The following is a 144,179-nucleotide window of genomic DNA, read 5'->3' as shown; positions in this document are numbered from 1 at the left end:
ACGCTTAAATAAAAATAGTTATAAACGAAAGTTTAGTTCTTGACGCTTTTTCTAATAAATTATGATGGTTAAGTAAAACATGTCATGCAATAGGATCCAGTTATGACGGTTATAAAAGAATTTTTGTCATATTAAATTCGAGCTTTGATGTCAGCTTCTCAAGAACCGTCATCAAATTTATGATGTTTTTGTTAACTTTTTTGACGGGCTTTATAATAACAACGGTTGTTTTTAAAATAAAAAAATGTCATTAAACTTATTTCATGACGGCTAAAAGCCGTCATCACAAGTCGTTTTTTTAGTAGTGGTCTCATATCTGTATACTGCGAGGTTGCGAGCTACGAGCGGCATTTTCATGAGGATTTGGAGGCTCTACTGAAAAGATGGGAGATTATTAATTGTGGCTCCTGTGCCTCCAAAACGAGATGGAATTTGATGTAAATAAACTTTAATTTGGATTGAGCAAAATCTGAGTCTATCAGCTCAAGCCAAGTGGTTGTTAACTGTATTGTACTTGTGGCCTTATCAGGGTTTGTGTTTCACCCTGGGTTGTCTATTCCATATTAGTAAGACACAAAGCAAACAATTTAGATTTTTTGGTATAAAGCTTTGTAGTTACAGACGGTTTATTATTTCCAATTCTTTATTGCCTTTAATTTGTCAAGTTTGTTTTTTCGAATAGGGCTTGGGGGGTATAAAGTAGTTGTAACCTTCAATAGACTCAAGATCGGCTGCTCTATTACATTCTCATTATACATGAATAAATTCTATGGAGAGGAATCTTGATACAACCTCTAGAATTTCTGCTTTGATGTCAAGTTACTTATACACAATTTCATGTTTTTTTAGGTGTAGGGGTGTTGCTCAGTAGAAATTAAAGAGTCCTTGATGTTTCATTATTGCTAACGTTAGCTGCAGTAGCTGTCCATTAAGATGCATTCCCAATAACAATTTTTATTGTTGCTCGTTCTTCATGGTTGTAGACTTGTACAAGGACCATTGGTCTAGTACTTGTAAAAGTGAGCAATCATTTTCCAGGGAGTGACTCTCTAGGACAAAAATGCCGAAAAAGTAACTCTCAAGGACACTTTTTTATTTTTGTAATTCACAAGGACCGGGTAGATGAAAGGTCAAGTATGCCCTTGACGCGAAATAAAAAACGGATCGGATAGATGAAATGTCAAGTATATCCCTGACGCAAAATAATTAACATCCCAGCCCAGACGAAACGACCCGGTGTATTTAGTGTGAACAATGTTCATAGTCCTTGAGTATGAACATTGATTGGGTATGAACATTCAATGTTCATAGTCCTTTGGGTATGAACATTGACATGAACATTCAATGTCCATACATGAACATTCAATGTTTATAGTCCTTGGGTATGAACATTCAATGTTCATAGTCCTTCGATATGAACATTCAATGTTCATAGTCCTTGGGTATGAACATTGATTGGGTATAAACATTCAATGTTCATAGTCCTTTGGGTATGAACATTCGATGTTCATAGTCTTTGGTCATTTGGGTATGAACATTGACTAGCTTTTGAACCCGTCCTACGAACAGGTGCCACTATATTAAATTATTCTTAAATTATTATGAAAAATATTTGTAACTATGCACAGTTATAAGATATATAAATGTTATATTGATCACACATCCAAATTTCTTGTAACGTGAAAACCTCATGCTCTATAAAAAGATAGAGCACAACTTTGATAAAATCTTTCGACTTCTATTTGTTGTTACATAATAGAAGTTTGATTAAATTTTTGTTAGAATGTCCAATAAGGCAAAGATCATACTTAAGCTACTTAAATACCAAGTCATTCCCAATCATACGAAAATAGATATATATGATAAACACTATTTTAAATACAAAATTATATTTGTTGAACATTCCAACTACATATAATACAACTATGTTTTTAGGTTAGTTCAACGCAATTGTATCCAATTTTTTGATTTCCCGTTAATTATTCATTGAGGTTAGTTCAATGCATTTGCATCCATTCTAATTTCCCCTTAATTATACTTTGAGTTAGTTCAATGCAGTTGTATCCAGTTTTCGATTTCTCTTTAATTATTATTTTCAGTTAGTTCAATGCATTTGCCTCGAGTTTCCGATTTCACGTTAATTACTTTTTGAGATTAGTTCGATGCATTTGCATCCAATTTTTGACTTCACATTAACTATTCTTTGAGGTTAGTGTCATGCAAAAAATAATAATAAATAAATAAATAGGGTTAGTTCATTTAATGCATTTGCATCTAATTTCTGAGAATTCCCGGTGATTTTCTTTAGGTTAGTTTAATGCAATTTCTTCCAATTCTTGATTTCTCGTTAGTTATTCTTTGAGAGTTAGGTCAATGCAATTGCATATAGTTTCTGATTTCATGTTGATTATTATTTGAGTTTAGCTAAACGCAATTGCATATAGTTTTAGATTTCCCATTGATTATTTTTTGAGATTAGTTCAATGCAGTTGCATACTTGCATCTGGTTTTCGATTTTCCGTTAATTGTTTTTTATGTTAGTTTAGTGCAGTTGCATCGAGTTTCCGGATTTCCTTTAATTATTCTTTCGGGTTAATTCAAAGAATTTGCACCCAGTTTTTGATTTCCCGTTAACTATTATTTGAGGTTAGTTCAATGTATTTGTATCCAGTTTTCAATTTCTCGTTAATTAATTATTCTTTGTGGTTAGTTTAACGTATTAGTATTCCGTTTCCGATTTCTCATTAATTATTTTTTGAGGTTTGTTCGTTCCATTTATATCAGGTTTCTAATTTCCCGTTAATTATTCTTTTAGGTTAGTTTGTTGTGTTTGCATCCAGTATCCGATTTCTCGTTTTAAGGTTAGTTTAATGCATTTGCATACAATCATGATTTATAGGTTAATTATTATTATCTAAGGTTAGTTCAATACACTTGCATTCAGTTTCTGATGTCCTATTAATTATTATTTGAGATTAGGTCAATGCATTTGCATCCAGTTTTCGATTTTTCGTTAATTGCTATTTGTGGTTAGTTCGATGCATTTGTATCCAGTTTCTGATTTCACGTTAATTATTCTTTAGGGTTAGTTCTATGCAAAGAAAAAAAAAAGGTTAGTTCCATGCAATTTCATCCAATTTTTGATTTCCCGTTAATTATTTTTTGAGGTTAATTCAATGCATTTGCATCCAGTTTTCGTTTTCCTGTAAATTATTATTCGAGTTTAGTTCAATGGATTTGCATCCAATTTTCAACTTTTTTTTAGGTTAGTTTGATGCACTTGCATCCAGTTTTCGATTTTCCATTGATTATTCTTTGAGGTTAGTTCAATGCATTTACATCCAAACCAATTTTTCGTTAATTATTTTTTGAGCTTTGTTCAGTGCAGTTGCGTCTAGTTTTAGATTTTCCGTTATTTATTATTTGAGGTTGGTTCAATGCAGTTACATTCAGTTTTGAATATCCCGTTCTATATTCTTTGTGGTTGGTTCAATGTATTTGCATCTAGTTTTCGATTTCTCGTTAATTATTATTCGAGGTTAGTTCCATACAAAAAAAAAATGTTAGTTTCATCCAATTACTGATTCCCTTTAATTATTCTTTGAGGTTAGTTCAATACATTTGCGACCAGATTGAACCCGATTTCCAATTAATTATTTTTAGATATTAGTTCAATGCATTTGCATCCAGTTTCCGATTTCACGTTAATTATTTTTTTAGGTTAATTAAATGCATTTGCATCAAGTTTTCGATTGCCCGATAAATATTATTTGAAGTTAGTTCAATGCAGTTGCATCCAATTTCTGATTTCCTGTGAGTAATATTTTGAGGTTAGTTTAATACAATGGCATCCAGTTTCCAGTTTCCCTTGCTTATTGATTTCGAATTCCCGTTAATTATTTTTCGAGATTAGTTAAATGTAGTTGCTTCAAGTTTTCGATTTTTTGTTAATTATTCTTTGACGTTAGTTCAATGAGTTTACTTACAATTTTTGATTTCCCGTTAATTGTTCTCTGAGGTTAGTTTGTTGCGTTTGCATCCAATTTCCAATTTTTCATTAATTAGGTTAGTTCAATGCAGTTGCATCCAGTTTCTGATTTCCCGTTAATTATTTTTTGAGGTTAGTTTGTTATATTTGCATTCAGTTTCTGATTTCCCGTTAATTAGGTTAGTTCAATGCATTTGCATCCAGTTTCCGATTTTCCATTAATTATTATTTGAGGTTAGTTTAGGTTAGTTCAATGCATTTACATACAATTTCCAATTTCTCATTAATTATTTTTTGAGGTTCACTGCAATTCCATCCAGTTTACGATTTTATGTTAATTATTCTTTGAGGTTACATAGTTCAATGCATTTGTATCCAGTTTCCAATTTTCCATTATTTTTTTTTTAGGTTATTTCAGTGTAGTTGCATCCAGTTTCCGATTTTCAGTTAATTATTCTTTGATATTAGTTACCCATTTTCTAATTTTAACTTAATTATTTTTTTTAGGTTAGTTCAATGTCTCGTGGTACAAATCTTAGTATGATTAAAACCTTATAAGTAAACACTCAAAATAAATCAAACCCCTTTGTAAGACACTTCTTAGAAGCTCGAAACTTTTTGTGGTTATAGAGGGACTCTAAAATAGCAATAAGTGCCATAGCTCTAAACTCTAGCCATACTCTTCTCATGTGTTTTGCTAATAAGAATTATACAAATTGCGTCATAAAACCTCCCCAAATTAACAACGTCAACTTCTGCACATTAGCATTCAGTCCCCAATTCTTAAATACCTTCTGAGACAGTTGATTCTGCTCCAAAGCTTTCTCGTTTCTTCAATTCTTATATACAACTTTAAAAAGACGCCTAAATGGACAACCTCAACTGAATCATCATCTCTTTATTGAGCTTTATATATTTCCAATGCCTACAAACAATGTGGCAAAACCTCTTTATTAATCAACAATGCAACATAAACGTGTGTTTTTATTATTCAATAGCGTCGGCTAATTTCCTATCATGCACACTAAGCTCGCTACTTGCAATAATTGAAGTTGTGGTATTCGTTTAAGCTACTAGCTCATGCTGAAGCAAGTCAAGGGTGGGTTCTGATTCTAACTTTGACAATATACTGTTAGCCCTATTTAGATATCCAAAACTATCATTAAATCTATTTAAACCATAGCAAGCAAATCCCATCAAATATAAAGTCATGCATGGCCAGCGGTAAAGACGACAAACATGAATCATTTTCACAATTAACTGAAGTTTATAACCAAATTATGTGTACTTGTGATGCCTTCAATTCTATAAGAGGAGAATACCAACATCTAGTGCTAAAAATCTCAAGCCCGAAGAGAAAATAAGGCGTGGAATGCTCTAATTTATAGCTATGCTCAAAACGGGTTTTTTTAGGATAACATACAATATACGCAGATGTAGTTACATATAGTGGGGTTGTTTCTTCTCTTGCTCAATATACTATGTCTAGTGATGTCGTGAGCATTTTCATTGACATGTTGGATCTGGGCTTGAAGTCGAATGTCATAACCTTAGTAAGTGTCCTCCCTGCCATCAATATCTTTAGTGTAGCTTGATAATTGTAAAGAAATGATACAAAAATCCATGGCTACTCCTATAGGAACAGATTGGATCCTAAAAGAAGGATTAGAAATGCTCTTCTATCTGTTTACACAAAATGTTATTCAATTCAATATGTTGCTTCTGTCTTCGAAGATACTACGTACCGAGATGTGATTTCTTGGAGCTCAATGGTTGTAGGATACGTTCAGAATGGCTATTTTTAATAAGCACATGGAACATTTAGGGAGGTGATTACTCATGAAATTCAACCAAATCCTATCTCTGTGATAAACATTATTTCATAAAAGCAATCAGCCAATGCGAAATCCGGAAAAGTCAATGGTCGTGTAGAAGTAATCAGCCAAATCAACCATCTCATTTTAAAGAAAACTAAAGAGGATTGAAAACTTCATAAGAGTTCTTCGGTGAAATTTTCTGTTTCAGTGGTTTCTTATTGATGTAGACTAATAAATGAGTGAGCATGAAAAGCATATGGTTCAGATTGCTGAGCTGTTGTTGGAGAAAGAGGTTTTACATCAAGAGGACATGATTAGAGTACTGGGGAACGTCCTTGGAAGTCAGATGAGCAAACAAACTACGATAGGTTCAGGGATGAATTTATTGTGAAAGAGAAGAGTGTAGAAACCACAGAGATTGAAAATGCAGACGATGAATTGTCACCGGCCTTTTGAACCACAGTTTGTATTTTGTATATCAAATAGGGCTTTTCATCATCCCATGTAGGCATATGTACAGTTCAACATGTTTTCCATAAGAGCACTACTGCAGAATGTTTATTGTTGTCGTGATTTAATATCTCGGTAATCAAACTGTCAGTAGAAGATTTTTTTTTTCTCCTCCAGTATTATTATTATTATTATTATTATTATTTTGCTAAATCTCCAATATTAATTCATGTACATGTATAGTCTATTTCACGGGACTAAGGGTATTTTTAGCAGAAGGGCATGCATAAAAATTCTTACTTACTACTTTTGTTGTGGGACATGCCTTCTCTTAAATCTATTGATGAAGATTATATAGTTATATGAGTTCATTCAAATCATATTCTCTAGCGTAGAAGGGCTTAAACGTAGGATGCCCTAGCTTAGAACATATCTCTTTTGGTCTTGAAAAGTATTTTGCTGCTTGCCTTGGTAAAAAAAAAAAAAAGGAGATACACTCTTAATTTTGACAACTTAACCATCTTGAAAATCAAAGAAATAAAAAGAGTATAAACGTCCAGCCCAAAGTTGGAAATTTCTTATTTGTCTGATTTTATCTTATTTGTCTCCAACTTTTTCGTAATTAGCCAAAGAGTTTTACAAATATTGGAGACTCTGTGAACGCTCAAAAAATAGAGCCAAGAGGGTACACCTATAATATATATCTAAGGATTGGGTATGAACATTGAATGTTCATAGTCCTTTTGGCAAAGTTCATACATCAATATATTGTATATAACCTATTTTGATATGAATAATCATTGTTCATACACTAGCAGAAGGTATGAACACTCATAGCAAAATGACAGAAAGGGTAAAATCGAAAAATATTTATTTTAAATCCGGGTAATTTGTCCTTGAGAGTTATTTTCACGGAAGGGTATAACTAACATTTTAAAAAATATAAAAAGGCGGGGTCAACTTGAGGGTCAACTTTGAAATAGGGTTACTAATTTTAAAAAATCGAAATAAAATTGGTTGGTTTCTTTGAATTTTTGTTATTTTTTCCGATATTCCATTTGTCCTTGTTATAAGAGTTTGCAATGCAGGTGATAGAGGGGGAAGTGATAACTAAAACCGTTTCCTCTAAAAAGTGCTCTTTGGGTGATAAACTTCGGTGATAGTTTTCATTTTCCAAAATTGGGCCTTTAGGGACCAAAAAAATTTTTTTTTCGACGGGATGTTATTTTGCATGATTTTTCGTTTTTCGATTCAAAAACCGATAGATTTCGCGATATTCCATTTATTCCCTCTTGATAAAACTCTTGTTATAAGGGCGGGAACAAAGCCATACAAAACAAAGCCACCTTGAAAAAAAGATGACTCCGCACTTCCTCTTCGCAAAACAATGATTTCCTCAATAAAATACATCGGGATGCACCCAACAATTACCCTCTTACAAACATGCAAAACACTAAAACAAATAAAACAAATACACAACCAACTAATTATAAACGGTCACTATAACGACCACTGCGCTCATCTTATAAACCAATTTATTTCAACTGTAGCACTTAAACACCCTAACCATCTTGATTATTCCAATAAAGTCCTTTACCATTTTGAGTACCCAACTGTTTTCACTTTAAATTCCATGATAAGAGCTCATTCCAAAAGCACTACTCCTTATCAAAGCTTTTATCATTTTCATCGTATACTCCGAACTGATAACTTGTTTGTTGATAACTACACGTTCACTTTCTTGATACGTACTTGTACACATATTTTGTCGTGTAGCATTGGTTGTGGTGTTCATGGTGCTTGTATTAAGTTTGGTTTTGAGTCTCTTCATTATGTTCAGTGTGCATTGATTCATATGTATGCTGAGTTGGGTTTTTTGGGTTTGGCTAGGAGAGTGTTTTTGGAGGTGAATGGACCGGATTTAGTGGCTCAGAATACAATGCTGAGCGCTTGCGCGAAGTCGGGGGAGGTGGATTTTGCGAGAAGTTTATTTGATAGAATGCCGGAGAGAGATTGCGTTACATGGAGTGCAATGATATCGGGGTATGCGCAATGTGGGGAGTCGAGGGAGGCTTTGAGTTTGTTTCATTGTATGCAAATGGAAGGTGTGAAAGTTAATGAAGCGACTATGGTTTCGGTTTTATCCGCTTGTTCACATTTAGGTGCATTGGATCAAGGGAGATGGACACATGGTTATATTGAGAGGAATAATATTTGTATGAGTGTTACGCTTGGGAGTGCGTTGATTGATATGTATGCCAAATGTGGTGATATGGGGAAGGCTATGGAGGTTTTTTTGGGGATGAGAGAGTGGAATGTGTATACGTGGAGTGCTGTAATGGGTGGACTAGCTATGAATGGAGCTGGTAAGGAGTGCCTTGAGCTGTTTTCCCGTATGAAAGAATATGGTGTCCAGCCCAATGAAGTTACATTTGTATCAGTTCTGCGAGGTTGTAGTGTGGTTGGATTAGTTGAGGAAGGCCGTAAGCATTTTGATTCCATAAAGCAGGTGTATGGACTTGAACCTAAGCTTGAGCATTATGGGTGCATGGTCGACTTATATGGCCGAGCTGGTCGACTAGACGATGCCTTTGAATTTATCAAAAACATGCCTATGAAGCCACACGCGGGTGCTTGGGGGGCTTTGCTTAGTGCTTGTAAAATCTATGGAAATATGAAACTGGGTGAGCTTGCATCACGGAATCTGGTTGAGCTCGAGGCAAAGAATGATGGTGCTTACGTGCTTCTTTCCAACATATATGCGGATTCCAGGGATTGGGACAGGGTGACTAATGTGAGGGAACTAATGAAGAATAAAGGGGTGAAGAAGATACCTGCGTGCAGTGTTATGGAGGTCGGTGGTGAGGTTCATGAGTTCTTTGTGGGGGACAAATCACACCCAAGATATGGTGAAATTGAGGTTATGCTGGATGAGATTGCAAGGAGGTTGAAACTGTCAGGATATGTGGCTAACACTAACCCTGTGTTGTTCGATATAGATGAAGAGGAGAAAGAGGATGCTTTAGTTAGGCATAGTGAGAAGATGGCGATTGCTTTTGGATTGATCAGTTTGGGAGAAGGTGTGCCCATCAGAATCGTGAAGAACCTCAGGGTTTGTGGTGACTGTCACGAAGTTACAAAAATGATATCGAAGGTTTTCAACAGGGAGATTATTGTTAGGGATAGGAACAGATTTCATCATTTTAAAGGTGGAGACTGTTCTTGCAAGGATTACTGGTAATATTCACAATTTGTTCTTATTGTTTCTTTTGTTGCATAGTTAAAATAATTGTTGTCAATCTTCTGTACTGGAATAATCAACTTCTATTTTGTTTTCTGCAATTATGAATCTTCAACACCTCATCACAACTTCACTTCTCAAATAAATTTTGTCACTCACTAGTTACCTTATAAGCCTTGCGTCGTCCTTTAAATCTCAGATTTACTATGCCTCTTAAACTCCAAGCTTGAAGTTGGGTGTCCTGTGACTTTCAAGTTTAAGGAATTAAGGCTACTTAAACAGAGCTCTGGACCATTAACCACGCCAGATCACCTTATAGTTTTGGTTTATTTTGCATTGTCCAGATCCATCTTCATATTCAGTTAACATGTGCATTACCAGGACGTTACAAGTACTTCTCTTACATCCCAACCATTATCATCATTGGTGGAAAGCCTTTCTCCCTCTTTCTTGTGGTGTTTAAATAAATCTAAAATCCCTGTCAAAAGAATCTTGACTAGTTATAGCTCAAGTGTTTCTGATGAAACCTACTCAAGGAAGCGGGATGTCCGTGAGTTACTATAAATAGCAACTGCTATTTACATCAGTTTCTTTAACATTTAAAGGTACAGTAATGACTTCAAGCTTGAAATAGCATGCCTATTTACTTGTGAGAATAAAAAATAGCATATTTAATCCATAAAAATAATTCAAATGTATTGTGAAAACCACTGAACACTGAACACAATTCTTTAGCATGATTAGGATTGTGCTAGCTTGTCAACTGAAATTGCAGGGAGAAATTACTAAAATTATAAATCATAGGTTCCCAATATTCGTAACTCCAAACAATGTACTAAATCTAGTTATCTTTTAGGAATGGGAAGAACAAGAGGAATTACCTCCTATAATATACCCTTCCATTTATATGACATACTGAGGAAATATACTGATGAGAGTCTTCCAGAATTATGCAGGCATCTACTTGACACCCTAACATTTTGCATAATGAAGAGAAAGAAGAAAGTAATAAAAAAATGTCCCCTTCCATTTGATTGGGTGTTGTAAAAAGTAGATTCCAGGTACTAACCGCTAATAGAGAAAACTTATGAAAGTTAGACAAGTTGCCATGATCAATTATGCCTAAATTGGTTGACTCTACTCCATTACAATTAGGGTTAACGAGGAATCCCCACCCCCACCCCCACTAGATGAGCTAATTAGTATCCTTCCCAAACACACAAAAAAAACACGGTCAACCCAATTTGACTTTTTTTTGTGTGTATTTGGGGGGGGGGGGGAAGACCCTAATTCCCCATCTAGGGGGAATACTAGTTAACCCTTACAATTAAAACAATTAGATATCAACTTGCTTACTTGCTGCAAGATCCTCTTGAGATTGTATGTTTAAGTTTTGGTGATTCGGTACTTTGGTAGTATTTGATTTTGGCCCTCACAAGTATTGTTAAAAACAGAATCAGATTCTTTAGTGACATGATCTCAAGAAAGGAGATAATCTTGGTTAACTCAACAGCTAAATTAAGCGTGCTATTGGATATAATTGTGAGGGGTTGATCCCGAGATACCTGCCAATGGAAAGTACCCTGAAGGATGTTTATGCTTAAGCTTATGTACCATAACAAGAGTTGCGCTAGTTCCATTGTCATAGACATGTAGTTATACACTTATACTCGTACAACTATCAGATGTATTTCTGCTTAAGGCTAAGTACAATGGTTTGGTGCGCCATCGCGCCAAACCACAATAGCATAGTGTATACAGTTAGCGGCTTAGCGTTTCCCAACCCAATGGTTATTTTTTTTTTTTTGACTCTTCAACCGCCATTCCACAGTAAAAAAAAAAAAAAAAGTTTTTAGGACTCTCAACCGCCAAATAGGATTTTTTTTTTTTTTTTGGACTTTCCAACCGCCATTCCAACATTACATGTGGAAAAAAAAAAAAAAAATTAGGACTCTCAACCGCCCGTGCCTATGGCGGGTAGGATTTTTTTTTTTTTTTTTGAGACTCTCCAACCGCCATTCCGACATGCGTGTCTTTCTTTCCCAAAGGCGTTGGTTTAGATTTCTTTTACCGCCACTTTGAGTGGCGTTACTTGACGCTATCCCGTTAAAACTGACGCTATATATAAGTAAACTTATACCGATAGCGTTGGCGGGTTAGCGTTTTGACGCACCATTGAATCAAAATGTCCGTAATATTTGGTGTTTTGCCGCACCATTGGACTTAGCCTAATAGCAAGGTTACATATGGTTGCTCCGGCACTTTCTTCTTTTCATTTTTCCGTATAGCTGTTTTTCACTTCGCTGTCAGTAACGGTACTGATTGTAATATTTGTTTCTTTTTTTTCCTTGGTTAATTTTGAAACATTACATTAGGGAAATCATGCGTAATCAGAAAGTAACTTGGCATACTGTAGTAGTTTAGCAAACAAAACCCACTCAAGTAGAGAAGCCTCTGTCAAGTGGTCAAAAAGTGATTCTATTATAACCGGAGTATTCTTCCATCAGCGTAGTTATGCTCCAAAAGTCAAAAGTAGATTCCCTGATATACAAATAACTAACAAAGGACTGTGAATGGAATTATCTTGAATATCGAGTAAGTCCACATATTTGACTTGGATATTAGGAGTCCTTGGGTTAGTTTCTCCTTGCTATGAAATTTGTTGGGAGAATATACTGAGCTATAGCTGATTCGGGATTGTATGATACTGGTCCAGATAGTGATTTTTGGTGAAATACTGAGTGTCATAAGATAGGGGACAAGATGGTTTGACACAGTAGCCAAATGGGAGTGGTACATTGTGTTGTAAGCGGATAAAGAAAACAATAAAGAGACAAGGACAGAATAACAGGTAATAACCAAGGCGCGGATTAGGCTTGTCTTTAAGGAAAGATTTAATTTCTTTCCAATGGTCCAAATGGTGCGAGAAAGGCAACTCCAACTACCCTCTAGAACAAATTATATTTATAGGTATTTATAGGTATAGGTCGGTCACAGCAATCCACAGTCCAACTCGCACAAGGTTTAGGCTTTTGGTAAGCCATTACCACTAGGACAAAGAAGCCCGAAGCGCCGACTCGGCCTTGGTTCGGGTGTGGCGGGCGTGCGTCTGCGATGTGTGGCTTTGGGTGAGTCCTCCCTCCTAACACAAAAGCATTTGTACCCTAAGGGCACGCCCTTATGGTAGAGGAATTCTTCATATACTTCACTTGCTAGTGGTGGTTCACCAATGTGGGACTAAACACAATGCACTAAAGTGGAGAGAACACACATAGTTCATCTCCTCCACTTTGCACACACACACAAGTATTTTGAAATACTCTTGGAGATTCTAACAATCCCCTACTATTTCAAAATACTAATAGTCCCCCACTATTTTGGAATAGGATATTACAAAAGAAATGGGTTAACGAAATTCCAAAGAGAATCGAAAAAACAATGCATAAGATACTGGTGCTTTTCTGGCTTGAACCATGTTTTATAATACGTGAAAGTGGTGGATTAAAAAATCTTTGAACCAACATTCCCTTATAGTTAAATAGAGCACATGCACCCACATTGTTCTTTCATTATATGCCTGTTCTCTGCGGTGTTAGCTTTTTTTGGCCCTTCATACGCCACGTGTTCCATGAATGCTCTAGAGTACTTGCCTGAATACTCATAAGAACCGACCTAGTTCTACATTCACGTAGGTGGATATCCATCAAGTGTACAGAGTAGTTAGAATACACTATCTCATAAAAATAATGGACTATGGATTCCATTAAGAGTAAAATAACTCATCCTTTCTCATTGCAATTCAAATTATACAAAGTATACAAAAATGCTATCTAGTCATAGGGTGGGACGTCTCAAAGAAAGACAATTGCATACCAGAGCGATGAGGTGACTTGTTTTTCTCTTTGAACCTACTTCATGGGATCTCTAATCACATAGGTGGGGTTGCCGTCAGTGTCGCCCTCTATCTAAGGCAAAAGTTCCATCCCCCTCGACGTTTCAACCACTTGTCTCTTGTTAAGCGGTTTTGTCAGAGGATCGGCCAAATTTAACTCTGACCTCACATAATCTAGAGCCACAACTCCAGATTCCAAAGAAATGCTTTTTATAGATCAGTCTCGGACGGATATGCCCGCTTTTCCCATTATACAATTTGCTCTTTGTCTTTGCTATTGCGGCGGCGACAAATACAATGCATAGGTACAAACCGAGGCGGTTTTGTACCAATAGGAAGATCTGCCAAGAGGTTTCTAAGCCACTCAAATTTCTCGGCCTTGCTTTATCTAAAAGCAATAAGCTCGGACTCCATGGTTGAACGAGCTATCAAGGTCTGCTTAGAAGATTTCCAAGCGACTGCACCTCCACCAAGGGTGAAAATATAACCACTAGTGGACTTGATATCATGAGAATCAGATATCCAGTTTGCATCACAATAACCCTCTATCACAGGTGGAGCTTGTCTAAAACGTATGCCATAATTCATTGTTCCTCTCAAGTACTTGGCTAGTCTCTCTAACGCACTCTAATGTTCCTGGCTAGGACAATGAGTGTATCTGCTTAACCTGCTAACTGTAAGCAATGTCAGGTCTAGTGCAATTCATCAAGTACATGAGACTACCAATAATTTGGGCATATCTAAACTAAAGGACACTATATTGATCATTTTTCTGAAGTTCACTAGTTGCCTCATAAAGTGTCGACACAGGCTTACTATCATAAAAGTTAAACTTCTTCAAAAACTTTTCAACATAATGCTCTTGTGAAAGCGTATAGCCATTACTATTTTTGATAATTTTGATTCCAAGAATCACATCAGCTTCGCCCAAATCCTTCATTTCAAATTGGGAGGATAAGAACATCTTGGTGTTTCTCACAACATCAAGGCTGAGACTCATGATTAACATGTCATCCACATATAGACAGATAATCACATATGTATTCACATCAAAAGATTTAAAGTAAATACATTTATCAAAGATCATTTATGTGATATCCATTAGACATCATGACAACATCAAACTTTTCATGCCATTGTTTTGACGCTTGTTTCAACCCATATAAAGACTTAACCAATTTACATACTTTTTGCTCATTCCCTCGTACTATAGTACCCTCAGGTCATCATATATTTTTTCTTCATCAAGATCACCATTCAAAATGCAGTTTTACATCCATTTGATGAATAAAGAAATTATGAATAGCAGCGAGAGCCATTAGAACTCTTATAGAAGAAATCCTAGTTACAGGAGCATAAGTATTAAAATAGTAAATACCTTTTTTATGGGAGAATCCCTTGACTACTAGTCTAACCTTGTATTTCTCAATGGAACCATCTAGCTTTAGTTTCTTTTTGAAGATCCACTTGTAACGTATAGGTTTCGCCCCAGGAGGTAGATCAACTATCTCCCATGTGTGATTAGCTATAATCGAATCTAGTTCTGAGTTTATAGCATCCTTCCAAAAAGGTGCATCTTGAGAACTGATTGCCTCATTATACGTCACAGGATCATTATCAAGAAGAAACGTGTAAAAGTCATCACCAAATTGGTGGATTTTCTGTCTCTTTTACTCTTCCGAATTTCTTGTTCAGAAATTTCAGGATCTGTTAATTGTTGTTCACTAGGAGCAACCAACCTCTCAATACCAATTTTCAAAGGAAACAAATTCTCAAAGAAATCAGCATTTTTACTCTCTATAATTGTGTTAGCATCAACAAGGTTATTATTATATTTTACTACTAAAAATCTATATGCGACACTATTATGAGTATAACCAATGAACATACAATCAACAGTTCTAGGTCCCAATTTTCTCTTTTTAGGTTCGTTCACTAGAACCTTTGCAAGACACCCCCACATTTTGAAGTATTTCAGGTTAGGTACATGACCTTTCCATAATTCATATGGTGTCTTATTCCCTATTTTCTTGTTGGGTATCCTATTCTGTATCTGGCAAGCTGATATGATTGCTTCCCCCCACAAGTTCAGGGAAGCTCCAGAACTTACAAGCATAGCATTCATCATCTCTTTTAGTATTCTGTTTTTCCGTTCGACTACTCCATTTGACTCAGGAGAGTATGGTGGAGTAGTCTCATGAATAATGTCATTCTTGTCACAAAATTCCTGGAAGGGGTTAAACTCATATTCTCCACCCCTATCAGACCGAAGTTTTTTAATCTTACAGTTAAGCTGGTTTTCAACTTCAGCTTTGTACTTGAGAAACATCTCACCTGCCTCATGCTTGTTTCTAAGTAAATATACCATGGTGTATCTAGAGAAGTCATCTATGAATGTAATATAATAAAATTTCCCCCCTCTAGACATGGTACTTCTGAATTCACCCAAATCCATATGAATAAGAGTTAGCAATCCAATTTTATCTCTAGAAACAGTTCTATAAGGTTTCTTTGTGGCTTTAGTCTTAGCACATATCTCACATTTATCATTAGAAAAATCAGAAATATCAGACAATAAACCACATGCTTTCATTCTTTTCATATACTGAACATTCACATGTCCTAGTCTACCATGCTATATATTAAAAGAGTCAAGCAAGTAAGCAGAAGCAAATTCATCCTTATTAATAATAATGTTGTCAAGTACATTCAACATGAAAAGACCACTGTTATTACAATAACCTTTCCAAACAAAACCCTCATTCTTCGTCAGAACGAACTTGTCACTCTCAAAAGTCACCTTGACCCTAGCTTTTCCCAGTAAGGACACAGAAATGAAATTCTGACAAATCTCAGGAATATGCACTACATTACTAAGTGAAAGGGTTTTCCCTGAAGTTAACTTCAAAAGAATCTTGCTTGTTCCCTCAACAGGAACAAACCTTGAGTCACCCGTATAGACCTTTTCATCTTTCACTAGTATGTAGTCTGAGAAGGCTTCAACATCACCACAGACGTGGCAGGTGGCACAGAATCTAGTACCCAGTTCTTCTTCCCAATGGCCATGAACAATTGTGACACCACAAAGAATAATAATATCATCTCCCTCAACCATATTAGCATTGGGAGGATCATCGGTGTCTTTCTTTGTGCCTCGCAAGACCGAAAAGCCCTATGTCGGGTTTACCACAAACATAACAATTTCCATTGCCAAGATATCCTCCTTTTAAAAGAAGTGTCTTTGACCTTGAAATTCTTATTTTTGTTGTATACCGCTTTTTAGAGGTTTTGTTAGATTTCTTTGGGATTACCTTCAATGATATTGGCTTTAGAATGGAATTCCTTAGACAACACCTCATCCCGAAGTCTTGTTCTTTTCCTCTATGTGAATGTGAATGATCACATCCTCAAGAGTCATCTGCTTTAAACTTGCTTCATACTATTTTTATAGTGTTTCCAAGACTCGGGGAGTTTCTCAATCAAACATCCAACAACAAAGGTTTCGGGTAAATTAATACCCTCAGTTTTCAAATCATTATTCAGCACATGAAAATCATGGATTTGAGACGTTACATCTCTATCCTCTCTCATATGGAACTTTAGAAAATTCCCAATAACATATTTAATGAGTACCAGCCTCCTCTATTATGTATTTTTTGTTCAAACTCTCCAATATATCATGTGCATTCTTATTTGAACAATAAATATCAAAAATTTCATTGGACAAGGTACTCAAAATAGCATGACGACATACCTTATTCCCATTGAGCCAAGCAGCTTGATTTCTTTCGAAATCATTAGAACCCTCCATAGGTGTTGTATCAGTGAGATACTTTGCATAGTTGAGTACATCTAGGGCTGTGAACACCCTTTCTCTCCATCACTTGAAGTGTGAACCGTTGAAGGATTCAATCTTTGACACATTGGGTAAGTTGCGAGCATTCAGTAGAGGTGTAGCATCTCGCATAGTCAAAGTAACTTCCATGACTCCAGAATTGGTTTCTTTGATCGGCGTGGTGTCAACAGGTGTAGACATCTTGTTCTTTCCTTAAGATTGTTGTAAGCGGATAAAGAAAACAATAAAGAGACAAGGACATAATAACAGGTAATAATTAACCAAGGCGCGGATTAGGTTGTCCTTAAGGCAACAGTGGCGTCTTCCTCGCAGGTAATGGTTTCTGTTTCTCAGTTTAGGCTTTTGGTAAGCCACTACCCACTAGACAGCAAGCTCGAACGCGACTCGGCTCGGTTCGGGGTGGGAGGGCGCGCGCGCGTGTGTGGCTTTGGGTGAGTCCTCCCTCCTAACACAAAAGCATTTGTACCCTAAGGGCACCATGGTAGAGGAATTCCTCATATACTTCACTTGCTAGTGGTGGTTCACCAATGTGGGACTAAACACAATGCACTAAAGTGGAGAGAACACACATAATTCATCTCCTCCACTTTGCACACACACACAAGTATTTTGAAATACTCTTGGAGATTCCAACACATTGTGGGCATTATAAATTTATAATACAATGGCATGGTGGGACTTTACCTACCATGAAGAGTAAATCCATTACCATAAATGTCTGTTTAGCCAATGATTAATGTTGTGTGGAATAAGTTTTATTACACCCCTCATTGATGATGAAAGAGTTCAACTACAGAAGGTTACAGAACATGCCCCTATATCAGTTTCTAAGGATGCATGCCGAAGCTTACTAGAATTGAAATAATATTTGCAGCTAGTATGTTGCACTACTAACTGGGAAATCTCTTAGGAGTTAGATCATACTGGGTGAAGCATGAATATGTCCTGTTAAACATGTACACTCCTTTTCCCACATTTAGTAGCACAAGAAGCGGACATGTAAACTTGCAAGTTTAAAGAATAGGACAATTTGTCTACACGTACCGTGACGACTCATAAAAGAGATTCACTAAACAAGAAGTATAGGAGCTTGTGCGGTGACGACTCTCATAAGTATAGGAGCTTTGTCGTGCCGTGGTGGCTATTTGGTTGGTACACAAAAATTAAAATTGATGGAACTTAAAATTTGAAGTACAGTTACATGGGTCTCACCCAAAGCACTCTCTACCTCACACCAGAAAAGAAAGCTAAACTATGAACAATCAACTACAGGATATGCAGTCCTTATTCATAGACTTAGTTAGATATGCACGGAGAGTATGTTCTCTTCATTTCCAGTTCCGAAATGTTCAAAAGCACAACTCAAAACGAAAGGTTTTTTTTTGTGAAATATTTAAAGGGTTAAGGTAGACCCACACTAGTTAGATTGAAAGACCCTAGCCCGAAGACTCTCGCCCGATGCGCCATTCTGAGTAGACCCAATCAATGTAGTCAAGGCATTAAGATGCACCTAAGGCGCAACACTCTTTTTGTGTCTTAGGCACAAGGCGCAAAATGTGGCACGCGCAGCAAGAAATGAGGCTCACCTCCCTCATTCAGAACCCGTTACACTAATCCACCCTCAAATCGCTAATACCCACTAAAGCCCCCTATTTTTAAGCCGTTTATATGTAACCTCCCTGTTTTTGTAAAAGTAATTAAATCTCGGTCTAATTTTAATATCCTCACCAAAATTATTTTCTTTTCTACCCTTTCACTGAAATAGAGATTTAAGATTGACGAACCACCGAGGATTACAAAAAAAAAATGAAAAGAAACAATGATGTTCTTGTTTCACCATTGAAGAAATAAGCTTCCACTTTCAAATTTTTATTGTTTGTTTGACTATTGAAGAAACAAGATTTGACATTGAAGATTTATAAAATGGTTATTCTTACATCTGAGAGATTGAAGAAAGTGGTATATATTTTCATCTCAATCGTCTTCAAATTTGTGTTGGATGCTTTCTCAATTTGATTACGAACTCTATTCAATTAATGCTTCTTTCGTATTTTATAGTTTTATGCAATTATACATCTTGATATTATTTTCACTTTGCTTTAATTTTGTTGTATGTGTTTCTATTAAATTTGAATTTGTTATGAAAAGTAAAATTTTCGTAGTGATTCATCAGTTTTGGCATGGTGTTATTACTATCAATTTTGACACTGTTTTTGTAAATGCAATGAAATGGAGGGATTGTGCTTTTCTGTCATTTGTTGCAAAATCCTAACTAGTGTTCGTCTTGGCGCTAATTGTATTATCATGGATTTTAAGGGGGAAAATGGTCGGATTTTATTCCTTTATCCATTGGACATTTCATTTTATTCGTTCTTTGAAGCATAGTGTGATAGAGACAGACTCGGAGCTTCAATCCTTGGCGTGCTTCTGTTGGGTGAAAAGTGAGTACCGTTGCTATGGCCACCGCAAGCTTCAACTCTTGGATTATGCTAGAACGCCACTTGCCTATCACTACAATGGTGGACAAGATCCGTGGAAAAATTATGAAAATGATGTCTAATCGGCAAGAGTTGGAAGACCAAACAAGAAACGGAAGTAGAGCACTGGTGTTGCAAGAGGTAGGAAGAAGAACAAGTGCCCTTGCTATGACCATCGTAACCCAAGAGTGGGCTCCACTCCTACAACATGCTCTGCACCAATTCAATTATTTGCTATTTGATAGTTGCTCTTATATAAGAGCAAGATGTTGATGATTTTGCATTCTGCTTTGATCTATTCTTTGATGTTGCTCGTATATAAAAAACGAGATGTCAATGAACCTGCTTTCTTTTTTCTGATGCTATTGGATTTTATAGTTTGACATTGGATTTTATATGTTATGATTTTTAGTTAGAGATTTTTAAAACAACTAGTTAAAAGCGGTTTTATATTAGTGTGTAAAGATACTTTTACATAGTAACTTTTGGGACGATTGAAATTAGCCTGACACCTAACATAATATATGTAAATATATTTTTACATAGTCATTATATATGTAAATCTATATTTACATAGTAACTTAACCTATGAAAACTTACATTTACATAGTTACTTTTTGGTAATAAAAATTGTTTGACACCTGACAGAATGTAAATGTATTTTTACATAGTCATGTATATGTAAATCAATATTTACATTATAAAACTACTATGAAAATTTAAGATTGCAGAGTAAAACTACTATGCAAATTTAAGATTGTAGAGTAAAATTTAAGAATGTAGAGTAAAAGTACTATAAAAATGTAAGATTGCAGAGTAAAACCACTATGAAAAATGAATATTGCAGAGTGAATTTTAAGATTGCAAGATAAAACTACTATGAAAATTTAAGATTGCAGAGTAAAACTACTATATGGACTTGACAACCTTTAATAATCGAACCCAGGGAAAAATAACATTTCGACTTAAGTCTTACTATGTACCATCACCACATGTTTACATCTCCATACCTGCATATATTTTTTTCTAAATAACTTTATATAATAACAACTTCAAAGACACAAACACTCAAAGACCTACCTATTAAGGCTTATCAAAACTCTAACATCATGAATTTTTGAATTGACTACTTAGAAAATATAAGAATGCATAGTAACAATTATTACCAGGTCTGTGGTTCCCTTTCTAAAACACAATATGTTTTCAATTCTAGGAATGAACTAACCATTGGCACCATACCAACTTTAAAATCCGAACAAGCTCGACTTCTGATTTTCATGTGGAAATTTAAATTTACATTGTAGTTTGACATATGAAAATTTAATTTTACAGAATAATTTGATATATGAAATTTTGAATTTACATAGTAGTTTGATATAAGAAAATTGGAATTTACATATGAAAATTTAAATTTACATAGTAGATTTGTGAAACAAAATATGCCTGATGAAAAAATATTTGTAGTATGCAAGTTTAAAAATGCATAGTAGTAGTATTATGTGAACTTAAAACTACATAGTAATATCACATCACTCTGAAAATTTTAATTTGCATAGTTTAACTCTCTAATCGTTGTGAAAGCTAGAACCAAAAAGAAAAAGATCCCCAACAAACCCAAACGGCCAAACACAAGTTTTGTTGCAAAACTTTTACAACCAATATTAACATTCAATCTTTAGTATTTGGATTTCTCTTTTCGAGTAGGAAATTAACAATGTCGATATTTAATCTAATATATAATGAGAATAGATTTAGAAATTGAATTTTCATTATCTTCACCCTGTTTTCAATCTTCGAAATTGTCGTTCGAATGAATCTATAACCTTCTTTAATTCTTCCACCATAAAATCGATATTAAATTCTTAGAATTTGGGATTGTGGGGAAGACAATACCATTTGAGATGGTTCTGAGTTTTTTGAGAAGTTTTCTCTCTCGTAAGAGAGAAAGCCGGCCCGAGTTGTTTTAATTACGTGGGTATTTTGGTAAGTTCTGGATGCATAAAAAAAATAGGGGGGTTTTATGGTTTAGTCCGTAAGGAGGGGGTTTTTATGTAGCCACTTGAAGGTAGAGGGAGATTAAACGCAAAACCCGCTTATTAAAAGTGAGGTGCATAAATAAATATATATATATATATATATATATATATATATATATATATATATATATATATATATATATATATATATAAATAAAATAAATATTAAATATAATATGAATTTGATTTGCTTAGCCAAACATTAAAATAAATTATATGTGATTATAAATATTAGTAAAATAAAACTTGTTATCTCTCAATACAATCTAGCTCAACTTCAATAAAGTAAATAAAGAGTGAACCAATCGAATTGAGCCAAAGGAATTCTTCATGAAATAGAACACGTACATGATTCGAATTTTGGAATTCTGTAAAACTTCATTTTATCCATCTTTGTGTCTTCTCTCAATCCATACAACTTAACAAAAACTAGTCAAAATTAAAGCTTAGAGTATACTTCAAGATGAAACTTATTAAAATTATATCATTTTTTGTACCATACAACAATTGGATCGAGAGTAAATGTATCACATATAATAAAATTTGTAAAAAAAACAAAAAAACGAAAAAATTATACCTCAACAAAAGGCGCAAAAAAGCACCCACCTTTGTTACGCCACAACTTGGTCAAGGCGAGGCACTAAAGGTGCACTTTGTGCCTTATTAGCCAAGGCCTTTTTGCGCCTTGACTACACTGACCCGACTCCACTTTGTCCATGAAGACTTGCGCCTTGCATGGCCCAAAATATCGCCGAGATATCTCGCCGATATATCTCGGTAAATTGGTACACCGATATCGATATTTCCGACATATATCCACCGAATATTGAACCCCTTTTTTTCCGAGATATATTGGAATTTCCGATATGAAAGTTTATATCGCCCGATATAATCGATATTTCCGAGATAATCGATATATATCGGTTGACTTTTGACCAATTGTTAATAACTTAATTAATGATTGAAATTTCGAAATATCCGAGATATATCGGTGAGATATCCGATATTTTAGAAACTTTGGATATTTTCAACAAAAATTGAGATATCCCGATATATCTCGGTTTTTTAGTACACCGATATATTAACCGATATCGAAATTTTGGGCCTTGGCGCCTTGACTACACTGACCCGACTCCACTTTATCCATGAAGACTTGCCCTGTCTCTATCCCAAAGACTCATTTGACCTCAAGAGAAAGAGAAGCTCTTGTGTAATATTCAACGGCCAGGACAACGATATTCCTATGTCCAAATGCGGCACCAGTTTGAATCTGCAAGAATGGTTTAGGTAAGAATCCAAACATATCTACTTGAAGTTGAACCATTGCCCATTGGCATTGAAATATTGACGCATTGGTTGAATTAGGCCGGCCAAGCTAAGTAAGGTTAACCTCCCAAACGATTTGATGGTTACGCATTACAAGTGGCTCGTGGCGGTCGTGCCCAACCTCCCCCGTGAAGCATCTTCAATTGGATAGGATTCCTCAAATATTCTTTTTGTGTATCCTTTCTTCATTCAATGCTTTTATATTACATAATGGGAATTTATTACCAATGACTAAACGACTTTGTTTTCACTTTTATTAGCAGTCAGAAACGAATATCCATTCTCTAGAATGTTTATCTCTTGTAGATACGATTATGTAGAATGGCAATGCAAGTCATCGAGCGATCTTCATTATATTATTAGTTTTTGTTTTGAACGATCAACATCAGAATAAGATTTAGTCCAGACCTCTTTCTATTACCTTATCGACTTTCGGCATTCTAGTGCATGCGTGTGTGCATCAGTATAAAAGAAAACGTACAATTTCATGAATATATGCATATAGAATCAAGCACCTAAACGTATGCAGATAGAATTGAATATATATGATCCATAATCTACATATCCGATCCTGATATTCATGAGACGTTGATTTGAAGTATATTGTGTGAAATAGGACTATATGAAATTAAAGCATTTCTAGGTGGTAGTATAACATGTATTTTTCTTCATATTTGAAGAAAAAATTCAGAAATTTCTAGAATTCCATTTCTAGGTGGTCTCATTCATGGTCGTATAACCTGTCTGTTCGCATTCTTGTTCGCAAATTTGGAGGTTTGGATGCAGATGCGGAGCGACAATAGTAATGTCGCGCGCCAGTACTAATGTCACCCCACTTTTTTTACTTTGACCACAATTACGGCGCGCCACTACCACTGTCGCGCGACACTACTACTGGCGCGCGCCACTCCTAATGTCGCGTGTTCCAACGGAAAAAAAATAGCCGAATTTCTACATCCATATATCTACACTCATCTCCTTCTTTATTTTCACACACAACACTCTCAATCATTTCACACACAACACTCTCAACCATTTCACACACAACACTCTCAATGTCACAACCAAAACAAGAAAGAGATCCAAGTTGGACAAATAAAAAAAATATTGCTCTTACTAAAACGTGGATTGAGATTGGAGAAGATCCTATAATAGGGAATGATCAATCGGGTCAAGTTTATTGGGAACGAATTATGGCTAGGATGAATGAAATTCAAGATTTTGACCGCAACCGTAAGTGGAAGGGAGTCTCACAACGTTGGTTGATTATTTTACCGTTCTCCAACAAATATCATGCTATACTAAGAAAGCTTGAAGAACAACCTCCAAGCAGGTGGGGACGTGAAGACATTGTAAGATTCGTTTATACTTCGTTTTATAAACTACTTGATATTGATTTTTTTTTTTAAAAACGTAGCTTTGGGCCAGCAAAGAACAACTTATCGCGGCTACTCTTGGAAAAACAATGGATATGGCAAGATTGTTATAATCTAGTAAAAATACGCCAAAGTGGCAAAGAACTTCGATTCTGTAACGAAACGCTTGCTACAAGACCAAAGAAGAAAGCAAGATCCGGAGTTGTTGAAGATTTCGATTCTTCACCCTCAACCCCAACCCCTTCTACGCCTTATTCTACCCCTTCACCTTCAACGTACTTTCGAATACATCCTAGCGATGCACCGAAGGTTTTTTGGAGAGGTCGGTCGGTAGGAAGTAGAGCAAAGAAATTGAGAAGAATAAGAAAGTTGCTTCTACTATCGAGGGTAATGTTGCATCCACTACTAAAAATATGGATGAATTTCTTGAAGCTTTTAAAGAAAGTCGAAGAAATAAAGAAGAGATTCAAAATGAGCAATTTCAAAGTATGATGAAATTGAAGCAAGAGAAGACATAAAAAAAGTTATTTTTGAAGCAAGAAAAACTCCGTGTTAGAGAGGAGGAAAATGAGACTAAGTTATTGGCAAGGTCACTCGACAATGTCAATCCTCGTTTGCGAAGGGTTTTAGAGCTAAAACAAGATGCAATTGTAGCTAAATATGGAAAAAAAAAAAAAAAAAAAAAAAAAAAAAAAAAAGAAAGGGGGCCTTTGCTTGGAAAAGCGTGTTGAAAAGGTTGTGAAAAGGTTGTGACTTTGATGGACCGTTTAGCTACATTAGACAATCCACGGTGTGAGTTAGCTCTTTTACGTGCTTGTCTTTGGGCTCTCTAAGTTGGTATTTGCGATTCGTACTTGTCCACCATCCCTTTTTAGAGAGGCGGCTAAGACGTTTGATCGACATCTCCGCAGTGTTCTCCGTGGTATTATGGTTTCGATGGTCCTAACCCGGTGATTTGCGATGGCGCGTTTATCGACACTCCCATTACGTCCCGGTGGGTTAGGTATTTATTGTGCCACCGATGTCTCTACTTTTGCTTTTGTGGCCTCCCCGTTGTCGGGCGTCCCGAGCTTGAAACCACATTCTTAGGAGTTGTGGGCGGTGCCTTTGGATGAGATTCTTGATGTTGCTAGCGGTCGCGATGAGTCTTTGTCTACCCGATTTTGACCTCGGTTCTATGGTGGGAATGCTACCGTCCCCAAAACCACAAAAAGTTTTGGCGGAGCGTTCTATAGTAAGATTGTTGTTGGTCTTGAGAGGGAGTTTGTGTTATCTGCTCGTCAGAAAGCAGTCATTGGATGCTTGCAGTCAGAACACGCAAATGACTTCCTACTTGCTATTCCGATGGAGGGACTTGGACAGCATATGTCGTCAGTGGAGTATCATTCTATTCTTCGGTACCGTCTCATGATTCCTTTGTACTCTGATGGTGGTCTAAGCCCCGCTTTGCAAAAAAGTAGACTAGATGCCTTTGGAGACCATGCGGCCTGCTTGTAGATATTTTCCAGGTTTCAAATACCGACATGATCATGTCGAGAGATATTTTATGTGATGCATTTTGGAAGGTTTGGGGTACAAGTGAAGAAGGAGGCTCCCCGTGAATTTTCTCACCGATCCGAATGAGGAAGATCCACACCGACTGCGGATATATTGATATCTGATTGGTCCGAGGGGAGACATGCATGTGTTGATGTAATCGAGCCTCTCTCCGTTGGTAGGGCTTGGGAATGGAGTCTTTGAGGTGGGGGAGCAGCTAAGAGAGCAAATGACGGGGGAAGATGGAGAAGCATGAGGAAGCTTGCACGCTAACCAAATTGTTTCATTCCGTTTAGTTTAGACACTTTTGGTTTCTTGGAACAACGATCATTGAGAACTTCTCAAGAGACTTCGAAAAGTTATGGACAAGATAATGTTATGACAATTGGTTCTAACGAGTTTGTTTTTAGAAGAATAGGATTTGCTATTCAGAAAGGACTTGCGGCGCAGCTTGTTGCACGCTTGTCCTAATTATTTGTAAAATTCTTTATCAGTATCAATAAAATTTCCACTTAAATAAATAAATAAATAAATAAATAAATAAATAAATAAATAAATAAATAAAAAAAAAAGCTGGAGTAAGTAGTACAAATAATACTTCCAACGACGAAGAAGCCAATGATGAAGAAAATGATGACTGGCTTGATAACTTGAGTAACTCTAGTAGTATGTAATAAGGGTGATATGTAATAGTTGTCTTTTATTTATTTATTTATTTTTATTTTATGTTTTTGCAATCATGTATTAGTTGTCGTTCTATTAATAAAAATTGTAATTCATTTGCTAAATCAAAGGAAGTAAATTCTAAATCACACAACATAATAACAACCACACAATATAATAATAATCACACAACATATCAAAATGATCAAATGAACAATTCTAAATCATACAACATAATAATAATCGTCATACAACAACCTCCTAGACTGTCATTCATACGCCTCCTCTGCCGTGAACTCCTCCTCGATTGTCCTTGTGCTGAACTCTCCGTTTGGCTATGCTATGATGAACTCACCCTTGTGCGATCAATCTGAGCATGTAACTCATCAATCTGGCGTTGCAAATTGTCATAATCCACATGAGCCTGGGAAAGAAGTCTCTCTCTCTCAACACTGTAGGCGAATACCAAGGAGCGCAAGCCATCATTTACACGAATGCTTGTCTTATATCTCATGCGTAGGGCATCCTGAAATAATTATTCATTAATAATTTATGACATTTTCATAATAAACAAAAATAATAAACCAAAACCAATAAAAATAATTACCAGAGATAGATGCCCATGGTCAGGCTCTAACTGTACGACGCGAGTGTCATCAATAGAAGAAATGGGCTGGTAAATCGTTTGGCCACTCGGATCGCACTGAAAACCCAAGGCCACTCTGACTGAGAGGGATCTGGCGCTGGAACAAATGTGTGTACAGGTCCAGGCTAAAACATCGGCTGTGACGGCTGGCCAATTTGAAATTCACGTCTGACACACAAATTGCTAACCGTATGAATGTTGCTTGTATGACCTACAGCTGGGAGCAAATGACCAATAGACACCCTAAACCAGTAATGGTAGTACTACTCATAAGTCTACAATGTAATTAGGTCAGAAGCCTGTAGCCAAGTCCAATGCACGTTACTCTCGATGACTTGCTATAAAGTCATGTCCTTAGCCTCTGATACATGGGTTGGCGGATCAGGGGGGATACCAAAGTATGGTGTGAGCTGTCTGTAACATCTATCCCCTAAATACCACTCCATATCACTCCCACAAGTGAATACCATCCTTCTATGAGAAATGAACAATGCATATCTACAGTCATTCGCGCCGATGTGCACAAATGTCCTCCAAGGCCTCAAAACAATAGAAGCTTGTGTGCTAAGCTCAATCTGGGTTCGAACAGAAGTTATGTTATGACTGATCTCACTGGTCAGACGAGCTCGATGAGGTCCGTGCCAAGCCCTGAGCCTCAGCCTCTCATCGGTATACTCGTGAGGATAGGATTTGCGACGACGAAATACTCATAAAACCATACCTCTAAGAGAATGACAAACCCTCCCATTTGGGGACTCTGACAACACCCGGTCTGCCGGAAGCCCTATCTAAACAACGCAACAAATGACAGTATATGGCTCAACCAAAATTAATACCGCCCAACTCAGGCAAGTGCTCAAAGTTGGCTAGATATCCCAAGTTAATCGTGGAATGGCCAAAAGGAAAAAGAAGACACCCATCAAATATATCTAAAGCTCTTACATACTCATCAACATGTGCTTGACTATCATCGAATCAAGTGACAAATAATCTATCAAAACTGCAATCCTCGAATCGGTGAGTCAACGGTGTAATGTATCGACCTTGATACCGAAATCCTAATACCAAAGATCGTCATATGATTCCTCGGTCAAACAAGGGAAGAAAGTCATCATTTGGGCACAACTCTGGAATTCAATGCTACATCTCAACGGATTACCTAATCTTATACTCAAACCAGATATCATGCAAAAATCTAATGGAGTGAAGCCCAACTCTCCCTGAGGGAAGTGAAAAGTATGTGTACTATCTCACCATCTCTCGACTAAACCATTAATAACTCCCTGAATGTCAGTCTTATTGTAAGGGATGTCAACTAGATGAGCAAAGGGAGTCGCTAAAATTGCATCTCTAACATGGTCAAGTGCACCGACTTTCTTAATATCATCCCACCACGTCTTAAAGCGCGCGTGGAGTGCAATCAACCCGATACATAACACATCTCGATGTAATGCAAAATGAAACTAAAATTAAAAAATAAAAATAAAATGTGCATTATTGAACTACTAAAATTAACTACTACTACTACTAATTTATGAAATTAAAATACATACTTGTTGTTCAAGAACAACTCTTGAGACATGCCTATCATGAAACCTCTTAGACACCGGCCTAAGATGGCTGAAATCAATAGCCTCCACAGGAAATTCAAAATCGACTTGCTGATATTGAAGCAGCAATGGATCGTCAGCCTCAGCTCCCTGATTTCCAGCTCCAGAAGTGGTTGGTTATTCATCATCTAGATCACCAATGGGATTGTTCCAAACGTATGCACTATTACCACTGTTTTCTTCTTCCTCACCGTCACCACTCCATCGTGTTTGGTTATTATAGACGTATTCGTCGCCGGAACTCATTTTTTTCCTAAAACTAGAGTGACTTAAGTTGAAAAAAAAGTTGTGAAATGACAAAAGTCCGACTATCGCGCGACATTATATTAAACATAGTATGCGACATTAGTATTGCCAAGCGCCGATTACCATCGATAAAATGATGTTGATATGATCTTGCCATTACTAATGTCGGCGGGGATGGGCCCGTCAAGTAAATTTGCTCGCGAAATTTGTGACCAGCTAGAGTTGGTCGAAATTTGCGACCAACTTCTTCAAATATAAAGAGTATGCTACCACCACCTAAAAATACTATTATGAACTCCTATTATTTTTGCAACAAAATTTGCTACATGCTGATAATGCAAATATGATTTAAATCCTCTGAACGGGCATGTACGGTTTCTTACTTTCTTACATTATTATTATTATTATTATTATTATTATTATTATTATTTTTTATTTATTTATTTTTTTATTTATTTATTTATTTTTTTGCTAAAGATAACATTTCTTACTTTCTTACATACTAAATGAATAAAATCATTACAGAACACAAAAATGTGAAGAAACTGCCATAAATGAATTTATGCACAATTTGATCCAAATTTATCACATGGAAATAATTAATCTGCGTAATATATGTCAGTAATAATTAAAGAACAATCCGAGTTGTACACCACGTGGCAGGACATTATTTGGTCGAGCCTCTCATGAAGTGCAACGTGTAAAGTGTACTTATTAAAAGCTTGAATAAGCCTGCTAGCCTGTTTAACCTGCTAGGCTGCTACCATCGTGGCAGCATGCGCAACTGAAGTGCACAAGCGCAAATTAAACGAATTCTTCTTCCTTCTGTTTTATCGTGCAGAAAATTCAATCAAGAGCAGTTTTCACTTTTCAGTTTGTCGCTAGTCGCTACTACAGTGCTACCTAATTAACCTACTACAGTACTACCTAATTAACCTAAGTACCTATGCACTGTACCTCACTAGTCACTACCTCCCTCGACTCCTAATTATCTAGGGCGCGACGTGACAGAAAATATTTACAAAGTCGCACCTGATTGGCTGGAAATGATGATGTGAGAAAATGCAAAACTTAGGATTGAGATGAAAAAGAGAAAAAACTACCTCCCATATTTGTCTTTCTTCCATTATCTATTTTCTTTTTTCTTTTGTTCTCTTCATTTTTTTTCTTCAGCTGAAAACCACTATTGTCATTTACGTGTATTTGGAATGAACTATTATCTATCAAGGAGAAACAAAAGTTTCATTGTCTTTTTCACAATAAATTGGCTCTATTACTTGACCTCTTTATCACCATATTCACCGTCAAAATTTTATATTTTTTTCATCTTCTTATCTAATTAATTTACAAATAACACAATAAATCTTTTCAAGTTAATTTGTATGATTGATATGGAATTATTGAACCAAAACTTGACAAGTTACAGTATAGATGTGGATTGAACAAACCTCATTGCCCAAACCAAATCAATTTAAAGTCCAAACCCAATTCAATTATAACAAATCGAGTTTATTTTTTTATACAAAAAACCAATCTGAAAAAAATAAAAAAAATATAAACTTGAGCCCCAACACCAAATCCCAATCAACGGATCAGAAGTTATTTGAATTTAAAATGGTTTAGTTCTTTGACTTTGAAAATTACTTCAAAATTCCATTACCAATGATATTTATACTCTTGTGATATGATATCAAATTCTGGTTAGTTTCAGTTCTTAACTTGAGAATTTCTACTCTTTATTGCCACTTCATGACACCAAGCCAATCAGGTTCGACTTCCTAAAGAATTTCTGTGTTGGGTCAGGTGTGGTAGTCGCGCACTCGACCCAATTATCTATGTGTTTGTGAAATATAAATTTTTCTACATTCAATATAACATGTGTAACCTATTGGTGCTGCTGTATAAGGTTTTCTCTGTCTGGTAACATTAACTTTGTTTTTTTTTCCTGTTTTCTTCGTGCAATCTGGAGTGATACGTCTCGTCATAGGAATGTGATTGCAACCAAATGTGAGATTTTCTTGTTATAAGACCTGTGTCTTGTTTTTTTGTTGGTGGTGGGCAAACGTAGAAATTTTGAAGTCAAACCAATGAATTTATCCTTTCATATCAGCAATCGGTACGGTTACCTTTGTACTCACGGGTATAATCCAAAGTATCACTTGGGCTACTAGTCTGATGCCACATTGATTACCACGAGAGTCAAACTTTCTTTGCATGAAAAGCATTTGTTCTTACAATACTCTCACATGTAAATTTAATGCATTATTACCTGATAAATTATAATTTTTAAATTCTAAATATAGATTAATTTGCTTTTGAACTAAATCTTCCAGTCTATGATTCATGATTGACTAAATCTTGCACATCGACAAGAAAAGCACAAGACGATGCTTGAGACCGTATGGCCATCGTATATATAAACACTATTAAAACGCCTGTTATTAAATTTTGTTAGAAAAAAAAAAAAAAATGAATTTGCAAAATCCATTAAAATATGAATGAGTAGTTTGTCTCCCAAGTTACTCCTACTTGAGATGAAATGGATTTTTCAAAACAAGCGTAATGTGAGAAAAACATTTTCAAAATGATGCACTTGTTCAAAAACGGTGCATTATGCGAAAAATGTCGCGACATTTTTCGAATGTCTTGACCTTTCAAACAATTGCATCATGCCGAAAAGATGTGACCTTTCGAAATAGGCAATCGGTTCAAAACGATTAACTTTATGCGAAAATGGTGTGTCTTTTTCAAACATGTGACTTTTCAAAGAGTCGCTTACTTTTTCCCAAGAGTCATTTGTGTTGTTTTGAAGAGGCACCACTCACCTATAAATAGTGGATGAATTTGGAGAGAAAAGGACACCAGATCACACAGAGTTATGATATTTTTCTTTTCCCCGCTTCTTAGTCAAATACTATGTTATGTTGTGTTGAGTCTATAGAATTGAAGTCTTAGCTTTCATAGAAGGAAATCCGTTCTATCTTGGGAGATAGTTTCCCATCAACCTTCAAGCACCGTGAGGGGGAAAATCTGTCTTAAGTTTGTACGAAACTCATTCCAAAAATATACTTATTGTTAAGTAAACAAGAAAATCAAATTGATATAACAAATATATCATGAACAAACCTTTAGTTTAACTAATGAACTTAATTTACCAATTATTAAATCCGAGCCTAGTGAACACAACATAGGTGATTTCTATAAAGAGTATCCTGCAATACTCCACTTGGATAACATAACTTTCCAAGATATAGTAAATCATTAAAAACTTGACTTATCCTGGTTCTCACGGCAGATATGCACTGTCTTATATAGGAATAGGTTAGAGTATAATATTACTCTCCAGTGCTAACTGAGTCACAAACATAATTCAGTTGGCCCATTGAACCTAGATCTTGGGATCTCCAGTCAACTAGGTTGATTTTTCCATTATGATGACTCTTGGTTGATTATCTTAAAGGCTTTAAGCCCATTCCCCTTGATAATCTTTCTACTTGCTCTCTTGTTAAACCTTTTGTAAGCGGATCTGCAATGTTATCTTTTGACCTTACATAGTCAATTGAGATAACTCCATTTGAGAGCAATTGTCTAACGGTATTATGTCTACGACGTATGTGTCGAGACTTCCCGTTATACATGCTACTTTGTGCTCTACCAATAGCAGATTAGGTCATCAACAGTACACACCGTCAAGTACGTGTTTAGCCAGTTTAGAATATCCTCCAAGAAATTTCGAAGCCACTCAGCTTCTTCTCCAACCTTGTCCAACGCTATGAATTCTGATTCCATAGTGGACCTTGCTATGCACGTTTGCTTTGAGGATTTCCAAGAAATTTATGCATCTCTCCTAGAGTAAAACACCACATTTGATGTCTTTTGAGTAATGCTTCAACAAATTTCCAATTTTGAATTAATTAATTCAAGGAGATTCATAATTAAGTCAAGAAGTGCTCAAGGCCAAAATGAACACAAACGTGAGAACCAACAGTATTCGAGAAGGTATTGCGTGAAGATGACTGTCTAGATTTATACAAACGACTGACAGTTCAAGGACATTAATTGAAGTCTACTGATCGTCCAATTAAATCCGATCGTCATTCACTAAGGCAAGTTCAAGGCCTCCCATGCTACTTGACCTGATGTGGTATCTTTTCATTTGTAAAAGAACAGAAATCCGATGTTTATGATAGAAGAAGCCAAATTTTCATTCATGTGGGGGATTGTTAGAAAAAAAAAATGAATTTGCAAAAATCCATTAAAATATGAATGAGTAGTTTGTTTTCTTCTATCATAAACATCGGATTTCTGTTCTTTTACAAATGAAAATATACCGCATCAGGTCAAGTAGCATGGGAAGCCTTGAACTTGCCTTAGTGAAAGACGATCGGATTTAATTGGACTATCAGTAGACTTCAATTAATGTCCTTGAACTGTCAGCCGTTTGTATAAACCTAGACAATCATTTTCACGCAATACCTTCTCGAATACTGTTGGTTTTCACGTTTGTGTTCATTTTGGCCTTGAACACTTCTTGGTTTCAAATAGTGCTTTTGAGACATTTGCCTTTAAAATTCTCATAGAAACGGCCTCACTTCACACTAACATAGGTGATTTCTATAAAGAGTATCTTGCAATGCTCTACTTGGATAACATAACTTTCCAAGATATAGTAAATCATTAAAAGCTTGACTTATCCTGGTTCTCACGACAGATATGCACTGTCTTATATAGGAATGGGTTAGAGTATAATATTACCCTCCAGTGCTAACTGAGTCACAAATAAAGGACACATGCCTTTATTGTACACATGTTCTAAAAATTAATTGATATTGATTCGAACGGACATTGTACACAGTAAAGCCAAAATTATCCCATATTGATATGACGAAAGGACACATGTTCGAAAAGTGAATTTGAAAAGGCAAAACACGGTACCACCTGTTGGCAAGAAATGGTTAATGGTTTAAACCGTTTGGTTTAAACACGTACACAAGGCAACTGTTGGTGCTTGGTGTCTTGAAGTTCCAGTTTTTTTTTTAAAACATATAAGTGGCGGCTTTTCATGATTTTGGTTTGCAAAAGGTGCTTAAAATTGACTGTGTTATTTTAATAACTTACGCAAACAATCACTTGGTCTATACAAAGAGGGACGTTCAAGCCTCTTGAGAGCAGCGAGCAGTAAAGCCTCTTGAGAACAGCGAACAACGAAGGTTCGTTGAATTTGTGAGTGTATTATCTTCTTTAGTGAATATAAATTGTTTATGCTTTTTGGTTTTCAGGAATAACAAAGTGGGTTTCTATTTTAGAATAGAAATGACAACACCACTAAGTTCTCCTATTCATGTTGTTCCTATTTCATTTGCTTTACCTACTAGTTCGTTGAATGGTATGAACATTTTGGTCCCCGATGATGACCTTATGTTCGTAGAAGTGGAACTCAACAACTACGGGTGTCTACTAGCAATGATGGATACTGGTTCAACTCATACGTTAATCTCTGAGTATGTATCCGAGGCTATTGGATTGAAACTCGCAGAATGTACAGGCTCTATGAGAGGCTTGAACCAAGAAGCCGAATTGGTGAAATGATTCGCTTTGGAAGTTGACATTAAGATGCACAACTGGCGAGGAAAGGTGGACCTGATGGTAGCTCGCTTAGACCATTTTCAAGTCATTCTTGGAATGGACTTCTTGAAAGCAAACAAGGTGGTGGTAATGCCACACTTGGAGGGAATTATGATCCAATATTCTGAGAATCCTTGCTTCATTCCAGATATTAGGAATGGCTGGTGCTAAAAGGGTTCTAAAAATATTGTATTATTTGTAAGATGTATGCGTTTTACTATTGCGCCAAAGAGTGTCAATAAAGAAGATTGTTTAAGATATTATTCTGTAAGCATACTTATAAGCAAAATTGAGGTCTTAGAAGTGTTTCGACACTATATGAATGATATATGACATTCTTTAACAAGACGCCTCACTTGCTAAACATATATCTACATGGTTTTTCAATTTATTGACTTTGTCATGAGAAATTGGGAAAATGTGGGGGATTATGAATTTCCTTGAATTAATTAATTCAAAATTGGAAATTTGTTGAAGCATTACTTAAAAGACATCAAATGTGGTGTTTTACTCTAGGAGAGATGCATAAATTTCTTGGAAATCCTCAAAGCAAACGTGCATAGCAAGGTCCACTATGGAATCAGAATTCATAGCGTTGGACAAGGTTGGAGAAGAAGTCGAAATGGCTTCAAAATTTCTTGGGGATATTCCAAACCTGGCTAAAAATCTAAAGCGTGCCGGTGTGTATACAATGACAGAATCTGCTATTGGTAGAGCACAAAGTAGCATGTATAACGGGAAGTCTCGACACATACGTCGTAGACATAATACCGTTAGACAATTGCTCTCAAATAGAGTTATCTCAATCGACTATGTAAGGTCAAAAGATAACATTGCGGATCCTCTTACAAAAGGTTTAACAAGAGAGCAAGTAGAAAGATTATTAAGGGGAATGAGCTTAAAGCCTTTGAGATAATCAACCAAGAGTCATCATAATGGAAAAACCAACCTAGTTGACTGGAGATCCCAAGATCTAGGTTCAATGGGCCAACTGAATTATGTTTGTGACTCAGTTAACACTGGAGAGTAATATTATACTCTAACCCATTCCTATATAAGGCATGCATATCATATCTGCCGCGTGAGAACCCGGGATAAGTCAAGCTTTGAATGATTTACTATATCTTGGAAAGTTATGTTATCCAAGTGGAGTATTGCAGGATACTCTTTATAGAAATCACCTATGTTAGTGCAAAGTGGATCGCTTCTATGAGAATTTTAAAGGCAAATGTCTCAAAAGCACTATCTGAAACCAAGAAGTGTTCAAGGCCAAAATGAATACAAACGTGAGAACCAACAGTATTCGAGAAGGTATTGCGTGAAGATGATTGTCTAGGTTTATACAAACGGCTGACAGTTCAAGGATATTAATTGAAGTCTACTGATCGTCCAATTAAATCCGATCGTCTTTCACTAAGGCAAGTTCAAGGCCTCCCATGCTACTTGACCTGATACGGTATCTTTTCATTTGTAAAAGAACGTAAAATCGATGTTTATGATAGAAGAAGCCAAATTTTCATTCATGTGGGGATTGTTAGAAAAAAATGAATTTGCAAAAATCCATTAAAATATGAATGAGTAGTTTGTCTCCCAAGTTACCCCACTTGAGATGAAATGGGTTTTTCTTGAAACAAGACGTAATGTGAGAAAACCTTTTCAAAATGATGCACTTGTTGAAACAACAAGATTATGCGAAAAAGGTCGACCTTTCGAAATATGCCTTTGGTTCGAATAGTGCATCATGCCTAAAAAGATGTGACCTTTCGAAATAGGCACCGGTTCAAAACGATGCTTTATGCGAATAGTGTGTCTTTTCGAAACATGTGACTTTTCAAAGAGTTGCTTACTTTTTCTCAAGAGTCACTGTGTTGTTTCGAAGAGGCACCACTCACCTATAAATAGTGAATGAATTTGGAGAGAAAAGGACACCAGATCACACAGAGTTCTGATCTTTCTCTTCTCCCCCTGTTCTTAGTCAAATATTATGTTGTGTTTCACGAGTCCATAGAATTGAAGTGCTAGCTTTCTATAGAAGGAAATCCGTTCTATCTTGGGAGATAGTTTTCCATCAACCTTCAAACACCGTGAGGGGGAAAATCTGTCTTAAGGACATAGTGAATCTTCACTAAGTTCGAATTTAATAATTGGTAAATTAAGTTCATTAGTTGAACTAAAGGTTTGTTCATGATATATTTGTTATATTAATTTGATTTTCTTATTTACTTAACAATAAGTATATTTTTGGAATAAGTTTCGTACAAATTTTACACCAATTAAAAAAAACACACACACAATTAACAAAAGACTTGAGCTCTAGTTGATATATTCACCTTTCTTAACTTTCCTACTCGGCTAGGAAACCTATTACTTATAACTTTCCTAATAGTGTAGATTAATTTATCTTAATTGTAAATTACAAATATATCATAATTATATCCACCAATCACCATTGATTAGTGATTTTCTATATATCCAAGCAGAAATAAATGAATTGTGTTGATCTTGGTTTTGGCCCTACAACATGTATTGCCCTACAGCTTGTACTGTGAGTGCGTGGGTCGGTGAGCAAGTTTTTGAACCTCCAAATCTAATCAATATCATGACTATAAAATTAAAATATTATTAGATGTCAATTCATTGGCATCCTCATTTGCTTATCCTAAGATCACAATATCTAATGCTGAAAAGAACAAGAACAAAGAGTCATACTTTACTCTTGTATTTTTTTGCCAGGCTAACATTCATAATTTAGTGCTCAATAACACATTAACACCACAATTTTTTTCCCACTAGCTTAGAGAGACAGGGATTGGAGACACGAAGGCTTTGCCCCTCCAAACATTTTGAAAAACCAAAAAATTACACTACAACCAGTACAATAATTTTCCAAAAAAATTATAAAAGGCTTCGCCCTTCCAAAAAAATTCAGGATAGTGAATTACTGCCCCTCATATACACCCACCCAACCCAGATTCCCAACTGCGTCCCTGCACATAGATGATTAAATTACTCGTTCCCTTTTGTAAACATTAGTTGGGCAGAGTGTCTGAAAGTTAAATTAAATCGCTAAAATTTTCACCCAAAATAGTATCAAAACTTAGACATACTAGATTACTAGGATAGTATAAGTGTGAAATATCTAGTGCATGCGTCTCATTTTAAATATTTAAAATACAGACATTTCATGAACATTTCTTCCATGGCTAGAACATAAAAGAATGGATAACAAGCTCCTATTATCATATTTTGGTAATCAGTAACGGTCATTTGACCTCGTACAACTTGAACAATTAAGATAAGTGATAAGTCATGTTTATTCCATATTCACTAAGCCTTATATAGGTGTTTGATTCCAACAGACTCTACCAAGAAAATAGAAAAGAGTTACAAATACTCAACCTAAACTGAGTCCGAATTTGTTCACCAGCAGTTATGCTGGTAGATTCTACCAGCACCGTAATTGGTCCACGTGTTACCACTACATCTGCTTTTTGAAGCAATTTAGCTCCTACTATCCACAGGAGAACTAATTCTTTCCTATTTATTAGCAACTAAACCAAGACTTATTCAAATAGCACGTCCTCCCCTCCCTGGTATTACCAATTGAGTCCAATTTAGTTTTTAAACGCAGCCAAACTTGCTTAAGTAGGATGGTGACCACATTACCCTAAACTTTCAACTTGCTAGTGAGGCTTGATTCCCATTTATTTCACTTTTTCAAAATGGATATCTCTTTATAGCCAAGCAATCTCAGATAAGCAGAACCTTACCCTTACTCCTTTATCATTTACTTTATTGGGTTGAGACTTGAGAGTCTGATATAGTTTCAGTGTTTACACTACTGTAAATTGTAGGAAGAATGCTATAAATATATATCGTAGTAAAGTTTGAAATAACTGTGGCAGATGCTTGTTAGGAAGACTGGAAAAGTAGTAATTTTCTATTGAGTCTAGACCTTTCTTTCCATACTGGACCCTCTCTTCCCACCATTTTTATATAACTAGCAGTACCATCCCGCACTCACTCTTTAATTCATAATTGTTTGATCAAGTTCCTCAAGTGTAGAACAAATAGAGACAAGTTGAAAAAATGGTGGGTACCATTATTTCTTTTTCTTTGGTTTCCTTCTCTTTTCTTGCTTTCTTGTTCTTCTACTTTAACAATTAGTCCTTCATTGTGCAGGAAGAAGGTCACCAATTAGAACGATGGGAAGGTTATGTGAACTGGAGGAACAAACCAGCCTTACGAGGTCACCATGGAGGGATGCTTGCTGCCTCATTTGTCCTGGGTAAGTATTATACATTTTCATCACAAGCTAATCAATCTGGTATTGACTACAATTTTATTATCTAACTTAAGCTCGCTCTTTACTTCAGTTGTGGAGATATTAGAGAATTTGGCATTCCTAGCTAATGCAAGCAATCTTGTACTCTACCTATCAAAGTTTATGCATTTTTCACCGTCGTATTCAGCTAATCATGTCACCAATTTTATGGGAACTGCGTTCCTTCTCGCCCTCCTCGGCGGCTTCTTCTCGGATGCTTTCCTGACTACATATCATATATACTTGATAAGTGCAGTGATTGAGTTCTTGGTAAGCATGCTTGCTAGTCTTTATACTTCTTTTCTTACTATATATAGTTCCTTTTCTTTCTGAATTATTGCTTAAAATGTCCCTATTAAGTATGAGATCTCATTAAGTATTAACCTATCCAAATCAAGTTCAGTTTCCAAGTATGATATGGTTGATACAACAGTTTAAATTAAGAGACTAGATTTCGGATAGTTGAAATGAAATTATAGGGTCATTAAGATCAGCTCTTTGCTATCATATCCTTATTCATATTCCCTCACAAACCCCTTGTAATATGTACATCGTAATGCAAACCAATGGTCTAGATTAGCGCAAGATGATTTTCTGATCATCGACAAGTGTCGTCTCTTAGTTTCATTCTCAGTTGGGTCAGAAGATCTTTAGTTAGTTATTTTGACTTATACCATATCATTTTGAGTGCCACAAGTACAAATTAAACTTGACTGTCAGCATCAAGCAATGAGACCAATAGTTGGAAAACGACTGACACGTGTTTCTGGAGAGTTAAGCCTAGGACAATGATGTATGCTAGGTGAAAAAGTACATATCTCACCCAGTGGATACTCCACTATCCGTGGAAGAAATTTCTTTTCAATAAATTCTTGCTCACAGTGCTCACGGAACTTGGATGCAATGCAAATTTATCATTCTAAAATTGCCAAGTAAAATTCATATGAATCATATTATAGTTACACACAATTGCTTATATATGCTCACAGCGCACTGGGACTCGGAAAAATCTCTCTGAAAGATATTTCTTGAACCATGACATTTAGTCTCATGGAGCGCCAAGTGCGTGTATACTATATACTGATAATCGTGTCCCATATACTGGGAGAAAAAAAAAAAAAAAAAAACCAACAGAGAAAGCTCAAAATGCATCCGATCACACACAATCGTGTATTCGTGTTATAAGCACTGGTGTAAATTGTCGCGGACAAAAAAGAAACAAAACTCAGGTGGATTGGCAAAAATCTAGTGTACAAACCACGCCATGGTACTGTAGGTACAATATATAATAGTGAGACTACCCACTAACTGTGCAAATGTCCATGTCTAGGAGACGTTGTTTCTTAGCGTCTAGAAGAATCGAAACCATATGGGCTTACCTTACCACTATATGGGCTTACCTTACCACTTTACCAGGTACGTATGTGGTTCACTTTACCAGGTATGTATGTGGTTCCTGTGTGGTGACGATTCAAAGGTTGTGTCGTATCGTAAGCCGTCCAAGATGGTATCACGTTGGTTGGTTGTGCAAGGGTAAAAAATATTTGTTTTTCAGAAGTTCAAAAGTACTAGCTGTCTAGCTACTTAGCTAGTGGTTTATCTAAATTTAATCAACACAATTTGGTGGTTGTGCAGGGTCTTGTAATACTCACACTACAAGCTCACTTGCCATCACTCAAACCACCAACCTGTAAACCAGTTACCACTGGCATTTCGTGTCAAGAAGCGACCGGTCCGAAGGCCATGATGTTATTTGGTGGGTTATATCTGATTGCACTGGGTGTAGGAGGAATAAAGGGGTCCTTGGCAACGCATGGGGCCGAGCAACTGGATGAAAGCACCCCACAGGGAAGGAAGCAAAGATCAACATTCTTCAACTATTTTGTGTTCTGCCTTGCCTTTGGAGCGCTTATAGCAGTCACATTGGTAGTGTGGATGGAAGACAATATGGGATGGGAATGGGGCTTTGGGATCTCTACTGCAACCATATTTTTGTCCATTCCCATCTTCCTTCTTGGTTCTGCCACTTACAGGAACAAAGTACCTACTGGAAGTCCTCTGACAACCATAGCTAAGGTAATCCTCTCACATGCTGAAAGACTTCCATCACTGGAGGAATCATTTTCTTTATTTGTAACAGCACAAAATGACTTGTACGATGTCGCGAGATTGTGTGCGCCCCTCTATTTTATTTTATTTTGTCTGTGCCCCTCTATATCATATCCGGTCTACTAGAGGTTCCTCCCTTTTGAGTAAAATCTAATTTCTTGCTTCATCAAACAGGTCCTAGCAGCGGCGATGTTGAACACTTGCATCAGTAGGAGTTCGAGTAATGCAGTTGCAAGTATGGCCACTAGCCCGGCATACCAAATCGAGTGTACTGAAGTAGAAGATAAGGCCAAAGAAGAAATTCCAACTAAAACAAAACGAAGGGCATCAAGTTCCTTGACAAAGCAGTAGAATCCAAGCCGATTCACCAAATGCTATTCTGCACCAAAGAGCAAGTTGAAGAAGTGAAAATCATTGGCAAGATCCTCCCAATCTTTGCTTGCACCATCATGCTCAATTGTTGCCTAGCGCAACTGTCTACCTTCTCTGTCCAGCAAGCAGCCACAATGAACACCAAACTTGGTTCCATGAAGGTCCCACCAGCCTCCCTCCCCGTCTTTCCTGTTGTCTTCATTATGATCCTTGCCCCATTGTATGATCATCTCGTCATCCCATTTGCAAGAAGAGTAACCAAAACGGAAATGGGAATATCCCATCTACAAAGAATAGGTATAGGGCTCATACTATCTATCATCGCAATGGCAGTGGCAGGTATGGTTGAGGTCAAACGGAAGAGGGTAGCTTCGAACTTGGGTCTACTTGAATCTAGTGAACCATTACCTATCACATTCTTTTGGGTGGCATTGCAGTACTTGTTTCTTGGATCAGCAGATCTCTTCACTTTGGCAGGGCTTTTGGAATTCTTTTCACTGAGGCACCTTCAAGTTTGAGATCTTTAGCCACCGCGCTTTCTTGGGCCTCACTGGCAATGGGATATTATCTCAGTTCTCTGCTTGTATCGATGGTTAACAGTGCCACAGGCACCGGAAATCATACTCCTTGGCTCTCTGGAAGAAACCTGAATCAGTACCACCTTGAACGGTTCTACTGGCTTATGTGTGTGCTAAGTGTACTGAATTTCTTGGCCTATCTTTTCTGGGCCAACCGATACACCTATAGATCAACAAGAGCAGTCATCAAGTAAATTTCTAAAGCTAAAGGTAGCTTGAGCAGTGATTACTTTCAATGGCGCCAGTTTTCTCAGTTAATACACCATATCGGCTGTAGATATCCATAGTCATGGGGGCCTTAGGTTCCAACCAAGAGATAAACAACCTACATTGATCATTTAGTTAGTATATTATTTCTAGTTTTGGATTGTTATCCTACTTACATTCAGCCTCTGGTTAAAATTCTTGGTTTGGAAACTTCCTTTTATTTCTATATGTTTTGATCCCCTACAAGTATTTTATCCAGACAGGTACATAAATCCACAAATAACTGTGAAAAATACATCTGCCAATATACCTATAACAAGACAAAAAAATAAAAAATAAAATACGAAAATGTACTCATAAAAACAACTATAATGTTTGAAATACAAAATTGACAGGAACCCACAAAAACATGAGCCTGTTCCCAGTTCCAACTCAGCTCACTCCGAAACTTCTCGGATATTTATTAATAATTAATTAACTGGAAAACAATTGTCTCTTGTATAATGAAAAAGGTCATTGTTTTCCTGCACAATTTTCTATCCAGCAACTAATCAACTGATGTTTACACATGCTGCCCATACTGCAATCTAGAATTTGGAAGTTGACTAATGGGCCCACAAGGTTGTTTCTCAGCATCAGTATTTGATACTGCAATTTTGTCCGAGGCAGTAAGGCATGGTGAAAGTGAACAGGAGTTTAGCCAAACCACCTCCCATTCCACTGTATTTATATCAAATGTGTATACGCGTGCCATCATGGATGATTGCTCCAAATACATTTTAATAAGTAGCGAGTAGCCGAGTACCCATACCTATAGGTGTCTGATCTTATTATCAAATGGAACTGGAACACCTTGCTTCTTGTTCACAATTGCCATTGCTAAGTAGCGAGTACCCATACCTATAGGTGTCTGATCATCAGGACCCTCCCAGAATGGGGCTTCTCCATCTCCCACCAGTCGCCAGTAGCCACTCCTAAGTAAATCAGCCTGTTCATCATTGCAGTTCTGCACTAGCGCTTCAACTCGAAAATTTATACCAAGTGAACCCAAAAACTGAGATTGAATAATTGGACCATGGATGGAAACATTATCTGTAAAAATGATGAACATTTAAAGTGGGGGAAATCTGGAAAGCTTCTGAACAACAAAGTGGATGTATGTAAGATCCAAACCTGAAGCTTCTTCTGCAGAATGCCTGATGGAAGCAAAATCAACATAAGCGCTGAGATCAGCTGACCCAGGATCATCTAGTATGTCCACAAATTTGTGTTTCCTAATAGCCTGTGCACAAGCAAAGTCGGTTGGGAAAATGAAAATAAGTAACTTGCGAGTTCCATTAAGAACACAAGTACACAACAACACTTCAAAACAGAAGTCTCAAAAAATGAAGCACATATACAAGGAAAAGACAAGCAAATCATTGAAGAAAATAAGTTTACATTCCTTTTTCTAATTGGTGAATTTCACTTTCTAAATCTCTATATATTGCTTTGAATTTTTTTTACTAAACATTTCTTCAATAGAGAAATATTGATGAAGGTGACAATCTAACAATTTGAGCTTTGTTTAAATCTCTCTATCTTGACAATTACCAAATATAAATCCAAATTTAACTTTGAAAACAATGTAAATAGTACTATTGACTTATGCACAGACAACCTTCGAAAATAACCTTCTTTTTTATTAAAAAGAAACGCAAGTTTTCAAGACAGTTGTATTCCCTTCATTGATTCAAAAACAGTAAGGACCAGTTTACATACCTGAAGACTATCTGAAACAATTCCATTCAGGCCGTAATCGATTATAAGAGCCCCACCACCATCGGAACCTATCCTTTTGGCAATATTGCTAGTCAACTCCATGCCCTTTGGGCAAACCTCAATCTGCTCAAGCTTGGCTAGTTCTTCTTTAGCCGCCCATTGACACCGTTTAATTAGAGACAGGGTTGCAGGTGTAGGTTGTGGAGATAGAACAAACTGAAACCTAAGGATATTCATGAAACGAGATTCCAGATTAAATTTTGTTCCAGACCAGCAGATATGTGCACAATGCAATAATTGTAGAAAAAAAGATATCTGAACCCTTACGATGAATCCTCTGCCACATCAACCATCTTCTCAGACCAGCCACGAGATGCTTTCTGTAGACAGAGAATGCAGTTACAAAATGGGAAAAGTAAGGGGGGGATGAAAACAAAGATGTTACTGTGAGTTTAATTTATAGAGCAACTAAAACAAAGTAAATACAATGTTTTAGCCAATTACAGTTGCAGGATAACAAAGGTAGAAGGCAGTATCTTGGAACATAATCTCAAATATTGGAACGGGGGAGAAACAATACTATCATAGTAGTCGAGGGTGGAATTGATGCAATATGCATGCTTTAGCAAATTACAGTAACGGGATAACAACGAGAAGTAAGACCGTAAGAGTCAAACAAAAAACAAGAAACAGTCAAACTTGAGTAACCTAATCAAGAAATAAACTCTGAGCTGATAATTATGTCTCCATGATCATCAGAGGAAAGGACCAATCCCATAAATGATAATGCTTCAGCCCATGTGAATATATCATACATATACTATACAAACTATTTTACAAGAATAAATATCTAAATCATTAGGTTTTTATGACAAATGTTAACTTTTTAAGTGTGCCGAGTATCAAAAAAATATACCGATTATTAACAACTAAAGAACTATATTTTAACAATTTTTTTTTTGTTTTTTTGCTCGGTAAAGTTGAAATCTCATTAAAAGTGAAAAGAAAGTAGGCCAAGAAAGCCTACTATTACAAAGAAACAAAATAAAACTAAAAACATAGCCACAGGAGGCTAATCTGAGAACTACAAATTATTCTACTTCTAAATACAAAAACATATCCCATCTCACCACAAAATACTCAAAAGGGATACTCCTAAACTCTTTAAAAATCTTAGACCACTGAAATAATAAAACCTTAATAGATATGATAAGCTCCTTTGCTTAGATGCGGAAACGCCTTCAAAGTGTCGACGATTTTGCTCAATCCAAATACTCCACATAATAACAAATGGTAATAAGCTCCAAAGACCCCAACCCTTCAACAAATCCACCACTGCCAGACTCACCCAATAAAACAAGACTCTAAATGGAAAGAAGACAAAATTTTAACAAAGCACAATACCAACATTATAAGATAGACATGATGAACACTACCTCTACGGTTAATAATCAAAGAAATAATCCTAAAATCATAATATATATTTAGTGTGAAACCTCCTTATGGAAGAAGCAAATAGGTCAACCTGAAATTGATGAATTGGCAATGCATCAAAAAACTCGTGTGCAATAATTATCGTAGGCACTGCAAAGAAGCAAGTTAAGAACTATGTATCAGATGGGGATACAAACCAATTGGCATTCAGTACAATGGGAGTAAAACAGGAACAAGCTAGTTTTCATAAAGAGGAATTACTTCATAAATATAAAAAAAATAAAAAGGAAAAACAGGAAATAAAGTTTTGTCTCGAATATCAAGAACCGGTTGACAATTTTATCTCTTCGTTCAACTTTATTAAGATTGTTCTAACTTTATGATGCAGAACATTAGTTCGTCTGTCAAGTGTTATAGGCGTGCACCTATACTTCCTACACATTTCATAGGTGGGCGTCTATATGTTCAGTGGTCAAGCCCATGGGTCGTGAGCCCACTTTTTGTTGCTGCTTTATTGTTATTAGTATAAATAAGAGGCTTGTAATTAGGATACTTTAAAGTTGATTTTTATGAAATTGTGAGATTCAAGAAAAGAGTTGTCTTTTAGGTTTCTTTCTTTTGTTTAATTGAAGAGAAGATTGTTAAACTGAAGCTTCCGCCAGTTTAATCTACATCACTTTAGCTCTCCTATCCAAACAATGTACATTTTGGTTTAATCATCATTTATAATATTTGATAATCTGAAGTCATACTTTAACAGTTTGAGCTACTACTACATCTTCATGACGAATCCTATAATCAATCTCAAAATCATCATTCTCAGTGTACAAAATTAATAAATTACAGATAAGGTATCTCATAGTTGTGAAAATTTAATTCCACGATTGTCCTATTTTTCCTATTGTAAATACAACTTTCAACCTAGATTTCTTTGGCTCCTAGAGCTATATCAGAAAGCTCCAGTTTTAGGACAAAGTTCAAATACTATTTGCAGGTTGCAGTGTCCTATTTGTTGCAGTACAAATATTCCTACATGGTACTTATGATCAATATCCATAGAAGTTCTCCAAAGCTTGGTTCCGGATTGATCCCTTTTTTATTTTATTAAGTAATACATAATCAATTGCAAATAACATCACCAAGGCACCCCATTTTGTGTGTGTGTGTGTGTGTGTGTGAATATTGAAACTCAAGAAGTCCTTACATCCTGATGGAACCTGCTCCAATGTGGCATGCCATGATACTGGAGCTCCCACAAACATGCTAATAGTCCTTTTATCACCACTACTTTCACCGACATCTTCGCCTGCACACTTTGGCGTTAGATACTGAAGCTTCTGTAAAGTGGGACTACATTCTACCATATGTACATGCAAAGACTTGGTAAACTTGTCAAATTTTGATGCACCCTACAAGAAAGACAAGCTCCAGTTAACTCTATAACTAACAGTTATGTTCATGACATATAATCATCAATTGCATGCTTCTCTTCTTAGAAATAAACTAGATAATCTAGTCAAAGATATGCAATACGTGAAAACATTGGTGCCTTACACGGAGAAGATCAGCCATGAGGGTTCCTCTTCCTGGACCAAGCTCAATTAGGTTCACTTTATCCGGTTGTCCCATCTGCTCCCATAGACACATGGTCCAAACACCTATCAACTAGAGAGCATCATGTCAAATAATACTTTTTCCTGGATAAAACTATTTACCACAGGCGGTAACATGAGAAAAAAGAACAACAGGATAGTTCTCAAAGAGAATAGCAGTAAAAAAAAATCACAAACATATAAAGATATCCGAACTAGCACTCTTTTGGAACATCAACAAACAACCACTTTGGGTTAAATGAGCCTCTAAGTAACAAATTTTCAAACAGCTCCACCTACACATTGATCATAAGATTGTCGTTTTCTACGTTCAAGTCAAGTTAAACATATTGAATAATAAGTTATCCAATCTAAATGAGCTCCAGGGCTAAATACATTTCATTTATCAAAGAAGTGCAAAAGAGTGTACCTCTCCAAACATCTGACTAACTTCAGGAGAAGTAATGAAATCACCCCCAGAACCAAAAACATCTCTATTCATATAAAAACCGGCTTTGGGGTTTGTCAAAACCTCCTCCATATACTCTGCAACCGATATCGGCCCACCTCGAAACTGAAAGAATAGCAAACAAACAAACAAACAAAACTTCAACAAAACAAAACAAAACTACATTACACAAACAGAACAATGTGTCATTACTAACCTTAATAATGCCTTTTAACTGCTTAACCAGCTCAGAATCCGAACAAGGTTCATGAGAATGCTCTGGAAACAAAATTAAGAAACTGGGTCATCTTAAAAAGGTTCATAAATCACAATCAAACATAAAAAGAAGATAACTTTTATTATTAAAGCATGATAAATTGGTCTGCATGAAAATGTCAATATTAAGTAATAAAAATGTAAAAAAAGAATGAAACTTGAGGAGTTACCTGGAGGGTTATATAACCCAGAGCGATCAATGGAGAGAGTAGAAGATGGCTGTTGTTGAGAAGATTCATTACTTGGTTGGTCTTCAAGAGAAGAAGAAGAAGAAGAGAAGTTTTTGAGTGTGTGGTTGTGAAGTGTTGTAGTGAGAAATGAGGATGGGGAAATGTTTTTGGAGGTAAGGAAGATATTTGAAGAGAGTGAAAGTGAGGTGGTAGATTTTAGTATTCTTCTCAGCATTTTCTCTCTTCTTTGCCTCCCCTGTTTCTGTCTTCTCAAAGTTTACAGAACGATCAAGAATTTTACACAAAAAGAACACAACGAGGAAAGTATATCAGCTTGAGTTCACAAATATTAACAAGCTCGGGGATGTAGCTCAGATGGTAGAGCGCTCGCTTAGCATGCGAGAGGTACGGGGATCGATACCCCGCATCTCCATTTTGAGAATCTTTTTTTTATTTTTCAAATAGTTGGTACTTGATTACTAGAAACTTGATCTTAGTTGTACTGTCCTCGTCTCCCTCAGATATTGGCACTTGTGAATTTTTTTTGCTTTCGATTAAGTACATGAAGGCATGAAGCTACATGATAACATGAGTTTTTAAGTACCCTTTTTAAAGAATGGTATTGTGTAGCAAGAACTTTTGGACTTTTACATAACACTTTTGAGGGTTGGGAAAGCTAGGAAAGATTAAGGAATTCGATCCCCCAAAATACTCCACCAGTTTTCTCAGAACAGTATCATATATGTGAATCATAAGGGAAGAAATAGAGGTTGAGCCATTCCAACTGTTGAAATCAAAGAGCAGTTGTTTGCTCAAATAGGACGGCCATGCTATCATTCCTAGGGAGACTTGCATTCATAATGTCAAGACTCTTGGATTGTGGTTGCCGTTAGCGAGATCGGAAAGAAACTTGCTAAAAACCATGTAATGATCTCAGATAACAAAACCACGCATTCAAGACCCATCCAGAATCAAGCACATTTTAAAGGTTTTATCTCATAGAAAAAGGCTAGGGATGATACACATGCCACTACATCGATAAGTTCATTCGAGTTGACACTGCTTCTACAAAATAATTCTGTTATATTATGCACCAGTTAGCAACATTGCCTGATACCGGGCATAAACCTACATACAGTTTCATAACTTTTAAAACTTTTTAACATTGTATACACATGTCATCGTCTCTTCATGACCATCAGAATTTCTGCATGCAAAATTTATGATGCTACATTCTTATATATCTAGCATTTGCAAACCAGGAAGTGCCGGCTCATCCATTGCCTCAAAATTTCATTTTTTCTCCTTGTACATGTTTGATATTACCATTTTTTTAAAAGGCAAACAAAACACAAAAAAGGGCAATGTCGTCTATTTGTTTTCTCCAATTCTCCCCACCGCACTAAATTTCGGGAATTGAATTGGTTTAAAGGAAATAATATCTAGTGGTCCACTACATAATTTGTATCTCAAAACTATATGACAAATCTGATGGCTAGAAACGCGTAGTAGTCTAATTTTTTGTGGGAGTGTCCTCATCTAGTTAGACCTCTTAACTGGAAAGAATAAATGAAAATGGAAAATATCACGGTTAATGCAAAATCTCCACATTCTATGGCGCCTTTCCTACTTCTAAGTTAATTAAAGACAAATTTACCAATTTCTATATCAATTATCTCTTTCTCAACGACTCTCTCTCTCACTACTTCCATATTTCACTCCCAACCATTGATATCTTAAAATCACATTCTCACAATCTCACAAATTGGTATTTAATACTTTTGTATTTGGAAGGTAATCAATTTATACTCTTTAATGTGAAATTGATAATTTCTTTTTTGATATGAATCTATTATTTACATATTATTCTCTGTTGTCAATTTCAGAATTTTTTTGCATTTTGGCGCCTATTGACAGAGTTACAACTAAAAATATTAAAAGGGCGCTAATTTTCTCGTAAAAATCAGGTGATTTTGTTCTTTTCTCTTGTTTATTTTTTTTTTTTGATGTCCTTTTATTGTAAGTATGTCAAGAAAATTTGATTCTGGATATACCAAACTCAAAAGAAAGAGAAAAGAAGAAGAATTGATTCAATCGCAAAAGGGGGCTCTTCTTAAGTATGTCACTAAAACTAAAGAAAATGTGACAACTAGTTCTACTGAAGAGTTAGCAAATGAGCCACCAAGCAATTTAACACAATTAGAAAATAACGAAAGACCGGAACAAATTGATGGAGATGAAAATATTACTGATAATGAAATGCATAGTTCACATATTCCTGAAGAAAATGAAGGTCTTAATGACAATTTAGAATTTGGACCTTCAAATATATATGATCCAAAGCACTGGGAAAATGTTAGTACAAACTTAAGAGATTTTTTGGTTGAAAGAGCTCCAATTAGGGAGGAGTCTGGTTTTAATTATCCTAAAGATGAGAATGGTAGGCATTTTTCCGCAGTACACTACGCTCAAAAACCAAATAGTCGAGGCACGCCTGAGAGGACATGGCTTGTCTACTCAAAAGACTTAGATAAAGTGTTTTGTTTTTGTTGCAAATTGTTTAGTTCTAACAGTAGCATGAGTCAATTAGCTAGTAAAGGAAGTAAAGATTGGAAAAATATTAGTAGTAGTTTCCAAAGACATGAGTTAAATACGGAACACATTAACTGTATGATTGCTTGGGCAGATTTAAAAGAGAGATTGAAAAAAAGTAAAACAATTGATAAAAAGGTACAAGAGCAAATTGAAATAGAGAGGCAACATTGGAGAGGTGTGCTATTGAGAATTATTGCCTTAGTGAAAACTCTTGCAACAAACAACTTGGCTTTCTATGGTACAAACGAGAAGCTTTATGAAAAAAATAATGGAAATTTTTTAGGCATGATTGAAATGATTGCAGAGTTTGATCGTGTAATAAAAGAACATATTCGCTGCTTTTTCAACATGGTGAAATTCATACTCATTATCTTGGTCACAATATACAAAATGAATTGATAAGTCTATTGGCACTTGAGGTTAAAACTATGATAGTTAAAAAAGTTAAGGAAGCAAAGTACTTTTCAGTAATCTTTGATTGTACTCCTCTGATGTAAGCCATCAAGAACAGATGTCTCTTTGTGTGCTACGGTGTGTGGATATTTCATCAATCCCGATAAAAGTTGAAGAACACTTTTAGAATTTTTAGTAGTAGATGATACATCGGGAAAGGACTTTTGATGAACTTACAAATGCAATAAAGAATCTTGAGCTCGATATTAATGATGTAAGAGGGCAAGGCTATGATAATGGAGCTAATATGAAGGGGAAAGAACGAGGAGTACAAAAAAGAATATTAGAAGTAAATCCTAGAGCATTGTATACGCCTTGTGGTTGTCACAGTCTTAATCTAGTGCTTTGTGATATGGGTAACTCTTGTCCAAAAGCAATTTCATTTTTCGGAGTTGTGCAACGTATTTATACAATTTTCTCTTCTTCGACAAAGCGTTGGAAAATCTTAGAAGAAAATTTAGGAAAAGACAATGTACCAGGCTTCACACTTAAGTCATGGTCTCCAACACGATGGGAAAGTCGTGTTAATAGTGTTAAAGCAATAAAATACCAAGCTCCTCAGTTAAGAAATGCTTTATTGCAATTAGCAAAAACTAGTGAAGATCCTAAAACAAAAAGTGAAGCTGAGTGTCTAGCAACTTATGAACTTGAAAACTTTGAGTTTTTATTGGGCATGATCATTTGGTATGATATATTATTTGCTGTTAATTCTGTTTCGAAAAGCTTGCAATCTAAAGACATGCAAATTGATATTGCTATAGCTCAGTTAAAGGGTCTTATTTCATTTTTTGAAAAATATAGGGAAAATGGTTTTACTTCTGCTATGATTTCAGCTAAAGAGATTGCACTTGAAATGGAAGTAGAACCTGTATTTCGTGAAAAACGTAAGATTCGTAGGAAAAAACAATTTGATAAAAATGACAATGATGAGGCAACAAAATCAGCAGAAGAAGCTTTTAGAATTGATTTTTTTCTATATATAATTGATCGAGCTCTTTCTTCCATTAAAACTAGGTTTGAACAATTTCAAATGTATGAAGATGTATTTGGTTTTTTGTATGATTTAAAGAAGTTGAAAGCATTGGATGAGACTAGTTTGAAAAAATATTGTCTAAATCTTGAAAGTTCTTTAAGACATGATATGGTTTCTGATATTAATGGCCTAGATTTGTTTCATGAGTTAAACATTGCGAAAGAGGTTTTACAAACTAAAATTAATTTGCCTATTGAGGCTTTAAGTTTTTTTCAAAGAATTAATTGTTTTCCGAATGCTTGCATAGCATATAGAATATTATTGACGATACCTGTAACTGTTGCTTCTGGTGAAAGGAGCTTTTCAAAACTAAAATTGATAAAATCTTACTTGAGATCCACTATGTCACAAGAAAGACTTAATGGTTTAGCCATGTTATCTATTGAAAAGAATATGTTTGAAAAACTTGACTATGATAATTTAATTGATGTCTTTGCAGCTCAAAAGGTGAGAAAAATAAACTTTAAATGATGCCTTGATTTGCTTGGGTTGGTTCATATTTATTTCCCTCTTCTGTTTTACTACTAGTGCTATGATATGTTTCTTTTTTCCATTTTGTAGTTGTGTTGTTGTATGTTCAGTAGACTTTAAATGATTCGAAAGTCTTTTATCTCAAAATGATGGGTGATTACCATCGTTATCTCGTTGAGTTTAAAATTGGTACTGAACGTAAAGAAGCAATTGTGGAGCTAGATACCCTAGGGAGGAGTCATACAAGGACAACACTTTAATTCTGCAGCTCTTGAGAGATAACCTCACTTTGTGGACCTCTGACATGTGGGATGATGGGCCAGATGAGATCAAGGAGGTAGTTTGTTGTTTTTATGTGCTTTGATTGTTAGAAATATAAAGCATATGTCTAGCTGAGCTTGTTGCTGCTTCATTTTTTCAAGCTATTGCTCATCAATACTTGTCTTTTATTAGAATTATTTGTGAATGTATTGAGATTGTGAAATCAATTGATTTATGGTGTTTGTATGAATTGGATATGAAATGTTGGAATAAAAAAAAAAAACTTGTCAATGAACTTCGAAAAAAAAGGCCTCACTTTGGATCGTCGCCTAAGGCCACATCCACCCTTGAGCCGGCCCTGCCAGGATCCAAGTAACTTTATATGCATTGAGTTTGTGTATGTAGACCATAACGTCCATAAGCCCTTAACTGATGACAGTATCTAACGCAAAAAATCAAATCAAATAGAAAATGTAAATAAGAAACTCGTTTCTCATTCAAAACTAATCACGATCAGGGTAGTTGAGTATTCAAAATGCTGCTTTCAATCAAATAATTCGTTATATTCATCATTTCCACTAGGAGTGTGCATGGGTACCCAATTATCCGAATCGGAACCGGAACCGGAACCATGTCCTAAAATATTATACCCATTTAAAGTGGGTCTTCAAGAACCGACCTGATAAAGAACCGAACCCGTTAGAACCGAATAGTAAAAAACCGATGGGTACCCGAATCGAAACCGGAACCGATTAGTTTGATTTTGATATATAGAATTTAGTATTATATTACACTAAATAAAAACAAATCCAAACATTATTATTATATATAGTATTATATATAGTCTATATTTGTTAGGTGTAAAATTATACTAAATATATATAACATTTAGCATAATAGTGAATGTGTGTTATTAAATGCATCTTTTATAATATTACATTAAATATATGTATTATAAATATTAATAATAATATTTACGTGTCTACATCTATACGTATAGTTGTATATTATGAATTAACTTATGCACTGTCTATATTAACTAATACATGAACGTGTACGTACTTGATATATTACATGTATATATATATATATTAGATAACGAATACGTGCAATGCTAACTAACAATTGTGGTACATGTGGTATTTATTATATATATGACACATTACGTATAGTATAATATACATATGTTCGATTTAAAATATACACATACATATAATGTATGAGAATGTATTTAAAATTTTTAGATAACTTTCAAATATTATTATTGAATTTAGGACCATTACTTTTTATGAGAGGACAAAAATATTGATGACAAATGTTATAGTCCCCGTAAACCAACTTTTATATCGGTTATATAACTAAAAAAAATAATTTTAGCAATAAAAATGTATAATCCGATAAGGAACCAGTATTGGAACTGGAACCGACTTAATTAATGGGTATGGATTCGGGTTTTCAAAATATAAGAAAAAACCCATAAGAACCGAACCTGATAGAAACCACTAAAAATAGACCTAGAACCGAAACCGGTAAAAACCGACCCAGAACCGACCCATGAACACCCCTAATTTCCACCATAAAACTTCATAATACGAAATAGGTCAACACTTGTAATATATACCAATACAATATTAAAAACCAAAGAAATGTGAAATGAAGAAGTACAGAACAACGGAAAAAATATTCTGAGAATCCTTGAATATACATAAGGTGCAGCTTGGAACTTGTCAGTACTTAGACCATTGTTGATGTGGATCATCACTCATCCAAAACCAGCCTCGGGATTGTGATGGGTGTAGAGAAAAAAAACAGCCTCGAGAACATGTCAGTATTTATGTACGATATTTTCCCACTACAGTTATTCACAACAATGGGAATTATTTCTGGTCCTCTATCATATATTAACCTTGGAACGTGGGCGATTTTTGGCCAGTCAGCGCCACTTTCTTTCTTGCATCGTCCATGCAATTCAGGAAGGCATCCTTCAATATCTAGACTTTGAAGACAGGTGAAATGCTGTAACCATGCTGGTAAGAATCTCAAATTCTTGCAGTACTGAATCCTCAACTCTTGAAGCCTATCAAGATGTCTCATACCATCCGGTAAGGCAGTTAATTCCAAGAACCCCCAAAATGTTAGACGCCTTAGGGAAATGAGGCACTGGAATTCCAAAGTTGCAATCTCTAGCCTTGGGCAATTACTAATAAATAATTCTTGGAGGGAGGCTTGATATGTCAGCCTATCTGGCAAAGTCCTCAGACCTCTAACTCCGCTAGTGCAGTGAGGTTTGCCAATACAGGAGGTAGATTTGTAAGCTTCTTGCAGAATTGAATGTGCAAAGCTTGAAGAGCAGTGAGGTTATGCAACATACCTTCTGGGAAAGAAATGTGCTCGTTGAAATCATAAATTCTAAGGGAACAAAGAGAAGGTAAGTCTTTCACTGATCCCAATATTGATTCACCCATGGTTCGTGATTCCGAACGGAATGACGGAATTCCGACGGATATTTCGGTTTTTCAAAAAAACGAAACGGCATCGGCATCGAAATTCACGGTATGTTCCGCCAGGGGTATAATTGTAAATATTTGAAAAATGTCGGAATGTATGGTAAAACCATCCAAACTTAGTCATCTTCTCTACAACTACCTGAAACAGTTGGAATCCTCCACTTTTGATTTCAAGATCTAGCCAACCAATGGTTGAGATCGTCTTCACCATCTATCCCAAATTCACCATCAACCCATTGAAATTAAATCTTGAGGGTGCTGAAATCATCTTCAATGCTCTTTTTTTGTTTTCTTTTAGATCTTTGGAACTTCATTACAGATTTCATAGTGGATTGGTGGTGCTCCATCTACAAGCCACCATTGTTGCCTCCACTTCATTACAGCCAGCTTTTAACTTACATAGAATGATATCATATCTATCAAATCCAATGGCCCAGATTATTCACATAATTTATTAAATAATATTTAAGACCTTGTAAATTTCGATACAGTGGTTGGAATTCCGTTCGGAATTCCGGTTTTTTGAGTTATCGGAATTCCGTTGATTCCGAAATCGTGAACTATGGATTCACCACAACCCCACACGACGAGAGATTCAACAGAAAAGGAAAACGGGAGCTTCATCAGCTTGGGGCAATTATCAATGTTTAACTTCTTAAGACAAGGGAGCATAATCACGTCGCTCTCTTCATTTACCTTCAATAACGACCATCCCTCCAATTTAGGCATGCGATGCAATTCAAGTTCTTCCAACGATGTGAATCCTTCTACCACACCATCGTTGTCGATGAATTTAATGGACTTCATGTTATGCAAATGAAGTTTCTTAAGAAATGGCAATCTACCAAACGAAGGAAGATCTTGGCATTTTCCACAACTCCAGAGAGATACTGCAACCAACTTTGGGAGAGATGAAACCTCTAACCAGCTCGGGAAGGTTAGACCTTGATAACGTCCGGTACTCAACATTCTCATATTTGGTTGAGGTCGGAGGCCTTCTATGACCTCCATGTAAACTTCTTCTTGCAACTGAGAAGTGGACCAAGTCAGATTCAGAGAACCAAGATACTGCTTTCCCACCAAATTAGCTGCTTTAGCATCCACTGAATTCTTCACACACTCTAGCCCTGTTATTGTTAGTTCTCCTCTAATTTGATTCAGCTCCTGCAACTCATTGATATGACATCCACCGTTTGAGCTCACAATGAAGATGTTTAATCTTTGGAGAAGTGTCAATCGCCCAATCCCAGTTGGCAATTGAGTTACGCTATAACATTCCCTGATGTCTAGGTGTCTAAGGCTGCTTAGTTTTCCGAAGTATTTGGGTAAACTTACAAGCTTTCGACACATAGCTAACTTCAATGTTTGCAAGTTTCTCAACCTGCAGATTCAATTTGGCAATGAAGTAATATTAGTACGGGAGAAGTTGAGATACCTCAGATGTTCCAGATCACCTATCGAATCTGGTATTGTTACAAGGCCAAAGACCTCCAAACTCATGGCTCTTAAAGACATAAACCTCAAGCAGAAATCGAACTCCAAACTTCGTCCAATGTCCGTATGATCCAACAAAAGAAGTGTGCGCAAGGAAAGCAAGGATCGACTTATAGACTCAACAGAAGCTGATGATGAAGATTCGTCCATAGTCAAGGACAAATACCTAGTGCATCTAGGAGTACTCTTAAGCTTGCCAAGCTCAATGTTACAACATTCATTTATCATGATAGAACATGCAAGGTCATGCACAAGGTCATGCATCTTACAACAAAGTATGTTTTCGTCTTCATCTTTCTCTACGTCTTGGAAGAAGGACCTCCACAACAATGAATCGAAAATCTCACCTCCAATATCTTCAAGTTGCCTTCCTTCTTTAGATTGAACAAAGCCATTTGCCATCCATAAATGAATTACTTCTTCCTTACTAATTATGTGATCTTTCGGAAATATGGAACAAAAGGCAAAACATTGCCTCAGATTTAAAGGTAAATGACTATAGCTCAACCTCAAAGCTGGCAAGATGTTGTTTTCTTTGTTTTGTGGTAGATCCCAAAGCCCACTGTCTCTCACAGACAACCATTCATTTTCTTCACCTTTGAAACGCATTAAACCTCCTAGAGCTTTTGCAGCCAGTGGTACACCTCTGCACTTTTTCACAATCTCTTTGCCAATCTTCAACAACACCGGGTTCCCTTGATTGCCCATCCCAAATGCACGTTGCTTGAACAAAGACCAGCAATCATCCTCAGAAAGAAATTTCAAGCAATAAGGAGGGGATGTACCTGTAATTGATACTACTGTCTCGAGGCGAGTAGTCACAATTACCGAACTTCCTTTAGCTCCACATTTTAATGAATACATAAATCTGTTCCAGTCTTCTTGATTTTCATTCCACACATCATCTAAAACCAGCCAATATCTCTTCCCTGCAAGTTGTTTTTGCAAGCGGCATTGCAAAGGATCCAATTCTTCAAGATCACATGCATTTCCTGAAATAGACACTATGGCTGCTTTTGTAAGTCTTTTTATATCAAAATCTTCCGATACACACCCAAATTCTGACTTCAAAATGCTTTTTTACCCTGTCTTCATTGTAGACCAGTTGCGCAAGAGTAGTCTTACCAAGGCCACCCATACCAAGTATTGGACAAGTGGAAACATCCTCTTCACTGTTTACATTGTTAAGCAATAGCCGTATAACGCTTTCTTTTTCTTCGTCTCTCCCATAAACTTTTGGCTCAGTTAAAATGGAGCTAATTTCATGGTTTTGATAGAGTTCGACTCTTCGTCCTACAACTCCCTCTCTCAAATGAAACTTGGATCTTTCAGCAGCAATCTCATCAAACCTCTCACTAAGCACATTTATTTTCTTTGCAATCTTCCACTGAAATTTATATTTCTCTATCTTAAAGCAGGATAAGAAAGAATCACAGACCTGCTTCGAATAGCTTTGAGACCTCATGTCTGACTCCAATTCCATTGATTTAGTTGCCCACTCATCCAGAACATCATCGGCATCATAAGCAGCATCCTTAAGTTTCCATAACCAATTGTTGATCGCCTTTTCCGTCAGCTGCTTCTCCTCTGCATCTTCAAGGATATCCTGAATTACTGATAATGTGTTGGAAAGTTTCTTCATGTCTTCATGGAAACCCCAAACCAGACCAACTTCCTTTTGGATCAATGAGCTGAATTTCTCAAACAGTATTCCAAGAAATGCAGAGACTACCAATTCAATCGCCATTGCTTCTTGGTGAAAAAAACCACAGCTCAGAAATTCTCTGTTACTAGGGGAGCAATAGAATAAGTATAACAATAATTTATTTCAATTGGAATTCAGTTTGGATACTGAAATACAGGCGTAGACGACCATAGCACGACTTAGAACGAATAGTCAAGTCTATATTGCATTTTTGTGGTGTGTTCATAAAGGGCTAATTGACTTCTTGATAGCTTGTGGCGAGAAGTTGTTGAGCACTTAAGCTGTTGATCGAGCAATTATTAAAAATCATCTACACTAATATATTTGATAATTAGACTATTCATTGTATTTCAAGCTACAACTTACTCACCCGAATCCCTCTCTTATATGCGTCATGCAAGACTTTTTACTAAGTCCGCCATTTGTAGACTACCACCAAAACCAACAAATAACACAACCGGGCAAACACAGAGTGCTCCCCCAATGGTAGACTACCACCAAAACGCCCTAATTAACGTAATTAATAGCAGCCAAAAATGATGGCAGCATTCTGCCCAATTTATTTACTTGCATTCGGATGGAAATGTTCTGAATTTCTGATATTAACACCACTCTATTAAGCTATTTTGTTTTCCATAACCTGTTAATAGAACTGAACAACTCTTCATATTTCATAAGCTGGACATTTTCTGTCCTTTTGTTATTTTTCAACTAGCACCAGTAACTCATTTCTGGATTGCTCATTCTTGTTGAGTAACAGGCAATGTGAGCTGAGTGGAGTAACCTGTCTAAACGAAACAAGCTTGAACATACTAAAACTCAGAATAGATCGCCCTAAATACAACGGCAACTGAGTACACTAACCGATCTACTCAGACACCAAGGCCTGAGCCCTTTTGGCTTGATCCAGCTAGTCTGTGTTGCAACATGAACAAAGCTTGAACATTATTTCAGTGCTGTAAAAACTAGACTCGCTCACCTCGTATACCAACCCTACATCAACTCCAAATATAACCGTGTCATGATTTTTCCCCTAATCAACTGTAGCACAATAAAGAAGCCACAATTTCAAACAGAATAACAAAAATCCTAAACAATGAGAGTATTGAACAATGTATAGGAAAAATATTATATATCATTACAAAAATTCCTCTACTCTAATATAAACTATGAGTATAGGAAAATTCATTGCAATTCACATCTACACAACCTTAAAAATCCCATTCTAATCAGCTTCTTGCAAACCATCCAACACAATCGACCCAACAAACAAACCAACCGAACCAAGAGCGAGTGCACCCGCAATCACATTCTGAGTCACAATTAAACCAGCGGAGTCATCAGGAACAAACACAATAACACCAATAGCAGCTAAAAACAACGGTAATGAAACCGAAGCCAATGCCGCTGGCGAAAAACTCGCCGCCTTTTCAAGCAAACTCAATAGTCCAAACTTTTCAGCTTTAGAAAATATTCCTAGTTTCTCAATTGACGTTAATGTGAATCCTAACTCTTCAGCTTTTGAAAGTAATCCTGATTTTTCCACATTACTCAACACTTTCTTCTTTTCCATTTTCTTGAACACGTCTACTGAAATATCTTCGCTTCCTTCGACAAATATTCCAGCTCCATACCATTGTTTTGTCCACTTTGGATTATATTTGTTCACCTACAATTGAAATGAATTTAAAATGCTTTTTAGTAATGTATTGCTTGACTGAAAAGTTTAGTTGAAGTTATTTTACTTTACCTTTTTCTTGGGTGCCATGTTGACAATTGTGAGACATCTTTTGGCGGGAATGATGTTGGTGTTGAATGAAGAGATATTTGATGCTGTGACTGCCATTGATGAAAGAATTAGAGGCTTTCTCTGCTCTGTTCTTTTCACTTCTGGTTTCCTTCAAGCAGTGGTGGGCATGTGACACGTGGATTATTGGTAGTGAGGAATTTTTTTGGACCAATCAAATGCTTCAATGGCCTATCCAAAATAATATGCCTCTTGAGACTTGACATTCTAAATGGGCTTAATTATGTTGGCTGGTCAAGCCCAATTTTCACACTTCAAGAGTGGCTGAGGGAATTCCTTGTGTTCAAGTTCATCGACATGGGATCGCACCTAAAACTTTCAGTAAGAACTGGTTGCTTGAAGATGCAACGCTAGGTGGTGCTTGGTTACGTTGTGCCCAAGCAGTAGATCATGTAGAACCAGACATTTGTAAGATGTTATTAATCTCAATATCAGAAAACACATGCACAATGAAGGTCAAGTTAATGCCATTGCTGGCGTCTACAATCATACTGCAGCGCACTAAAGACTCACAGTGATGTTGCTATTGCAATTTGCAAGAGATTCGCACATTCAAACCACATAAACAAGAGCACAATAAAACCTCTACATAAACATTCAACTAAAAATACCAAATGCCAATACAAGACTATCATTTATTACATTGTTGTGTACATGAAATTTGGGCATAATGGCCCCACCTCTTTGAATCCGAGATAAAAAATCAGAAAGAATAGCAATTCAAAGTAGATAACACCACCTCACTCCACCTTCACCCCAATAACACCGCCTCACTCCACCTTCACCCATAAACCTTCACTAGGAATGCCAAGGTGGACAAGAAACAACAAATAATATCCAGGTGGTGCGATATTAGCCGTCAATGGCCCACTTACACTAACCTGATAAGATGAAGTGTCCATTTGCATAAAATTCACAACATTCAACATAACCAATCTCTGATTCATCCCATATGAATGTGTTGTGAAAGAAGGTGCCAAAAGTGTAACCAAAATCCCTTGCTCTGGATTATAAGCTGGTACATAAAATGTCAAAGTTAATCTGTCCCGATACCCGAATCTTGTACTACTCGGCGATATAACAACTGGCCGAAACTGTGTATACTGTGCCGATAAGTAATGTGGCGAAAATGCTTCTAAACTTAAATCCGTAGGGTAAAGCACGTGACTGAAATTATACAACCGATGTGGATTACTACCCCCCACTAAAATGCGGCCATCAGGTAACAACACTGCAGCCGAGTGATACAATCTGGGTATAGGAGACGGGTTAAGAACCGAAAATCTCCTAGTCGGATCGGGTTCAGAAATCGAATAAAGAACCGGGTTTAAAACCGGGTTATCAGCATATTCCCATCCAGCAGTACCATTTCCAGCTCCATTAATAAGAATTACATCACCAGTAGGAAGTAGTAACATATCAGACATAACCCGACCCATTGGCATTTCTTCCATAACCCATAACGGATTTTGATCCATGACCTTAATTCTTCCGCAACTACTTGATGCACCCAAATAAACTTCACGACCCGCATGATAAAATGCACCAGGTGGTGCACCACCGCAAACCATAACTTCAACTTCTGGCATTATCTGACCCGGACCCGGACCTGTTAACCGAATTGGTAAAAGAACTGAAGAACCAGTACTTGGATAATTTCTCTTATCACCACCGGGTAAAACCGGATACTCTTTTAAAACCCGATTACCAATATAATCAAACAAGATAGAACGTGTGTTTGCAAAGATGAAAAGATTTCCATCAGGTAAAAGATGCAAGAAAGGGTAAAGATTATTCTCATCATAAAAATCTCTTGTTTCTTTCAAGAACATGAGATTATAACTTGATAATGAATCAGTTCTTGGATAAAACTCATAGTTAAACACACGTCTTCCACCTACAATTATAATTCTTCCATCAGGTAACACTTGGTTACTTGCATACCATCTTCTAACGTTAAGATAAGAAGGTAACTCAATCCAATCACATGTATCATCATCACAAGGTGATAACATGCGAACGACTCGATCACCATCGTTATAACCACCGGTTTGAATCAATGTACCATTTGGTAAAACAGAACCTGATGAACACCAAGTATCAGTTTGAATAACGAGTGGGCGAATGGTGTTTGTGGGTATATCGTAAAGTAAAGAATGAGCTGTGCAATCGATTTTTAATGCAACGTCATTTGGATCAATGCGACACTGGTTTGAAGGAAGAGAAAGATTTGAAGCACCAAAGTCGGTACGATCGAAGATGATTACTTTGTTGTTCTTTAGAAGTTGCATGTGCATGGCTGAGATACCAATGCTTGATTGAAGAAGATCCCATGTTCCACCTGGGATTGTTGTTGTTAATGGTGGGGCGGGTGCTGGTACTTGAGAAGTTGATGGAGTGAAAAGAAGGTGAAGAGAGTGAAAAGAATGAAGAAGAAGAAGTGAGGTGCTGAGTAGTTCTTGATGAACATTGTGAAAGAAAGAATGGTTTCTTGGGTTTTCTTGAATGTTTGTTTTTGGTTTCTTTATGTTTTGAGGTAAGTGAAAGAGTTGACGAGAGTGAGAGTGTTGTGATAAGAAAGGAAAGGAAAGGAGGGAGAAGTAGTTGGTGGAACTTATGAGAAATGTTTCTTACAGCCCTTTCTGTTTTTCACATTTAAGATTTTGGATCCATCAATTTCCACGGAAGTTAATCAATCTATGATTTTTACAGAGTTTTACATTCTTTGTTTTCACATTTGGGAATGGCCATTGGACTTAACTCAAAAGCAACTCAATTCAAGAGTGGCAAGGGTCCAACGCCCGACCAAATTAGACCGTGGACTCCAAATAAGTTCAATCCACCTCACCAAGACTCACTGCGTCCTAGGATTCCTAGGTTCCTAGTAACTTTTGGGACCCTTTATTCTTTGCTCTTTTGGCAGTTGTCACTCATTTTTACCCATAAAAACGAATTTCAAAATTTACAAAATCCCAACCAGTGAAATTTTCAGTGGAATTGGATGCTTTCGGCGCATTTCGCACTTTTGGTACTTTCCTAGCTATAAGCTTATACTAATAAAATCTCAAACTTGATCAATGAAATGTGGTCGATCACATTGTGCAATCACATCGCATATAACAATAAGGCTGAGATCATTGCTAAAGTGAGGAACAATATAGAGTCTGGACTTTAAACATTTACTGACTTTTAATCCAAAGTTTAACAGCACCAGCTAATAGACTCCAAACCTCATACAATGATACTAAGTATTTTGGTGTCAAGCTAGACTCGAGATTGATCGAAGAATACCGAGTGAATTCGGCAATTATGGCATCAATGTCGTTTGGCATGGTCAACTGTCTCACATAATAGTCATATGGCATTAAGATGATTTCGATCAAAATTTTGTAGCCTGTTAAGTGATATTAGTATCACAGTGAATGTAATGTTGTGCAATCAAATTCTTCGACCCAAAATTGTGAGATGAATTTTAGGTCACAAGCGTTATCCGAGATCCGGACCATGTCATCATTCATCACCTGTGCCTTTAGTGGAGTTAATCGCCCAACCAACCAACCAAAAACTCCCAATTATTTGCATTGTACATTTGTACTCCTAGTCCGTCTACCCCCCCCCCCCCCACCGGGTCAAGTTCTGATGGTCCCAAAATTGTGTGTCCAGCTTTCCATAAACTTTGTAACCGTCACATTTTCTTAGAGCATTTAGAAAGGCAATGCTGGAGATGCCAAGAGTCGAGACCTCAATTGGTTGAATATCAAAATCCAACTTTGTAATTAACGAACTGATATCGGTGCAGTTTGAGTAAAAACTAATAATAAATAATTCAATTCTGTCGTGCCTTTGCGTTTCACCGAACAATGAGGAAAATAAAATGTACAGTAAAAGTACTAACAGAGCAGCTGAATGCAATCCGGCTAACTTGAAGACAAATTACTAGGATTTAAGAAAGAAAATGTAGGACTGGAGCCTACTTGGCGAAGCAGTGAAGTGCTCTATTACTATGGTCACTAACTTCTCATTGTCACGGAAGAAAGCTTCCAGTTTTCCAGTATATATGCGGAAATCATGTCATACAACCAGATTTCTGTTTAACAGAACAACCACAACATACTTGTACTTAAGAAAGCAAATACCTTACAAGCATATACATATGTTACGATCAAGCATTAAACTAAAATAGTCATAGAACCTTAGGTTACAATCTCTAAAATCTTACAATCATTTTCCTGAATTCCATACTTCACTAGATTGGAGATTATTATTAGAATAAGGGGTTCATCACACTGAGAGATTCAGGTAGTGGTCGGATTTGTGGATCACCAGTACCATGGAGAGCCTCAGAGCCCATTGTGCTAACTGGTGAGCCCTACTGTTAGAGGCAATAATAATCAGAAGTCAGAAAACGTATCCAAGAGAGTGTTGATACTTGATACATTACACACGCATCAACTCCTTACGATTGTTACATATACGAACTGTTACCCTAGTAGACTACTTGGTATTTGGATAATGACCAACACTAATATGCATGTACCCACTCAACACCCAATTTCATTGGCGTTCATTGTGATTTTTAAGGCATCCTGTTAAGATCTAGAACAGCCACGTAAAGAAAATAAACCAAAACACACATTATAGTATCCGTGATCATAAGCATCGACAATTAAGAAGAAAATAGCAGCACTGAACAACCAAAAACAAAGAATGCTAAACAAGATTTTGAGTTTCTGAAGGACGGTGTAGCATCCTTGTGAAGAAAATGTTGGTTGTGGTTCTGGGATGGACTGTTCAAGATCCATTTGAGTATCAAGTGAGTAGGGAGTAGAGACAGAATGGGAGCAAAGCAAAGGATGTTGTTGGGAAGGAAGGTCTCAATTGAGTTCTAATGTGATAAAATAATTGAAGAATCAACAAGCAACCAAGAAGTTGCTTCAAGTTAAGAATTTTCTAAATTTGCATGGAATAACTTGTTGGGGATTATACCAATACCAATCGATTCCCCCACTACACAGATAACTTGTATTTGAACACAATTCAACTCCAGACAAATTCTAAATATCAACTACAACCTATACTAATATGCCCAACTCATTAAAAACAACTATTAACAACGATAATAATGTAAAAGCAAGTAAAAAGCAAACCACAAAACAAAGATTTACCGTGGTTCGGCCAATGATGCCTACTTCCACAAGAGCCAGTTCTTTATAAAGTGGGAAAGAATATTACAATCTCTCATTTCAGTCTCTCACCTTACTAGATCACTCTTATCTCTTTACAGGGTTGTATCTCTGTAAATCTCTCAATCTTGATAGCTTTCAAGATTGGGTTTCTCTCTCTTTGTTTTAGTCTGGATTCCAATCCTTCTGACTTGGTTAGGTTAGCTTTTCCAAAACCTTGATTTTGGTTCCCCCTCCCGAACAGTGAGGGGGGATACCTCCATGCAATTACCAAATTAACAGGAGGAGTCTGCTACCATTCTGGCGGTAGCACAGCAAATATCAAACTTACCTTTCGGTAAGACTTTGGTCATCATATCCGACCCGTTCTTGTCAGTATGGATCTTCTCGATACACAAATGCTTGTCTTCGAGTACTTCTCTAATTCAATGATAACGCACGTGTATGTGCTTGGATCTAGAATGAAAACTTGGATTCTTGCTCAAGTGGATGGCGCTCTGACTGTCACATAGAACTACAAATTATTTCTGCTTTAGCCCTAGTTCGTCGAAGAACCTCTTCATCCATAGCATCTCTTTGCAACACTTTCGATTGGTCGCAATATACTTTCTTCAGAAGTGGAGAGCAATACACTTTTGCAACTTAGATTGCTAGGAACCGCTCCCCTACAAAAGTAACCGATAACCGAGGAGTGGACTTCATCGAGTCAACATCACCGCCATGTCCGTGATCGCATAGCCTTCAAGTAAGGGCTTACTTCCACCAAAGCACAAGCATGATTTGGAAGTGCCCTTGAGATATCTCAATATCCACTTAACACCTTCCCAATGTTCTTTATCCGAATTTGACAGAAATTTGCTTACAACACCAACGGCGAAAGCAATATCCGGTCCTAGTACACACCATGACATACATCAAACCGCCCCATCATGGATGCATAAGGAATCTTTTCCATCCGACTCGGGTCATGCTCACCCTTTGGACACATCTCTTTGGTCATGCGGGCCGCCACCAAGCGACAAACCGACCGCTTCGCTTGATCCATGTTGAATCTCTTCAACACCTTCTCAATGTAGCTTTCTTGAAAAAGCCACAACTTCCCTCTTTTCATCACGAGTGATCCGCGATCCCAAGTATCTGCTTTTTGACCCAAATCCTTCATCTCAAAGGACTTGCTCAAGTCTTTCTTCAAATTGATATCTTGTTGATGTTTAGGCCAACTATCAACATATCATCCACATACAGCAATAGCACTATGAAATCCCCATCTGGAAATCTCTGAATAAACGCACAATGATCGGAAGCAGACTTCTTATATCATTGCTTCGCCATAAAGGAGTCAAACTTTATGTACCACTGTCTCGGTGCTTGCTTCAACCCATACAAGCTCTTTATCAGCTTGCATACTAGGTGCTCCTTGCCTTTGACCTCAAACCCCTATGGCTGGTCCATGTAGACATCTTCTTCAATGTCTCCATGAAGAAAAGCTGTCTTAACATCTAGTCGCTTTCAACCTCTAGGTTCATACTTGCGGCCATACCCAATACCACCGGATAGAAGTCATCTTCACTACGAGGAGAGAAAATCTCATCAAAATCAATCCCTTTCCTTTGACCGAATCCCTTCACAACAAGGCGAAGCTTTGTGCCTTGGGTGAGGATTGTTCTCCCTCATGCTTGACTTTGTATATCCACTTATTCTTGAGAACTTTTCTCCCCTGGGGTTTCTCAACTAACTCATAAGTGTGATTCTTATGCAAAGAATTCATCTCGTCATGCATGGCCTTCAACCACTTTTCTTTGTCCGTACCTTCAAGTGCCTCTTGATAGTACATAGGTTCTCCACCATCCGATAGTAGCACATACGCATGTGGTGGATACCGTTGAAGCTAGTCTCCCTCCTCGGACCTCCTTGCCCCATCTGGTGCCTCGGGAGGATGCACTACGCTTGCTCGGTGGTGGTTCATGCATCTCCTCCGCATCTTCTATACCAATAGGTTCTATCCCATCATGAGTAATAGGATTCTCATCATGAGCTTCAAACTCATGGTTCTCAGATTCTCAATGCCTTCGCGACATTCCACAAGTAGGAACTTCGGTTCAATCAACTAGATCATTGGTGAAAGCCTCAGAAGCTTCTCACCCTCCTCAAAAGTCTGCTATGGTTTGGTCTTCTAAGAACACAACATCTCGACTTCGATTACCTTCTTGTTAATCGGATCATAGAGTTTGTAACCAAACTTTTCATCTCCATAACCCAGAAAAATGCATTGCTTGGCTTTGTCATCAAGCTTGAATCTCTCATCCTTCGGAATATGCATAAATGCCCTGCACCCAAATACCCTCAAGTATCCATAATCAACATCTCTGCCTGACCATACTCTATCTGGATAATCACTATTTAGAGGCTTTGCCGGGCGACAGTTGATCACATGCACGGGCCAGACGCGATTGCTTCTACCCAAAGAGCTTCTAGGTAGCTTAGAGTGAGATAGCATGCATCTCATCCTCTCTACAATGGTACGGTTCATTCTCTCTGCTATTTCATTATGTTGTGGTGTCTTGGGAACGGTCTGCTCATGACGAATCCCATGACTCGGCAATTCTCTTCAAATGGCCCAATGTACTCACCCCCATTATCCGGCCCGAATACACTTCAACAACTTCCCAGCTCTCTTTTCCACCATGCTTTGTGGAATTTCTCAAACATGCCAAGTACTTCATCCTTGGTCTTCGGACTATAGGCCCATATCTTTCTTGACACATCATCAATGAATGTCAAGAACTACGGCTCCCCGGTGGGACTTTACTCTCATAGGGCCACATAAGTCCATGCACTAGTTCAAGGACGTTGTCCTTTCGTGAGACGGAATCTTTGGAAAGACACCACGGTTGCTTTCCTACCAAACAAATGAGTACATGTATTTAAATGTGTACCTTTAATGTCCGCCCGCCTTTTGCTTAGCAAGAACTTCCATCCCTTTTATGCCCATGTGACCACGGTCTCTTTGTGCCACGCTCGGATGAAGCTTCTTCTTACGCCTAATTAAACTTCGCTTTACACAAACTAGCCTGTGTTTTATAAAAAGAGTAAGTTTTTCTTTCCTCGGCTGCTACAATGGAACCTATGCTTTCGGTTTCCATACCCCGCTACCAAAACGAGTTTACAAAGCCATCGCCATCTAATTTCCCGGCCCGAAATTAGGCTTAACCGTATGCGGGGACATGTCTTACATCCTTGAGTGTCAAGGTGTAGCCGACATTGGTTTCTACATGAACATCTCCAATGCCTATAATCTTGAGACTCCATCATTACCCATCCTTACTTCACCATATTCACCATAGTTGTAGTAGTGAAGAATCCCCTCGGCGGTGTGACGTGATAGGATGCTCCCCAGATCTATCACCCACTCGTATCCCCGACATGAGTTACTAAGACAAAGACACACCACACCGACATAATTCCCACTAGGTCGTCGACTAGTGCGGTAGTATCTTTGCTGTGTTTCCGCTTCTTCGCGATCATGTCTTCATGTACACGCTTATTCTTCTCATCCCTCTTCGATTGTTCTACACTCATATCCGAAGTGGCCTTTGGTGGCACAATAGTAATATTGCCTCTCCGCCTTAGGAGTTCTAGCTTCACCCCTAGATTTACTTCATCATCACCTCTAGAACGAGATGGTTTTCTCGTTTCGACCTCTCCCCGTTTCTCGTGAAAAGGATCTCTGAGTGAGAGGAGCTGCTTCTTGCACTCCTTCTAGTCTCCTCATTCAACAAAGACGTGGTAGCCATCTCCATGGTAACAATTCCATCCTTGGCTGCTCCATGTAGAGAAACCGCTAATGTCTCCCAACTTTCGGTAGAGCCTAATAGAAACAAAGCCTCAACTTCGCCTCCCAAATTGATCTTCATCAAATGCATCCGATTGATGATATTCTCAGACTTCATTAAGATGCTCGGACATTGAAGAACCTTCTTGGTACTTGGTTCCGCAAACTTCTTAACGACTAGCACTTTGTTTCCACCCGACTTCCTCTCATACAGGTCTTCGAGTTTCTTCCACAGATTGAAGGTTGTAGTCTCTTGGGACACATGGTGAAAGACACCGTCGTCAATCCAACGTGAATGTATCCAATCGCTTTACGTTTCAAGCTTTTTCCACTCGGCCTCATCGATTTTTTTTCTGGTTTTACTCCCTCATTCTCAATGGGAAGTGCCAAGTCCTTGCGGTATAGCAAGTCTTCCATCTTGGCTTTCCAGATGGTGTAGTTCTTCCTATTCAGACTCATCATGCGAGTGTTCACGGAATGGTCCATCTCTACAAGTTATTATTTAACCTCAAATCTTCTCTCAGGAATTTCGTCAAACACCTTCTGATCAAGATTCGGATAACACCCTAGGCTATTCTAACCTGGCTCTGATACCACTTGTTGGGGATTATACAAATATCAATCGATTCCCCAGTTACACAGATAACTTGTATTTGAACACAATTCAACTCCAGACAAATTATAAATATCAACTACAACCTATACTAACATGCCCAACTCGCTAAACAACTATTAACAACAAATAATAATGTAAAGCAGTAAAAGCAAACCACAAAACAAAGATTTACCGTGGTTCGGCCAATGATGCCTACTTCCACAAGAGCCAGTTCTTTATAAAGTGGGAAGGAAGATTACAATCTCTCCTTTCAGGTCCTCTCACCTTACTAGATCACTCTTATCTCTTTTTCGAGGGTTGTATCTCAGAAAGGTTATCTCTAAATCTTGATAGCTTTCAAGATTGGGTTTCTCTCTCTTTGTTTTAGTCTGGATTCCAATCCTTCTGACTTGGTTAGGTTAGCTTTTCCAAAACCTTGATTTTGGTTTTTATATCCAAAAACCAAATTTCGCGGTTACTGTAGCAAGGCCCACGAACATTAGACCTGGGCGCAGTTGCGCCTCATCTGTGCGCGGGTCGCGCCCAAACACTGGACTGATTAAAAGGCACGAACGCAGGTGCGCCTACTCTGAGCGCAGGCGTGCTCTGACATATCCAACGCCGAATCTGCTCCGTTTCTCTCCAGCTCTGTTTCTCTCCTCATGTGAGGGATAACTCCAACATAACTTTGAGCACAAAAATGAAATAGAATGACATCTAGTTTAACTGATATTGCATTAAAGCTGAGAAAGAAGAAAAGGACATGCACAATGTACATATGTGCGAATATAATTTATCTTAATGATTTGTTTACTGCATGCGAACAACTTATTATTGCAATGATCACCTAACCATATTGTTTATGGTATATTATAAAAAAGAAACCTCGACACATATTGTCTTTGTTCGAACCGTCTACGGACTTTCATTTTTCTCAAATTTAGCTGCAATAAAATCAGTTAAAACCAGAAAGCAACAATGATGAGAGCAGAGCTTCAACAACAAAATATTTCAATATAATTGGCAAAACAAACAGACATTATATTGTACCGCCTTGATAATAAACTGCAAGAAGTTACACGCTATACTTCAGCATTTTGACTTCTAAGTAAGACAACATTGAATTAAAATAAAAGCAAAAGCGGGAAAACAGTTTTGGCTCGACCAGCTGATTCTTCGCTTATGCACTGACATCAGGCTTCAAGGATGACGGGATCGGAATCACCGAAGTCCATTTTGAAGTATCCAAAGGAGTCAAGTTTACTGAGAAGGGATAAACAAAAGTCTGATTCCCATATATTTCTTTGTCTTGCGTTAATCTACAAATGCTCTCCAATCTATACCTGCAGGGATCATAACAAAATATTCCACCGGAGTTGCCAACAAAAAGGATATTTGAAATCTGATGAAATGCAAAGACAAAAAAAGATGAAGTACAAGGAAGATTGCTACAGAGTGGATGTTGGTAAAAGTATTGGAGATAGATAGTATGTTTTAAGAGCCATCCATCATCTTTGAGCATCCATACCCACATTTTCTTTGCCACCCACACCTACTACTTATACACAAGCAGTTAAGGATTCTCAGTGGAGGTTAGCTATGGCAGATGAATTTAATGCACTTTTGAAGAATAAAACTTGGATTCTAGTACCTCCATGTGGTGAGTATAATGTGTAGAAAGTTGTATATTGATTTTCATGTATAGAGCGCGACTTGCGCTCAGATAAAGTTTGTATAGAGCGCGACCTGCGCCTCCAGTTCGGGATGTCCGATAGCTAGAGCCGCGACCAGCTCGTCTCAAAGAAAACAGGCCGACCAGCCACCGTGTTTCTCAAGCCACCGATTGTTTTGTTTCTATTTTTTGTAACCTCTATAAAAACAATTGTAATCACTTTAGAATTCAATCAAATAAATAATAAACTGAATTGAATCTCTGAATCTACATGGTATTGAAGCCAAACCATTAAAATCCGCTGCATTGAATCCTTGAATCGCGAACCCATTATTGAATCCTTGAATCTTAAACCCCTCTCAAATCAGTTTTATTTATTTTTTTTTATTTTCTTCAAAAACCTAAATCGTTTTTTCTGCAATGGCTAAATCTGACAACAATTCTTCAAGCATCATTCATCACCACTACACCCCACAAGACAATTCAGCGTTTCCAAAAACTGTTCCATTAGATGAGTCCAACTATACCATCTGGGCTCCTCTCATGTAGATGCTGATTGGAGCAAGGGGAAAGGTTGGTTATTTGACTGGCGCAAAGGTTGATCTGCTTATGAATTCGTCCGAATATGAAGTTTGGGCAACAGATAATGAAAAGGTAAAAAACTGGCTTATTGATTCTATGGAGATTTCTCTTATGAACCGTTTTATTCGTCTTCCTACTGCAAAAGATATTTGGCAGGCTGTGGAGAAGACCTTCTATGATGACTCTGATGAAACTCGAATTTTTTAATTGAATACGAAGTGCTTTGAAGTGAAGCAGAATGGGATACTTATTCCTTCATATTACAACGAATTGGTGGCTATGTTCCAGGAGATTGATCAGAGAGTGACCTCCCAGAATAACAGTGTTGAAGCTGTAATCCATGAAACGTCCACGATGTCCAGAATGTGTGTTCATATGTTTTTACGTGGACTAGATCAGGATTATGATCAGGTGCGTGGAGAGATCCTTCGGAAAGAACCTAAATTTTCCTTGGAACAAAGCTATGCTTACATTCGTAAGGTACAACTCGAGAAACAAAGCTATGGGGCTCAGTATCAACCTAATCCTCTTTCTTGGTTGTTCATAGCAAGACAACTCCTCCAAGTTTTTCTGGTCCTCCACGCCATCCTAAAGGTAAATCAAATCCTTGGGCAGATAAAAAGTGCGGTGTTTGCGGAGATTTGGGTCATAGCAAGAAGAGATGTTATGAAGTGATTGGTTATCCTGATTGGTGAGACTTCTCGAAGAGGCCACGAAAGAATTTAAGTAAGGCCGCCATTGCTAATGTTGTGAATGGAGACAATGCTTCGGCTAGTGTCGCGCAATCAGGTATGAATGGTAAGGTTATTTCGAATAGTACATGGATAATTGGTTCAGGTGCATCTGACCATATGACAAATGACCCTAACCTTGTGAAAAGTCTTAGAACTCCGTGATGCGCGGAATAAGGTGTTGCAAACGCAAACTCCGTGACTTTTTGGTGCATGGAGAGAGGTGTTGAAAATGCAAACTCTATGACTTTTTCGCCTATGCTAAGGTCGATCCTTCCCAATTTTTGCCTAGTTAGTTTCCCTGCATCAATGATCTTGGATTTTCAGCATAAGATCCAGTCGCCCGGATGAAAAGCTTTCAAGCGAAGCTTCTTGTCATATTGCTTCTTCATTGTTGCCTGGTAATGGAGCAGACGAGCAATACTTTCTTCACGTACTTCATCTACATTGGCTTTTGAATGAGCTAGTAATTCGTCATTAAGACTGTCATCTAAGGCAGCAATGCGGGTTGTCCCAGCAAAAACTTCGGTAGGTAATAATCGACTTACGCCCAAAAAGCCGTCAAATTGTGACATGATCTGTTGGAATGCTTTGGAGTGGTTCTATATGCCCATAGAACGGCTGGTAGCTCTCTTGTCCACTTTCCTTTGGCTTGCTCGAGTCGACGTTTGAGGATTGCTAAGATTGACTTGTTTATCGCCTCGGCTTCCCCGTTTGCTTGAGGGTGATAGGGTGTTGAAAAATTGTGTTGAATATGGAGACTAGCACAGAACTTGTGTATGTATTTATTCTGCTTTCCATTGTTTGATATTAACTCGGCAGGGACACCAAAACGTCACATTATATCCTTCCATAGGAACCGCTTCACATCGGAAGCTTGTATGTGCACTGGGGGTTGTACCTCTGCCCACTTGGTAAAGTAATCAGTAGCAACCAGCAAAAAATGGACATTCCCCCGAGCTCTAGGGAAAGGCCCAATGATGTCTAAACCCTATTCATGGTGAGAAAATTTGACGCAGTTCATTTGCTGGAACTCGCCCAAACACAGACGACTTTCTTTACTGAATCCGCTAAGTCCAAAGTTGTGCATGTCATAAAGGACGGCTTCATATTCTGCTACATTGTCGGAGGCCTTGAACCTAGAACGAATTGAGCTCTCAATAGCCGATTTATCTGGCTTGATAAAAAACACATCCTAATCCAGAGCCAGATTTGTTATGTGAGTCATCTGTGTAAACAATCCATGAATCTAATGAAGAGTCAGTATGCTTTGGCGGGGCTTCCTCTCCCCCAACTGTGGCCGATTCACTAGAGATACCTTCGTCTTGGTTGATTTCGGGGACGAAATCGTCAATAGGGAAATCTGTCAATAGGGATGCAAGTGCATGACCCTTTTTGGAAACGTGAGGTTCGAAGGTAATGTTATAAGCACTCAAGTAGATGTCCAATTCCGCAAGTCTACTTGATTCCTGAGCACTTCGGAAAACTTTGCGAAGAGGATACTCCGTATATACTTTTAACTAGTCTTCCTTGGAAGTACGACTTAAGGTGCCTGGCAGCATGAACCAATGCTAGAGTGATTTTTTTTTTCAATTTTCAAATATCTGGTTTTCGCCCCCGTTAGTGTCTTACTAATGAATAAGATCAGACGACCGTCTTCTCCATCGATGAACAGTACTGCACTTACTGCAGTATCTGTAGCGGCGAAATAAGCTCCAACAGGTTGCCCTGTAGCTGGGCTGGCCAAGATTGGTGGTGAGACCAGATATTTCTTGAATATCTGGTTTGAATCCTTCTTGATGTTCTGCATTTTGTATCTTCAGAGAAAATCGCCCAACGACATCTTCTTTTACTGCAAGGTCTTTCCATCGTGTTTCAGCCACATCCGCATTGCTCATTGTTTTCTTGATAATGTCTTTGATTTGCTATTTCATGAATAGTACTCCTGCGATTTCTTGATTTTCGACTTTAGGGGTAACTTCGCTATGCTGCATCTCATGGTGTGGTTGCCCCCAGTTGTTGCTTCCTTCTAGATTTCGCTGATTCCTTGGACTGCGGGACCTGTGCTGATAATATGGGCTATGATGTCGAGCTGGGGAGTAGTTTTTTCGGTGTGGTCGCATTTTGGGTTGTCTTTCTTTAAATCTTCTGTATCGGTTTGCTGCATTCCAACCACGTGTCATCTTCCTCCATTATACGTCGTTATTCCTATGCAATAGGTAGTCTAGACATTATGGTGTGCATACAATCTAAATGCTCTGTGTGTTGTCCATCTTCTTTGTCGTCAGTTTTTACTGTTGCTTATGAAAATCGCTTGTTTGTCGTAGCGCCTCCTTGTTAGGTAGTTAACTTCTTCCTCCACGAGTTGCTTTGAGACTGTAAACTTTTGTATCTGGATTGATGTGGATATATAGTAATTTGCTTGAGTAAGCATTATTCCATCCTTGAAGCCTGGTGATAAAAACCCAAAAAACAAAACAAACAAAAAACAAAAGAAATGGAATTTGAGACTATAAAAGTCTAGATCTGCATTGTTAAGATGCTGGAGGATGTAAAAGTTGTGTCTTTTAACTTATAGTCTCTTGATCCAGCGAGTTGTTGTGTTAGACTTATGAACTCTTGTTTGCCTGTTTGTATGAGATCGAGTAACAACCATTGATTGAACTTGAAAGTTGTAGATCTGTTAGGAGAGAGCACTTTTATAGGAAGTATGGCATATGAAACCACTTATGTTTGTGCGACGGGGTTTCTAGTTGAAACTTGAATATATGCTTGTTGAACTTTTTCATTCAGCTTTTCGCCATGGTTGACTTCCGTGTTATTCTCAATAACGGTGTGAGATTTGATAACGTCTTGGAGCACTTGTGGAAATTCTCTTGTGTTTCCGCCATTGTTGATAGTTGACATTTTCGTCTTACTTTGTTTAATGGATCTCTATATTTTATGGATCTGCCTCGTTTGGATTTGTAACATATAGATCTTGAGGATGAGTTATTGGAGCCTGAAGTCGTGTACGTCTAGATCTGCACTATCATGGCACCTGGAGTTTTGAAGGCTGAGCTTGTAGATCTGGGGCGGCTGGTTGATTCATCAACGCCTGATTAGTTGGAACTTCGAGATTGGGTAAGTTGTTTTCTTCTTCTTCTTGTAATCTTGCATTCTTGCCTACTTGAGATCTTGTAGTTGTCGCCATTGATGGAGCTTAAAGAAAAAACGTGGAAGAGGGCCCGTTGATAAGAACCACAGACGGCGCAAATTATGTTTGGGCAATGATTCACCTAAACACATTAATGAAGTTGTAAGGGGTGTTGATTGTGCTAGAGGAGAGACTGAACCAGGTGGTTGCCTACGTATCTAGAGTGCTTTCCAGATTAAGTCTCCATGTGCGTAGTTCTTTGTTTCAAAAGAAATGGGTATTTATAGGATAATAATGAGAAATATCCTTTCCTTAATTATTAGAAAATCTTTTGTAATTATGTAAAGTCTTAATATGGAAGCATATCTTGACAAATATGTTTTCGAAATCTAAACCTGCTATATCTAGCTTGTGGTGTCATAATTTTGGGTAGCGCCGGCACGCTATAATTTTGGGCAGGACAGGCACGCCATAATTTTGGGCGGCACTGGCATGCCATAATTTTGGGCATCGTGCCTAGTAGTGAGTGGCGCTATAATGGTACCCAACAATGATTGTTTATAGGGGTGCAGATATGGTGGCACATACAGCTCACATTGCAAGAGGAACAAGCTTGAGCGAGCTGAACGAGTCGAACCCCGAGCAAACCTAGCTTTACTTGATGTTCGGTTGATTGGAGCTGCCATACTGTTAATTTGAGTTTAGCTGGTTGTATAATTGAGATCAGAATGAGGACAACGAAAATCCATATAAGTTCTTCGTTAGCTTTACTTTTAAAATTTATCACAGAGACAACTTTAAAAGAACGAAACAACTTGTCAAGGTCGAGTACAAGTACACTGATAAGAAACAATAGTCACTTTTAATTCCTGGTCCCTTGCAGTATTCTATAGTAACTGGAATTTACAGTCGAACTTTGCTCTCCTAATTCGTAAGACTCAAGTGTAATGAATTTGAAACTCAAAAAAGAACCTAACCAGTAGAGGAGTCAGTAGTTCATACAAGAAAGATTGCAGGGTATATGACCTAAACTAATCAGTTTACTGAAGTTATCTCTATTACACCTGGGGGTTCTCGAATTGGTTTGCTGTGATCTGTACTGGGAGTGCTTCCCTCTGTGGAGAAGACAGTATCTTCTTGCACAGATACACTTGTTGCTGGACTTTGAGGTGTACTTACATTGTACTCTGCAACACAACTTTCTCTTCCATCAGTCGTCCTTGCACTTAGAAAATCAATCTTCTTGGATCCTCTAGAAGATATTTCTTTCTCCTTATCAAATTCGACAGCCATGGCAGAAATTTTTTGGGAAACAGAGCATTCAGAAGTAATAATGTTCCTATGCTCATACAGGAAAATTATGAAGAATACGAGAAAAGCAGTGGCAGAAGCAACTCCAGCAATCATAAAGAGACCCTTAAAGCTATCGAGGGTGAGGCTTTCGGAGGTAGTAGTCCCTTGCTCTTGACATGAAACCTGCTGCCCAAACCATTCGCGATCAATTGCCTCCATTTTGTCTCCCTCTGTCACATTTAAGATAGCCCTCGAAATATCAGGTACTAGAGGCGAACCCTTACGAAAAACCTGAGCAAAATGTTTAGGAGCTCAAGTTAGAACAATGGAGTTGTTTTTAACACTTAATAGTGCAAATTGTCAAGATACAACCAACAACCATTACTTCCTAAAGTATAATTGTTGTTGATAAATTATATTTACCATTACATACTGCTACTGTAATGGGACATGCGACTGATAAGTTATATTTCAACCCTTAATGATTGTTGGCATCAATAAGTGGTATGACAGACGGTGTTTGTAAATATGCAGAGTGACGTATCTAGTGATTTTCATGTTGCCTACTAATAGGTGACAGAGTTGCTCTCAGGTGACGACGAGTAATAGGGTTACTTACAAAGCCAAAGCCAGCAGTCCTGTGTGTTGGTCCAACCATCTTGTATTTTGTGCAGTATTTTGCAAGGAGGACCTTAATATAAGGGATCTCATCAATAATGGCGGAGACTCCACCATTTTGACTTCCTTTTGACAAAGCCTCGTGGAACGCTTCTACATTGCCGTAGGGCCTCAACTTGGATGAATGAATGCCCAAGCTTTGAGCTAGTTCGTAAACAAAGGAACCTGAGAGATAACCTACATAATCTCCGGTGTTTTTGAGATCGCTGATGTCTTTGATGGTGGGTTGGAGTTGCTGTACTGTTAACATCGAAGTTAAGCTAGCCGTATAACTTGATGTCAGAATGAGGACTACGAAAACCCATATAATCACCACAAACCTTGCGAAGTTGCTTATTATCCTTTCCTCTGCAAACTAGCAACAAAATTATTCGTTTACTCTCATAAAATAAGCTGGGTTCTCAACCCTTGTAACTCAACACTTGAGATTGCAATACAAGTGGTTCTCAATCTAGTTATCACATTTAATTTTCTACCACTAAATCATTCCAAAAGTGTTAGAGTGTGAGTTGACATATTAGTTTATTTAACGCAGCAAAGTGGTAGATTTTGTGTAAGAAAATGAGGAAGGAAATTACTATGGGCAAACACAAGCGTCGAGAAGGTGAAATAGAAGATCGTGCCCACTTGTTGCGAAGGTTTGCCTCTAAAATCTTTGTTTATACCATGCTCTAGAACCCAGATCACGAAGCCAGTGTAGATGAAAAATGCCCCAGTTGTTAACCAGAGCTCCATGGTTAGAGGCTTCAAGAAAATCCACGCATTCTTCCTATCATCTTCCTTGACTGGCACTACAATTGATACCCCGGATTCCGTAATTGGCACTGTAAAATCCACATAGTTGGATCTTTTGGCAAGAATTGTTACATCTCCCACAACCACGTCATAATTCTGCGAATTTCAGTAAGAATAAAGAAATACTTCCGACTTAATTCAGAGAAGTAAACGATCAAGAACTAAAGGAAAAATGCAAAGTTCAAGGATAAAAAACTAAAGGTCGGCATTGTAATGTAATCGGTCTGAGTGAAAAGGTACTAAAACTTGTATTGTTAGATGGTCACTGACATTTCATGATGTAGGAACTGTTGCGATATTATGGGATGTAACAAAGTTAGAAAGAAAATCTCCTCTAGAATCAGGGAACATATTATTGTTTTCTTGGCTATTTAAGCCTAACGTTTGTAAATGAGAAAGTAATAAAGAATCCCCAAATCTGTATCTTCGAATTTATCATGGTATCGGAGCTAAGTCATTCAAAAAAAAAAAAAAACTTCCAATCCTGAACCCTAAACCCTAAAAAAAAAAAAAAAAAACTTCCAATCCTGAAACCTCTATTCAAACCACTCAAACCCCAGTCATACATATACAATCAGAAAATTTGATTTTCAATGCATGAGTCTGAATGAAACAAATTATGATGTGTGGTCTCAGCTTATGGAGATGCATATCGCTGGACGTGAAAAACTTGATTATATTCTAGGCCAAACACCTCACCCAGTCGAAAGTGAACCCTCTTACACAAAATGGTATGCTGAGAATCAGAAGGTTAAAGGTTGGTTGTTAACTTCAATGTCTCTTGAAATCATGAAACGCTACCTACGGTTGCACACCGCACGTGAAACTTGGAACGCACTTGCCAAAGCATTTTATGATGGGTCTGACGAATCACAGGTATTTGCATTAAACCAACGAGCGTTCTCTACCAAACAGCTCGGTCGTTCACTTTCAATTTATTATGGTGAACTTATCGAAATATTTCAAGAACTGGATCACCGTGACAAAATCACCATGAAGGATCCTGAAGATGTGATCCAGTATCGTAAATCAGTGGAAAGGTTGTGTGTACATATATTTTTACGTGGCCTTGATCCCGAGTTTGAACAGTTGTGTGGAGAAATTCTTCGAAAAGATAATTTGTTAGACTTGGAGGTTGCTTATGCATATGTACGATGTGATGCAAATCGACGCACTACTCAAAATGATGATTCTAATCTTACTGAACCTTCTGCTATGGTTGCTCGACAATTTAAACAACAGAACAGGAAGTTTGTTTCAACCATAGGTCGTGTACCAGAATCATCCAATCCTTCTGCAGAAAAAAAAAATCGGAGCTATGAACTGGGAGGTAATCGATCGAGAGGTCTTGTACTCACCGTGTTGGAACCGGACATACAAAGACGCGATATTACTGGTGATTGGGTACCCAAAGTGGTGGGATCGAACAAAGCACCACGTGTGCGTAAGGGCAAAAGAATCTTGGTTCATTGCCATGGCAAAGTCGAGAAAACGAACCGGTTGATGAAGCTTGTGCCTCTGCCTTAATCGCCAAGTCAGGTAATGAAGGTAAGGCACTAGTTACTTTTTCACCTATTAGTAATGACGCATGGATAATTGATTCAGGATGTACCGATCACATGATTTTTGATAACACCTTGCCTCACTCTATGAAACCATCTAAATGTCCTACTGTGTCTACAGCTACTGGTACTTCCTCTCATGTAGTAGGAGAATGTTCACTAACTCTTTCAAAGACTTTAAACTTGGATTCAGTTCTTGTCGTCCCATCTCTTAACCATAATTTATTATCCGTTTCTCAAATTACTCGTACCTTACAATGTTTTGTGATTTTTTGGCCTAACCATTGTGTTTTTAAGGATATCAAGACTTGGATGACAATTGGTTATGGTACTAGACAAGGGAAGTTGTATCATCTTGAGTTGGCACCGACAAGTTCAACAAAGTTGGCTCAAGTATTTTCAAGTGAAAGCTCTACTAATCACCCGAAATCAGAAATTTGGTTGTGGTACAAACGCTTAAGTCATGCGTCTTTTGGGTACTTGAAGAAATTGTTTCCACACTTGTTTTCTCAGTTATCTGTCTCAGATTTTAAATGTGATATTTGTGAATTGGCTAAGAGCCACCGTATTCCTTTCCCAATAAGTATGAATAAAAGTCAAGTACCTTTTATGGTCATTCACTTCGATGTGTGGGGTCCCGCGAAGCACCCCTCTCTCAGTAATGCTTGATGGTTCGTATCTTTTATTGATGATCATACCTGCATGACTTAATTGGGTGTGTTTAATGACACATAAACATGAAGTAAGTTCTTTATTCAAGCAATTCCACAAGATGGTCATGGCACAATATCATTCTCATATACAAGTTCTTCGGAGTGACAATGGTGGCGAATTTGTGAACAACGATGTGGCTACTTATTGGAGTACCCATGGAATTGTTCATCAGACAACGTGTCGATATTCTCCTCAACAAAATGGGGTCACCGAGCGCAAGAACCGTCATCTCCTTGAGGTGGTTCGTGCATCATTATTTGGTGCAAATATGCCCACCCGGCTTTGGGGTGAGGCACTAACATCAGTAGCCTATCTTATTAATAGGGTTCCCTCAAGCTCACTTAAATTTCAAACACCACTTCAGGTCCTTCAACAAGCCATAAACTCACCTACTTTTTCAAATTTACCTCCTAAAATATTTGGATGCATAGCCTATGTTCATCTACCTACACATTTAAGACATAAATTGGAACCCCGTGCTCTTCGATGTCTATTTGTTGGTTATGCTTTACATCGAAGGGTAATGCTTGTTACCATCCACCATCTCGGAAAAATCTATATTACTCATGATGTTCGATTTCATGAAGAGGAAATGTATTACTCTAGATTTGAGTCTACATTTCAGGAGGAGAAATTAGGTGATACAGGGCCTTATGAGGAGATTATGAAAAATATTCGGCTGTCTCATGAAAATGTTACGGAGCTCAATGATACACGGATTAGTGTGGAATCAAGAGATGATGCAGTGGTTGAGGAAAATCATGGAAATGTGACACTGGAGGGGTCGAACGAAACTCGAGGGGATGAAATCGAAACAAATGCAAGTGGTAGCTCTCCTGAAATGAATGATGAAACTCTTGGAACTCAAGATAATCCAACCACACCTCCCATGGCTGAAGTATCAGATAACCAATTGTCTCAAGAGTCTGCATCCAGCATAGAACCTTAGGTAATATCTGACCACAATAGAAAACTTCTACCCAATCGGGTAACTAGAGGTATACCTAAAAACGCACTTATGAACTGTTCTTAAATCCAAACCCAAATACCCAATGAATAACTTTCTATCTTACCATAATTTGTCAAAAGAATGTGAGGTATTTGTGAATCAATTATCTGTTGTGTCTATTCCTAATAGTGTGCAAGACGCTTTACGGGATACACAATGGAAGGAGGCAATGAACGAAGAGATGAGATCCCTTCAAAAGAATGAAACATGGGATGTGGTTGACTTACCTTATGAAAAGAAACCAATTGGATGCAAGTGGGTATTCACAGTTAAATACAAGGCAGATGGAGCTATCGAACGGTACAAAGCGAGACTTGTTGCTAAAGGATACAGTCAATCGTATGGTGTTGACTTTATGAAAACTTTTTCCCTTGTCGCCAAGATGAATACAGTACGGGTATTGCTATCTTTGGCTATGACCTTTGATTGGCCGTTACATCAATTTGATGTAAAAAACGCATTCCTACACGGAACTCACAAAGAAGAGGTATACATGGCATTGCCCCCAGGATGTAATATATCACTTACAGGAAGCAAACAAGTCTGTAGATTGCAGAAATCCTTGTATGGCCTAAAGCAGTCGCCCAGGGCGTGGTTTGGCAGATTTACAAGCTCAATGAAGGCATTCGGGTACCGGCAATGTAACTCCGACCATACGCTTTTCCTAAATCATGAGAAAGGGAAGATTACTGCACTTATCATCTATGTTGATGATATGGTAGTCACCGGAGATGATATGGATGAACAAAAGGTACTACAAAACTATCTTGCTCGAGAGTTCGATATGAAAAACCTTGGTCCATTAAAATATTTCTTGGGGATAAAGGTGCTGCGATCAAAGAAAGGTATGCTCTTGACTCAACGAAAATACACTTTGGATTTGTTAAAAGAAACGGGTATGTCAGCGTGTCGTCCAGTATCTACTCCTATGGCTGAAAATGTGAAGTTGGGAAACTATCCAGATCAAGTCCCTACGAACAAAGAACAGTACCAAAGGTTAGTGAGCCGGTTAATGCATCTTGCTCATACACGGCCAGATTTGGCATATGCTCTGAGTGTAATAAGCCAATTCATGCATTCCCCAAGTCAAGAACACATGGATGCTGTTATTTGTATCTTACGTTACTTAAAGTCCTCTCCCAGAAAGGGAATTATAGTTCGACAGAGCAATGGAATTAATATTGAAGGATATACCGACGCAGATTGGGTGGGATCGGTTGATGATCGAAAATCTACATCAGGATACTTAACCTTTATAGGTGGTAACTTGGTGACATGGCGGAGTAAGAAACAAGCTGTAGTTGCAAGATCAAGTGCCGAGGCTGAGTTTCGGGCCATGACAAATGGAATATGTGAGGTATTGTGGCTTAGAAGATTATTGCATGAGTTGTGTGTTAAACATATGCATCCAATGAAGTTATATTGTGATAATAAGGCAGCTTGCGACATTGCTCACAACCCGGTGCAACATGATCGGACAAAACACGTTGAGATTGATCGACACTTTATCAATGAGAAACTCGAGGCTAAGGTGATAGAACTTCCTTATGTTCGGTCTCAAGATCAATTGGCAGATGTGCTTACCAAAGCTGTTTCTAGTCAGGCATTCCATAAATGTGTTGAAAAGTTGGGCATGAGTAACATATATGCTCCAACTTAGGAGGAGTGTTGCGATATAGCTTGAGTCCTACGGTTAGTGGTGATATGTTAGGACTACTGTAATTATGGGATGTAACAAAATTAGAAAGAAAATCTCCTAGAATTAGGGAACATATTATTGTATTCTTGGCTATTTAAGCCTAACGTTTGTAAATGAGAAAGTAAGAAAGAATCCCCAAATCTATATCTTCGAATTTATCAGGAACCTTTCCAGGTGTGGATGGAGGAGAAGAGGGTCCGACAATCTTTGCAGGTGCAAGGTGTCTTAGATATATGACTAATGAACCATTCTCTTATATATCCAGATTAACAGATGATTGCGAATACTTTAACTGACCTGGAGATAGACTTGGTATACAAGTTCATTGTAATCTCCCGCGCTCTCCCCGTCTGCCTTCTCAAAAGGTACAAACTCATAGGGTAGGGCATATTTCATTGAGTCAACCGCAGCCTTGAATACATCTATGCAAAATCCAGTGACCAATGTGGCATTAGTCTTTCGATCCTTTTCAACGTTAACAAAATTACTAAAACCATTGATTCTTGGAACTCCAACCTTCAACTTCCTCTCGCTTGCTGGCATCTCCCAACCCTTTGGAACCACAGTTGTCTCACCAGGCCAGATAATGGCTCGAAGATTAGTCTGGGATGATGTTTTCGTTGTCAAGTCCGAGTTCCCTGAAAGTCCATGTGTTGGACTCCAGAATCCAATTTCTCTTTCTCCTTTCCCAACTAAATTGATTATTTTGAAAGTCGATGACTGTAATTGTCCATCTTTGAGACAGAATTCTCCACTCAACCCTTGAAACTTGGTTTGCAAGATTGAATCCCGAAGCGTAGGACCGTTTTCAGAGATCCCAAGATTTTCCAGGTCTGTAGTGTTTGTTCTGTTGTCTAGTTTCTTGTACCGAGGACTGACAGTATTAAGTCTCTCAACAGCAGTTGCCAATGCCCAGACACTGTCATACGCCCATAGGCCAATTATATTCAGCTCAGCTTCATCAATGTCAGGATTTTTTTGAAAAAAAATTCGTTTCCATCTTCTTTTAAAGTTGTCAAGCTTTCCAGATCCTGGCACATAAGCTTTTATTCCTAGTACACCTTGCATTGACTCAACAATAGAGCTATTCATGGAACTCAAGAGATCTGTAATCCCATCTGTGATGATCCACACATACCCTTTACTCATCATTCTGAGTTCATTTGCTATGGAAAAAAGGCGTGAGCCAAGAGATGTCCTCATGTGCACCACGAAAACCCTGGTCTGCATGGTCATCAACTTGTACAGTTCACCGCGAATCTGTACATCAGTTGGTGAAGAACACAAAACACTCCGGTATGGAACATGTGAGTTGACATCTTGGATGGCATCAATTAGATACGGTATCATGTCCTTTCCATAGTCAGTGTCTTCATATATTGGGACCACTTCCCTCCACCCAAAGGATTTAATAATTGCAGCAATAGCTATCACTTGTTTGGAATCATTTAGAGTTGTTCTGATTAAATATGGGGTTTTGGTGAACGAGATGGAAGGACTGGTTGCTGAGAAAGAAATGATGGGCACTTCAGTTTTGTTCCCGATATCAACCACAAACACGGCCTCGGAGGATGTTTGAGGTCCTAGGATGGCTTGCACTTGAACATTCTTTATCAAATCTACAGCTGTATGTACATTGACCAAAGAAACCACTTAATTAGTTTTTGTGATTTACAATATTTGTATTGGTAGTAACCTGTTATAAGAACAGATCTTTCTACAAATTAATCTACCTGTATAACCAGACTAGCAACACATTAAGTAAAGCCATCAGTTTTGTGACAATAGGGTAGCACTATGAATCCTATACTTCAATAGGATAAAATGTCAATGCCAGTGTTGCGCAAACAAACTTCACTTGTAACTTGAAAGAAAAACACATTAGAGTACTTGGTCCTTGGAGGGGTGAATGAGTGAGGCTCTTTGATCGCATATATTCTAAACTGGTTTGTCTTTTTCTTACCTGGTGATCTAGAAAAAGTCAAGAAACCAAGTAGAGGCAAGCAGAAAAGCTCATATTTGCTGAGATCTCTAAGGAAAGTGAATTTGGTCACACAAAGAAGAACAAGCTAGGCCCAGAAACTATGAAAAGATAAGTCCTCTTCTAAAACTCGTAAGACTACACAAATTGATCCTCGACTAGTTACCAAATCTCAAGAACTAGTGATTGTACTTAAGAAAGAGAAAGAAGTTATGTCATCAAGAGAGAAGTCCTCTTCTTCGGTTGCTTCTTCCTCAACTTCTGAGGAGTTTCCTAAGGTGAGCAAAGAAACAAACGAAAGAGCTATCTCCAAGTGTGGTCTCTCACTCACCTGGTGAAAGAACGAATCCTACTATAGCTATGATGAAGAAAATGGCTAAGGCAAAATATAAAGGTAAAAATCTTGATGGTTATATTAAAGAGATCTATCTCAGATCAATGTTACTCTTGGTTTAACATATGGTTGTTGCGAATGTGTGTGCTTTTTCTATGATTTTGAGAAAGCACAAATGCACCTTAGGAAGGACCATCCTGTCTTAAGGGATAAACTCATGTTTGGGTGAGGCGATAGAAGGTTCTCTTTGTTGCGTGTACCCAGACCAAGTGGGTTTCTATTCATGAGATTCATGATTGTATGGCTAGTAGCCTAGTGTTTTGTTGTGAGACTCCCTTTAATGATCATACTTTTAGGGAGTATGTAACTTCTGTTGTTTCATGCTACAGGTAGAGGCAGTGGCGGAGCCAGGAAATTTCTCCGGGGGGGGTAGTGTAAAGTGCTAGGAGGAACCCATTTGAGGTAGTGACCGAATGACCTCCACTACATACTTCTACCAACAATGTTTCTTATTTTGCCTCTCTTCGATTCAATTTTGGGTTATGCTCACTCCAAAAATTCTTTTAATTTCTTTTCGAGCACGAAGGCCTTTGTTTTACTTTGTAAAAGTGTTGGGAAAACAAGCCTTAATCCACTATTTCCTGGTGTCGACAAGAAAGACATCATCGAATGCATAAATAGAGTCACACGGGCAAACCAAACCTCCTCATAATGCCTAGGTGGGCCTAAATAGTAGTTTTTTTCTTTGTAAAGTACTAGGTGGGCCTAAACAAGTACTACTAATTTAGTTTTTGACCCAAGTTGAGAGGGGGCCTACGCCCAACCTGGCCTCTACATGGCTCCACCACTAGGTAGAGGTAGTGGTCTGCCTGAACCTCATAAACTTTCCAAAAAAAAATCTGAAAAGATAGAGTTTACGTTCCAAAAATGGCTGGCTTGGTTGGTGGTCGGTTGGTGCCAAGAAATATGGCAAGGTGGAACATCGTGCTATCTTTGGATCTTAATTCAGTTGCATAATTGTGTGACTTGTGAGTGATTGAATTGGGCAGGGCCCACTTGGAACAGGGAAGACAGAGTACCATTGGAGGAATAGACAAGGGAAGCCGGTCAACAACACATTCAGAAATAGAAAGAGTAACGATTGAAAATAGAGCGGTTGAGATGATTGTGGACTTGGTTCTTAACGAGTCGCAGTATTGACACCCGATTTTATGGGATTGACACTCTTTCGACCAATTCCAAGGTATTGTCACCCCTCCATTAATCACATAAAAAAACACATACGGCAAGAAGTTGTCGCGAGATCGCACAATCCACGGCATCGGGTTGTCGCGAGTTCCCATATCCCACGGAAGGTTGTTGTCGTGGGTCCTTTTTTGTTTTAAAATTTTTTTAATAGCCACCGTAAAAAAATTTAGTTGTCACGAGATGATTGTGTTCACTAAAATGGAGTCTTTGCTTGTATTAATTATCAAAACTCTTCTTCATTAATTAATTTGATCACAAGTTTTTCTTATAGCATATGAAAATATTTGCCGCGAGATAGCAAAATTATGCCTCGATTGTACATTTTTTTTCATGATTTTGGTGTTGTTCTTGGAGTGTATAAAGAAGCTCTAAAGAAGAAAATGAGATATCCATATGTCGTGTGTGTTAAATACGCATAATTTGAAGTTAAAAAAAAAAACAAAAAACACAAAAAAATCCTCCGCGACAACTCACTATAGTGGGATATGGGATATCGCGGCAACCCGATGCCGTGGATTGTGCGATCTCACGGCAACTGCCTACCGTAGGATATGGGATCTCGCGGCAACCCGATACAGTATAACTATCGAGCATGTAGGGTGTAAAAGGACATATAAAGAATAACCATTATTGTTCTACTTTTTGCCAAAGGAGTGCCAATCCCATAAAGTGGGGTGTCAATACCGCGCCGTTCTTATAACACACATGGATCCCGTTCTTATAACACACATGGATCTAGAACTGTATTTGGACACAGACATGAGGGTCCATGTATGAGTGGGCCGAGCAGACAGGTAACATCAAGTTCAGGGTTAGGATCCAACACTGGGCCACGTGATAAATATGGCCCAAACAAATACTAACCTTTCTAATGTAAGCATACAAACAGTTACCTTCGGAGCTGCCCTCTTAAGCCCATCTAGCTACTTCCTTCTCCAATAGTGATCCCGATTCTCAAGGAAACACCAGGGGTGCGTTTGTTTACCAGGAATCGGACTTGAGGAGTGGAATTAACTGGAATCCTTGGTGGACCACTCACTTTTGGCCTATTTGGAGACATAGAATCCAATAGAATTGGATTCTAAACGGACTCAATTCCTTTTTATTAAGTCTTTGATGGACCCACGTAATCCAAAGGAATCCTAGACTATGGGAATCGGTTTTTTATTTCTAATCCGAAAATGGGGAAATAAACTAAAAATTGGAGTCTGTTAGAGGATTCTATACGGCAACCAAACACATTAATTGAAGTAGGAATTGAATTCCGATGATTTCTAAATGTTTGCCAAATACACATTTTGTAAGTTGGAATCAAATTCTATTCTAATAGATTCCATTCCAATGGTTTCCTACTCCATTCTATTCCTAATTAGTTTCCAGTCTCAGTTGCCAAACACACTCCAGATTGATACCATATTCCCCAACTCAAGCTTCTTTGGAAACACAACACCACTTAACCTCATTCACTGCTTGCGTTGGAACTCAAGGGAAACAAAGTGAAACGGATTCCTTGGTTGACCACACCACCCACTGTCAACACGCATTTCTAATCAGAAATCATGGGAAAGCTTACAAACAATTGGTTGCGAGAAACTCGAGACCTATCTCACAGTCTTACCCCTTATACAAGACCAATTAACTCAAACACTGAAGTGGGTTTTTCTTTGGATATGCCCGATCACAATAATAAGAGGAAAGCAGCTTCAAATTCGTCAGATGTGGCTGACATTTCTGATGATGAGGAACTGCTGCTGGGAAGGGGAGTGAGAAATGCAAAGAACAGATCTAAAAAAGCAAAGATTTATGTTGAAGAAATGAGGAAGAAAGGAAAGAGCCACAAACTCATTCCCAGGATTGCACCAATCATCTCTATCTCTAGTGATTCTAATGAAGGGAATGGAGAAGTAAGAAATGCCTTGGTTCCATATCAACACCAACAAGGGCATAACAATGCTCTAGAACTGGCAGATTCTACTTCTGAAGATAGTATTACACAGCCTCCTCCCCTGGATTGTGACGACTCTTTTGTTCAATCATCTGTGACACAAAGGTTAGAGTTTGGGGAACAAGTGGCTAGGAATGAAAGACTATGGCAACAAGAACTTAGTAGGTTGGATTATCAAAGCTCTGATTAAGGTTAAGTGGTTATCATGGTTCAAAGATAAATGGTTCTGGATCACAAAGTTTAGCTAAAGGGTTCGCGGTGGCTGCCCCTACATAGCCGCCTTCGTCTCCATGATGATACAAGCCTGAAATTGTCGGGGGATCGGTACCACCATAGCGATTCAACAACTAAACGACCAAATTGATTGGGAAGTATGATGTTGATGTTATATGTATCTCAGAAACAAAAGCTAGTAGTGATAGTATTAGTTGCTTAATTACGTAGAGTTATTAAGTTTAGTGGTTGCTTTGTTGTTTCGGCTATGGGGCTTAGTGGTGGTCTGGTTGTCCTTTGGAAGGATGGAGTGGACCTAGAAATCCTTGGGGCTTTCCAAAACAAATTAACATGTAAAATTTCAAACTATTTTCCTTCAAAAGCATGTTTTTTTTTTTTTTTTTTTATTCCGTTTGTGTATGGTAACCCTGTTTCTCACCAGGCCAACATCTCAAAGTTTGGGATTAATTGTGTGATTTTTCTCCCTTGGTACCAGGTCCTTGTACCTGTTTGGAGATATTAATGATATAACTTATCTTACTGAAAAGATTGGTGGTAGAAGTAGATTTACTAAAAGCATGATAGAGTTTAATGAGTTGATTAGTGATTTAGATTTTGTGGATTTGGGTTATAAGGGCCCCAAATTCACTTTGAGTAATAACAGAAAACCTAATAACCATATTTTTGAAAGGCTAGATCGTGCTCTAGCCAATCCAGATTGGATGACTTTTTTCCTCATGTTCATGTTAGAACAGTGGCCCATGTCACTTCTGATCATTTGTCCCTTCTTATAAATCTTAGTTGTAGAGAAGAGATGCTCCCTAGGCCTTTCAAGTTTTTTGATATGTAGAGAAGAGATGATCATTTGTCCCTTCTTATAATTAGTTTCGTTTTTATTATTTAAGTACAATTTAGAAGTATCTCGAAGTCGTTTATGAGTTCTAGTAGTCTGAAAAGGTTCCTATTATGACATAGATAGATTAGGAAAGTGTTTCTTAGTATTTTAGTAGGTTTTTAAGATGATTTGATGGAGTTCTCTATATAAAGAGCTTCATAGACGAAAATTGTAATCAACTCTTTAATATTATCAATAAACTTATATTTTAATTTATCTCTTTTATGTTCTAATGAACAATTTATATCGCTTCCGCGACGTCAATTGGTATATATCAGATTTTGACGGTGTTCTAGGGTTGATATCCAGTTCAAAGTTGAAGAACGTTCCCAGGACATAAATACTAGTTTTCTTATGTTCAGAGTATCTTTGGATTGAAGAGTTTTCTTGAATGATTTGTGTCTCACCACCCATAGTGTTGATACAATCTTTCCTCATTAAAGATCACAACAAGAAGGTAAAGATAGGAATTTTCAATCAATTCCAACACACTAACCATAGTGCAACCTCTACATCTTCATGTTTGATTTTTTACCATTCACATTTTTCACCTTCCATCCACATCACCCTACCACCAATGATCCTTACTCACCATTGTTTTCATTAAACCAGCACCATCATTAAAAAAAAAGTAGTGAAAAATAGACTAGAAATGAGGTCATCTTGCTGAGCTTCTACAGATCGTAATACTGGAATTTAGATTGCGTGCTATATATCATTACGAAGATTATTGAATCTACTTTCCAACTTAACTGATGGTGTCTCATTTGGAATTGTCTAGAGACAGATACTTTAATTTTCATCCAGCCTGTCAGATTTTAACAAAATTCCAAATTTTGAAGAAAAAAAAAAGTGAGAAAATTTCTCAGTTAAATCCACAACAACTTCATGCTTAAATTTGTGTTATCAAAACAAAAGTATGTGAACTACAAGACAATCTTCGAGATATTGATTTTGAGTATTATAAATCTCATCGCTATGATTACTATGCTCGTTTATGGCATGAAGAAGACTATCTTAATTGTTATTACAAGTTGTCTCATTTACAAGCTGCTCTTAAAAAATATTCTCAAACACTTCAAAATTATGAATTTCATTGTCAAGAAAGTATTAGACAACAACAACTTTATGCACAAAGAATTGGTGAAGAACAGATGTATGCACAAAGAGTTAATGAAGACCAAATGTATGCTCAACATATTGCTGAAGAGAATTATCATCGAGTGCAACAAGAAAATGAAGAGAATTATTGTAGATTGCAATAAGAAAAAGGAATAATGCGACAAGAGGAACAAAGACAATGGCTGTCTGACATGAGTAAAAGTGTGATTTCTAAAAGTTGAGCTTCTGTTACTAAGAAGTCATTTTCATCTCTACTTCCATGTAAAAAAGTATTTTCTGCCTCTACTCTTAAAGTTTGTGATTGTATAGTGCATTCTACTCTCCAGAAAGATGAAGTTCAAGTGCTTACAATTGTTCTAGTATCAAATCACATTGTGGAGAATGAACAAACTATATATATATATATTTTGAGAAGGAGAAAAATATTCAAGAGAGGTTAATGTTGCTAAAGTTTTAGGAGATGATGTTGATTTGCATGAGATATTGTCACTTATTGCTAAAGAAGTTGTCAATGTTTCTAATCTTGAGCAAAAACTCGATGACGATTTAATTGTTAAAGAGGAGGAGAATATGGTATATCACATTTTTCCAAATAAATTTATTTGTGAAGACCCATACTTTAAATTTTGTAAAAAAATTATTGATGTTAGTGTTTGCCAAAAGAATTTTGTGTCGGATTGTCAAAAGAAAAGATGGAACAATCAAGCTATTGTGTCTACTTCGCCTTGCTCCAATCGAAGAATTGTCATTCATATGCATAACTCGAAGGCAAGTTATTTTAAATAAGGGGAGAATAATGTAGAACATAGAGCCTATGGTTATTGTCTAATTGTTTTTAGTAAATCCAAATTTACTAAAAACAAGCTATTTTCGTTTTTATTATTTAAGTATATTTTAGAAATGTCTAGAAGTCTAGTTTATGAGTTCTAGTAGTCTTAGAAGGTTCATATTATGATATAGATAGATTAGGAAAATGTTTCTTAGTGTTTTAGTTGGTTTCTAAGATGATTTGATAAAGTTATCTATATAAAGAGCTTCATAGACGAAAATTGTAACCAACTCTTCAATATTATCAATAAATTTATGTTTTAATTTATCTATTTTATGTTCTAATGAACAATTTATATCGCTTCTGCTACGTCAGGAACTCTATTACTCATGATCTCCCTGATTTGAATGTTTGACATAAGCTTGCTGCTATTAAAAGAAGTCTTAATACTTGGAATAAAAAAGTTTTTGGTAATGTCTTTTTTAATATTGAGAAACATCAAAAACATTTGAACCAGGTGCTTTTAAAACCTTTTAGTGTAGATAACTATAATAAAGCTAACGAGATCAAAGTTCTTCTTCTTGATTGGTATGAGAAAGAGGATCTTTCTGGAAACATAAATCCTCTACTCATTGGATTAAGGATTGGGGGAGAAACACCAAGTTCTTCCACCTATCAACTCTCTATCAAAAAAGAAAGAATAAGATTGATAAGATTAAATCTAATGATGGGGTTTGGAAAGAGGGTAGAACTGAAGTAGGGGAAACCATGAATAATTACTTCTCTGATATCTTCTCATCCTATACATAATCAGGATATTCTTGATCTATTTCAATCTTGTATTACTGAAAGGGAAAATGATATTTTGACTGTTGTACCTTCTGTTAATGATGTGATTTAGCATGTGGTTAATAAGATAAGAAGTTTGAAGGCTCCTGGACCTGATAGGTTCCAAGGAGTCTTCTTTTAGCAATGATGGGATATTGTTGGTCCTAGTGTTATGGATTTTGTGAAGGATTTCTTTATTTATGGTCATCTTAATCTTGCTTTCAATGAGACTTTTATTACTTTGATTCCTAAGATTTCCAACCTTGATCATGCTACTAAGTTTAGACCTATTAGTTTATGTAATTTCTATTACAAGATCATTTATAAGATTTTGACTAATAGGCTTAAAGGGTGTATTAGTAAGATTGTTTCCCCTTTTCAAGGGGCTTTTATTAAAGGGAGAAGTATTAGCGATAATGTAGGTTTAGCATGTGAAGTGTTTCATAATATGAAAAATAAAAATGATGGTTGGGTGGCTCTTAAGATGGACATGGCTAAAGCCTATAATAAGGTTGAATGATCCCTTTTTTATAGCATTTTTGAACACCTTGGTTTTATCAATAAATCAAGAGGGTCTTATTCTGCAGTGCCTCTCCATGTACTGTCTCCTTTCAAGTCCTTCTCAATGGGTACCTCCCAAGAGAAGATCATCCCTGAGAGGGGCCTTAGACAGGGGGACCCTCTCTCACCCTACCTGTTTATTTTGGTTTTTGAAGCTCTATAGGATGGTTGCCAAGGTTGAATGCAGTGATGATGTACATGGCATAAAAATAAAATGGAACTCCCCTGCTATTTCACATCTTTTATATGTTGATGATTTTATTCTGTTTGCTAAAACTACTATGCATAAAGGGGGTAAAATAAAAGGCATTTTAGATGCTTATTGTGAGGCCTCTTCCCAAAAAGTAAACTATGACAAGTCTAGTATTTTCTTTAGTAGGAATGTCCCCTTTAGACAAATAATAAAGTTGAAAAGGTTATGAAGGATGAGAATGTTTACCTCCAAGAAGACAATCCAATAGTCCACCTCACAAATGACATCTCGATGTATTAATATTAATCCAATTGCTACAAGCGCATGGTAATTTCAGTTTTTGTTGGAGTGTCACTATTTAATCAAATCTTTTCATTGGAAAAAATGAAAACAAAATGGGGAAATCTGATAGAAGTAATGAGGCGCACGTTGATCAGACCCCAAATGTGCATTTTATTACCTTTATAATGTTTCAAATATGTAATTCTTATGCTTTATAAACAGACAACTCATAGCTTTTGTTACCTTTTGCAGGTTACAGGCCTTTTCAGACTACTTATCATAAAAGATGCACTTTATCGTCAAAAGAAGCTCTATTAATGCTGCTTAGGAAGATTCGAGCTTATATGAGGAAGTGCGTAAAAGTCAAAATCAAAGTCAAAGTCAAAATCAACGATCAGCGGTTAAGGACCCAAACCCAAAAGTCTGAAACTTATGGCCTTCACTCAAAAGTAGTCTTGCATAACCAAAGCTTGCTCATGAAGAAAACCAAAACCAAAAGCTAAAAGCATAAAGTATAAAGGAAAAAACAACTCATGAGGTGTCTTGCATCTAAGAAAAAGCATAAAGCAAACTCATGAGGTGGCTTGAATCCAAGGGAGAAGGGCAAATCTGTAACTTATCAACTCGAGTTTCATTTCATTGCTTTCATTCAAGTCTTCATTTTAATACAAGTCATCTTCTTTATACAAAAACTAATCAAAGTAGGAACTTATTTAAAGGATCAACCCATTGAAACTACCTTTCCCCTTTCATCAAACTCCCATTCATTCATCTTGAACATTCCATGGTGAACATCACACTTACCACTATCATACAAAGATTACATGCCCTTACATTCAGTGCAACTTACGGGCGCACGCGCTTTCCCTTACAATGGACTGTACCCACCGTTTGTACAGATTATTTCTGGATTTCTTCTCGCCTAACTTAGTAAAAACACTCACGTGTATAGTAACAATATATGTGGATTGACATCAATCCTATATATGGCTGTTCTAGTGTCCCCTATGTTATCAGGTGACAATTATCCTACATGATTGCGATCTATATCTAGAGCACTTCGAGCAAACAATAAATTCGGTTTTGTCGATGGCTTCATCACACAACCCACTACTCCAAAAGAAAAAACAAAGTGGTCACGATGTGATGATCTTGTTGCTTCATGGATTCTCAATTCTGTTAGTCCATAAACCCGTGGAAGCATTCTCTATGCCGACTCTGCATCCAAAGTCTAGAAGGATCTAGGTAACCGTTTTTCACAAACTAACGCACTCAGGGTTTTTCAACTCAAGGACTCAGTCACTCTACTCAAACAAGACAACTGTCCCATCAGATACTTCACTTTACTTAGTCCTTATGGGATAAATTAAGTTCTCTGTCTATTATTCATGCTTGTACTTGTGGTCATGCATCTGTTTTTGCCAAAGATATTGAAGACGGTTGTTCCATGAAATCCATGCAAGGTCTTGATAATTGTTTTAAATATATTCGCAGTCAGATTCTATTAATGGATCCATTTCCTCATATGTCTAAAATTTATTCTTTGATCAGACAGGAAGAAAAACAACAAGAAATTCATGCACTGTCCCTTTCTTTTGCTCCAGACGCTGCTGCCCTGAGCACTCAATTTAAAAGGTCCAACTAGACTCCTTCGAAACCCGACCAGTACAATTCTCAGCCAAGCAACAATGGTAAACCCACTAGAGATGCAACTAATAATAGTTTTCCATCTCACGGCCATACTCCTCGTGATAATACTATATAGCATACCACACCCCTTTTGTGACCATTGCAACAGGGTTGGACATCATATTGGTACTTGTCATAAACTGCATGGCTATCCCTCAAAGAATGCTCAAGCCAATTCGGTTGCCACAGATTCCAATCCTCTAGTCTTCTCCACAAAACAATACAACAAAATTCTAAGTCTGCTCAATTTAGGTAGCACCACTTCACACACAAACCTGACAGGTCTCTCTCTCTAAATCCATATGGATCATCGATTTTGGTGCTACAAATCATGTATGTTCATCGTTAATATAATTCTTTTTTCTAATTATAAAACATGTCCAAATCTCTCTCTCTCTCTCTGTTTCTCTAAATCCATATGGATCATCGATTTTGGTGCTACAAATCATGTATGTTCATCATTAATTTTTTTTTCTAATTATAAAACATGTCCAAAACATTCCACTCTTAAACTTTCGGATGGAATAGATCATTTAATTACTCATTTAATTACATTTACTCATGTTGATCATTTAATTACATTTAATTACTTATGTTGGTAGTTACTCTTAAACTCCTCTATTGCATCTCGACAATGTTCTGTTTGTTCCCACCTTTCATTTTAATTTGCTTTCTATTAGTGAACTAGTCAAGTCTCACCCTATCTCTGTCATGTTCACTAATGATTCTTGCATTTTTCAGGACCAGTTATCGAAGCAAGAAGAAGATTGGATTGGGATGACTTAATGGGGGCCGAACTCTACCATCTTCAGCTAGCTTTAGTTTGCTCCTTCCACAACGCCACCACCAATAATTTATGGCACTGTCAATTAGGCCATCTATCTTCCACTCCTTTGCAGATTTTAGCTAAGCAATTTCCTTTTATTTCTAGTTCCAATAATGTTACTTGCCACATATGTCCGCAAGCTAAGCAAACATGTTTATCTTTTCCCAAAAGTTCAATGAAAACTATTCGACCTTTTCAAATGATTCATTGTGATATTTGGGGTCCTTTTCATTTACTATCATATTCAAATGCTCGTTTTTTCTTAACAATTCTAGATGATTTTAGTCTTGCTACATGAATTTATCTTATGACTGTCAAATCTGAAATTGCCACACATTTACAATCTTTTTTTGTCATGGTCCATACTCAATTTCATTCTAAAATTCATTCGCTCATATCTGGCCATGGTGACATTGATGACCAATTTGATGAAATCCAAGTCCTTCGATCCGACAATGGATCTGAATTTATATCCCACACTATGCAACATTTTTTCTCCAAACACGGGGCTATCCACCAACGTAGTTGCGTTGCTACCCCCACAACAAAACGTTGCTGAAAGATAACACCGACACTTACTCAATGTCGCACGAGCATTATATTTCCAGTCTCATCTCCCATTATCTTTCTGGGGTGAGTGCATTCTCACCGCAGGCTATCTCATTAACAAACCACCTAGCCCGTTATTACATGGCAAATCACCTCATGAGATTTTGTTTACAACACCACCTACTATTACACATTTTCGGGTTTTTGGTTGCTTATGTTTTGCTCCTAACACTGCTATTCAAAATAAATTTGATCATAGAGGTAAACCTGCCATCTTCATTGGATATCCCTATGCTAAAAAAGGATATCACATTTATGATTTTTCTTCCAATTAAGAAAATTTATACATCCCATGATGTGCTTTTCCATGAAACTGTTTTCTCTTATCAACATTTCTCTTCCAGACCATCAGACTTACACGTTCACCCCTTACCTATCCAAGACAATGTCACTTTCGAATTTAATTCTCCTCCACATGTAGCTCCTATTTTGCCTCCTAATGATCCTCTTCCATAATCATCTCAACAACCCACACCCTTAGAACCTCCTCAGGCACCATCTGCACCTTAATTTGGAACCTCGATCCTCAAGCACCACCACTCAATCCCCCTACATCACCTCGATCTACTAGAGTGCGAAACCTCCACCACATTTCATCCAAGATTATCATTGTCCTACTCTCACTAAGGCACCTAAAGTCCCTTAGTTTGACCAACCTCATTTAATCGGACTCTAAGGTATAACTAAGTCTTCCACTCCATATCATATGGTTTTATATGTTTCTGATACTAATTTTTTTTTTTACTTGTCACAAAAAAAAATTATCTAAAGTTTCTTCCTCAGTTGTACCTATATCCTTTTCTCAAGCTATCAAAATTCTAAAATGGCAAACTACTACGGCTGTTGAAATTGAAGCCTTCGAAAAGAATAACACATGGACTCTTGTTCCATTATCATTCCATCATAAGCTTATTGGTTGTAAATGGGTTTTCAATATCAAATATCATTTCGATGGCTCCATTGAGTGTTACAAAGCTCGTCTTGTTGATAAGGGTTACAATTAGATTGAAGGACGGGACTATCATGACACTTTTGTTTCTGTTGCAAAATTAGTCACTGTCCGATTACTTCTATCCATTGCTGCTATCAGAAATTGGTCACTTCATCAATTGGATGTCCACAATGCCTTTCTCCAAGGTGATTTAGATAAAACCGTCTACATGACTTTACCTCCTGGATTCGCCAAATAGGGGGAGCACAGGATCTGTCGCCCTATGCTATCAATATCAGTCATCTCGGCCGATTAATCGCATATCGCTTGTACACGGTTATATTTTACCGATTTTAAAAATTTTCTCACCGATCCGATTTAATCACCGAATTAACCGATTAATCGGGCAAGATGACTAATTTCTCACTAAACCGAGAAAAAAAAATTGGTTCTCCACCAAAAAATTACATAAAATGAATGAATTGGATTCTTAAACCGTATTAATAATAATAGAACCTAATCAACACATAAAGCTAAGAGTTTACTTATTTTCATTCCCTTCCTTAACGAAAGTTAAATATACAAATTATTGTATTATCGATTCTCTCTCCCTTATTCCTTTAAATATTTAACTTAATTGTTGTGTTTGACATCTATGTAGTACTCCAATATTTAGTTAGTTAATTGTGATTATGAGAATTTGATTTTTTTTTTTGTATCTCAGATAACTATTAGAAATATTTGGTATGATTATATTTTGAAAGTGTCAAATATATACATCCGACGTGATATAACCGATTAATCGCATATTGCTCCTCGATCGATTAGTTCTAAAAACTCATTTTAACTGCTTAGTTGTTGACTTAATAGGTCCTTATATGGACTCAAGCAAGTTTCTCAGCAATGGTTTGCCAAACTCTCTTCCACCCTTATCACTGCAGGGTTCACTCAGTCCAAGTCTGTTTTTATTCTCTATTCACTAATATTCGTAGTTCTAATTCTACATTAGTCCTTGTTTATGTGGACAACATTTTGATCATAAGTAACAATCCATCTATCATTCAAAACTTGAAGCATTTTTTAGAAGCAAAGTTCTATATCAAGGACTTGGGACGTCTCAAATATTTCTTGGGTATCAAAGTGGCTCGCTAAAAATATAGGATTATTCCTTATGCAAAGCAAATGTATCAAGAACATTCTATCTGATTGTGGTACCATTGGTGGTCTCATTTCTGACTTCTGTATGGAACAAAACATCAATCCCACTACAGATGATGGCATATTACTACAGGATCCTACAGCCTACCGTCGCTTGATTGGGCGCCTCCAATATCTCACGGTTACAAGACCTATACACTACTTTATTCATTATCTTAGCATGCAGTCCCCGCGGACTACACATCTAGATGTTGCTCATCGTATACTTCTCTACCTCACAGGTTCAATGAACAAAGGGATTCTATTATCAGCCACTAGCTAATTCTTTCTGTGATTTTGATTGGGCTGGTTGTCCTATCACTCGTCATTCTACTAGTGCTTATTGTACTTTCCTTGGTTCTAGTCCTCTCTCCTGGAAAACAAAGAAGCATAGCACAATGTCACGTTTTTCCACGGAAGCAGAATATAGATCAATGGCGACCCTTGCCTGTTAGGGCAGGGATCGGGTTAGGTTCGGGTCGGATATGGCTATATCCGAATCCGAATAGTTTCACAATATCCGAACCCGAACCTGAACCCGATTAAATCCGAAATTTAATATTCAAACCCGACTGACCCGATCGGATAACACTAGAAATTCAAAAAAAGCCCAAAAATTATATCTAAACCCGATCTCGAATCCAACATACTCGAATCCGAATCCGACCCGAATACATGAACGGATATGAAAATCGACCCGAACCCAATGTATTCGGTAATCGGGTCGGGTTGGATTTGGGTCTACCCGACCCGATTCCATGCTCTATTGCTTGTGAACTTCAATGGTTGAAGTATCTTTTGAATGATTTATAAGGCATATCTCACTCATCTCCAATGACCATGTTCTGACGACAATCAAGCAACCTTTCATATCTCTCAGAATCCGGTTTTCCATGAAAGAACGAAGCACATCGAATTGAGCTGTCATTTCTTAACCAAAAGATACAGAGCCAAATTATTATTATCTCCTAGCTTCATTTCATCCTCAAATCAGGTTGCTGACACATTCAATAAACCTCTTGGCAAGGACGTCTTCCTAAGATTAATTCGCAAGTTTGGGTGTTCTTGACATTCACTCTCCAACTTGAGGGGGAGCGATAGAAGTAATGGGGCGCATGCCCTTACATTCAGTGCAACTTACGGGCCGGGCTCACCCCCTTTCCCTTAAAATGGACCTTACCCACCATTTGTACAGATTGTTTATGGATTTCTTCTCGCCCAACATAGTAACACTCATGTGTATAGTAACAATATTTTTGGATTGACATTAATCCCATAGATTTAGGAATCACTTAGAGTGATTCTCTCACTTGTAAACGCTAAATATATCATTGTGTAATATGTAGAAATTAATCAAGTAAATATTTCATATCAATCCATTCTCATCTTATCAAAATCCCATGTTTAGTGATAGAATCTCCACATTCTATGCCTTTTCTTCTTTTTCTTCTTCTTCTTAATTAAAAATTTTGGCGTTGCACTTCTCTCATTAATTCTCTCTCTCTCTCACTTATTCTATTTCACCAATTTCAAGTTTAACCATTTGTCTATTTCACTCTTTGAGTTCTTAACGGTTAATCATCTCATACTCATAGTTTTTTTTTTTTTTTTTTTTTTTTGTGAAATTTGAATTTTTTTTTATTTCATTTACTTATAGTTTTGATGTTCATTTGGTTACGTTTTTGTAGTTTTCATTTGATTTGTGACTTAATACTAGATTTGGCTCTTAATTTATAATAAAAATTGGTTTTTTTTCTATTGTATTTCTTTGCAATATATATGGTGAATTTTTTTGGTGATTATAGACAGGCTAGAAAATAAAGGCCTAGCTTAACGTTTCGCCTAAGGCCACATTTTGGGTTGAGCCGGCCCTGTTTAGCTAGAAGACAGGCAGAACTTTCAGAACTCTTAGTTGAATTCATAATGTGGCATTTTGAATAAAAACTACAACATAAACTACAACGTAACAACCATTTCAAACTACAACAAAAGCAATCAAGAGAATGGAGTCCCTGGTTTTGTATGAATGTGCTAGAATCCATATTTCATTTGGTTCATGCATGCTTTTGATTATGTTGAATTCAAGCATGTTTATAGGGAGACTAATAAGGCTGCTGATTACTTAACCTCCCTGTACTTGAATGAATGTAATAGTTCTAGGTATGTGTTGATGTTCTATTCTCATTTTGATGAAAGACTTATTTAGCACAATTGTAATGGAGGACGGACTAGGTACTATACTGTGTAACAGAGATTTATTAATGAAAACTAGGGATGTTGTAATCCCACTTAATCATATCGTCAAAAAACAAACAATCATTTCAAACAATTTCCTATCAAAAGAATGAAACCAAAACTTTTGGATCTTGTGAACTTCTCAAAACCATTTTGTAATCGTCAGGATTAGGAGTGCAATTTTTCCCGAAATTCCAATTTTTTCGAATTCTGATTTGAATTTTTTGGATTCGACATCAATATTATTCGACTGATTTCCAAAAATCCAATTGCCGAAAATCTGATTTAAATTCGGATTGGCTTCGGATAATTTCTGAAATTCCGTTTTTTCCCTGAATCCGCGGATACATATCCGATCCAATTTTGCCCAATTATATCCGATTTTGCCGAATTATTATTTGGAATTACATACAATATATCTAAATTTCTAATGTAATTAGAATTGTTTTAATATAACCCCATTTTTTTCCGCTCATTTACAATGGATTAACTTGCATAATCAATAATATATAGTACAATCAAACTAAAAACCCTAGAATTAGTATTTATTGTACAAGTTATAAAATAGATTTAATATTAAGATATTTGAATTTTCAATCATTTCCTATTTTTATCCAAATTATCCAATTTCCCAATTTCCCATTTTTTCCAAATTCCAATTTTCATCTAATTTCCAAAACTTCTGAAAAAAATCGAAAAACGGATCGGATTCGGCACAACATATCAGATTCCGAAACCGAAAACCCATATTCCAATCCCATCCGACCGAAACACACCCCTAGTCCCACAGGTTTTGGCACTCTTAATTTTGGCACTCTTAATTTTCTGGTTACAAGCTAAGCCTAATGCCACATGTTCAAAATACGAAAGAAAAACAATATATCAAGGAGGGCTTAACTGTTACAGTGTTACCTGCAGTTTATTGATCAAATTTTACGTACCTGCTGAAGCGGCACCTACTATGTCACTGTTGGAGTTTCGGGTATGAAGAACCAACTTTCTAGTGTAATTGCGAGTCGAGTAGTAATCATAGAGCGCCATAGATATGCAGCTTTGGCTCATCTTTCCTACCCATGTATCCAAATCCAGAATCACCCCTACATCTACACTTGACATCTCACTAGTTATACTTTTGATTGCACACACTAACACTAACACAAAGATAATAGAAGAAGAAAGTGAGGGATAGTCTGTTATCTTCTTCATTGGAACAGAAGATGTTGGGTTGGTCGTTAATGCTTTAGCTTGATAAAGTTTTGTTCATACGTGTAGAGAGCCCTTCTCCCTGTGAAGGAATGAATTAATTCATGAGTTTCTAGTATTTACTAGCAATTAATCAGACAATCTAGACATTAATGTGTCGCAGTCCAAGTTTCTCCGAGTCAACAATTCAATGGTGTTTGATTATAGATTGCTGGAATATTGTCCTCGAGTTTCTCCGAGTCAACAATTCAATGTGTTTGATTATAGAGTTCTCCGAGTCAACAATTCAATGTGTTTGATTATAGATTGCTGGAATATTGTCCTCAAACGAGTTTAATCTCCATTCTGATCTGTAAACAAAAGACTAACTATCAACTTAGTGGTCAACTTGGTCTACTTTTTCCGATTTGGTGATTGATTTTCATTTAATTTCATTTCTACTTTCAATTTTTTTCAATTTGGTGATTCTGTCGATTACAATTTAAAATATGTCAATTGTTTTCTTAAGAGCATCTTTAGGTGAGATATTTTCTTAGCATCAAACACTAAATTTCGGTGTTTTTTCATCTTCAGGAGACTCACATGTTGATGAAAACATTAAAAAAAAAAAAAAAAAAAAAAACAAACCAAACAAACCAAACACCAAATCGGCCAAAATTTGGTTCCAACTTTGGTGATGTATCAAATCACTCACGCGGTTTTAGAAAAACAGTGTAGTTTTTCTAACACCGCGTGAGCTTTGACTTCTAATTAGACTTATATGGCACGGTTTTGTCAACACCGCCTGGGCTTGGGCTTCTATGGCGCAGTTTTGCCAACACCGTGTGTGTTTTATCTAAAAATTAGAAATTAGGTATTTGGATGCAATTGAAGAAATTAGGAAGTTTGCAATTGAAGAAATTAAGAAGTGTTCAATTGTATCCAAAATGATTATAATTATGATTATGATTATGATTATGATTATGATTATGATTATGTATTATGATTATGATTATGATTATGATTATTATTATAATTATGTATCCAAAATGATAAAAATGATCCAAAATCTATGATTATATGATCCAATATCCAAAATGATTAAAAAACTATCATATTACATAAAATTTATTTAGCTCTCTTCTTACGCCCCTTACCACTCGATGACTCTACTCTTTCTATTTGGATGTTCCGAAGCTGCTCTTCTAAGTTCTTAACCTGAGAACCAAGATCTTCTATGTCTGCACGAAGGTTAACTACCTCAGCCTGAAGTTAATAATATCCATGATGTTGTTGCGTGTACACCTGCTGAATATCCTCATATGCTTTTCGAGTCTCCTCATACGCACGTTGGGATTACTGATATGTCTGAGAATATGCCTCCTCTCTTTCTTGGATGTAATGATACAAAGCAGTCTTCATCCCATCAAACATACGAATATTGCTCTCATATCTTTCCCGATAAACATCCTGAAAATCCAAGAAAATACAGTGTGAGTACATATTATATATATAATAAAGAAGATAAATAAAACAACTAAACTCATCAGGGTATACTGATTAATCTGCGGCTCTAACTCATGGAAATGAGCATCAGGCACCTCAGGAATGGAAAGGTAAATAGCCTCCCCATCAGGTCCACACACGGCAAACATCATCGGATTAGTGGCAGACACAAGAGCTAGATGATATGCATTCATAGGTTGTGGGTTGTAAACAGGCTGTGGCGGATGAGGAATATGTAGCTCACGTCTCATCCCTGTTAGTCCCATAAACTCGAAGTTGTTAGCCCGACCAACAGGGGGCAACAACGGACCCATGGAGATACGGTTCCACCATTTATAATACTGATCAGCAGTCTGCTCAACAACAAAAGAAAACGCATTTGGCCAAGGACCACCACTGCCATGAACTTCATGAACTTGAGTTCTACTCCATGACTTCGCATCACTAACATCTGGTATGGGAGCACATGGAACTCCATAATGTCCAGTCAATTGTCTCCAACATCTGCCGCCACAAGCGGTTACCAACTTTTGCGACATGCGGCAAAAATAACTCGTGGACGTGACAAAACACAAGCATCTTTGCCGCATAACCGATCGTCAAAGGTAGTCGAAAACGCCAAGGTCTCCACTCAATAGATGACAATGATCTAATATCAATCTGAGCACGAGCCATACACACATTATTTCTAATATACTGCCTCTATTATGAGTCAAGTGAGGCCCTGACCAACTAGCAAATCTAGGGCGAGTATCAGCAATCATGTCTATGTTAGGGCAAAGACAACGGAAGTACTCATAAAACCAAATCTCCAAAAGTCTTGTGAATCCTGCAATCTAAGGACTTATACTTCCAAATTAATGTCTGTGAAGATTTGTCTAACGCCGCTATCAATGTGGCATATACTGAGCTACCAAGGTTATAATCTCTCATATTATACAAATAAAAACATAAGCATAATATCCCCCGCGTACCGTAGAATGACCATTTGGAAACAAAACATGCCTAATAAAAAACATCAAAAAAGCCCTAACATACACATCATCGCCCTCACTACCAGGTAGAATAGTCAAAGCTAACTCCGCTCGTGTATTAGGATCCAAGAGAGGTTCCATATATGCAGTCTTAATATAAGATAGCTTAATACCAGAAGAATCATAAGCATCCGCCTCCAAGCGAGGAAAATGAGTAAGCATACTACCAATGTTCTCATAATTTGTGTTAAAAGGTATCGGTTGGCCTATACCGATACTCAACCCAGAAATCATGGTGAAGTCTAGTGGTGTGAACTCTAACTCCGCACAAGAAAAATAAAATATATGAGTTGTATTCCACCATCTTTCTACTAAAGCTATGACCATTGTCCAATCAGCCTTCTCATAATCAACATCAACCAAAAGACCCAAAGGTGTACCAAACTCTTAATAACCTTCCACCACTCTCTAATACCAAGTAAAGCCGATCTAACTCGGTAGTCAATAACTTGTTGATATTATGAAAAAAAAAATAATGCGTATAAGATAAATAATTAATTGGTCCAACTCAACTAAGTAATGCATAATATTCAAAATATTTAATCAAAACTAATTAATTACCTGAGAATTAGCCACTACACTCGACACGTGTTTTGTATCACGTGTAGAAGACACAACTTGCATATCAAGTGTTTCATCGGGATTAAATTTCCAATCGAAGTCGTTCAATTGATACTCAAGTACATAGGGATGTCTATCAGTCGGTGTGACATCCTCAGCTTCTTCTCCCCCACCGTCTTGTACTTCATCGTTCTTCTCCCCCATCGGCTTGTACTTCATCGCCAATGTCGTTTGTGTACTGCCAATACTCTTCGTCATCACCGTCGAAAGGTTGAAAATGATCCATTTAAAATTTCAAGAGTTTAGGTAGGTTTTTTTTTTTTTACTAAGGAGAGGGTTTATGAATTGAGAGAAAAGTTAAAAATGAATTAACTGCGCGGCTTTGGTCCTGTTTATATAGATATAGCACGCTGTATTGAGAACACCGACCGCGTGGGCTTAGGCCTTTACGATGGGCTTCAGTGCGCGGTGTTGAGAAAGCCCAGTGGGCTTTATGGCGCAGTTTATCCAAAACCGCGTCATTTGATGTTGAAAATTTGATGTCTCTCCTAAAGTTGGTTGGTGTTTTTTTGGTTTGGTGTTTAATTTGGTTCTAAAATTTGGTGTTTTCTTGGTTTCTCTCCTAAAGATGCTCTAACTGGCATTGATATTATATTTCTACCAATTTGAAATAATAACGTGTAAAGTTAACTAGGATCGTATTTATTTATTGCAAGTAAATATTTATTAGTGAAAAAATGTTTTTTGAAAAAATAACCATGTTTGATCTCCATTTTTCTAAAAAGTAGTTTTTCACCCAAAAATATTTATTGGTCCAAAAAACATGTTTTAGGATAAGGGGACAAAACTGAAAAGAACAAAATTCCGAAATAACAAACTAAAAAACCCACCCTCATTTCAAAAACACTCTCAAAAGACAATAGTTGACTTTTGTCTGAAAAAGACAATAGTACCATGGTATGCACATGTGTTGGTGCATACCACCTTAGGTATGCACAGACGTCAGTGCATACCAAACATCACATAGAAAATGGTATGCACAAGTGTCAATGCATACCACCTCTTGGTTCTTATGCACAAGGATGTCAATGCATCAAATGTCAATGGTATACCAAACATCACCACCTCTTCGAAAATGGTATGCATTATGTCGGTCATACCAAACATCACAAAGAAAATGGTATGCACAAGTATTAGTGAATATATCACCTCTTGGTATGAGAGGTATGCACAGACGTCAGTGCATACCAAACATTACAAAGAAAATGGTATGCACAAGTGTCAGTGCATACCACCTCTTGGTATGCGAAGTATGCACAAGCTTCTGTGCATACCAAACATATAAGGGTCAAATTCGAAAGAGTAAAAAATAAAAAAGTCAAGTCTGCCCTTATTAATAATTAAAACGAGAAATCTGGTTTTTCTAGTAGTTATAAGCCAAAAAATGTCCTTATTAATAGTTTCAAAACCCAACTGTCCTAGACTATGACTAAAATTGAAAATTGGGCCTTTTGGCTTATTTCTTGTTAGGATAAATAGCAAAAACTTGTTTTTCAAGTTAATAAACTGTCTTTTTGGGGATTTCTCACTTTGGTCGCTTAAGGCAAATGAACTGCCCTGGATGTTTTAGTACTAAATGACGCAATATGCAGAAATATGTCGAGAAATATTACACGAAATGTGTTGGTCTGATAAAATAGCTTTCAAGAAAAATCACAGCCAAATATGTTTATTTAAAAATTGTTTTTAGAATAAATATTTTTTTAGAAAAATATTTTTTAAGAAAAAATGAGATCTAAACACCCACTTAAAATTAACACTAAATGGAAAATATATATGGTGGTCCTCACATCTCTACTAGTAGTAATACCTATAACTATTATGGACCCTTAAATTCATCCGGGTATTTTTCTTACGCATAATACCCCTGATGAATACTTAAATAAAAAACACTTATATAATATTTAGAAGGGTTATTTTGTCTTTTTCACTCTTTGCAAATTTAATGTACCGATTTTGTCTTTAAATTAAAGTATTGTTTAACACTTTTGAATGGGAGTAATTGGTCATTCCATGTGGTGGTTGATTAAAATTTTAAATCCACGCCTCTATTTTGAATTGTACGCAAAATAAATATAATTAATTAGCTATTTAATTAGCAACTTAATTACCCTTTAATTTCCATTAATACCGATTGACCAACGGTTTCTCTCCATCTAAAAAAAAATCGGTCCATCGTCTCTCACCCTTCTCTCCATCTCCCAAACCCACCAATTCTTAGATGTTGAGGGAATTCTTAAAAAAAAAAAAAAAATGCAGTGTTTGTTTGTTGAGGGAATTTTCCCTCCTATGTGAGAATCTTAATGAGATATTAAGGGTTACATGGAAAATTTTCTGGTGGACACCCACTTCTCTACATAATTTTTGTGGGAATTTTCTCTTAGGAGGGCATGTGGAATTTTCCATGGGAGCATCCGAGGATGGTGAACTTTTCTCAGACATGCTTCTATCTCATGAAGTTCTCCCCTAAAATTGTCGGTTGTTTGTAATCAATAGAATGAATTTCATGAACGGAGAGTTTAATTTCGATGGAGGGGGTGAATAGACATGGACATCTCAACTAGGTATTTTTTTTTTCGTCTGTTTCCTTTTTCTTTGTAGTTGACTAATCCGTTGATTTTCTCATCTTCAGGGAACTTGCACTTGATGGTCTATTTCTCTGGAAAGATGATTCCCGATCCATGAATAGAACTTCCAAAATTGAATATCCTAAGATCAGAGACATGCTAGATTATATTTCCAAGCAACAACCAAAATTAAGGGATTCTTCTCAAACAAGGGAAGAACTTCTTTTTCCATCAAATATGTTTGTGGTGATGATTAAATTTTTACTCGGGGCCTTCGAGGCAGATTTTCAGCAACTTGATTCTCATGGAGGAACATCGAGTTCCAAATATCTGTTGATACATTGTGTCTGTTATTAGAACGTGGTTTGGCTTTTGAGGGTTCTTTAGAGTTGCATGCCACAGCTTCCAAAGCACTGATTTCTGTTCCTTTCAATATGCCTGAGGTTAATTTCACACAAAGCCACATTCATCTTTTGCCTTTTGTTTACTTCTCCCAGTGATTCCTCTGACTTTCTTCTCTTGGTTTTTGAATGACACCATTAGTTTTCTTGCCCTCACAAGACACAACCTTAATACCTGAAATTTCTATCAATCACGTCAGTATCAACATCAGATGATTGAGATCTTCTTTTAATTTTGGTAAGCATTATATGTACTGGAATGAAGAAAAGTGGGTGCATCTGTCTTTCTATTTACTGACTGTTCAAAAATATTAAACTGATATGGATTTTTGGTGTATTTAAAGTACATAATCTTCCACCGGGGCATTGGGATTGATGGCACAGCCGATTACTTTTTCATGGATCGGAGAAAGTGGATGTGATAGTCTCGCGTTTATCTACGTGGCTTCTTAGAATAACAAGGTAAGTTGTTTGTTTTGTACATGGAAACACCAATTATTCTCACATCCATTGTGACTTTTATTTTCCTTAAATCAATGTTGTTCTATTACATTTTGATGTTGGGTCCTTGAATTATTGCATTTTCAGTGTATGTTTGTTGTAATATTTGTGTAAATTGGATTTTTGGTTTGATTCAGGTGGTAAGTGCCCTGTAGAATGGTTGGAGAATAGGATAATAAGGAATTGGTCAACACGCATTTCTCTGCTCTCCTTCTTCGCCCTCTTTGCGTTAATTAATGCTATACCATTTTGTGATTCATTACAGCTTAGTTTGGTCTATGGTAAGTTCTCACCACTTTGCTTTGTATTAGTGATTAGTAGTGAGCAAGTTGCTTTGTACTTGGACAATCTACATTAAGGTACTTCATAGTTTATATAAGTAATTTTTAGGCTTTGAGCTAAAATCAATGTCAAATATACTACGATTTAGATTAGCTTTGGCCTGCAATTTTTTAGTAAATGGAAAGAATTTAAGAGCATAGATTACTCATAAGAAACATATGGCTGATTAACCCAAATTTCAACAACTCCGACAACCTTTGTTGGATGAAGTAGGATTGCCTTCTTATTACTCAATCTTAACATGCTAAAACCAATTGCAGGTGCAATTTTTTCTTTCCATGGGTTGTCAAGACACCCCACCACCACCACACACACACACACACACACACACACACACACACACACTCAACAACCACAACCAACAACAAGTTTTACCGGTTCCTCGACATGTCCGCCAAGTTCTCTGTAAATTAGATATAGCCTCGAAAACCAAGGCCCAACTGCTATGAGAACTTCATATAAGGTGTGGAAACAAGGGCAAATAGAAAAAGATCATTTCGAAGGGATGAGCCAGATTGATTAACAAGTATTAGTTTATTATAGGATTTGAATTCTTAGACAACTTCAACTCATCTATAACTCAACTTCGGTACAAACTTAATGCACATAAGTTTTTTACTAAAAGACCAGTTTTGTACTAAATGTAAACTCATCTATTTTTTCTCTCTTTTGATGGATCTGTAAATTTATGTATTGGTGTGCCTCATTGTACGTTTGGTGTTATGCCTGATCGAGTGTGAAAGGACCTTAGTGATTTGTTGTATTGCTACAAGCTTGGTCACTAAGGTACAGTGATTTGTTGTATTGCTATAAGGAGCAATGGGCAACATTTTAGGATATAGTACTATTGTTTGAGCTTAAGGTGCATTAGGATTATATTAGGTTTGAAGCACGATATTTTTTGCATCCAATATTTCTGCTAACTTTTATATCTATTTTCATCATGAGTGCTACACAAGTTGCACATGAGTTCTAAGGTTGTAGTAGTTGGTTATACAATATTTTCCTTGGAGAATGGATATCTAGAGGAATAACAACTATGCACCTGCTGACAATGGTCAAGTTGGTCCCACACATCTAATGAAGGTTTTGGTGGAAAAGATTTAAGATGACATACAATAAGACACAAAGGAGTCACCAAGCACCTTGGCTGGTATGGTCAATACACTCACTCATTTTATTTTAATTATTAAAAGAAACTTTTATTCCTTAATCCCCTTTTAATTTTTATCCCCCGTGAAGGAGGAATCAAACCTAAGACCTTGGGCCTAACCTCCCAAGTCTTAAGCAGTAAACCACTAGAAACCTTCTAGCTCTGTTGTTGTGAGTTAAACATTGTTGTTTAGTGATGAGTTATAGATGAGTTAAAGATGCTTTACTAAATTCAATATTATATTTGTGAGTGGCTCATCTAGGTGAACGCTTAAATTATGGACGCTGCTGAAGAGAAAAGACTGCTTTCTCAATCAAATGAGACGACACTGTGGAAAACCATTCCAATATTAACATCATGTTTGGTGCTTTGAATCTGCCGAGCATACAAATCCAACACACTCAATATTTGGGCAAGTGTTAGTGTACCACACCGCCTTTGGGCACTAAACGGTTGCATAGGAATCTCGTGTATATATCTCACCCTTTTATCGTGTTCCTCGACGTCTCATCATCAACAACTTAGTTTATAAACTATGCACATCAATTGACAATTTATCTGTATTCATCATGTTATTTCTGCAGGTGTACTAATGCAATATCATTTGCTTTTGAGAATTTACCATGTCATATACTAAACGCTCATTTAGTCCCAAGTAAAGCGATAAAGATGCTACACTGGATGAAACCATTGACTACATCAATTATTTGCAGCTTCAAGCTAAGGTTGGCTTTTACCTTTCATTAATTATTTATCTTTATTCTAAGCTAAGGTTGGGCAGCGACACATGTAAAGTTCAGTATTGCTGAGTTTTTTACTGCATTAACAAGCTGCTTTTGGTACTTCTCAAATTCCATGGAGCTGAGAATATCATTGTAAGCCAGTAAGATCTATATTATGATCATTTTCTTGACCAAATTGTTATTTTTCTTTTCATGTTGTTTGTGTGATTTTATGAATAGTAAGGGTTTAAGTAAGAGTATGATGGTGGATATATGCGTCAAACTCTAACAATCTTATGACCATGTACCATGTACAACTTGCTTAATTACGTACAACTCTGTATAGTCTTTATTCTAACCATTTACTAATAACAATGAAGGAAGCTTTGCCTGAGGGGTTTAAAGATAGCATCAGTGAAAGAGGGGAAGTTCATGTAGACTGGGTCCAAGAAGAACTTATCCTGAGTCACCCTTTAGTGGGTTGTTTTGTGAGTCATTGTGCCTTTGTGTCTATGTGGGAATCCTTGGTGAACACTTGCCAGATAATTTGGTGCCCCATGCTGGGGATCAATTTGTAAATGCCAAGTTTATGACTAGAGAACTAAAGGTGGTTGTGGCCGTAGATGGGAGGGAATAACTGAGGATCGGAAGATGGTTGGTTTACAAAGGAGAGTATGTGCAAAACAGTGAAGTTGGTGAAGAAGTCAGGGCCAACCACCACAAGTGGAAAGATTTTCTGTTAAGTGAAGGGCTTGAGTCATCATATATTTTGACAATTTCTTCATCAAGTGGCAATGATGTATAGCCCAACAAGAAAGTGTACATAAACCTTCTCCTACTTTTGTCTGTAATATTTTGCAACTTCTAATTATATGTCAATTAGGAATTCTGTACACGATGTTTTAATTTGCAAATCTCCTTTTTTTTTTCCAATAAGAAACTTACTCATTGAGCAATGAGAAATTTTTTTTTCATACATCTTGAAACCAAAAAAGGCTTACTATAATCTGGTTAATTAGTCGTTAAATAATATAGATAATGGCATATTGTCGAATGGTGATAATTTTTGAATTTTTGAATGGTGTTTTGTGAGTCATTGTGGCTATGTGGGAATCCTTGGTGAACACTTGCCAGATAGTTTGGTGCCCCATGCTGGGGATCAATTTGTAAATGCCAAGTTATGACTAGAGAACTAAAGGTGGTTGTGGCCGTAGATGGGAGGGAATAACTGAGGATCGGAAGATGGTTGGTTTACAAAGGAGAGTATGTGCAAAACAGTGAAGTTGGTGAAGAAGTCAGGGCCAACCACCACAAGTGGAAAGATTTTCTGTTAAGTGAAGGGCTTGAGTCATCATATATTTTGACAATTTCTTCATCAAGTGGCAATGATGTATAGCCCAACAAGAAAGTGTACATAAACCTTCTCCTACTTTTGTCTGTAATATTTTGCAACTTCTAATTATATGTCAATTAGGAATTCTGTACACGATGTTTTAATTTGCAGATCTCCTTTTTTTTCCCAATAAGAAACTTACTCATTAAGCAATGAGAAATTTTTTTTTCATACATCTTGAAACCAAAAAAGGCTTACTATAATCTGGTTAATTAGTCGTTAAATAATATAGATAATGGCATATTGTCGAATGGTGATAATTTTTGAATTTATCTAATTACTTGATAAATACCCGTGGAACGATTTTAAATTGGTGAAATAGGATATGTTAACTTCTCTAGCTCTTAAACCTTATTGCCTTAGCAAGATCCTCATAGGAATTAATTATGGGATTTACGCAATGTAACCTATCCAATTCTGGGATTTACGTAAATGTGAATCGTTAAACTCATTCCAATGTGAATTAATCTTGGTTCTGCCCCATGAGTCTATTACATTCATATTGATCTTTTCCTTGTGAGGTGCTGATGTAGACATTCATACTGATCTTTTTCTTGTGAGGTGCTGATGTAGATTTTGATTATGTGATAACCCAATTTGCTAACATAAAATTGACCAAGGCCTATTATCACTTGAACGCTTGAAGCACCAAGTTAGAGACCCATAACCCAAGTACCCAACCAATATGGTTAAGTTCACCACAAATAAATTAGACGGTTCTAAAAGTAAATTTGTTTCGTGACTCAATTAAGTTTTCGTTGTCTACGTTCTACTTAATATGTCATCATGCCAACCGACATTGCGAAATACCAGAGCCAATGTCCTCGATTAAATAGAAGCAATTACTCAAGACTACCTCTCCAGTTCAGGCTCATCGAGCGTGCCCAATTTACCTAAGGGTTGGATACTAATTTCAGTGAATAGCGTTACATAGATGCTTTTTATGCACTAATTTTTTATCTTTGTCGTTTGCAACGTGCACTTGCTACGATGAGAGTCTCAAAGTACATGTTATTTGGAGCTATACTTAACAGTTTATTATTTAGGTATGTCTGGAAATCAAATAGGAATAAAGTTCCATTCAATTCAAAATTTAAACGACTGCCAATGTGTCTGCTCAAACGTAATATCAATTGTAAGTGTGCTCACCCAAATTATATTTATACTTTTCGGCAAGTTTTGTTTAACATCGCGTGCATAGCACGTGCATCTTGCTAGTATCCATAGAGCGTGGAGCATTGAATAATTTATCTTATTATCTTCATATTCATCTATATAATAAGACACAACGGTTTTTGGAAAGAGGTGTTAGTTCGCGGTGTGGATTGGTGTCTAGGGGCGTGTCCGGTCGTGATGTTCTCATGTTTTAGGTGGGCGTCTTTACATTGTTAATTGGGTTGAGCAACTAAATCAATACTAATCAATATCAATATCACAATTTAATATGTACCGGTTTTTTTATTGACTTTATTAGCCTTGACTAACCAATCAATACTAACTAATATCACAATTTAATATGCATCAGTTTTCCTATTGACTTTATTAGCCTTAACTAAATAAGCCCAATCAATACTGCTCAATATCCCAATTTAATTATATAATAAGACACAACGGTTTTTGGAGGAGGTGTTAGTTTGCATTGTGGATCGACGTCTGGAGAGACACGTGTGGTCGAGATCTTCCCAGGTTTTAGGTGGGCATTAAGAAAAGTCTTTACACTGTTAATTGGGTTAAGCAGGTTTTAGGTGGGCATTAAGAAAAGTCTTTACACTGTTAATTGGGTTAAGCAGCCCAATCAATACTCCTATTGACTTTATTAAGCTTGACTAACCAATCAATACTAATGAATATCACAATTTAATATGTATTGGTTTTCTATTGGCTTTATTAGCTTTGACTAAATAAGCCCAATAAATACTTATCAATATCCCAATTTAATCAATTACAAGGTTTAAGACCCGACCATATGACCGGAATCATTTCTAAAATTCACATCTCCTAAATTTTTGTGAGGAATTCAATAATTGATAATTGTTTTTGGAGTTGATCGACAAAAATTAGGCATGTTCTAGGCAGAAACAACCTCTTCTTCTTCTTCAATTCCAATATTCCACCACCACATTCACTCCACCATCTCCTCTCTTTACACTCCACCAACAGGCTTGGCTTGCCAATCAAAATAAAGGAAAGCTTAGGTACATACCATAATGACCAAAGTCGATGTTTTCACTATTGAAAATCCATCCCAGCTTCCAGAAAGTTTCAATGGATCTGAAAAATGATGCAAAAATAATGTCTTTTCTATCTCCTTCAGATTATATACAGCGAATTCGGCAGCCTGTAAAATTGAAAACAAAAGATAATTAAACAGCATGACATAAATCTAACTAAGAGTTTACAGAAAGGCAAGACAAATGTTTAAAGCATGTCACCGCCATCTTTGGAAAAAAAGAAGAAATTATGCAAAGATCATTTACATAATTTAAATAAGACTGGAATCATAAAGTCTAGAAGACAATAAGACACAAAATACCATATACCAGACCCTGACACGGAATTATGTATGGTTCTACTCATGGGATAATAGCATAAAATTAGGGCATGTGAAAATCCTAAAATGTATAAAATTAGTTCCAGCGAAGACATCCGAACTCCTCGGAGTTCTACAACTGGTTTAGGCAACCTTATTAAAACCCAGAACTACAGAACGTTGTTTCCAGTTACAACATTAGTGATCATTGTCATGCATAGCAAAACGCATCTGTTCTCTTTATTTCTCTCTCCCTGAACACTTTAAACCCAGGTGTGTACGTACAAGTTGTTGCAGATACATTCCCCTGAAACTCACAATAAATCTACATAATATCATCTCATTCAAACCACTCAACTATCAAATAACCCAAAATCTCCAAAAAAATCCCCAAACGACCAAACCACGGCATAGCTCATTATCAGAGTATATTTTCTCTCAAAACGCACCATGTCAGATCATATCAGAACTGGCTATCATGAAGCCAAAATTTATAGACTAATAAAGTGTAAAAACACTTCAAAATGTACTACAGGTTCAAGCATCTCCAAGATTGCTTCTACTCGAGGCTTAAAAATTGCACTCGTAAGCTAGCACCCATAACCAGAAATTGATACGATGCATACACAGAAATAGTACGGAGGTACGTCTGTCTTCTTTGCAGAACTACTTCCTTTCCTCGGCAAGACACACAGCATGTATCTAATTCTAACTAATCTACTATCTATATACTAAAACAGAGACCTTTAAAGGAGGATTTTCTCTCTCCTATGTGTCACTCTAATATGAGAGTTAGATTTTTCTCTAATCCTATGTGGAACTATAATATGAAAGATAGTATTTTCTAATAGCCTACAATCCTACCTACATTGAACCTCTTTGGAGAGTTTGAGTGTATTTCTAATTCTTATATTTGGAGAGAGTTTGAGTGTATTTCTAATTCTTATATTTGGAGAGTTTGAGTGTATTGTCAATTCTTATATATTTGATAAAATAAAATAAAAAAAAAAAAATTGCTAAAAAATAGGTGATTTGTAGAATGTAATTTCATATTACGAATCAAACACTTTTATTGTTCTAATTTTTATATATTTGATCAAATAAAAAAATTGCTAAAAAATAAGTGATTTGTAGAAACTAATTCCATATTACAAATCATACAATTTTAGTGTCTATGAGACTATGATAAAACACCGACTTATTTCGAATATATCTTTAACGCGTAACAATTATACTAAAAATAACATCACAAAATATATAATAGAAAATGAAAAAAAAAATAACGACAAAGCAATAATGACAAATATTTTAAAATATGTATAATATTGAATGAAACTAACGTAAAAAAAAAAAAATTAATGGAGAACCAAAAACTGGATGCAAATGTATCGAACTAACCTCAAATAATATTTAACGGAAAATCGGAAACTGGATGCAAATACAAGCATTAAACTAATCTTAAAAATTAATTAATAGAAAATCGAATATGGATACAACTACATTAAACTAACCTCAAAGAATAATTAATGTAGAAAATCAAAACTTGGATGCAAATACATCAAACTAACATTAAAAAATAATTGTCATAAAATCGAAACTAGATGCAAATACATTGAGCTAACCCTCAAAGATTAAATTAACAGAAATCGAAAATTGAATACAAACCGCATTGAACTAACCTCAAAGAAAAATTAATTATAAATTAGAAACATAATGCAAATGCGTGGAACTAATCTTAAAAAATAATTAACGGAAATCGAAACTATATGCAAATACAACTTTATCAAATAATAAACGAAATCGAAACTGGATGCAAATACATTAAATTAATCTCACGTAATAATTAACGGAAATCAAAAACTGGATGCAAATGCATCGAATCGACTATGAAGAACAATTAATGCGAAATTGGAAATTGGATGCAAATGTATTAAACTAACAAAAAAAAAAAAAAAAGTAACGATAAATCGAAACCCGGATGCAACGGCATTGAATTGATCTCAAAAATAAAAATAACGAGAATTGGAAATTGGATGCAACTGCATTAAACTAACCTCAAAATATAAATAACGGAAAATCAGAAACTGGATACAAATGAATTGAACTAACCTCAAAACATAGTTGGGTTATATGTTGTGGGAATGTCTCGATAAATATAGTTTTGTATTTAAAATGGTGTTTATCTTATCTCTTTTCGTATTCAAGTAGCTTCAATATATATGAACTTCGCCTTATTAGGCAATCTCACAAAACATCAATCAAACTTCTATTATTAAACAACAAAATGAAGTTGAAGGATTTTATCAAATGCAAGTTTTTTTTTTAATGGAGAGTGAGGTTTTCACGTTATAAGAAATTTGGTTTAGTGATAAATATAATATTAATATATAATAGTTCTGCATATTTGCAAATATTTTTCAGAATAATTAATATAACAACACCCGTTCGTAGATAATCTTTGAAGATCGATTCCATATAGTGAGTCATGCATAATTTAAAGAATAATTAATTGGAAATCAAAAACTGAATAATCTTCGATGATCCCACATAGTAAATAACAGATGGATCAGTAGAACTTGGTATTACACACCACATTAGATAATTATAAGAAAATCGAAAACTGGATTCAAATACATAACTGAGCTCAAAGAGTAATTAACGGAAAATTAGAAACTTTATACAAATTGCATTAAACTAACGACAGAGAATAATTAACGGGAAATTAGAAATTTGATGCAAATCTTTGAAAAATATTTAACGAAAAATCGGAAATAGTATGCAAATACATCAAACAAACCTCAAATAATAATTAATGGGAAACCAAAAACTTGATGCAAATGCATTGAACTTAACTCAAAAAATAATAAACAAAAAAAAAAAAAAAACAATGCAAATCGCATTGAACTAACCTCATAGAATAATTGGTGGGAAATTGGAAACTAAATGCAAATGCATTGAAATAACCTCAAATAATAGTTAACGGGAAATCAGAAACCGGATATAATTGTATCGAACTAACCTCAAAGCATAAATAATCAGAAACTAGATGCAGATGCATTGAACTAACCTTAAAGAGTTATTAACGGGAAATTGAAAACTGGATCCAAATGCAATGAAGTAATCTTAAAGACTAATTAACGAAACATTGAAAAATGGATGAAACCGCACTGAACTAACCTTAATGAATAATTAACGGGAAATTATAAATTTGATGTAACTGCATTGAACTAACCTCAAAAAATAATTAACGGGAAATCAGAAACTTGATGCAAATGCATTGAACTAATCTCAAAAAACAATTAACCTAAAATCGGAAATCGGATGCAACTGCATTGAACTAACCTCAAAGAATAATTAACGGAAAACCAAAAACTAGATGCAATTGCATTAAACTAAAATCAGAGATTAACTAACGGAAAATCAAAAATTGGATGCAAATGCATTGAAATAACCTCAAAAAATAGTTAACTAGAAATCGGAAGTCGGATGTAACTGCATCGCACTGACCTCAAAGCATAAATGTCCACTTTTTTAGCCTTCTCACATGAATAATTACGAGTAATTAGGAACCCAAAACGAAAGTGAATTTATAAAAACAGGCCCTTACATATATGTAAACTGTATAGAAATTGTAAAATATTGAACTAACCTAGAAAAACAATTAATAGGAAATCGAAACTGATCTGACGATGTATTAAACTAACCTCAAAGAGTAATTAACGGAGATTGGAACATGGATGCAAATACAATGAACTAATCTCAAAACTAATTAACTAAACATCGAAAATTGATGCAACTCTTTGAATTAACCTTAATGAATAACTAACTGGAAATCATAAAGTGAATACAATTGCAAGACCTAACTAACCTCAAATAATAATTAACAGAAAATTGGAAACTTGATGCAACTGCATTGAACTAGCCTTAAAGAATAATTAATGAAAAATTAGAAACTGGATGCAACGTACTACATTAAACTAATCTCAAAGAATATATAATTAATGGAAAATCAAAAATTTGATGCAAATGCATTGAACTAATAACCCTAAAACATATTTGTATTATATGTAGAGAGAATAAATGTCTCGACAAATATAGTTTTGCATTTTAAATAGTATTTATTATAATTTTTTTTTATTGTGATTGGGAATGTCTTGCTATTCAAGCAGGTTCATTATTATTTTGGCCACATTGGACATTCTCACAAAACTTTAATCAAACTTATATTATTAAACCTAACAATAAAAAGAAGTCGATGAGTTTTATCATGGTTTGGTGCTTCCTTTTTATAGAGAATGGTGCAAGAAATTTAAATGAGTAATTAATATAATTTTTATTTTTTCATAGTTATGCATAGTTGCTAATATTTTTTTTAGAATAATTTAATATAATGACACCCGCTCATAGGACACGCTCATGTGATAAATCTTTTCAAATGAAAGTAGTGTATTTTTTGATGATATGAAAATAATCAATCTGTTTTAGTGATTTGTACACATTAGTACATAAAATTTGAATGGTGATGATTCTGACTAAATCACCATAAATCTAATAAAACTATTATACAAGCTAGATTAAGTTTAAGATAATTCTATTTGAAAATTATGGATTAATATTCTAAACCATAAAGTGAAAAAGTTATCTCAATTTAATCCCTTAGTTTCCAAGTACTTATACACCATAATCGTTGCCATTAACATATTTCGGTTTATTTTCAATAAAAATATATTCGATTCAAAAATTTGCCGTTAAATCACTATAAAAATACAAAGCTAGACCGAGTTTAAGATAATTCTATTTAAAAATTACGGATTAATATCCTAAACCACAAAGTGAATATCTTTATCTCAATTTGATCCCTTAGTTTCCAAGATCTTTATGCGCACCATAATCGCTTCATTAACGTATTTTTTTGATTTATTTTTAATAAAAATATATTCAGATTCGAAAATTTGTGTGAGACATTTTGTAAAGCTTTTTCAGCACACAAAATATTTAATAGATCCCGGGCGTATGCCCGGGTCCAAAATCTAGTTCTAACTAAACACGTAGCATACCTCGACATATTGCACAAGCACATATAGCCGGACCTAAAGTGATACATAAGATAGTCAATTTTGAGTCTATGAGTACATAGACAGTAAAGTGTCCTACATTAGGGGTGATTGGTACACTACAACGCACTCGGTATAGACAACACCCCACCTCTCAAACTGAGGCAAACCTAAATACATCCGAAAAGTTTGAAATCCCATAGGCCCCTTCCTCCACCAAAGGCGCCGTTCCAAACTCACAAATACTAATATGAGCGATGAACACTTCAGCTAAAAAGTTGTTGTCCTCCCACTAGACTATAACGAAATTTATTGGCACCAACAGCCCTACTCATACAAAAGGATTCTAATCGTTAAATCTGAATCAAACAATGCATGGTTTACAGCAACAAGTGTATCTCCAGTGGTGTATCCAAAACTTTTAATAGCAGCAAATTAAACAAAGCATACTACCAACATTCGATAATGCTTAAAAAACCAAATGACAACTTATAGTTCTTGCTATATTTGGCATTCGATTTAGCTTTTGACTTCGTCTCATATTAAAACACCGTGCAGATGAACTCATGCCTTACAGCGGTCTCACCGCACTGTAATTCAATTGACACAAACGGCTATTTCCAACGGTGGTGTGGTAGCCCACCAAAAACAATTCATTTCTAAACTCAAAATATAAGCCCCCCTACTTAACCGTTTGGTTATCTTTGACCTTAATATTTATTAAAAATATAAACACACTCGAATGGAACACACTACTAGTGCCTTACCATGTCTACTCAAGCATTAAAGTAATTAACCAGACAGCATATACAAACAAAATCACTTGGTAATTTCAATAGGATATCAGACTAGTAGAGTAAACAATGTTAATTAAATATAAGCCAAATTGCCAAAATAAAATCAAGGCATAGATGGATATAGGGGGTGTATTGCACTCCTGAGATTAGAAAAGCTCCACTACCATATAATTAATTGCCTAGAAAAATTTCAAACTATAAGGACTTACACACCCAATTTTTTTTAGTAAACTTCTATACTACCACACTTCTAAAATTTTCACAACTATAATAAGAATATTATCAACAAAAAAAAAATAGTATGAAAAAAAAACTTATAAAAAATATTCCAATAAACCAACTTTTTTTTTACTTTTTATTTTTTCCCTTACAAAATTATCATTATCATTTATTTTAAGTTCAAAACCATTAAAGATGGACAAATGTGTATTTGAATATTTGATAGGTTGATAAGACTAAAACAAATAGCCAAAGACCCAAAGCCCAACATGTCAGTTTTTATAATTTTAATCACCCCTAACAAGCTCGTATGCTCTCTTTTCTTTCTTTTACTCTCAATTCTTAAACAAACGGTCATACCTTAACCCAAAATAATAATAATAATAATAATAAAAACAAAAAACAAAAAACAAAAAACACAAATTCAAAAAGGACTTACGGCGCAACGTAACTTGTTGCACGCTTGTCCTAATTATTTGTAAAACTCATTATCATTATCAATAAAATTTCCACTTCAAAAAAATAAAAACAAAACAATATAATTTTTTATTTTCAATTTTAATATTTTATTTTCAATGTTAATATTTTTTTAAGTCTATATAACATTATATAGACTTATAATATCATATACATTAATATAAGTCTATATAATGTTATATAATGTTCTATATAAGTCTATATATTGTTATATAGACTTATAACATTATAGGAATTGAAGTTAACAATTTGTTGAATTGTTGTAGATTTGTGGATTAGATTATATAGATATATATAGACATAGTAGTATCAATTAATGGCTTAAGTGCTTAAGTAGTTAACTTCATCAGTTCATATTAAATTCTTAGTAGTCAACGCACTCTAGTTTTGTTAATTGAAATAAATGCATAATTTTGTTGATTTTTATTATTTAGACTTTCTTACAAAAAAAAAAAAAAATTGCATACGTTGTTTTTTTTGTAGTGGTCTCCATCATTATCATCATCATCATCTTCTTAATACATTGACAAACATTTTATATTACATTGGAAATAAATTTCAATCGGAAGCCGTCCCACACAAAATTGTTTAAAGTAATAATCTCCTTCTCAATATGAACTAAATGACCATTGCAATCAACTACAACATTAATAGTCTCAAAGTTGGTTAAAAAGCCCAAATCCTAAAACAAAAACGAATAACAATTATAATATATTATTATGATAACAAAAGTGAGAAAATTACTTTACATTAATTTATTGTATAATAAATTACTACAAAAATAATAAAAGTGAGAAAATTACCATCACAACAGTGATCGAGAATTTCAAGGAGATCTTAAAGAAAGGCAAAAAAGATAAAAGAAAAGTTCTGGACAATAAAATGTGGCCATATATACGTTAATGTTATAATTTTTTTTTTAACTTGTGTTATTCAATATAATCCAAGAGAGAGCGAGTGAAGTGATTTTGTTATTTGACAGAAGAGTTTTATTTATTTTTTTAGATATAGATAAAAACTTGAGTTTTTTAATTGTGAGTTGGTTTAATGTTTTTTTTTAATTGTTTGTATCGAGTGAGGTAAGTATTGTCAAAAAGTTTAATAAGGAATTGGGTTCTCAGGGATTGTGAGTGATTTTGTTATTTGGTAGAGGAGTTTTATTTGTTTTTTTAAATATAGATAAAAGTTTGAGTTTTTTTAATTGTGAGTTGGTTTAGTGTTTTTTGTTTTTTTTTAATTGTTTGTAACGAGTGAGGTATGTATTGCCAAAGAGTTTAATAAGGAGTTGGGTTCTCCCGGATTGTGAGTGATTTTGTTATTTGGCAGACGAGTTTTATTTGTTTTTTTAGATATGGATAAAAGTTTGAGTTTTTTTTAATTGTAGGTTGGTTTAGTGTTTTTTGTTTTTTTTAATTGTTTGTAACGAGTGGGGTAAGTATTGTCAAAGAGTTTAATAAGGAGTTTGGTTCTCAGAGATTGTGAGTGATTTTGTTATTTAACAGAAAAGTTTTATTTATTTTTTTAGATATAGATAAAAATTGTTTAGGTTTTTTAATTGTGAGTTGGTTTAGTGTTTAGTGTTTAGTGTTTTTTGTTTTTTGTTTTTTTTTTATTGTTTGTAACGAGTGAGGTAAGTATTGCCAAAGAGTTTAATATAAGGAGTTAGGTTCTCAAGTAGTAAGGGATTAATTGAAATCGTGTGTTTATTTTTTTTCTTAAATATAGTTGGTTTATTTTTTGTCCTAAATAAGTGGCAACTAACTGAAATCTTTATTATAAAGTTTATTGTTTTGTGCCGATAACATAGTTCGGGATTTCAAAATCATCGAAATTCTGACAAATCTAAAAACCGAAATTTATAATATTTCGACCCATATTATATTCGGAATTTCACTAATTTTTGAATTATCAATATTTCGACTCTATACTATTTTTTCTAGTTTTTTGAAAAACTGAAATATTGGGCAGCTAGAGTAAAATTAGTGGAGCGTACATTATAATAAGTAGAACATTTTACTCTAATTATAATATATAGTTATAAATAAAATTATAAGTAAAATATTATAATATATAGTTTGAGTAAAATTAGTAGAACATTTTAATTATATTGACAAATATATATTATAATTTCTCTTTAAGTGTACCGAATTTTTGAAATCCGAATTTTTATTTCAAAATGTTTAATACTCGTATAAAACATATATACTACATACTATTAACGTATTGCGAATTTTTGACCAAATGTTTCTAATATGTAAACAAATGAAACTCGAATTATTCTCGTACCGAATAACTCCCGTATTCCAAATTGCTAACAAGGACTCTTCTCATCAAGGAGGTATAACTGTATAAGTAGATAATTATATGGCTATAAAGGTAATTACAACTAATACATTCCTAATTAGTATTGGAAGAATAGTACAATATGCTCACTAATATATATAGAAACACAGGCAATGGCTTAACAGGTATGACATCCTTAATCCCTCTTATGTTTTTGGTATGCATCTCCTCCTTTATGCAGCTGTCCTTAAACGTTGCAAAGATAGTGTGAACTTGGAAATTAGACTAGAGAGGGGTGAAGATTGCAATGAGGGTATGTTTACGTACCGTAATAGCTTTAAGGCTTTGTATCATTGTTGATTTGTTGGTCTGTGTACTGGCAACACTAGCTTTGAGCACTGTCTGCATTATTTTCTATGTTTACATCTTTGCAACAGCAGAATATCAATCATGTGGATCAGTGGATTTGATGACCTGAAAAAGCACGTTCTTTGAATCTCTAAATCTCATTGACTTCGAAATAAGTCGCATAGGTCTTATGGTAGGTACTTTTACTTATCAGTTATTATGTTATGCGTGTAATGTGGGGATTTTGGCTATATGTGGGGATTATCAGGTAGAAACAGGCGGGATATTTGGCTGTCAGTTTGTGAAGTTTGCAAGACAATGAGAGTTGCACGCTACCACATAACCAAGGTTCAATATGCCTGCGACCAGTTGGGAAAGGGGGTTCAGGGATCGTTCATGACAAAATAGGCATATCCAATAAAATCCTAAATCACCGCTATATTTTGTACTGTTGGAGTTTGATTGCATCTTACGTATTTGAGGAAAATAATTTATATCAATATCACTGTAAAGGAGTGTTTTAGGCTTTCCTTTACATACAAAGTTGAATAGGAACTGGAAAGAGTTATTATTGGGACCGAGTTCGGGTTAGGAGTGAACTGTCTACGTATTTTTCTCTCGATTCTAAGGGGAGAGAAGAATCAGGTTTGGTGTAGTTCATAAGAGGGGTATTTATAGATGTTGAGAGTGAATCTTCGCCCACCACGTGTAAAGTGTATCACAAACGTCTAGATTAAGGAAGCGTGTGAGTATTGTCTTTATAGGTCTGCTGTGATGATGGGGATTATTAGTCTGGGCAAGTAGCTTGCGGCAGTGGTCAGTAGCTGGTGGCAGTGATTTGTGCATGTGCATCTCTGTTCCTGATTGCTTCTAGAAGATAAGCTGAGTCACGTTATAGCCTGGTTCGCGTGCTGGCGCGAACTGTTCTGGAGCGTTCTCTTAGCTTGGGGATGCGATCTGATTCTACGGGTCGGTGTAGTATTTCCATCATGCTGAGTACGCACCTGATACTCTTGAAGGAGGATATCACTCCCTTACAATCACCTTGTTAGGGACTCTGCACCAGTAATACTTTGATGAGTACGTAATATACTTGATTACTTGAAACCATATCTCCCCAGCATTTGATACTTCCATGAGAACTATATATATATATATATATATATATAACTCATCAACCATGCATGAAATTAAACATACTAACATTACGAAGCTTGTAACCTCTGATTGTTATTCACATACACATTAAACACTCAGAGAGACATCAGAGACTATATGATATATATCAACAGATCCTAAAACAAAAACCTATATAACCTGTTCCAATGTGATGTAAACGCAAACGAATCTGGCAATGCAAAGCAATGTCGATATATATCACCCCAAATCCCTTCTCAAAAGCTCCAGTCATATGAAGATAAATATGTAAGTACGCAAACGAAGGGGACAAACATAACAAGTAACAAAAGTGAAAAAATTCTTGTAATGTCCATAATCATAAGCTTCCTGATCGAGTAGGCCGAAAAAGAAGGACAACACAGATAATGAGTGCATAAAGAAAGAGTGTCACAATGATGTAGGTCATGCCTTCATCATCAGATGCTGTGTTAGTCGACATTGTGGGATGTGCTGTACTGCTGTGTGGTATATGCATTGAGAATATCAAGAGCTAGAGTAGAAGACTACGAGGAGAGGAGCAATGCAAAGGAAGGTATGTTGAGATTGGATGATTGTATTCAAAACACTGTTTCCTTACAAAATGCTAAGAACCAACTCATAAGTCAAAAGGGGTGCATACCGCCGCAAGACAAAATAAACTCATTTCTGTGTGCATAATTAGTCCTTCAAATGCATTTTGTGTGATGTTTCCGAAATCAAATATAGCTTAAGGTGAGGTGCTAAGAACCAGTTCATCAGTCAAAATGAGCTGCATACATACCACATGAAAAAACGACACAGTTTTTGTGGAGAATTGGTCTTTCAAGTCAAGGTTTCATCGTTCAACTGCACTTCTCTTTTTATTTCCAAAAGAATTGCTAGTCTTTAGGTGAGGTATGTATGCAAAATTTCACATTGGGGAGTTGCCTCTCAACATTTTTCAATGTGAGAAACAGAAGTGTAAGGACCACTAATAACGCAAAAGGATACTGTCTACTCTTGCTCGTCAAATAGAGAATCTGCAATTTCCTCCTAATAGAAAGTTACACAAGTTGCTTAGAAATTAAGTGTATTCTAAATATGGCATTCGAAGTTTCGAACAATAACTTGAAGGAGACTCTCAACTACTTCATCTTAAAGCTGCAATTCAAGCTGAAGTAGTAGGAACAAAAGAGTAAGTAGAATACGGGTGCTTTACCAAAAAAACTAGAATAGGCCTGGGGGCTGCCAGCGTAGAAGCTAATCTATGACAGACTGATGTCATCATCAGTACATGATTTCTGTTTTTAGTACAAACTCGTTACTGTAAGTATAAGCTAATCTGCTAATATGGCATACCATCAGTCCATCAGTGCAACTCCAGTTCACTTATGTTTTCATATTTTTTCTAAGTTTACATATCTCCCACAAAAATATTCATACATTCACACAATAATAGATACTACAGTCTACAGATCCAATAAAACATAATTTGGATTAGGGCTGGTCATCGAGTCGAGCTATTCGTGAGTAACTCGAGCTCGGCTCGTCGAAGGCTCGACTCAAACTCGTTTTATACGTCATTTTATACTTTATACGTCATTTTATACTTTATACCCAACTATAATTTACAATTTATACTAGTTTTGATGTTTTATATACAATTTTTTCGATATTCAAGTTCAAACGAATAATATTCGAACAACTCGAGCAAAACGAGTCAGCTTCAATAAAGCTCGAATGCGAGTTCAAGTTGAGCTTCTGCATGTGCGAGTCGAGCTCGAGTATAGCAAAACTCGACTCGGGTAGCTCGATGACCAGCCCTACTTTGGATCAAGGTAAATAGATAATCATGTAATCGACAGTGCTTTAAAAACAAATTCGGAATATCTGCTTTCCACTTTTTGACTGAAAGGAAATGAAACAAGCCTACCAAAAGTCGGCCAATAAGGAAGGACAGCAGAAACACAAAAAGTGAAAAGTATGCTTCCACTCATGCCGTGTTGGACTAGTGAAGATCCAGAATTTACCAAGTAAGTTTCAATTATCTCATATACTTCCATAAAACTTGGGATATATCACAGCAGAGAATTTGTCTCCCAATAACCAAGAGAAAAGTATTACATAAAACCTGGACTGATCATATAATATATAGACAACGAGAAATGTTATTACAACTTAAAACTTAAAAGTAAAAAGTAGTTTACACTTTTCCTAATGTGTTCCAAGCTCCATTTTCTCTCCTTGCTCTTTGCTCACTTCCAGGTGCTTCGCCGATAAAGGTGACTCAAACAAAACTAAGCACATAATCAGCAGCTCTTCCACAATACAAAACCTCTTCACTGACCTATATATAGCCCGTGATCAACATTTTGAGCAACACGAGATGGTCAACACACAGGATTAGAACCAAGAACCCTGTGCTGACAAAAGAAAAAACTCTAATTTGAATTCAAGAAATTTTTCGGGACAGGTTCTTCAACCCGCATCCAACACACTTCAGTATGACCGTCTCTGTTGATGAATCCGGTGTGATGACAAACTTGACATCGAGGAAATCTCTAATGTGTCTAAGGGTTTCTATTGCATATGGTGAGAGCTTTCCGACACGAACCTTGGAAACATCTTGTGGGCATAGAGCGCAGAGGATGAACAAAATCCCCTACAAGAACAAGATTTTGATAAGTAAAACGTGGAGAGGCTCAAGGTGAAAGATTTCATCATAATTGTGCATTTAGTAAAAGAAAGAGGGAGATACACTCGACAACCTTTATCACATTAAAAATCAAGTTGTTTGACACACGCATACAAATCTTTGAATTGACTAATCATTAATCCAAGTGAGCTGAGAGAGAGAATCAGAATGAACTTGAGCCTGTCATGCTTAGCTCATTTCTCTCCCATTTCTCCCTTTCTAAACATACATTTTGATAGATCTACCGCTTTTCACTTGGCAACTATTTCTGGGAGTCACAAGTTGTACTGCCTTACAGAAATATTTTGTATCACCTAGCAAGCTCATAGGCACCATCTTTAAGTAATGTGATACATTATTTGGTATCTGTTGTATCTGCTTACACATACAGAAATGTGATAATCATGCAGCTACGTAAATATATCTGTTGTATTTTATCGTTATCTACTTATCTTGGTCCTTGATTTGTTTATAAATCTGATAACTATAGTACATTATTTGGTAATAAAGAAACATATTATCTTGAGTCAGAGACTCAGAGAAGCACTGTAATAGATAGAAGAAAACAAATACCAAAAAGAAAACGAAAAGAGTACTGAGTCAGAGCCCAAACCTGGTGCATAGAATCTACAACTCCGCCCTGCTCTATCTCTCCAAGTAGCATTGAAGCAGCTTGCTCACCAACGTCTGCAGGAGGCATCAGTTCTTTTCTCTCATCATCGTCGTAATCATCTGTGTCCTCTCCCCTTGCATAACAGACTGCTGTATCAGTAGAGATGAAGCAGCCAGTAGTAGTCTCAGCAACCAATGAAATGCCATAACCAGGCGATCTGCCAAAGGAATGATAAAATCATTACTCAATGATGTGCAGAGGTGGCTATTTCAATTTTCAAGTAACAACGAAATCACAGTCAAGTCCTTAGATTCTCTTACCAGATTAAAAAAATCCCTTCCATGAAACCATGGTCATGGGAATAAAATGAATATATAGGCTATATAAATATATAGAAAATTCATTACACAAAAACAATATATAAAATAATAGACAAATACTGACTTACTTTCCCGCCTCTTGACCAGATCTGTGGTCTTGAAATATGTGGACATCAGGAAGTAGCCGATTAAATATCCCACGAGCAGCATGTATCATGGTCTTCTCAAACTGATAAGAAACTTTGGTAGAGAATGCGGTACCTCTAATCCTCTTAACCATTCCTTCATCGATCCATGTGACTGCCTACATGAGAAATATATATATCAGCAGCCTACTAGCTGAGCACGAGTCCAGGATAAGAAAGGTACTGAAAACTCACTGACAGACTGTTCAGTACAATTGGAATGCCCAAATGAACTTCCCCACCACCCTGAGGAGGACTACCACGACTTTCTATTTTTAGATCCAGTCCTTCTGAAGGAACTCCAAAACGCTTAAGCAGAGGCAATGTTGTCCTTTTGAATGTATCCACTGATGGATCTTTAGAATCATTTGTAATTCCTGTAAAACAATTTTAAGTACTTCAAGGTGAATACTCTGGCCTTAATTCCATGCTATAGCATAAACTAATGAGATTTCACAAGATCAAAATGAACTCTACGTTGTTGCTGGGAGATGATGCTTCAAAGGTTTTACAAGAACAGCATTGCTAGGCATCAGAAGTGTACATGATATAGCCTATGTCCCCTGAATGTAACAGGATCTGTGTTTTACGCATAACAGAAAGTGGTTTAACTTAACGGAATGAACATGATTAGGAATTCTGGAAGAGAAAGAGTTCACTAATTATTTGACTTCCAGACACGTGATTTGCGAAAATGTGCCGTGAACATTCCAGACAAAACTAATACTGTACATGCTTAGTACGTTACTTACTCAAAATGTAAGAACCTGTATAAAGGCTTATTCACTAAGCTCTCCATTGTACGCATAGCTTTTGACGCTGATAACAGCTATCTAATCCATATTAAAACAGAAATATTGGAAGAAATGTAATGTTCAAAGCCTGAAGGTTAAGACGCCTACATGTTTACTTTTTTACTTTTTTTTTCTGGGAACGGTAACCCACATATTAACTTATCCATTTTCTTACTTGTGAATTGCCAGTTTCATTCTTTTGGATTTGGAGAAGTAGAGAAAATGTTAGCAAATAAGAGGAAGGGTTCCAAGATTGAAGGGCTCCCAAAAAGAAAATGAGATAGAAATTGGAGAATAAATCACCATCTGGATTATATACCACTTCCAATGATGTAAGATTAAAACAAAATAAACTAAATAAAAATGCAAACAGACCGTATTTTTAATATTTTGGAGTATTGTTCATGGTATCATTGTTAACATTTGCTTGAAGGTACAGAAATTTGTGTACTAAACAAGAGTGCTATGGAACAATGGCAACAAGAAGCACAATTGATGTCAGTCCGAGTGACAATAGGCATTAGGCACAATAAAATAGCAAAACCATGTAAATGGTGTTTCAGATGCAAAATATCCTAGAAGCCCAAATAAGAAATATTTGGGCCAGGTCTGAAGCAGACGAAGTGCCAATTGTTTATCTATTCATACAACTAACTCTTCAAGATTATGACCTACTACACTCCAGCGCTTCTCCTACCAAGCAACCCTAACAAAAGTATACATTTTGAAGCTGTGAGCCTGTGATCAAATAGTTCTTGATGAATGGAACTGCAGACAAACTCTAGGTGCTAGTCCACCATAAGACACAACTACCTATGAACACCCAAGGAAGTGAAAGAAAGAAGACGGTGAATGACAAGGAACTATTTTTTTTTTTTTTTTTTTTTTTTTTTGACAAGTAAAATTTATTGATTAAGATGTAAAAAGATTACAACTGTGAGAGAGAAACTCACTTACAAGTACCAACAGTTACGCATTGGAAAGCCAGACACCTCCCAAGAACGTAATGCCCATACTATGATTAACCCCTATAACGACCCCTCAGCTCTATCCCACACTCAAGAACTCAAGTAACTACATCCAAAGTTAGACAAGAAATCCCAATTTTCATCCCTATAGTTAGTCTACATAATTTTCATCATGTCCTTGATTATTGTCCGATTCAAGCCCCATTGTTTGCCCAATCTCACATTCCTTTCTATTATTTCTATGTAATTCCCCAAATAGTTTTTCAAGACCGGTACTTCCCAAACTAGATGATATCCCCAAATTGGCCGCTAATGGCATGACCATGTATTTGATCCAATCCCGAGAATCGTCAATAAGGAACTATGCATAATTTAAGTTGAAAATGAATATGAGAATTATAACTTTAATCTAACAGGTTGCTGACTCATGCTTGACACTCTAGAGTACTTTACGATCAAAATTAACTTCCCATTTTCTGATATTATTCCCTACTGCAATCCACTTCCATGACTACACTTAACTATCAATACATTACTCCATTCCATTTACTCATATAACAACATTAAGCTCTAGTCCCACACTATAAACACTAATTATCTTCATTCCACAAATCAAAATAACAATACCAACACAAAAATAAGAGAACAAAAAACAAACCTTTAAGCCGTATCGAAAGTGGTTTCTTCCCAAAAACACCAAGCACAAGCAATGGTTCCAAAAAATAGCCAATAGACCTACTAAGCCCACAATCATGCACCAAATTTCTCCCACCAACTATAACTCCAGGCTTATATTTCAACTTAGTCCCTGCCAAAAAAATGCCCAACATCAAATAATGAAAAACAAACAACAAAAAACAAATATTTTTTTTATTACCAGTTTCGTTGATTTCGACAAGGCAATCATCAGTAATCTTTTCGAGTAATCTAAGTAACGAAATTTCGTGAGGACGAAGACCAGGCCACGTGTCTTCATGTCGAATATCGTCAATTAAAACTGGAGTTGATGAAAGTGTTGAAAGGAGTAGACGTTGTCTTAAATTTTGACTTCCTTTCAATTTCTTGTATTCTGTTTTCCCCATCTTCTTCTTTTTTTTTTTTTTTTTTAACGAAGGGAAAATGTTTTAGTTTAAGGGAGAGGGTTTAACATTAGGGTTTAACTTCAAATGGGCCCAACTAAATCAGACCTAAGCCCACGTACTTTTTTCCAAATAGCCCATGCCAAATGTATCCAATACTCATAACTATGTTTTTCTACTCACATAGTTGTGGCAGTTGTTTCAGAAAAAATAAATAATAATTTGATCTATGGAGAAATTTAGTGTGAGAATTTAAAACAATAATCAAATGATCTATTGAGAATGCAAGTGTTTCGATTGTGGGGGCTTAAAAAAAATACATTAAGTATATATATAACCATATTCTTATGCGCACATTATAACCATATTTTTTATACAACACTCTTTTAACTAAAGTCTAATATTTTGTGGGTATGATCTTACCACTATATAAAGTATATCCACATAATTTCATATCATTCCAAAATCTCTAACATATTCAAAACTTGATTTGAAAACGTGATTTACTTTAACATTTATGATTTAAAATTTTGCAATTCTCTTTTGGCATCTTTATAAATTTTCAAATGAGCCTAATTTTTGCAATGATAGATTTTCTCCATGGTGAAAAGATGGCATCTACAAAAAATCAAATCATAAGTAAATTTGTATATATAGTAAGATAATTGAGGCTATTGTATAAAAAAGTGTTGAGTATTGATCCTATCCATATATATATATCGAGCCAGTTCCGTTTACCATACTTTTTATACTATGGTTTATACCACACCCCCTACCCCCTACAAAATGAGTTAAGTTCTAATAATTTGAATATCTCTACAAAAAATCGTCTCATTTAGAAATCTATAATCTAGTTAAAAATCGTTGTCAACTTTGAATTTTTTTAACAGCTCATATTTTTTGATTTTGCAATCATCTTTTGACATAGTTTATACATTATCAAATGAGTTGAAATTTATAGATGTGATCTTCATGGTTAATTGAACACATCCACAAAAAACTATGTTATAATTCATGTTGTAGGTAAAATTGTGGGGCGTGGTATAAAAAGTCCCGCTATTAGAAATACATACTTATTTTAAATTTAAATAGATACGTAAATAAAACTTCAGGTATAAAATGAATTAAAACCTACTTTTTTGTGGATATGATGTGCTCATCACCATAAATATCATCTCCACTAAAATTTAGCTATTTTGGAAACCTCTAATGCCAAATGATTGAAATTTTCGTACAAAATTAAAATGCTTTTAAATGTACATAAAAATAATGAACCATGCAGCATATACAACACAAAATCACTTCATAATTTCAATAGGGTACCAGACTAGTAGAGCAAACAATATTAATCAAATATAAGCCAAAATAACATCAGGGTATTATATTCTCGCCTTGTTGTTGACTAATCACCATTTGTGGTCGGTTTCAACAATGGCACAGATGAGAGCTGCATGCAACCGTTAGAAATACATTAACACATATAGTTATATAATTGATCTAATACAAAATACCCACCCGAGCCTCTATATATTTGCTTTTTGTTTTGTTCCCTTTGTCTACAGTTGATTGACATCATGTATAAGATGAACACACTTTGCAATTTGGCATGAAGTGAAGCCTAATGTCTCTTCAAAGTATTTGTTATGTAACGTAGACTAGTTCATGGAAAGTAAAACGAAATAAGAAAAGTATGACCACAGATGTCAAATATGGTGGTCTTTGACAAAAGTATGACAAACATTTTATATTACTAAATAAATAACAATTTACAAAGAAAATAAAATACTTACTACAACATTAATAGTGTCAAAGTTGGTTAAAAAGAAAATAAAATACTTTCTACAACATTCATCCCATATATTGTCTTGTTAATTTCAGCCATTTACAATTGAAGACTTGAAGGTAGTTGATATGGAAAAAGGATATATTTGCTTCAAGGATCCCTCTGCCTTTTGTGTTGTGATGGTTTTTTGTGTGAAAATTGGTGGTTTGGAATCACACCAAGAAAATGTGCATACGAGACTCTTAAGATGTAACTGTATTAAAAAATGTTACTTTCTTTTCAAAGAATTGTACTTGTTGTATTAGACAAAAATAAGATGATCTCTAAAGAAATTTAGTGTGACAATTCAAAACAATAATCATATAATTATATTGAGAATGCGAAGTGTTTCGATTGTGGGGGTTAGAGAGAAAGAGTATTGACATTATATTTGTAGATATTTGAGTTTTTTTAGAGAGATTGGAGTTTTTGCGGTTTTCTACAAATAAACATCCAAATACGATATGCAATGTTATTTTTTTGGCCCTAGAGATTTGATCAAAGAGCTGTGGAGAAATGTGAATTTGGGGTGTCAATTTAGCCAGACCGACCGATAATTAATTGGTTTTGTGTAGCAATTGTTTGTTATACTAGTCCGAGTCTGAACACTTTTGTTTATCACTGTGGTTTTCAGAGACAACGCGTACCAACTGGATATAATTAAGTACCAACTTATGATGTCATAGTTATGTATGATGAGTGTATCTCTTCTATAAAAAGAAAATACACTTAAAGGTGTATTTTTCGACAACCCATCTAAACCTATTAGAATGTGGGAGGATGTGTCATCAACAACAACAACCAAAAAAAAATATCTTAAAATTGGTGGTATAACTACTGTTTGTAATTCCGTAATGTAAAAATGATGTTTACCTAGCTGGAAAACTATGCGGAATGCCGGAATGTAACAAATATAAAATATGCCAACAGTATCCGAAATACCACAGCAAATTCTCGAAATTGGCGACATTTGAAAACCCAACCAGTAAAGGTAAACTTGTCTGTCTTCCAAGTTCCAAGCAGTAAAAGACTCGAAACAAGCTTTTCAATTCTCTTTTTCGCGGCTTGACGTTTCCAAGAGACCAAGACCATCCTGAAAACCCATAAAAACATGGCTGGTTACACACCAAGTGCAGTAGTACCAGTAGCAGTAGCAATGGGTACTTCTACTTCATCATCAAATTTAAGGAAGATAAATATAGAGAAAGAATGTGAACTTAGAATTGAAGTTGCAGAAAGCCCAGTTAAGTTACGTCTTCTTTCTGGCACTGCGGAGATTTATGGCACTGAACTCCCTCCTGAAATTTGGCTCACTATTCCTCCTCATCTCAAATTTTCTGTAAGTATCGAACTTTTTTTATTTTTTTATTGATAATTAAGATGTTGGGTGTTAAAGTTTTGTTCTTTATTTTGAGAATTGGTTATGGAGAGTGTCTTTTTACGTCTGCTATTATGTGGAATCAACTAGGTTGAGTGGTTTGATGATTTAGAAGTGTTTTAGAGGTGGTTTTTTGTCCCTATTTGTGAATGGTGTGAGTTTGGGTGATAAATATTTGTTTTTTAAGCGAGAAAGGTTTATAGCTGCCAAATTCTCTGAATGGTTGTTATTCCGTTGGCATTACTGCAGAATGACCTTGCACAGAAGTTATTTCTACTTCATTGCCTGAGTTAACCTGTTTCTTTATTCAATTGGCCCGTTTAATCTCACATCCTTTTCTAATCTGATAGCAGAAGCATATTAGTCTGTGCTTTTGGTGTATTCCAATCTCTTTTCTTGAAGAATGCAGTGATCCTTGGGTAGTTAATAATTGATATATCTATTGGACCTTTTGAGTGAGGATATGTTTTTATGTCATTCTCAGGTTTTCACCTGGTACGGTGCCACAGTTGAATTGGATGGGATAACTGAAACTGACTACACTGCTGATGAGGTGTATATATATGTGTTTGCTTTAAACTTCTTTGTATTTGGGTATCGGACTGATGATTAATAACACTTTTCAACTTAAATTTACCTTAAATGTTTTTTTTTCAAGGATGAGTTTATTTATTTTGAAATATATGATTTTAGACACCAATGATCAGCTATGTAAATGTCCATGCTGTTCTGGAGGGAAGAAGGAATCGTGCCAAAGCATCCCCAATTTGTGATTCTGATGCTTCTCAGGTATTAATTAAGTTAATGTTGTAGTCCTAGTTTTCTCGACCCTTAGACTTCATCTCCTTCTCTTCCACTTGTTTTATGGTGACCATACTCATATATCAGCTTAATCAGCTACTTAATTGATCATATCACCCTTCATCATGCTAAAGTTCTTCCTTAATTTTCCTATATTCAAATGTAAAATGGAAGATAACATGGTGAAATTGGATTACTGAGATGCAAAAAACTGTTGTTTGTGACTGTATATGTTCGTTAGCACGTATTATGTTCTTTGAATCTTAAGTTACGATATTTCTAGTGGTTCAGGGACCCAGGGTGATTGTCGTAGGGCCTACAGATTCTGGAAAGAGTACATTGTCGAGGATGCTTCTTAGTTGGGCGGCTAAACAGGGTTGGAAACCTACATTTGTAGACTTGGATATAGGCCAGGGATCCATAACAGTTCCTGGTTGTGTTGCTGCTACCCCAATTGAAATGCCAATAGATCCAGTGGAAGGAATTCCCCTTGAAATGCCCCTTGTCTATTTTTATGGACATACCACCCCCAGGTACCGAACCTAACTAAGATTTGCATGTTCTTGGGTCATGGCATTAGTATGCATATATATGAAAATGATCCCTTTAAGTTGAAAAAAGGGATAGTTTGTTCGGTTTGTCCTGATTTTTATATTGCCATTGTTTGCGGAATGTGGATGCCTCAAGGGAAATTTTCTTAACTGGGAATGTTGTTACTGATAGCCATGCATTTATTCATTAGAATACTACTGAAAAAGCAATGTTCACTTATTTTATCGTTACGCTGAAAAGTTTTTCTAATATCACTTGGGTTCATTATCCCCTTCACTGTATAAGTTTGAAAATTAAAACTTTTTTTCTGGAATATTTCAAATGTAAGTTGTTGCTTTGTAGTGTCAATGCAGACTTATATAAAGTGATTGTAAAAGAGCTCTCGCGAACACTAGAGAGACAATTTACTGGTAATGCGGAATCGAGAGCTGCAGGTATGGTGATAAATACCATGGGATGGATAGAAGGTGTTGGTTATGAGGTAATTCATAATTCTCCAGTTTCCACTGATTCTGTTATATATGAACTCAAATTACTTTTTCATGCCTGTTACCTTTTTTTAGTAAGTTCATTTTTTGGTTGCAGTTACTTCTTCATGCCATTGACACATTCAACGCTGATGTTGTTTTGGTTATTGGTCAGGTAAACACCAAATCTGCTTGCCCTTACTATCACCGAACTAGTGCTTACTCATTACCAGAGTTTTCATGTGGTCAAGTGTGCTATATGTTTTATGATTTTATCTAGAGAGTCTAGTGAGACTGTAATGTTAACTTGTCAATTGTGTTGAGGCATTTGAGCACACGAGTGAATAACCACCCTGCAATCTGCAACTACTTAATGGAATAGAGATTAGAAAACAAGTTTGTGTCTAGAGGTTCTTTATTTTACCTTTAAGTAGTTATGTATATGTTTTCTTAACTTTTTGTAGGAAAAACTATGCAGCATGCTTAAAGATGTGTTGAAAAACAAGCCTAATGTGGACGTTGTGAAACTTCAGAAGTCAGGTGGTGTTGTCTCCAGAAATGCAAAGGCTCGACAGAAAGCCAGAAGCTACAGGATAAGGGTAATGTACAATATTTTTTTTATCTATATAGCTCTTCTACTAGAACCGTTGACGACATTACAGAGTGTGGATGCTGTAACCAGAATCCACTCAAACTTGAGTATCTGTTGGCAAATGTATGTGAACTAAATGTAAGAAATGGTCTGTGGATGGACCAACTTTTCACTGATCTTTGCATCCATGTATCTCTAACAAGACTCCCTGATTTAGAAGCTTTATTATGAGATAATAATGTTTTCAAATGGTCCATATGGCAGGACCATTTAAATATGTTGTCTGAGCTGCCTTTCTTGATCATATACTCCTGTTATTTTTACATGCTTTATAAGTTTGACTATTATCACCAAATATATTCAGGTCAATAAGTTTTGACATTATCTATATGTACTTGTATAGTTGCCTCTCTTGTATTGTTGTCTACTTGACTTGTTACCAAATTTTGTCACTGACTTAGAATGACGAAGTTTTGTCATGCCTTTGTCTTCTTCTTTCAGGAATATTTCTATGGCCTCACAAATGATCTCTCTCCACATTCCAATATTGTAAGTTTCAGTGATTTGTTTGTCTATAGAATTGGAGGCGGCCCACAGGCGCCAAGGTCAGCTCTCCCCATTGGTGCAGAGCCTGCAGCTGATCCGATGCGGCTGGTACCTGTGAATATCAACCGTGACTTGCTCCATTTAGTTCTCGCTGTTTCATTTGCTAAAGAACCAGATCAAATTATCTCCAGGTAATGAATTAACAATTACACATTCATCCTACACTCTAGAGTGAAGCCACTGCTATTGGCGAAGTAACTTTGTGATTTCAATTGAAAGATTGCCACTGCTATTATTGTTATTCTTGATTCTAGGGTGAAACAACAATATAGAAATGCTTATCTGCAATGATTGCTTGTGAGCACGGGTTGATGAAATATTAATGTATAACTGATTAAGTGATTAGTTATAAAAGTGAGCCAATTATTGACGAAGTAAAACCAATTGAAGGCCCTACTGCCCATGGGAGTTTTATCCACACCAAACCCCAGATCCTGTCAGAAGGCAGGCACTAACTCAGCCTACCATTCGTGTATGAGATATTATATACCGGTACTTATTTGCGATATATATTTGAATGACGGGATCCGGACATTGATTATTATTATTATTTTTTAAATATACATAGAACTCTACTCATTTTCTTAAATCTATTAACCATTGCAATATCAGTCCGTTGTTTGCTTTCTATTGGTGATTTATATTAAAAACGGAGGGACCCAATATCGGACGATATGGTTATTTTGGTCCTTGCTTCTTTTAGTTGCATTCTCATGAACTAAATATGCATTTTAAAACACTTCTATACTAATGTCATAAACCTTTTTGACACAGTAATATAGCTGGATTCATCTACATAACAGATATTGACATTCAAAGGTACTATCTCTTTAACTGCGATTGTTAGATTATATATGCTCTCTTTGTACTGGATCTTTCTTAAAAATAGTTGTATTTCAGGAAAAAGATAACATACCTTGCACCATCTGCTGGCGAACTCCCAAGCAAATATTTGGTAGTTGGAACATTGACATGGCTGGAGACCTAAGTTATCTGGGATACGAAAATGGTTCAAAAGCTTCAGGTGAAGGGTTTGCAACTTTGCATGGATCCCTGACCTCAGGAATAGTCTGGTGGTGTTTGTTACGTTAGTATGACTGTATATTATTGTTTGACACTGTCTCATACTTGCTAAATATAATTTATGTTTTCCTGCAACCATCGTTTACCAGTTTTTAATTATTGGTTAGCATTCTGATTTCATGCTACTTTATGCATGTGTGCCATGACGCAATACTGTGTAAACAAGACTTCGGCCCCGCATCCTATATAACCTGCTTCGAAGCTTCATTCACCATTAGCTATATTGTTCTTGTGCAAGAAAAAAAAACATTATAAACTATGCAATTCAAATAGTTAACTGGTAAGTGGAAACCATTACAGGTGGGAGATATAAGCAACGGTATAGTGATGTTAAGAACAAGTTTCTTCATTTCCAATAGAGAATATACTCTAACAAAAAACATTTGCAGCGTAACGCCCCAACCTTTCTAACATCTATCGAGTAGAAAAAAAACAACAAACATTATTCTTACTGACATGAAATAAACCTAAAGAAAGACAAACGAATAACTAATCATAAGATCCTTATCAAACAAACTGCAACTAATAATCTGGACATCAAACAAACTGCAACTAATAATCTGGACCAGTTGGCAATGTTTCACTTGAGCAATGAGACCTGAGGAAAGGAAGCATGAGAGGAGTGGAGAGCCCATAAACATGACAATAGCATGCTCTTCAACTTCATTCGGGGCAGTGCAACACTCGGGTGTAATCTCGCTGTAAAAGTAATGCATTACGTCATCAGCACAACTCATCTGGATGGGTGACCCACATTGAGCAGGTGCTTATGATACTCGTCTTCGATTTTATCTGACCAGTTTGCATTGCATCTAGAGTCCATTCAAGAATCAGGTATTCTCTTAAGGAACCTTGATTGTTGGATGATCCCCAAGTAGGCATGATCTTACCCCCATATTGTGACACTGTTCCAGATATGCGCACTGCTGCCTTCCCATTCCTTTTGCTAGCCATGGATATGGAGGATCTATTTTCTATACTGAATGTGGAACTAATTAACTCTTCGGAACAGATCAATATGAATTCCGTTTATCGCTTTTGGGCTAGGTATAAGTCTCATGATATTTAACACTTGAGAGGCCGGGCAAAGGCCATTTTTCATGGCTAGTGGCTAACGATCACTGTAGCAGCAGAAAGAGCTGGCCTCACAATAACCATACATGACTTTCTTAGAATGTTCGGGAATGATTACCAAGTATGAGTGAAATAGCTAGCTAGAAAGATATTATGTCTCCTTCATGTAATGCCCTGTTCCTACCCTAGGCTTATGTCCCTGTCCCTGCTCCTTGAGCAAAGGTTTACACTTTTAATTTCTAGACCATGTTCCATTGGAGAAAGCTACCTCTCCATTTCCCTTGAAAAACCAGTTTGTCACAACGTAGAAACCAGAACAACAGAAAGCATTGCCAGTAACCGCTCCACATCTGAAGTCTCAACTTCAACCTGTCACCTACCGAGTAGTACAGTCCCTTCTATACTTCTATATACTAACATTCAGTTTTCACCTTATGAACCCTATGATCGGAGATCACAAACCACCGAATTCTTATTGAATTAATAAAACACAAAACCCATTATGATTGTAATAAATCAACTCTCAACTCAATTAGAAACAACCGATTCTATTGGACTCATAATAGTAATCAAGCATTGGGTTCCTATCACTCAACAGATTTTGATGTAGCTTAACCAAATAATTGGACTCTAAACTTGCTGTTACTTAAAAGTATCATGATACATATTTATATTGGGTTCCTAGTTTGTATATTTGGGTTCCTAGTTTTCGTTTCGGTGAGCATTGTATTTTACTTAATATTTGTATAATTGTTCATCCCCCTCTGGATGTCTTATTTTAATATACTGTATGAAGGTTTTATCAGAAAAAAAAAAAAAAAAAAAATCATAATACAAAGAAGTCATTTTCAGAATCCACCCACACTTCAATGGGAGGCGACTAAAAAAACGTTAAACCCGGTACAGCTTTCCAAACCCAAATCTTTCTCTGCGATCGTCCTGTTGAAATAGTGTATGCAGCATGAAAAATAGACGCATGAGGTTCAAAATCAATCACAAAATGACAACTAAAAGCAAAAGAAAATAGTCCAAGAGGAAGGGCCGTAAGGTGCAGAAAGAGCGCAAGGGCAAGGTCAGAGGGAATACAACGTAATACAGACGAGCACACTGGATACATCAACTATAGTACAAAATATCCCGATATATCACGATATTTGGGGATATCTATCCATATTTCAGAAAAAGATATTTAAATATCACGATATGTTTAGAGATATATACGACTGCAAATATCAGTTATATTTCGATAATATTTACGATATTTGTGATATTTGGCGATCTTTTGTATATATAATAATTTTATTTAATATTTACCATTATATTTCAAATAAATATAAATAATATATCATGATATATCAAGAAATATCCACAATATCCACGATATATATCGATATTTTAGATATATCTACGATATTTGCATGTGAAACAATGTCAAATATCCCCAAAGAGGGGGATATATCCACGATACATATCCAGATATTGAATATCGATAAATACCCATATCCTGATATTTTGTACTATGACATCAACACCCACGAAAATATCGTTTATATTTTTCTTTTTGTAAAAAATGGTGTTACTCCATTAGACACTAGCATAACTTCTCAAGCTTGACCATTTTTATTTGGGTTAACTAACTAGTATTACCCCCCCCCCCCCACTAGATGAGCCAATTAGGATTTCCCCCCCACTAGATGGGAAATTAGGGTCTCCCCCCTAAATACACACAAAAAAAAAAGGGGTTATTTAGCTTTTGGCTCCACTTTATATATGAATATTAGCGTTTGACTCTCCTAAGTTGGTTTATTCGTTTTTGCCCCAGTTAATATAGTTGGGACCTTTGTCAACTTTAAATATGTAAGTGTTTTTGCTCATCATAATTTTAAAATGGCCTAAATACCCTTCACACGTGACACACGTGACTTTGTTTTTCATTAATTTATCTTTTATTTTTTTTATTGAACCGATTAAGTAAATTACTAAAGGCTAAAAAGAAATAGGAGTGGTGTAATCTTGTTCGCTCACTTAAATTCCATCCAAATGATTTTTCGCTACACTTGAACCAAATCTTGTTTATCTCTCAAAATCTCACCAAATCTTTTCAAAATCTTGCCAAAGAGACCCCCATAAGTGATCTCAAGCACTCCAAGAATAGATGAAGTTCTTGTTGACTTCATTGGTGCAACTTTAAGCCATAATCTAGCTACGAGGTTAAATTAAACACTAATACCCATCTGTGTTTTTAAAAGAGGTCTTGTCAACCCTCCCAAAGTTCATCATCCCTCCCTTCACCTTCAAAAAGCAGCTTCAAAACATGGAACAAATCCTATTATCGGCATGTCTCTAGTTAACCAAGGTTCACTTCAAATAGTGCAAAATCCATTGTATTGCCATCTTAATCCGCTTTCAAGCTAGAACAACCTCCAACAACATAAACATCTTCCCCAATGGTGGTAATGAAATAGAAACTCAACCCCCTTTAAAATATCACAATTGATCTTATGTCATTGATCAAGAGATGTGTCAAAAATGCATGAATTTGTCCGAAGAACCATCTTTTATAGCAACAGAAGAACGACCATGGCGTCCCGATATTCTCGCCTCAACGCGTCTGAACCTAAATGTGGATGTCAAGCATCTCCCATTTCTTGCATGTCATGAGAGTAATCATAAAAAAGCCTTACTAAGCACAATTATAGAATTTCATCCGAAAGATGGGTAATTTGATGTAGCAAAAGATAACGAAGGTATAGTTGGGGATTACGTTAGGGAGTAGTGGACGACCGACATTAGATTGGGTATAGCTCTTGGAAGAGCGGCGTAAAATTGAGATTTTGTGTAAGAATGTAACTAGGGTTTCAGATTTGGGGAAAATGTAGTAGAGAGAAGACTTTAGACCAGGGGAAAATGAGAGAATGAGAAATGCATCATTGCAAGCCAGCGATCTCACCAATCCAATTCCAAAGAATTTGCTCAAAAAAACTTTGAGGGGTTGGCGTTGGATGTTCGATTAAAATCATGTCGCCCATAATTTGACTAACTTTATGTTTTGAAATTTGTATTGAATTTCAAAATCGAAATTTTAAGAAACTAGTATTTACAAGATTCGCGTGCAACTCAACAAAGAAGGGTAAAATTGCCATTTTGAAAATATACTACTGA

The 144,179-nt window shown here is 36.3% G+C and overlaps 9 protein-coding genes, 2 long non-coding RNA genes, 1 other non-coding gene and 2 pseudogenes across 14 annotated transcripts; 8 read left to right on the top strand and 6 right to left on the bottom strand.

Moving 5' to 3' along the window:
* Positions 1 to 7,595: 7,595 nt before the first annotated feature.
* On the top strand, positions 7,596 to 9,624 carry LOC147522775 (Tetratricopeptide repeat (TPR)-like superfamily protein). Its single transcript, XM_086595038.1, has one exon. It carries the CDS (start codon positions 7,643 to 7,645, stop codon positions 9,494 to 9,496), a length of 1,854 nt encoding a protein of 617 aa, XP_086451164.1. The 5' UTR covers positions 7,596 to 7,642; the 3' UTR covers positions 9,497 to 9,624.
* A 29,011-nt stretch (positions 9,625 to 38,635) lies between these two features.
* Positions 38,636 to 42,618, top strand: LOC147522774 (protein NRT1/ PTR FAMILY 4.6-like). Its single transcript, XM_086595030.1, is given in 7 exon segments — positions 38,636 to 38,877; positions 38,968 to 39,073; positions 39,162 to 39,379; positions 40,745 to 41,185; positions 41,393 to 41,542; positions 41,545 to 42,079; positions 42,082 to 42,618. Coding segments are annotated over 7 exon segments (1,734 nt in total). The 5' UTR covers positions 38,636 to 38,874; the 3' UTR covers positions 42,363 to 42,618.
* An 86-nt stretch (positions 42,619 to 42,704) lies between these two features.
* LOC147522773 (NADH dehydrogenase ubiquinone complex I, assembly factor-like protein (DUF185)) lies at positions 42,705 to 48,340 on the bottom strand. Its single transcript, XM_086595035.1, has 10 exons — positions 48,057 to 48,340; positions 47,828 to 47,889; positions 47,593 to 47,736; positions 47,125 to 47,235; positions 46,775 to 46,979; positions 45,662 to 45,720; positions 44,464 to 44,516; positions 44,137 to 44,359; positions 43,549 to 43,657; positions 42,705 to 43,467 (listed from the first exon to the last, which is right to left on the bottom strand). The coding sequence occupies exons 1-10, from the start codon at positions 48,289 to 48,291 to the stop codon at positions 43,187 to 43,189; spliced, it is 1,482 nt and encodes a 493-aa protein (XP_086451161.1). The 5' UTR covers positions 48,292 to 48,340; the 3' UTR covers positions 42,705 to 43,186.
* Positions 48,341 to 48,416: 76 nt separating this feature from the next.
* On the top strand, positions 48,417 to 48,489 carry TRNAA-AGC (transfer RNA alanine (anticodon AGC)). Its single transcript has one exon. It is a non-coding gene; the product is annotated as a tRNA-Ala (tRNA).
* Positions 48,490 to 50,081: 1,592 nt separating this feature from the next.
* On the top strand, positions 50,082 to 51,050 carry LOC147522771 (uncharacterized). Its single transcript, XM_086568458.1, has one exon. It carries the CDS (start codon positions 50,082 to 50,084, stop codon positions 51,048 to 51,050), a length of 969 nt encoding a protein of 322 aa, XP_086424584.1.
* Positions 51,051 to 51,246: 196 nt separating this feature from the next.
* Positions 51,247 to 52,608, top strand: LOC147522770 (uncharacterized). The gene has a single exon (XM_086568450.1). The coding sequence runs from the start codon at positions 51,247 to 51,249 to the stop codon at positions 52,606 to 52,608; it is 1,362 nt and encodes a 453-aa protein (XP_086424576.1).
* A 1,949-nt stretch (positions 52,609 to 54,557) lies between these two features.
* On the bottom strand, positions 54,558 to 58,925 carry LOC147522769 (putative disease resistance protein RGA3 pseudogene; annotated as a pseudogene). The gene is made up of 2 exons (XR_015199570.1): positions 55,849 to 58,925; positions 54,558 to 55,222 (listed from the first exon to the last, which is right to left on the bottom strand). The product of XR_015199570.1 is annotated as a putative disease resistance protein RGA3 pseudogene (transcript).
* Positions 58,926 to 59,665: 740 nt separating this feature from the next.
* Positions 59,666 to 60,542, bottom strand: LOC147522768 (transmembrane protein, putative (DUF1118)). Its single transcript, XM_086595039.1, has 2 exons — positions 60,326 to 60,542; positions 59,666 to 60,244 (listed from the first exon to the last, which is right to left on the bottom strand). The coding sequence occupies exons 1-2, from the start codon at positions 60,419 to 60,421 to the stop codon at positions 59,801 to 59,803; spliced, it is 540 nt and encodes a 179-aa protein (XP_086451165.1). The 5' UTR covers positions 60,422 to 60,542; the 3' UTR covers positions 59,666 to 59,800.
* Positions 60,543 to 60,953: 411 nt separating this feature from the next.
* Positions 60,954 to 64,733, bottom strand: LOC147522767 (aldehyde oxidase GLOX pseudogene; annotated as a pseudogene). The gene is made up of 2 exons (XR_015199566.1): positions 64,670 to 64,733; positions 60,954 to 63,024 (listed from the first exon to the last, which is right to left on the bottom strand). The product of XR_015199566.1 is annotated as an aldehyde oxidase GLOX pseudogene (transcript).
* Positions 64,734 to 76,956: 12,223 nt separating this feature from the next.
* On the bottom strand, positions 76,957 to 103,303 carry LOC147522766 (glutamate receptor 2.8-like). The gene is made up of 5 exons (XM_086595027.1): positions 102,663 to 103,303; positions 84,161 to 85,488; positions 78,663 to 78,975; positions 78,026 to 78,432; positions 76,957 to 77,697 (listed from the first exon to the last, which is right to left on the bottom strand). The coding sequence occupies exons 1-5, from the start codon at positions 102,925 to 102,927 to the stop codon at positions 77,149 to 77,151; spliced, it is 2,862 nt and encodes a 953-aa protein (XP_086451153.1). The 5' UTR covers positions 102,928 to 103,303; the 3' UTR covers positions 76,957 to 77,148.
* A 5,200-nt stretch (positions 103,304 to 108,503) lies between these two features.
* Positions 108,504 to 109,738, top strand: LOC147522765 (uncharacterized). The gene is made up of 5 exons (XR_015195586.1): positions 108,504 to 108,628; positions 108,697 to 109,074; positions 109,175 to 109,270; positions 109,377 to 109,494; positions 109,671 to 109,738. It is a non-coding gene; the product is annotated as an uncharacterized LOC147522765 (long non-coding RNA).
* Positions 109,739 to 111,614: 1,876 nt separating this feature from the next.
* Positions 111,615 to 112,664, top strand: LOC147522764 (uncharacterized). Its single transcript, XR_015195585.1, has 2 exons — positions 111,615 to 111,753; positions 112,131 to 112,664. It is a non-coding gene; the product is annotated as an uncharacterized LOC147522764 (long non-coding RNA).
* Positions 112,665 to 128,013: 15,349 nt separating this feature from the next.
* LOC147522763 (putative RNA 3'-terminal phosphate cyclase-like protein) lies at positions 128,014 to 132,689 on the bottom strand. Its single transcript, XM_086595021.1, has 6 exons — positions 132,441 to 132,689; positions 132,222 to 132,371; positions 129,997 to 130,178; positions 129,745 to 129,920; positions 129,297 to 129,513; positions 128,014 to 128,650 (listed from the first exon to the last, which is right to left on the bottom strand). The coding sequence occupies exons 1-6, from the start codon at positions 132,643 to 132,645 to the stop codon at positions 128,441 to 128,443; spliced, it is 1,140 nt and encodes a 379-aa protein (XP_086451147.1). The 5' UTR covers positions 132,646 to 132,689; the 3' UTR covers positions 128,014 to 128,440.
* A 2,758-nt stretch (positions 132,690 to 135,447) lies between these two features.
* LOC147522762 (protein CLP1 homolog) lies at positions 135,448 to 140,018 on the top strand. Its single transcript, XM_086595014.1, has 10 exons — positions 135,448 to 135,803; positions 136,327 to 136,395; positions 136,536 to 136,631; positions 136,935 to 137,176; positions 137,538 to 137,676; positions 137,781 to 137,837; positions 138,127 to 138,261; positions 138,756 to 138,991; positions 139,635 to 139,679; positions 139,761 to 140,018. The coding sequence occupies exons 1-10, from the start codon at positions 135,576 to 135,578 to the stop codon at positions 139,846 to 139,848; spliced, it is 1,335 nt and encodes a 444-aa protein (XP_086451140.1). The 5' UTR covers positions 135,448 to 135,575; the 3' UTR covers positions 139,849 to 140,018.
* The last annotated feature ends 4,161 nt before the right edge of the window (positions 140,019 to 144,179 follow it).

Source organism: Coptis chinensis, chromosome 1 (genome assembly GCF_015680905.1).
Source record: "Coptis chinensis isolate HL-2020 chromosome 1, ASM1568090v1, whole genome shotgun sequence".
Taxonomy (NCBI): domain Eukaryota; kingdom Viridiplantae; phylum Streptophyta; class Magnoliopsida; order Ranunculales; family Ranunculaceae; genus Coptis; species Coptis chinensis.
This window is presented reverse-complemented; position numbering and strand designations above follow the sequence as displayed.

Bases quoted from the DNA above. Each gene is read 5' to 3' on its own strand.
- LOC147522762 (XM_086595014.1), top strand. From the start codon at position 135,576: ATGGCTGGTTACACACCAAGTGCAGTAGTACCAGTAGCAGTAGCAATG. The intron at 136,632-136,934 runs GTATTAATTAAG...CTAGTGGTTCAG, and splicing joins GTGATTCTGATGCTTCTCAG to GGACCCAGGGTGATTGTCGT. The intron at 138,992-139,634 runs GTAATGAATTAA...TTTTTGACACAG, and splicing joins CCAGATCAAATTATCTCCAG to TAATATAGCTGGATTCATCT.
- LOC147522771 (XM_086568458.1), top strand. From the start codon at position 50,082: ATGTCAAGAAAATTTGATTCTGGATATACCAAACTCAAAAGAAAGAGA.
- LOC147522763 (XM_086595021.1), bottom strand. From the start codon at position 132,645: ATGGGGAAAACAGAATACAAGAAATTGAAAGGAAGTCAAAATTTAAGA. The intron at 132,372-132,440 runs GTAATAAAAAAA...TTTTTTTGGCAG, and splicing joins TGTCGAAATCAACGAAACTG to GGACTAAGTTGAAATATAAG. The intron at 129,514-129,744 runs GTAAGTCAGTAT...TTCCTTTGGCAG, and splicing joins TCTGGTCAAGAGGCGGGAAA to ATCGCCTGGTTATGGCATTT.
- LOC147522770 (XM_086568450.1), top strand. From the start codon at position 51,247: ATGATACATCGGGAAAGGACTTTTGATGAACTTACAAATGCAATAAAG.
- LOC147522768 (XM_086595039.1), bottom strand. From the start codon at position 60,421: ATGGCAGTCACAGCATCAAATATCTCTTCATTCAACACCAACATCATT. The intron at 60,245-60,325 runs GTAAAGTAAAAT...TTTCAATTGTAG, and splicing joins ACATGGCACCCAAGAAAAAG to GTGAACAAATATAATCCAAA.
- LOC147522775 (XM_086595038.1), top strand. From the start codon at position 7,643: ATGATTTCCTCAATAAAATACATCGGGATGCACCCAACAATTACCCTC.
- LOC147522766 (XM_086595027.1), bottom strand. From the start codon at position 102,927: ATGAAGAAGATAACAGACTATCCCTCACTTTCTTCTTCTATTATCTTT. The intron at 78,976-84,160 runs GTCAGTTAAAGT...TGAAATTCGCAG, and splicing joins TATACCAAGTCTATCTCCAG to AATTATGACGTGGTTGTGGG. The intron at 78,433-78,662 runs GTAATTTCCTTC...GCTAGTTTGCAG, and splicing joins GACGCTTGTGTTTGCCCATA to AGGAAAGGATAATAAGCAAC.
- LOC147522773 (XM_086595035.1), bottom strand. From the start codon at position 48,291: ATGCTGAGAAGAATACTAAAATCTACCACCTCACTTTCACTCTCTTCA. The intron at 43,658-44,136 runs GTATGTAAACTG...GCTTGTGCACAG, and splicing joins TTGTTTCAGATAGTCTTCAG to GCTATTAGGAAACACAAATT. The intron at 43,468-43,548 runs GTTTGGATCTTA...TCATTTTTACAG, and splicing joins TTCTGCAGAAGAAGCTTCAG to ATAATGTTTCCATCCATGGT.